The sequence below is a fragment of the Amphibalanus amphitrite genome, unplaced genomic scaffold, assembly GCF_019059575.1.
Source record: "Amphibalanus amphitrite isolate SeventyFive unplaced genomic scaffold, NRLGWU_Aamphi_draft 001721F_arrow, whole genome shotgun sequence".
Taxonomy (NCBI): domain Eukaryota; kingdom Metazoa; phylum Arthropoda; class Thecostraca; order Balanomorpha; family Balanidae; genus Amphibalanus; species Amphibalanus amphitrite.
The window spans coordinates 1-119529 of record NW_024883214.1 but is presented as its reverse complement, the minus strand read 5'-3'; the positions used below and the strand labels follow the sequence as shown (position 1 = coordinate 119529).

At 50.1% G+C, this 119529-nt stretch overlaps 7 protein-coding genes and 2 long non-coding RNA genes across 26 annotated transcripts; 5 read left to right on the top strand and 4 right to left on the bottom strand.

Annotated features, from left to right (window-relative positions):
* Positions 1–8008: 8008 nt before the first annotated feature.
* LOC122374829 lies at positions 8009–12385 on the top strand. The gene is made up of 6 exons (XM_043353826.1): positions 8009–8113; positions 8427–8559; positions 9065–9182; positions 10965–11113; positions 11342–11462; positions 11701–12385. The coding sequence occupies exons 2-6, from the start codon at positions 8442–8444 to the stop codon at positions 11981–11983; spliced, it is 789 nt and encodes a 262-aa protein (XP_043209761.1). The 5' UTR covers positions 8009–8113; positions 8427–8441; the 3' UTR covers positions 11984–12385.
* On the bottom strand, positions 12374–44202 carry LOC122374828 (39S ribosomal protein L2, mitochondrial-like). Of its 7 annotated transcripts, none has more exons than XM_043353819.1 (7): positions 22585–22667; positions 22013–22222; positions 14739–14965; positions 14013–14206; positions 13571–13719; positions 13194–13312; positions 12374–12922 (listed from the first exon to the last, which is right to left on the bottom strand). In XM_043353819.1, exons 3-7 carry the CDS (start codon positions 14950–14952, stop codon positions 12654–12656), a joined length of 945 nt encoding a protein of 314 aa, XP_043209754.1. In that variant the 5' UTR covers positions 14953–14965; positions 22013–22222; positions 22585–22667; the 3' UTR covers positions 12374–12653. The 7 variants fall into 7 exon arrangements, with proteins under 7 accessions (XP_043209754.1, XP_043209757.1, XP_043209759.1 ...); XM_043353822.1 differs by having other exon boundaries at positions 22013–22197; positions 22629–22651; XM_043353824.1 differs by having other exon boundaries at positions 13571–13710; positions 22013–22197; positions 22629–22646.
* Positions 16194–17416, bottom strand: LOC122374832 (S-formylglutathione hydrolase-like). The gene has a single exon (XM_043353841.1). It carries the CDS (start codon positions 17262–17264, stop codon positions 16422–16424), a length of 843 nt encoding a protein of 280 aa, XP_043209776.1. The 5' UTR covers positions 17265–17416; the 3' UTR covers positions 16194–16421.
* On the top strand, positions 23331–24553 carry LOC122374833. The gene is made up of 2 exons (XR_006255293.1): positions 23331–23968; positions 24304–24553. It is a non-coding gene; the product is annotated as an uncharacterized LOC122374833 (long non-coding RNA).
* A 12818-nt stretch (positions 44203–57020) lies between the features above and the next one.
* LOC122374834 lies at positions 57021–57853 on the top strand. Its single transcript, XR_006255294.1, has 2 exons — positions 57021–57501; positions 57670–57853. It is a non-coding gene; the product is annotated as an uncharacterized LOC122374834 (long non-coding RNA).
* Positions 57854–60158: 2305 nt separating this feature from the next.
* LOC122374830 (methyl-accepting chemotaxis protein CtpL-like) lies at positions 60159–64317 on the bottom strand. Of its 2 annotated transcripts, none has more exons than XM_043353828.1 (4): positions 64020–64317; positions 63246–63379; positions 62477–62758; positions 60159–61252 (listed from the first exon to the last, which is right to left on the bottom strand). In XM_043353828.1, exon 4 carries the CDS (start codon positions 61206–61208, stop codon positions 60426–60428), a length of 783 nt encoding a protein of 260 aa, XP_043209763.1. In that variant the 5' UTR covers positions 61209–61252; positions 62477–62758; positions 63246–63379; positions 64020–64317; the 3' UTR covers positions 60159–60425. The 2 variants fall into 2 exon arrangements, with proteins under 2 accessions (XP_043209763.1, XP_043209762.1); XM_043353827.1 differs by having other exon boundaries at positions 64007–64298.
* On the top strand, positions 63364–67554 carry LOC122374831 (frataxin, mitochondrial-like). 11 transcript variants are annotated; one of them, XM_043353834.1, is made up of 5 exons: positions 63364–63386; positions 65563–65705; positions 66024–66183; positions 66540–66646; positions 66939–67554. In XM_043353834.1, exons 2-5 carry the CDS (start codon positions 65566–65568, stop codon positions 67069–67071), a joined length of 540 nt encoding a protein of 179 aa, XP_043209769.1. In that variant the 5' UTR covers positions 63364–63386; positions 65563–65565; the 3' UTR covers positions 67072–67554. The 11 variants fall into 11 exon arrangements, with proteins under 11 accessions (XP_043209769.1, XP_043209764.1, XP_043209772.1 ...); XM_043353829.1 differs by lacking the exon at positions 63364–63386 and adding an exon at positions 64525–64543; XM_043353837.1 differs by lacking the exon at positions 63364–63386 and adding an exon at positions 64528–64550.
* A 15761-nt stretch (positions 67555–83315) lies between these two features.
* Positions 83316–98691, top strand: LOC122374826. Its single transcript, XM_043353815.1, has 5 exons — positions 83316–83397; positions 91761–91947; positions 95069–95657; positions 96707–96831; positions 97797–98691. The coding sequence occupies exons 2-5, from the start codon at positions 91814–91816 to the stop codon at positions 97972–97974; spliced, it is 1026 nt and encodes a 341-aa protein (XP_043209750.1). The 5' UTR covers positions 83316–83397; positions 91761–91813; the 3' UTR covers positions 97975–98691.
* A 4146-nt stretch (positions 98692–102837) lies between these two features.
* LOC122374827 (polycystic kidney disease protein 1-like 2) lies at positions 102838–117934 on the bottom strand. Its single transcript, XM_043353817.1, is given in 21 exon segments — positions 102838–104072; positions 104316–104650; positions 104889–105091; positions 105414–105485; positions 106831–107055; positions 107448–107586; positions 107761–107860; positions 108034–108298; positions 109148–109330; positions 109575–109749; positions 109985–110211; positions 110432–110655; positions 110923–111173; positions 111353–111376; positions 111379–111529; positions 112003–112155; positions 113446–113606; positions 113885–114052; positions 115891–116124; positions 117490–117668; positions 117910–117934. Coding segments are annotated over 20 exon segments (3777 nt in total). The 5' UTR covers positions 117556–117668; positions 117910–117934; the 3' UTR covers positions 102838–103651.
* Positions 117935–119529: the final 1595 nt, after the last annotated feature.

Genomic DNA, 119529 nt, shown 5'->3' with positions numbered 1-119529 from the left:
TCTCTCTCTCTCTCTCTCTCTCTCTCTCTCTCTCTCTCTCTCTCTCTCTCTCTCTCTCTCTCTCTCTCTCTCTCCTCTCTCTCTCTCTCTCTCTCTCTCTCCTCTCTCTCTCTCTCTCTCTCTCTCTCTCTCTCTCTCTCTCTCTCTCTCTCTCTCTCTCTCTCTCTCTCTCTCTCTCTCTCTCTCTCTCTCTCTCTCTCTCTCTCTCTCTCTCTCTCTCTCTCTCTCTCTCTCTCTCTCTCTCTCTCTCTCTCTCTCTCTCTCTCCCAGGGCGTATTTTAAGGGATTTTCACTGGGTCGGCAATCACAATTAGGGGCGGCATTTTGCACTCATAGGGGCGGCACTTGGCATCTGAGGGGGCGGCATACCTACTGATATTTAATGACCAAAAAAGACACGTTCGACGGTTCTTTTATAACTCTTCCTAAGTAATGATTTCAGATTCAACCTAAGCTCAGCGGTATTACGTTTATTTTTCCGGGATATAGTATTTCTCTCATCATAATGCGATAAATGAACTATAATTTGACCTAACAAAAAATAATTTTAAAATTTTACCTGAGGTAAACATGTTACATACCAGTCGATTCGTATCGTCAAGCTTAAAATATTCACGGCGTTTTATGGCTCTATCTAGAACAGTGGTCGGCAGGTCGCACGAGTGTGCCCACTTTATGGGCGCTGGACGGGGCCATTACCCCCACTTGTCATACCCCATTGCTTACACAGCAAGGGTCGCCGATATTCGGCCATATCCTTTGACGCCTCTATTTTTCTGCATAGGTATAAATAAAATGCAACACACTTAACTCTCTTTTTTATGGAGAGGGAGAGCGGGTGGAGTAAGGATTAACTCATACATTTTTTACTTATTAGTTACTCGCGTAATGAACAGCGTATTGCAACGATACGTTCATCCCTCCCCCTCCCAGGTTAATGAATGTTATACCTACCTACTCAAACATTTTCGTGACCCCAGTCCCCAGTGACATTGTCATTGAGTTTTTGAAATTTGAATGACCTTCACTCGGTAACTTTCTCTCCGGCTCGGCCGGCGGACCAAAACGCAAGCGAAGACAATACGGGGAGTCCGGTGCTCTACCAACTGAGCCACGGAACAGGCAAATGCTCACCATAGATATACCGACTGAACGATCCCTTTATAACTTCAGCGATTGATAAGACAAACAGTGTGTAACTGTATATATAACCCTCGCCGGCACAGGCCATTTTGAGTCCTTCGACGGCACAAGGGTTGGTTGGTACACTCGGGGGCAGATTGATGTTCCACAACTCTTTATCCACCGGGTTCCTATGGCTCAGCATTGGCAGCAGCCGCCTGGTACCGGTAGACTGTGCCGCTTCACTTACTTGTCAAGCGGCACAGCCTACCCACCTGTATGACACCGGTCTGGGTCGGTGGCTGGAAGGCGATGTGGGCCGCCTGTGACGTCAGCGCAGCGGTGAGGGCCGAGCCCGGAGGCATGGCTCGGGTCGGCGCGGCGCGGCGGCTGGCGAGGACTGGGGAGTGAGGTGGGGTGGGAGCACGGACATCGCGTGGCTGGGCGAGTGTAGTTAACTTTCGCATCTCAAGGCGCCAATTATTCTACCTAACAATTGTGCTAAAGCAGTTGTTAAATGTCCTATCCCCAAGACAGCGCCTATCATCATACTTGCCATGCACATTACGACACACTTAAGCGTGGCAATGGGACAGCCGATAGAACTTATGTCACTCGTGCATCGAGGTGCGGAGCTATATTTTGTATAACATATTAGTATTAAGGCTTTGATTGAGCAGATTGGTGTCTATTGCTTCGCACGGCAATCGTCCAGAGACGTGGGAACTGGGGGTTATGAGTAGTGCCGCAGCCAACGCTCCAATTTAAAGCGATTATTACTGTTGCTCTAATATGTGGTCGCAGCCTCCAATAGCAAACCGTTCCAACTAGGAGCCAAAAAGTCGGCCACTCAGGGGGGTTCGAGCCGGCCTTCTCCCACCGGCCAATTCACGACACGAGCGTTCATCCACTGAGCTACCGAGAATGGTCCTCGTCTGCACAAAACAAAATGACATTCACCCGCTGACCGCCAATGACAGTATTGTGACATTTGATCGCGTTTGACCGCGGCGGGTGGTCGCTGGTTTCGGCAGCTCAGTGGATACAGGCTAGCGTCGTGGGGTGACCGGTTGGAGAAACCCGGTTCGAACCGTCCCAGGTGCGCGACTTATTTGTTCCTAGATGGAACGGTTTGCTATTGGTGGCTGCGACCACACATAAGAGGAACATAAGAGTTGGGACGCCGCGCTATCCAAAAACCCCAGTTCCCACGTCTCTGGACGATTGCTGTGCGAAATAATAAACACCAATGAGCTCAATCAAGGCCTTAATACATATCTGTTAAAAACAATGTAGCTCCGCAACTCGATGCACGTGTGATATAAATTCTATCGGCTGTCCCAATGTCACGTTTAAGTGTGTCGTAATGTGCATGGCAAGTATGATGATAGGCGCTGTCTTGGGGATAGGACATTTTAACAACTGCTTTAGCACAATTGTTAGGTAGAATAATTGGCGCCTTGAGACGCGAAAGTTAACTACACTCGCTCAGCCGCGCGATGGTCCGTGCTCCAACCCCACCTCACTCCCCAGTCCTCGCCAGCCGCCGCGCCGCGCCGACCCGAGCCATGCCTCCGGGCTCGGCCCTCACCGCTGCGCTGACGTCACAGGCGGCCCACATCGCCTTCCAGCCACCGACCCAGACCGGTGGCATACGGTGTGGGTAGGCTGTGCCGCTTGACAAGTAAGTGAAGCGGCACAGTCTACCGGTACCAGGCGGCTGCTGCCAATGCTGAGCCATAGGAACCCGGTGGATAAAGAGTTGTGGAACATCAATCTGCCCCCGAGTGTACGACCCCCCCCCCCCCCCTCGCGTTTGGACCCTGATGGAGCTAGAGCTTCGCAGAAAAAAACGAGCGTGTTGCCCGTCACGAGAGGAAGTCAATGATACCCAATTTCAAGGTCTTAGGTCATCGGTTGACCTTCCAGGTCAGGTCAATGACCCAAAAATCGGGAATATCGGGACCTGTTTGAACGTCGTAAATTGTGGCTGCTAAGGGGTTTTCCGGGGTGCTGATCACAAATATCGTGTTAGTTTTGATCACAGATGATGTCGTTAAGCGTTTAGACCAGGTCGGGTCAGGTCAGGTCAGGTCAGGTCAGGTCAGGTCAGGTCAACCGGTAGGGGTCGTACCGGGTATTCGTAGTACCTGTCATCCGCCTCTGACAGCTTCGTAACATGTTACGAAGGCACCAAAACTACTTCGTAAATGTTAAATGGTGGCTAAATTCGAATTCAGCTCCAAGAACTAGCCTAGAAACATGTAAAACTCGAAAAAGTGAACCGAGGTCACCAAAGGTCAATGACCTGACCTGACCTTCAGGTGACCTTGACACCCACCCTAATGCATGGGAGCAACATCAAATCACATGTTTGAACGTTTGAAACCACGAAAAGCTTGCAAACGCGCGGTTAATGCGAGCCGACATACGCCGGTCGCCGAATCTTGATTTCGGCCAAACATGGTCACGGAAAAGAGGTCACAGGTCAAAGGTCATTGAAGTCAGGGTCATAAAATTTGCAGGGTAGGTGTAAAATTGATCAATTCGAGGGTACTGAAAGTTTCGTTGCGATCGGCCGCTTTTTACGCGAGTTATTCGCGAAAAACCTTAGGGGGGTTGCATCAACCCCCCCTGTGCCGGCGAGGGTTAAAATGTAAGTCTCGAAATTGCGATGTCTCTGACTAAAGGTAAGGACAATTTTGCGACCCTTCCATTAGGTATAAGGAAATGGGAGAAAATCAGGGCATGTGCCTCTTTTTATAGGTAGACAAATGTCAAAGTTAACGAATTTAAACATCAGAAAACAATTAAAAATGACACACTTAATCGGAAAACTGCCACCCACGACCCCTCGTTATGTCCTTGAGGTCATGTCACGTCATGGTAGGCCTCCAGCAGTTTTTTCCAATAACTTCTGATAGAGACATGCGACATGCCTGAGCGATGAAAACACCTTACATAGATGATTTCAGTTTGACGATACAAATCGACTGATATGCAACATGACCTTTACCAGCCAGGTCATGACCTGGACCTGAGCTCAAATTTCCCAAATGACGTTTGAATGTCAAATTATAGTTCATTCGACGCATCTCGACGAGAGGAGCACAGTACTGAAAAAAACAATGTCATAACTTTCGAGAGTCAATAATTATTACAGTAAAAAGGTTCTTCATTAAAACAGCTCAGTAGAGGGGCGGAGGGGGTCCACTGTCCCCTCCAACCCTCCCCGGCCCGGCACGGGTTAAACAAGTTGTGCTCTGGAGGTTAAGCCGTTGATGTTAGGTCAAGTCTGAAGACTTCATAGGAACGTTGAAGAGCTATCGAATACGCTTTTTCGCGGTGCTGTAGTTCTATTCTTCCCCGAGTTATGCGCCAGTTTGTCAATAAATGTTGAAACAGACAACATTTCACCCACATTTCACCTTTGATGACCTCCGGTCACCTGATATTTGACATTTGACTTGACCTAACCAAAGCACGGTTAACCAACTAACCCAAGTAGTTTTTGACACTCTTTCGAATACCGCTTACTGCGTGTCGCTACGTGGCCTAAGTAGTCAAGTTATAGGGGTCGGGAGGGGGGTTTAAACAAACTCAGCCCGGCGCCGGTTAAGGGAAGGCACTATCATTTTGGGGGCGCTGCAGATATGCTAAGGGACGACAGCATCATTTTGATATTTGATGCGCGCCACCAATTTTTTTTTAGGGCACTTAAACCACTTTGAGGGGCACCACCGACACTGTGAGGAGCGCAATTATGTCTTTGAGCGTCGAGGGGTGGCACCATTACATTGAAGGGCGCCATGTGAGCAGTGATGTGGGGCAAAATGACAATGAGGAGCGCCTCCGATACTTAAAGAAGAGACGCCAACATTACTCGGGGGGGGGGGGGGCAACATCACTTTTATTTTGAGGACGCCACCCACATTGTAAGGAGCGGCACTGTAACTTTAAGGACCGCCACGGATACTTTAAGGGGCGGTTCCATCATATGGAGGGGCGCTACAGATCGTTAATGGGCGGCAATAGGTATGATATTTAGGGACTCCGATACTTCGAAGGGCGCCACCATTTGTTTGAGGGTGACATCATCACTTTGAGGGCCACCACCGATACTGTTCGGGGCGCCACCGACACTATAAGGGGCGCCACCGACACTATAAGGGGCGCCACCGACACTGCCAGGAGCACTTTGACCGGCGTTACTATCACATATGGGCGCCATGAGCACATTGGGGGGCGGCACCATGACGTGGAGGGGCGTTACGGAAGGTTTGAGGGGCGGCAACATGACATTGAGGAGCGCCTCCGACACTTCGAGGGACGCCAGCATTTCTTTGAGAGGCGGCACCTTGACTTTTGAGGAGACACCAACGACACTGTAAGGGGCGGCACCATCACTTTGAGGGGCGCCACGGATGGTTTGAGAAGCGGCACCATTATGTATATGGAGGGGCGCTACAGAAAGTTAGAGGGCGGCAACATTGTATTGATGAGTTCCTCCAAAACTTTGAAGGGCGCCAGTGACACTGTAAGGGGCGGCACCAGCACTTTTAGGGGCGGCAGCATCATTTTGAGGGGTGCCACCGACTCGTTGACAGGAGACACCATCACATTTAGGGGCGCCACTGGCACTTTGAGGGAGGCACCATCACATTGAGGGGCGCCACCGATACTGAAAGGGGCGGCATCATCTTCTTGAGGGGCGGCATTATCTGCTTGAGGGGCAGCTCCATCACAATGAGGGGCTATGTGGATACCTAGAGGGGCGGCACCATTATATTGGTGGGTTCCTCTGACACTTCGAAGAGCGTCACTGACACTATAAGGGGCGGCACTAACACTTTAAGGGGCGGCAGCATCATTTTGAGGGGCGCCATCGACTCGTTGGCGGGCAGCACCATCACATTCAGGGGCGGCATCATCTGCTTGAGGGGCGGCTCCATCACAATGAGGGGCTATGTGGATATCTAGAGGGGCGGCACCATTATATTGGTGGGTTCCTCCGACACTTCGAAGGGCGTCACTGACACTATAAGGGGCGGCGCCAACACTTTAAGGGGCGGCAGCATCATTTTGAGGGGCGCCATCGACTCGTTGGCGGGCAGCACCATCACATTCAGGGGCGCCACCGGCACTTTGAGGGCGGCACCATCACATTGAGGGGCGCCACCGATACTGAAAGGGGCGGCATCATCTTCTTGAGGGGCGGTATCATCACATTGAGGGGCTCCACAGATGCTTAGAAGGGCGGCACCATTACATTGAGTGGGACTACTAACAGATTTAGGGGCGGCACTGTCACATTGAGTTGTGGGATCATCACTTTCTATAGACGGCTGCTTCACTTTAAGAGGCGGCATTATCATTTCGGAGGGCAGCAGCCTCAATATGAATGACGGCACCTAGCCTGCATGTGCGTGCTGCATCCTAGAGGGGGCGGCAACTGGGTCGGCAAACGGCTGTCACTGGGTCGGCATTCTCCGTGACTGGGTCGGCAATTGCCGACCCAGTTAACATGTTAACCCGCGCCCCGTAGGGGGGGGGGGCCGAAACGGCCCCCCTCTGTCCTTTTCGGTCGATATCTCCTAAACGGCTGGAGATATCGCCACCAAACTTTCAGGACCCCTCCGGGCATCAATTTTACACATTGTGACCAAAAATTTTTCCAGAGGCTATGATAGGTTGGCCACAAATGACGTCAGAGTGACGTCATGTTCTGTCATTTTCGACCGAAAAAAGACCTTCGCGAGAAGACCTGTCAGGACTACAGCTTTGAAGATACAGAAAAATGATGAAGACATAAAAGGTGTAGAATTGACAGGGCTACAAAACTGCTATCTCGAATTTTTGAAATTTTTGAGTTTAGACCCCCAAAAATCAAAAAAGCATTTTTTTGAATATATTCGCCAAAAAATCCAAAAAGTTTTTTGAGTTTCGAAAAAACCGGAATATATGTGATAGTGCCTACCGTCTTCTATCTACATACCAAATTTCAGATCGATACCTCGTTTTTTGGCCAAGTTATAGCGAAAAAACTGTTCAAAAATGATGACGTCAAATTTTCAAACTCAATTTTTGGCAATTCTAGAACTCGTAGAGCAAAACGAAGACCACCATTAGACTCCCCGTGACGAGCTGCATCGAATCGATACCCATTTTATGCAAAAATATCAACTTTGAAATTTGACCTAATTTGACCTGACCTTGACCTGACCTTCACCAAAACGTGACCTAGGCTGGCCCCAAAGGCTGCCTAACCCACATAATCGCATTTGTCATGTAAAATGGACCATAAAACATGTATCACACGACACATTTATATTGTGACCCCCGGTGACCTGACCTCGCTGTGACCTGACCTGGTATCAGTGACCTCAGATAGCAAATTATGTGTTTGACGAACAATGTACCATCGATGGTTTTCAATAAATTACCAATTTACTCGCTTTCACAGCACATTTCTTGAATTGCCTGTGAACGGTGAAAATCTGACCTTTGACCTGACCTGTGATGTCATCGGTTTGACCTAGGTCAATGAAATTTGGTCACAATGTAGTTCCCGGGTGGGGCTATCGAACGCCGTTTGAATTTTGAAAATCGGCCGGTAACTTTCCGAGATCTTAGGGGGGGGCCGAAACGGCCCCTCCCCTACGGGTGGTAGGGTCCGCCGATAGCCCTACGGGGCGCGGGTTAAAATACGCCCTGCTCTCTCCGCACCATTCAGCTGACAGGTTCGTCTCGCGTTTCCTGAGGAAGCGGTAGCGGCCTTTCCCGGTACGGTGCCCGCCACATCCCGGCACTATCTGCCCCTGTCTCCCTCCAGCCCCCCCCCCCCCCCCGCCCGCTGCTATCTCTGCGACTGCTTCCGGTCACAGGAGCAGTGCCGAAATGCGCGCCGGAACAGCGCCCGACCAGCAGTCGTCTTCTGGCCCCGCTCTCCGAGGCTCTGCTCTCTCGGTCACTGCCGGAGCGGACACTTCAGGTCTGTAGGCTCACCCCATCTTGCGTGTTCAGTATTTTCTCTTTGTTAGCCTGTGTCAATGGTGCCTCCGTTGGTCTGTATTCGATCGCAGTTTTCCCTTTTTTACTTGAACCGCCTTATTCGCGATGTTTCGGACCAAGCATGACGAACCATTATATTGCGAGACGATGCCTGGCCTAGCCGTTAGGCATCCAAGGGAGTTTCCTCAGATTATTACGGTCTGTAGCAGACCGCAGTATGAATACGCCCAGATCCGTCCTGCTGCCGCTGCTCCGGACAGCTGTTACGCTCAGTGCTGACCTGTTCCCCTCAGACCCCGCCCGGCACCATGTCGTCGTCTGAGGCACGGAGCGGACGACCGCTACTCCTGGCCGTCCTGGCCGTGACGCTGCTGCAGCCGAGGGCGACGGCGTCGGCTCTCACCACGCCCAGCTCACCGACTCCAGGTGAGAACAGACTCTCTGGTCCAGCTGAGCTCACCGACTCTAGGTCAGACTCTCTCACCACGCCCAGCTCATCGACTCCAGGTGAGAACAGACACTCTGACCCAACTGAGCTCACCGACTCCAGGTCAGGCTCTCTCACCACGCCAGGTGAGAACAGACACTCTGGCCCAACTGAGCTCACCGACTCCAGGTGAGAACAGCTGCTTCTCTCACCAGACACGCGTCAGGATCAAGGGAAGACGGCAATTTGAACATTGGGAAAAGACGGTTTGGGTTATGACTGGGAAGTGTCCGGGAGATCCAGCGCCTCTTCAGTCAGCAGCGTCCACTCTGTTCTGTTAACCTAATAAAGAGCAAGTTGCCAATTACGCCCGGTCTTATTCGCCTCTAACCGATGGAGAAGTCCGCATTCCACAGGAGTAGAAAAAAACAGTGTGACCCGCACCAGCCCCTCTGTCTCTCTCGTGCCCCCTCAGTGACCGGGCCCGTCCTGCTCGCCCTACAGACGGCGGCGACTGTATGCCCGCGATCGCGGCCAAGTGTTTCAACGAGGTGGCCAGGGACCTGGCCTGCCAGCGGGGCGGCGTGAACTGCGCCGGCAGGGACGCCGTCGACATGTGCTAGTAAGTGGGCGGGACAGCGGTCGGGGGTCGTCTGTAAACGACCTGGAACCGGGCATTGACCGTTTCTAAATGGACTACTTAGGCCATTTGCAATCGGACTAGGCCGCTTGAAAACGGGAATATCTTTGGATGTCTTTAGAGCTGAAATGCAGAGAGCTAAAAAAGGTGAGCGCAGCCTGGCTTAAAAATAATGGGCCGACGGACTCACCTGACGGCGCGCCGGGGAGTCCCCTCCCGATCGCAGTTGTGCTCAAGTTCGCCGTGTAGTTGGCAATGGTACCGATCCGCAGACTGACGGCTTGCTCAGCGCCGACACACACTCCAAGCCCAGTGGTGTGTCACGGGCTAAACACTCCTCACAAATCACACGAAGTCACGATTCACAAGACGACTGAGCTCTCACAGAAAGCATATCACAATCTCACCCAGAACGGAGCCTGCGGTGCGAGTCGCAGATCGATTCCTCCTTTGTGCAGATCGTTGCTGGAGAACTCAGTCCCAATACCCACAACTAATCAACACTTCCTGAGTCTCTCGCACGCAGCCGCCCAGTCGCTAGATCCCGAAGCCAGTGCTGTAACGTTAGTGACCCGCGTTCCGACTTCCTCGGCGTTTCTCGGCGGATCGGCTGCCAGTCCAGCTGACACAGTGAGCGATCAGCAGACGCAAATTGCGCTGTTTGTTCTGCACACGACTGACATGTGACCGGCCACTCGGCCCTCTCCGTCAGCCGGTCGTCATGGCAACAGTGCCGTAAACTTGACAGGTGACTGGGATGATTGGCCGAAACCGGGCCAAAAGGTGACACGAGAGACGTGTAGACGCCCGTAGTTACTCGTAGGCTGCGCCGGAAAGTGGCAGTTTGAAAATCGTGAACGCAATTCGACAACTTGAAGTGGTAAACGCTCATCAATATGAACAACTGTTGTTGCCCCAGATGTTTTGTAACGATTTGATGGGGCAGATAAATACGAGTACATACAGCACGACGCACTAAAGCAAATAGTCTATCAGCTTGCACTCAAAAAAGGACCCTAGCTAGGACAATTAGCTGGATCCGAAGAGGAAACATTTGCAACATGGTCTTAATAGCTATGAAAATGTATCAGACCCGGCTAACACTGCACAGTGCACATAAATGCTCAATCGTTAAAATTACTCTTATTAAAAGTCTATCAGCTTGCACTCAAAAAAGGAACCTAGCTAGGACAATTAGCTGGATCCGAAGAGGAAACATTTGCAACATGGTCTTAATAGCTATGAAAATGTATCAGGCCCGGCTAACACTGCACAGTGCACATAAATGCTCAATCGTTAAAATTACTCTTATTAAAAGTCTATCAGCTTGCACTCAAAAAAGGAACCTAGCTAGGACAATTAGCTGGATCCGAAGAGGAAACATTTGCAACATGGTCTTAATAGCTATGAAAATGTATCAGGCCCGGCTAACACTGCACAGTGCACATAAATGCTCAATCGTTAAAATTACTCAGCTTGCAAGCTGACCATCTTGTGCCAATAAATACTACCTACGTCCTACGTGCCATTGTGTGTTTGACCCTTTGTATGTTGCATTTGGAGCTTTAAATTTGAAATATAAATAAGAATCAAAATTAAACGAAGTGAAAATGATTTAATTTGATGAACCGTCGGCATTGGAGTGGGCCGCCTCCCAGCAGCATCCACGACCCCCGTCCTGCATTGCCCGGTAAACGGATGTGCACCTTCCCGCGCCTATCGGCAGAGTGGCAGAGCTGATTACCCTGCTCCGGGCGCCCCCAGCACCCTGGACGATGCGCTCAACTGTACTTCAGACATCATAGACGGCGACTGCCGCGCCCCGGACGGCCGGCTCACGTACGACGCCTGGCTGCGTGGCCTGCGCAGCGTGCAGAGCCATCTGTGCGCCAACGACGCAACTAACATGCAAGGTAAGCGGCGCTGGTGGGCAGACTACGACCGGATCGGGGGCGTGTTGGGCGTAGTCATGGGCACGTGAAATCTCTAGATTGTTTTGCTCGTGAGGGAAGCAGAGCAAACAGGGAGCAGGTACAAAGAAAACACATTAACGACAAGCGATTAATGAAAATATACCCAGGAAATCCCAGTCTACCGTTATAGTCTATAGACTGATGAAGCCTGTGCGCTGATCGTTTCAGCGCTGATCCGACCGACGCCGTGCTGGGAGCCGGCTCAGTTTCTGCGCTGCCTGGAGAGCTCGGCGACCGTCCACCATCCGGCCGACCTGCTGCGAGTGCAACTGGACGCCGACGAGTGCCGGTGAGCCGATACTCGGGGCTTGAATGGCTTAGGGACAGTACAGGAAACGCTACCTTGTAGGAAAAGATAACAAGTAGGAGGCGTTAGCTTCCGTATGATGATTAAATGCTTAATTAATCGTGGATGCACCCTTCCCAATGCTGTTGACGTTTGATGATATTATGCTAATTCTCGATTCGCATACACTGCGTGCCGCTGTTTTCGCTTCAGCCGTTGTCCTGTGGCCCCGTTCCGACAGCGCGATCCGCGACTCGAGCTGGCAGTGTGTGTCGCGCGCGGCTACCGCCGGCTGCGGGCCCGACCCGGCGCCCTCTGCCGCCCTGCAGACGGCGCTCAGCGCCTTCCTGCTGGAGACGCCGTGCCGGGCCTCCTGCTGGGAGCAGCCGCGGCCGGCGGGCGCCAGCGGCGGCGGGGTGGCCGCCATAGCACTGCTGGCCGTCCTGGCAGCGGCGCTGGCGGCCGCGCTGGCAGTCGTCACCTACAGAACCTCCTGCTTCCGGATACCCATCGCCCGGGGCTAGTACCCGATACCCTGGGGCGGGGGTGGTTGATGGAATGGCGATGTCAGGGGATCTAGAGTCCTTGGCCAGCCAAAGAAAAGACAATCCCTTTCAGAAAACACTATCATGAAAGGGTTTGGGAAAGTAGATGACGAACGGCGCAGCGGAACGTGCCCGTGTACCGGTATATGCAAGATGCTAATGTTCAATCCAGAGCAGCGGCAGATGTCTGAGAAAACGTGCACTCTGAGCTGCCACTGTGAGTATTTTCACCATACTGGACGGTATCCGTATGGTCAAGCAGGTGCCCGTTCGAGAGGGCTCCAAGTGAGGTAACTGGGGCTTAGAACAAGATTAAACCGACCCTTTACTGATAAAAAAATCCATCAACTGAATAATAAACAAGAATAATAATTTTGAGCATGTGTTGTTTGTATTTCACTGCTGCAGCGAATACCATAGTTCATACAAGTTACAGCTACTCGGTGCAGCCTCTACTGCATCGATCGGACTCGCAAAACACTTCTCTCGTGTTTCGCTCCTCTCTCAAGCCCAAGTACACCCCGGTACCAGTTCATTGATCACTCACGCACTATTTCACTTTCATTTACTCGTTTCCCCTCTCAGCACCAGCGTCCGTTCAGGCCACCCCCGTCCGTACCTCCTGTCAGGCCGAGGTCCACCGACCGCGCTAGTTGCTCCTGCCGCGGAACGTTTTCACCAGCTGGCTCTGGCTGCTCGGGTTGTGCACGTGCACGTCGTGCAGACTGAGTGTCATCACCTCGGGCGGCGGCGCCGGCGGCACGCTAAACTCGCGCACCGGCGGCGGCCGGCGCAGCTTGCGGCCGAACCGGCCCGTCTTGCGCTGCCAGAGTCCGGAGCGGGGCCGGTAGCCGAGCCAGCGGAGTCGCTGCGCCGAGCCGATCGGTCGGATACTGGGGAAGCGCATGCTAACCCGGCCTGGGGAGGGGGGGGGGGCGGGGTCAGCACAGTGACGGCAGTGGGTGGTGTTAAACAGAGCAGCGATTGTACGTGCGCGGGGAGCTCATGGCCAGAGCTCATGAGCATTGGCAAGTGAAACTGCTGGCATTTTTACGCGAGAGGCCAATCAACAGATTCCCGTAAGTCGCTCATGTAGCGGGGCATCTACTGTTTAAGACAACAACTCCGTGGCGCCCCCACCCCCAGCGCGGGCGCCGGCGGCGGACCAGGACCGCGGCCATCCACTCACCTACGACACAGGTGCACTCCTGGCGCAGCGAGAACTGCCGCTTGGATGGCGAGATGACGATGACCCGGTCCCCGACCCTCCTCAGCACGGTGCAGTAGGTGCCGCCGTTTATACAGATCCTGGCCACACAGCACGGCACGGGTTAGATACTTACAGCAGAGACTCATAAGTTTTTTTTTTTTTCTTCAAAAAAAACTTATGAGAAAAAAAACTTATGAGAAAACAGCCAGAACCAGATTAAAAAAGAAGAAAAAAAAATTACAGCAAAACCAATCGTTGTTCAAAATCAACACAACTACATAGTCCACGTCGCTGAATCTCCCCTTAGAATGAGTGATCAGCCCGCTATCCGATATTCCCGTGCGGCCGCCACCGACCTGTCCTTTTCTCCGAGGTACTTTTGGATGTTGAAGACCTCTGTGCCGGCGGGCAGGGCGCCCAGCGGGTGGGCGTCGCCGACTGCCGGCCGCACGGGGATGCGCGGGATGTCGCCGTAGGTGGTGATGATGTCCCCCACCTTCATACCCTGTCGGGCGGGTGAGCCAGCACGGCGGTTAAAGACGGACAGTGGCCGCTCGGGGAAATGTAGGGTGCGATAGAAATAATTAAACCCTTGATACATATCGAAATACAAATGAAGAAAGTCAGCAAGAGGATCACACTGACACCAATTATGAGCCAAACATCACAAAGCACAACATGATTGGCAGACTACCAACCCCACGGTATCCTACCAATCATTCTGCAGGCCTGATCAGCCCGTTTCTCCCGCGGAACACCTGACAAGTGACAACCGCGTCCTCCGACCTCCCGCCTCACCTCGTGGGCTATCACGTAGCGCACGTGCTCGCCGTGCGCCACGAGCGCCACGGTGCACGTGCGCAGCGCGTCGTACACCAGCTGGAGGACGCGCTCGCGGCGCGGCGAGCCGTCGCTGAGCGGCGGCCGCTCCGGGTCCACCCAGCGGTACTTCTGCTTACTGCCGCCGCCCAGCGTGCCGACCACCACCCGGCCTGGGGGCGAGGGGAGCGGTCACGGGGGAGGTGCCGACCACCACCCGGCCTGGGGGCGAGGGGAGCGGTCACGGGGGAGGTGCCGACCACCCGGCCTGGGGCGAGGGGAGCGGTCACGGGGAGCGGGGAGGACGACCCAGCAGCGGTGGCGGGGGTACACAGACTCATAGATGGCGCCACCGGTGGTCAGGAGTCGCCGGGGAGGGGAGCCGACGGTGTAGATAGAGCCTTACACTGAGAGACTGGGGGTTGGGCAGACAACGACACAGACATCCGACGGTGGTTATATCGCAGGCGAGGGATGCTCACACATAAGGTGCACTCTAAATCGAAAAGTTCGTCAGGTGAGTGCAGCCGATTATAGATATTATCTTTTTGACTGGAATGACATGTGCCGATGCAAGCTCATCAGTATACATATTTAGCGTGAAGGAGGAACACTCAGTCCGTGAGTACCGATATAGGACGTATCCCCCCCCCCCCCCAGCGGCCCGCACACCGTGCCGTCCGCTCCCGCCGCCCCGGTGCCTACCTGTCTCGGGGTCCCGGCCAGCCAGTTTCTGGATGGGCAGCCGTTTGATGGTGTATTTCTCGGGCAGCTGTACCCGGTACCGGTACTGTACACCCACGCCCGGATCCGGCACGCGGATGTCCTTGCTGATGTGTCGGAGGGGCTGCGCGGCGCCGGGCAGCGCCCTCTGGCCCAGCCTCACCAGCTGCAGAGAGCGGGTCACAGAGGCCAGCATGGCCGCCACTCGGCTGAAATCGGGCGGCGTACGTGAGGACACGGGCACACTGGGCGGGGACACGGGAACACTGGGCGGGGAGACGAAAACACTGGGCGGGGAGACGGGAACACTGGGCGGGGAGACGGGAACACTGGGCGAGGACACGGGAACACTGGGCGGGGAGACGGGAACACTGGGCGGGGAGACGGGAACACTGGGCGGGGAGGCGGGTACACTGGGCGGGGAGACGGGAACACTGCGCGAGGAAACGGGAACACTGGGCGATGTACGGTGAGAAGGGAGCACCGACTAACAAGTACGTTATACGTCCGTCCAGGGCTGTTGACACGACAAAAGTCTGAATTCGGACGAAAGACACTCTAAGCAATTCCTCTCAAGCATCGTTATCTAGTTTTCCAATGGATAAGAAATATTAAATTTCTCTTAAGAAAAAGTGAGGGCTTAGGTCTGCCTTCGTCATATACCTAATGCAAGTAGTTGTCGACAATGAATTTGCAAAAAAAAAAAAAAAGCACGCAAGACCAATGGAAAAGTTTGGATGCGTTCCATTCCGACAAAACGGATAGGCCAATACACCATAAGATCTTTTCTTATCAAGTCAATGCTTTGAAGGTCAGCCTCGTTCATTTCGCATACAACGAAGAAAAGGACCAAGGAGCTAATTAATTTGAGGAAGGCGTAGAATAAGCTTTGTCAGACGTCAATGTTGAAACCGTCCTTCACAGCACTATCGATTCAAACGGAAGATGTTTGCCCTAATGGAAGCAGGCCACTGACCTCAGGCCCATTATGCGAAAACATTACCGAAACACTTCACATGAGCTACCTATTTTTGTCTAAAAACTTCTACAACGTAAAGATTTGCCTCGTGTGATCTCGGGTGACCTCTTCTTAGATGACCTGAGCCCAAGCCCAAAACACTTCTGCATGGTTATAATTACTTTACGACTGCTGCTATCGCTCCATGGCCCAGGAGCCCGGTAGAGGGCGCTCCTCCACCCTACCCTTCGATGTGCCACGACGGAAGTGTGTACAGATGGGTTAATGTATATTTTTCAGTGATAAGCACATAAGGAAAACAAACTATCCACCCATGTTGTGGATCATGAAAGAACTTACTTTTGAAGTGAACATAGATGCATCATTCATATACCATTCATACCATAAATGATTCATAAACCATTCCAATTTCCAACTACCACCAGCACCCAACTTCCATCCCATACAAAAACAGCAAACAATTGCTTTGATGTATTAGCCCACATGTTTAACATGTATATCAAGCACTAGCCCTGACTGTGCTTGTCCTTACTGTTAGTCCTACAGTTAGCCCTTAATGCAACTGCTGACAACCTTAGACAGCAATCCATCTGAATGAATACAGGTATCCCCAAATAAAGAAAATAGTAATGCAGTTGCTCATCACAGCAATCCTGGATTCATGTTGCAGCCCCAGTGAGCCATGTTCACTTCAGAGCCTCAGCATGTTTGGCAATGTGATCACCCACAAAGGTGGCAATGAAGTAGTAGCTGTGGTCATAGCCTGGCTGCAGCCGGTAGTCGACAGCCATGCTGGCCTTGGCACAGGCAGCCACCAGGTTGTCAGGAAGGAGCTGGCCATCCTTCAGGAATCCGTCCTCAGATCCCTGGTCAATCAGAATGTCCAGGGCAGGGCCGCTGTAGCTCTTCACCAGCTCAGTGGCATCATAGCCCTGCCACGTCGCTCTGTCAGAGCCCAGGTACCCAGTGAAGGCCTTCTGTCCCCACGGGCACTGGGTTGGGTTACATATCGGTGAGAAGGCAGACACAGATGTGTACATGCCTGGGTTCTTGAGGGCACAAATCAAAGCCCCATGGCCACCCATGCTATGTCCCATGATGCTCTGTTTTCCATTGGCAGGGAAATTCTCACTGATGAGCTGGGGTAGTTCCTTGGTCACATAGGAGTACATGCGGTAGTTCTCCTTCCACTTCTCCTCAGTGGCATCAACATAAAATCCAGCACCTGTTCCGAAGTCCCACGACTCATCTTCCCCTTCAATGTTGCATTCCCTTGGACTCGTATCAGGAGCAACAAGAATGACACCCTTTTCGGCAGCATATCTTTGAGCACCAGCCTTTGTCACAAAGTTTTGCTCAGTGCAGGTCAAGCCTGACAGCCAATAGATCACAGGACACTTTTCAGTCTCACTTTGAGCCGGCAAAAAGACTCCGAAGTTCATAGCGCATTTCAGTTCAGCGCTCTTGTGTGAAAACACCTTTTGCCATCCACCAAAGATCTTGTTGGCACTTTTTTGTGTGAGCGCCATCTTCTTAATTATCCAATGACCGAAAATTAAAAATAAAAATCAAACAAGGCAGCGACCGCAGCGACTCAGTGATCCGCCCACCGATTCCTTTGTAAAGTTCGCAAAAGACGCCGAATACGCCGCAGCCAGCCGGCCGCAGCAATGACAAGCGACAAATAATCAAAAGCGCCTACACCGCCATACGAAACTTATTACGTCACGGGTACTGACCAGTGACCAATAAGCCGCAGAATCTAAAAGTGGAAACTACGCAGCGAATCATAGGAGCGAATGCATTTACTCCGCCAGACTTTTCTCAGCATTTGCTATGTGCATCCCTGATGTGTATGTTATTTTTTATTGTTCGATTCGACCGACGAGCGACAGAATCATTTAGTGAGACTTCGAACTTAGGACCTCTAGTTTGCTGAACTTACAAAGAACTTTAAAGTTCACTTAAACCGGCTGGCCCTGGGGGTAACGCCAACCACCACAGCCCGAGGGACAATATATACCCATCCCTCCCCCTCCCCCCCGTCTAGCTCCGTCTCCGAGCTACGGAAACAAAAACTTAACCAAACGAAAGGCCACTGCGAGACAATTCTAAGGGAATCTATACTTTTTGACCTCAGGTCAATTTTCAAGATCAGAGGTAAAGGTCAAAGGCAAAAAACAGCATATGTGTAGTCAGTGGCGGATCCAGGGGAGGACAAATAGGGCATTTGCCCCTCCCAAACAGCAAAATTTTATCATTACGCCAATAGACAGCGCATCCCAACACTCTGAGCTGGATCCGCAAGTGTGTGTAGTGATCTCAAACTAGACGTTCCAGAGAACGGCAGGATGCATGAAACGGGCTCCGCTAAAGCGGATGGGAAACGACAGAAGAGAATCTGACGAATCCGATGATGTGCTTAAACTTTGAATATATCCCGCGCGGGGCTGGGGGGGTAAATTTTACCCCCCCCCCCTCGCGAATTTTTGCAATATCTCAAAACGGTGGCGCGCAGCGCCGCCAAACTTTCAGTACCTTTTCGTACATCAATTTGACACGTTCCCTGAAAATTTGAGCGAAATCCGTCGGAAATTTTTTGAGAAATTGACGTTTTAGTGACGTCATGTTCGCTATTTTCGCCTAAAAAACGGCAAAAGTTCAAACGCCGCTAACATCTTCATTTTTAAAGGAATCAAGACGTAACAAAAAAGGATATACGTAATTCTACTTTGTCTATCAAATGTCTATCTCGTTTTTTGAAAATTTTGGATTTTGGCCCAATTTTTTTTTTCTCAAAAAACTGACTTTTGGGAAAATAGCTATAAAATCCAAAATTTTGAGTGTATCGAAAAAACCGGAATATATGTCAGAGAAGTGGTCTATGTGCACCTACATACCAAGTTTTAGAAGAATCGGTTCAAAAATGTGGGAGTTATTCAAAATTGTATGACGTCACGACACACACAAAAATTGAAAAAATGACTTTTTTGGAAGTTCTAGACCTCGTACGGAAACAAAAATAGCACCATTCGAATCGCCGTGAAAAACTGCATCAGATAGACACCTTTTTAGGCCTTAACAACCAACTTCAAAATTTGACCTCACTTGACCTGACCTTGACCTGACCTCGACCTGAAATTTATCCAGAGGTGGTCCATATCACTTATTGAGTGTGCCTATTGAATTCTATGAGTAAAATGACCCATAAAACATGTGTCGCACATGCCCTTTTCTATATTTTGTTTTTGGTGACCTGACCTGACCTGACCTGACCTTGACCTTGACCTCTGAATGATATTGTATACAACGAATATTGCCCTGGTAGCGTAAGAACACGTTTTGGGCGATCAGTCTCAGTCCATGACTCCATTCTTCGGCAACTACGGTGCAAGGCCGATACTGTAGGAACTTGCAATTTGTACCCTTGACCTGACCTTGACCTTGACCTCAAACTTAAATTTAAGTACATGTTTTTAGTTGTTCGTGATGAGATCTTTCGATTGGCGTTTGAATTTTCCAAATCGGACCATTAGTTCGGGAGATAACAGGGGGGTAAAATCTACCCCCCCCAGCCCCGCGCGGGTTAAGGTCAAGGTCATGCTCAAAATTGACCTCAAGCTGTGCACTTTTTCGTATATCTTATACGCTTATTTTCAAAATGTTCTGAGATATTAACCCTCGCCCATGTAGGGGGGGGGTGGTGGTGCACCCCCCCCCCCCCCGAGGTTTTTCTTAGCTACACGCCGAACCGTTTCAGATAGCCTGCTCAAATTTTCAGTGCCCTCTGGGGCATCCTTTGCGCAACTTTTGGTATTTTTTGTCAAGGTCATGTCAGGTCACGGAGTTATGACGTCATAAAAGGAACAACCTCCGGCCAGATTTACGCTAAATTGGAGATTGCTTCACATTGGTATAAATGCCGACTGACCTGACACACTGATGGATTGTTTTAGAATCACAACTGGCTGATTTGACATTGGCACAATGTCCGTTGACATTTTAAAGGTTACTAAAGGTCAAGGTAAGGTCAGTGACCTCGGTTGACCTGTAATGACTTCTTGCACTTGTATGCCTTTTCGGGGTATTTTGATGCCCTGAATTCGAATTTGCTATCCATTTCAGGCATCGTCGGTTGTTTCTTGTAGTTCATTTTGGGTCAGGGTCAGGTCAGTGACGTCACACGCCTGACGTCACGTGACCCAATGCACAAATGACCTTGCAAGACTTCCGATGCTCCCAACGCATCATTTTTAGAGTTATGACATCGAAATACACACCAAACGATAGAGAATTGATCAAGAATCACGATAGTGATTAGTGAAGGTTTCAAGTCGATATCTCTTACCGTTTTGCCGCAATCGGCGCGGAAATCTGAAAAGTTAGATTTTTCGAAAATTTGACCTTTGACCGGTCATAAGTAGGTCAAATGTTGACCTAGGACCAAAAAATATACCACCAATCGCGAGATCTCGTTGAGAGCAATCCGTTGGTCTTTTCCGCTAAGCTCTACGACGCTCCGTTTTCAAACGCCGGGGGGGTCGCACCCCCCCTGCATGGGCGAAGGTGGCAAAACACCGTTTACGGGCGAGGGTTAAGGTCGTCAGGCACCTTTATGTGGTTCATGTTAAGAGGCAAGGCTACCCAAGGGTAGGTTCGGGCAAAAGAAGGTACCTATCCTTGCTAGAGGCTATTTCACTGAAGTCAGTCATAATAATTCAATTTATGCTATCCTGGCGCACTAAATGGATGCTTAGCGCAAAATGAATGCCAGATTCGTCATCAGCGGCTACGAATTCATCATAAAGCACCTTTAATGTGTCAAGGTCAACCAAAGGGCATTCAAGGTCACAAGAGGTCAACAAAAAACTTGACCTTTTCTTAACAATATAGGTAGGGAAGAATGGGGTAAGACGCTGTGCCACTGTTGTGTGATGTGTGTGCGACTGCCCCGCGCAGGGGCGTTCACGGGTACCGCAAAGTGCAAACTGCTGAGTGCGGTGTGTGCAGCAGGCGTGTGTGTGTGGGGGGGGGGTAGGGGATGGGTAGGTGGTTCTGACGTCACGGCTGCGTGCCGTGGACAGTCCCCTGTGGCCGGTCCCGACCGACCACTAGCGGTCGCTGTGTGCGGTGACGGAAGGCTGACGTAGCGCTGTTTTGGCCCTAGGGCCATTTTTGCTGAAGTTATTTGGGAAACAAAAACAAAAACTGAATTTCCAGGTCGGAGTCGTTGACCGGAGGCCAGTTTTAACAACAGAAAAATAGCCGTCTGGCGTCTGCCGGAATTTTTGCCTAAAGACCGCTTCACACATAGAGCATAAATGGTAAAACCTTATCCGCTTACATGCTCATCACGTTTACGCTCCGTATGTGAAGCGGTCTTTAGGAAAAAAAATCCGGCTGGCAGCTATTTTAAGTAGGTAAAACTGGCCTCTGATGTCTGAACTCAAGTCACCAAACATTTTTTCACATTTTTACCTAAGTCATAGCTTCACAACTGTGATCAATAATTCGTTTTTGTCCCTAAAACTTTATTTTTTACAGATATTTAAATATCACGTCTGTGACGTGGAAATTTACCATGCAAGTGTCTAGTATTATTGACCTTGTGACGTCATCGATGGGGCCGGGTTCATTTTTCTCTGGGAGATGTTATCTTTATGGGCCAGCCGGGGAAAAAGGCCCTTAAAGTTTAGCACTTCTATCCATAAGCGCTCAGATTGAGATTTTTTACTGTCATATTATATTATCAAGGATCAACAAATAACTAAATGCACGGTATATGTCAAGTTTAGGTCCTAACTACAATTGTGGCACTTTTGCCTGCACGGTATATGTCAAGTTTAGGTCCTAACTACAATTGTGGCACTTTTGATACAAATATGAAACAGCAAAAATTTTAGGTTTTAGGTTAGGTTAGGTTGTAGGTTTGTAGGTTTTAGGTTGTAGGTAGGTAGGTTTGTAGGTTAGGTTAGGTTAGGGTAGGTTTGTAGGTTGTAGGTTGGTAGGTTATTAGGTAAGTAGGTAAGGTTAGGTCAGGTTTGATTATGTTTTTTTCTTTTATTTGCGAGGCATATGAGTATCATTTTTGGATTCAGGATGTCAAATAATGTAAAAATATGAAAAATTTATCAATGAAATCTTCTTAGGACTTAAACTTGACATTTACCAAATGCAAATGCACTTACTTGCACTTGCACTTATTTGTTGGCTCCACCGATAACCTCATAACACAAATATGTCCTCCCTAAATAATCAGCAGCATGCTAAGTCTCACCTTAATCTCCTTTAAGCTGGAAACCTAAAAATAAAAATAAAGATCTCAACATTCAGAGATTTTAAATCTTTGACTTGCTCCACTGTCACTCGAACTAAGCTGTAAGCTCGAATACAATTATCAAACAGCGGTTATCAGCGCTTTGAGTATTTGAAGGATCCAGCAGATGAAATGTCTCAATATTGCTTAAAATTACATATCAGCATTCAGTTTTATTCACGATCGATGGCAACACAAGTCAAATTCCTAAAACCAGACGTTTCGGCCACAGGGTGCCTTCGTCAGTGGACACTAGTGATTAAATTAAAAACACATAGTATCAAAAACAATCGGTATAAATCGTTCGAAGTCGACACATCGGGCACAGGTTTCGAAAATGTGCCCGATGTGTCGACTTCGAACGATTTATACCGATTGTTTTTGATACTATGTGTTTTTAATTTAATCACTAGTGTCCACTGACGAAGGCACCCTGTGGCCGAAACGTCTGGTTTTAGGAATTTGACTTGTGTTGCCATCGATCGTGAATAAAACTGAATCATGTCTGATTATTTACAAATATCAGCATTCAGCAGGGCCTTGATCTGAGTAACTAGAAACACCAAAACACCCATACAGCCACATACAGCGCTACAGCCAGCTACAGCGCACGAATTTTATATATGAATCATCTGCGCCAGTTACGCTAGTTATAATTGCTGCCATTTCTGCTTCCAAATATGGGTTATTTTTCCCCCGCCCTTTATGACAAACACACGAACATAATCCTTTTCAAGTGAAAGAATCAAGAATGGCTTATATGGCCTTGGAATGGCTTGATTCAAGTGAGTCTGCGGACGTTTGTAAGTTACGAATCCGCACGATACGAAACTAACCAGACGCTGGCAAATCCTAAGGGGCAGTTGAAACACTTTAGTGGTGAGGAAAGAATTTTAGAAAGAATCTTTGCCAACCAGTGAAGCAGTGAAACCTCAAACCATACCATCGCAAACCAAGACTACCTATTTTACTTTGACTTTAGTCTTTAGGGTGGTATAACCATACCATGGGTGAGGTGAAGTGTATAACTCCGTAAATATGGCAAAAAAGGCTATCCCAGGTGAAAAAATCTTACAAGATCTTACAAGAATCTTCTCGATCTTGCAAGATCTTATATGATTCTGAGGACAGTCTTGCAAGGCCTAGGGAATCTTGTACAAGACTGTCCCAATCTTGCAAGTCTTGTAAGAATGCGGTGGTTTCCTTGCAAGAATCTTTCTTGCAAGATTCTGGCAAGTCTGTTGGTTACTTGTAAGATTTTTTTTAACAGCTCGCTGATCGGTCATGACCATTGATAAGCCTCATACTAAAGTATGAGGAGTACCTTGGGAGAAATGCCTCGCCCCGGTGCGTTGATAAGTTGGACTGGACATTTCTTCTCAATCTGCAACCTACCGGGATTTATTCACCTAGTCCTCAGGACGTCACATCTCATGATTAGAACTGGCGGGACATCAACATTCGAATGTTGTTGTCAACATTGTCCCGATATATAGGGAATTACGAATTGTGAATTGATCCCTATAAAAGAATCGATTCACTTCATAACTCCCAAATCCCTTCATAACATTCTCAGCTTAATTTAACGCATTACTGTACTGTATTATTCGGGGACTTGAGCGTGCATTTGTGCGCAGTGGTGATCTTTTAGAGACTGTATCGACTGGAATTTAGCGACCACTGACCGTTTTAGAGACCGTACGGTCGGCGGCGGGCGTCCCCTCCCAGTCCCGATCCTCGCCTGGGGCGAAGGCCGGAGACGCCGGAGAGGGGAGCGCGCGTCGCGAGCGCCCCCCTCCGCCGCATTCCATCCGTCCCATTCACTGCCCGCTCGCGATGTGCGGACGGCTGACGGGGGTGTCGAGTGTGTGCAGTGCGGTGTTGGTCTCGTCTGCCGTCTCCTCTTCCGACCTGAAGGTAAGGTTCTGCCATGCTGTATTGCTGTGTAACAATACCTATTCTCAATGTTTGCAACATCACAGAAAAAAAGCCCCGAAACGTTCACTCAAAAATAGCTGATCGCCTGTCATTCTTTTGCATGCCACAAAGGGAATAGTGCTGACGGTAACGTCATACGGTGAAACTGGGCCCAGGGATGGTAGATACGTGAGGATGATAGCTATGATATGCTGAATTATCTTTAATCGAAAATGAGCCCCATCAATTCTAGTTTTTGACTGATAGGTACTGGCTCACCTTTTCACATCTGGCTTTGGATATTACCTGATTATATAAATGACATTTCATTTCAGCATTCGAGAATCTCGGCTCACCAATAATATGCGATGCAAGGCTCGACGGGCGACATCCTCGCTCAAGATGTGTACGAGTATAGCTGGATGCAGACGGAACGGCGGCCTCGACAATGGTGACATGACGTGACGTCAACGGTGTGATGGTGTGATGTGACTGTGACGTGTGGATGACTCGAAAAGTAAAGGGCTGTTGATATGTGTTCTCAGCTATACATTTTTTATGAATACATATTGATTTTGACGTTTACACTGGCATATTATCCATTTCACTTTGCAGATTTCGTACACATGGGTCTCGACATGAATACAATCGAAACAATATCTTAGGGCAACGATGTGTCTGGAAGTCTTGCACAAGGCTTGCAAGTCTTCGATAAGACTTCCAAGTTCCAAGTCTTGCTGAAGATTTGTCAGAGTCTTAGCAAGCCTTGTAGAAGGTTTGCCAGAGTCTGGTACAAAACTTGTTGAAGTCTTGTGTAGCGGGGCAAGATATTATTATTTGTTTGATTTGCGAGGCTGGTCAGTCACTGGGGCATATAGGCTGCTACACTGTACGGTGATGGGTCATTGGGTTATGGGCATTCAAAGAGGATAAGTTAATCAGGTGGCTGCCCGAGGCTCTCTCTCAACCCGGTTGGGACCCCCCTTTAAATACGTTTACTTGAAACAGAAGAAACGACACTTCACATCACAGTCACATCCTGGCCACTGCACGGAGGGGTACCTCCCACTGGATATACCACATTCACACTTCAACTCACTCTAACCTAGCCTAACCTAACCTACCTAACCTAAAAACATAACCTAACGTAGCATAATCATGCACTCAAACACACATCTCACACACAAGAAAAACGCCAGACTATTAGTCCGCTCCCTCCCTCTTTACCTAACTCTCCCCCAGTGGTGCACAGTGACAAGTTAATGCAAGCTTGTTAGATGTCATTTCCCTGCCCATGTAAAACGTAGCTGGTGTATTAGGCTGCGGATCACCCTGCCGCCAAGATAGAACACATGAGTAGCCTGCTCCCAAAAAAAAAAAAAAAAATGGTCATAACCTCCCCTTCCCAAATAATTCCTAAGTACCAGCACTGATCCTAATCTATCCTTACAATTTCAACAACGTCTCGTTCAGTGGCGACATAAGTTTGACGATCGCAGGCATGATCTGACTTGTCTAATCTACCCCGTCTCCGACTCAAGCTAGTAAAAACGACAGCGGAGGCCTAAAACCTAACATCAAGGGAGAATCTAATGCCAGGCCGGATTTTCCCTGCTTTATAGAGTCCAACTCTCTTCCCCTCTCCCTTGAGCAGGGGCGGATCCAGGAAAACTCCAAGGGGAGGGTCATGAATCGAAGTGGTGCCCCTACCTATACCCAAAATTAAAAACTCAACGGATTTCGTCCACTTCATTTTGGTGGTGCCCCCATTTTCAGTTTTTTTTTATTTTTATTTTTTATTTTTAGTCAGTGTAGCGGGGTTTCGCGGCGTTGCGGGGCTAACCAGGCAGTGTCTTTCGATAGTGATGGAGAGCAAGCTAACCCGGACAGTGTTTTTCGTTATTGAGAGCTCCGTCGGCGCGCTCCTAGAAGCCCTTCTCTGTATCCTGCCCCTCGCGAACCCGTTCCGACTCAGACTCTATCTTTCCGGGGCGATCAATCATCGGAAACACATAGGCCAGGGTTAGGGAATGGGATGATAATAAATGATAACATAATAACCTTGATCACAATGAAATAAGAACTCAACTCTACATAACCCAAGGTCCCACTCTCAAACAACAGCGCCCTTCCTAGCTTGAGGGTCATCTCCCACCAGATATATGTATCAATCATTCGTCCATTTATCCATCCCCTTATAACCCTGCCATTCGTCCACTTATACCTCGTAATTTACCAGAGCTGACCATCTCCGGTCCCTCCCCTTTTTCCTAACTTCCCCCGGTGGTGCTAGGGCGCGCGCAAAGTCGTTATCGAGTCATTGGCCTTCAATTTCATTTAACCATTATCCCTTCATAACCACAATGTTCCGTACATCAGACAAACGCTTCATAATGCTCACGCTACACAATTAGAGATACGACCCACCACAGATTTCGGCACTCGACCCTCGCCTTACGTGACTTATTGCGGTCCATCCCATCGCCATGTCGAACTACCTACACAAAAACATAAATGTCCTTCGGCCAGCGGTTCCGAGACTACGGCTCGCAGGACACTGTGTAGTCCGGTTTCCGTGGGGGACTTATTTGAAATTTGAGACCGGGGCTGGGTAACTAAGGTCCGTCCGGGCTGCCTGCGTCGTCTCCGTATAGCCGCGGTTTTCGGGCCAGCCCCCGGCGACCGAAAGGGATTAGTCGTTCGTCGGCTTTACACGAATCCATGACTACCAGTTATGCCAAATTGCCTATAAAAAAAAAACGAAAACTAAGCGTACCACGGCCCGCGGTGGGCTTATCTAAACTTTGAAACCGGGCTGGGTAACTAGGTCCGTCCGGGCTGCCTGCATCGTCTCCGTATAGCCACGGCTTTTGAAACAGCACCGGCGACCGAACGGGTTAGCCTCCGTTGGCTTCACACAATCCACGACTACCAGCGTTATAGGTGCCCGAAGCCCTATCTATCCGTTGCTGGTAGTTAAGCTGTCGTCACAGACCTATCCGAAATGACCGCTGCACGGCCGGAGTAAATCGACTAACAGCGGGGTGGCCAGCACCGACTTACCGCGATCACCCGACTCGCATGCTTTGGTATTTAATGTTCACCCCCGTCCTGCAGCATCACACGTTTCTTCGCGGGACATTACTTAACCGGCGGCATACGTCTCCTCGCTGGGACGCCTGGGGTCCTAACCATCTCCGAAACTACCTACGTCGCTTATCGAATGTCATCCTGCGCTGATCACTCAATGGACCGATAGCGGACCTAACCTATCTTTTAAAACCGGGCGGGGTCACTAGGTCCCTCCGGGCTGCCTGCATCGTCTCCGTATAGCCACGGCTTTATGGGGCCCGCGCCGGCAACCGAACGGATTAGCCTTCGTCGGCTATGCACTCATCCTCAATAATCGATCCTCAACTCGCTCTCATCCTTTCCCTTCACTTCGCGACTTATTGCACGTATCCAGGGCTTACCCAAGCGAGGCCTACTATTTAAGTGGGGTCTATCCGAGCTGAGCTTCATTCAGGAAATCCGATTCCTCTACGTGTACAGTCTTCTTCCATTTCACTCGCTTCTCATCTCCCTCCTAACCCGTAGCCGCGTCGGTGGACTTTCCACGCACAGGGGCGTGACGTGCATCATCTATCTCCCCGGTTCCGCAATCCCTATTCATCAGATGATTATGCAATTGGACAGGTGCGACTTTGTATATGCGTGGTGCTTGTGTGCGGGACATTGGTGAATTGCTTAGGAGGTAGTACCAGGAATCCACTGGCACGGGCTATGTCAAGGACACTTGGGATATGGTAAGGTAGGAAATGGGTTAGCCGCCTCAGCAGCACATGGAATTCAACCAGTGGAACCCACCAGTGTACAATGCGTTCGGTTAGGTCCAATGTGCGTGCACAGTCCTTGTATTCGAACCGTTGGATAATTTGACGAGGAAATAGTACCAGGAATCCACTGGCACGGGCTATGTCATGGAGCTTTGGAATATGGTGACGTAGGAAATAGGTTCGCCACCTCAGCAGCACTTGGAAATCAACCAGTGGAACCCACCAGTATAAAACGAATTCGGTTAGGTCCAGTATGCTTGCAGAATCTTTGTATTCGAACTGTTGAATGATTTGATGAGGAATTAGTACCAGGAATCCACTGGTACGGGCTATGTCAAGGAATTTTGGAATATGGTGACGTAGGGAATAGGTTAGCCGCCTCAGCAGCACTTGGAAGCAACCAGTGGAACCCACCAGTGTGAAATGCGTTCGGTTAGGTCCAGTATGCTTGCAGAATCTTTGTATTCGAACTGTTGAATGATTTGATAAGGAATTAGTACCAGGAATCCACTGGTACGGGCTATGTCAAGGAATTTCGGAATATGGTGACGTGGGAAATAGGTTAGCCGCCTCAGCAGCACTTGGAAGCAACCAGTGGAACCCACCAGTGTGAAATGCGTTCGGTTAGGTCCAGTGTGCGTGTAGAATCCTTGTAATTAGCCGTTTGATAATTTGATAAGGAAAGAGTACCAGGAATCCACTGGTACGAGCCATGTCAAGGAACTTGGAATGTGGTATAGCAGGAAATAGGTCAGCCGCCTTAGCAGCCCTCGGAAATCAACCAGTGGAACCCACCAGTATGAGACAAGTTGGGTTAGGTCCAGTGTGCGTGTAGAATCCTGGTAATTGTGTACTGTGTAAAATAAGCAGATAAAGAAAACTGATCGTTGTAAATTACTGTGACGAGCCAGACACCTTGAAAACGACCGCTTTCCCGACTGTGTGGCTGGCATATGGCCTGTTATGTTCTATCCTCCGGTCCCTGCCCTTCATCACTTGTCACACTCGTATTACGATATTTACAAGTCCCATTTATTTACATTCTCCCTGACACAACGCTTTTCATTCCTTTACATGCTAAATTTTACGAAGCGTTCTGGGACCAGGCCGTCCAGCAATTGGAACTCACACGCCGCGCGGTGCGGTACAAAGTCGCGTCGGCTGCCCGTCCCTTTCCCGACTCCCCACGGTGCATAATCCCCTCCGTCCGCCTTAATCACCACGGGCGCCGGACGAGGGTCCACTCCACGTCGGCACGCGTCCCGCACCACGCCCATAGTTAAATAATTGACCGAAATCGGACCGTTAATTTAAGCTACCTAGACTGAATGTCCCCAAAATAAAATGAACTACCTAAACTGAATGGCCTAAAATATTGCGGACGACACCAAAAAGGGAATATAATGTGGCTCACATAGCAGTAACGAGGGGGGGGGGGGGGGTTACTCGAAGGATTTAGGGACTAGGTGCGCACCCGTGTTCACCGCGTGACCTTACTTGAGATGGAGTCGCTGACGTGATGGTCGTGTCCGTCCATGGCGCCCGGCCCGGCGGCCAGAGCCGCCGCCGCGCCGGCGCCGTGATGCCAGCCGCTGGTGTCTCGTGGGCTGTCCGCGATGTCAGACGAGAGACGTGGGCCGAGAGAGTGCCACCGGCGCGCGATGCGTCGTCCGAGAGAGCTTTTCAGTTCCGTTTCATCAACTTATACTTCTGATGACGTCATACTTCAGAGGGCCGGGCAGCATCACCTTGTCCAATCTCCGTCCTCCATTCTCAGAAGCTGCACTCGGCTCCGCCCTCGAAAGTTCGTGATTTGCTGACAAAGTTCGGTTCCCCTCCGGCCATGGCAGTCGCACCCTTTCACGCAGCGACCGGGTGGAATTCGCCGCCGGCGCTCACGGCGCCTGAGGCGCCAGGTGGCGGGCCTGGCCCTCTGCTCCCCTTGTTTTGAAGTCAGGTCCGGCCAGATGTCCTATATTTTGTCGTTGGCGACCGAGTTCCATTTCATCCTGTTTTCGTACAACCCGGGTCGGTATCCGCTCCCCTTTCTTGTTTTGGTTCAAATCAGGGCCGGTCTGCACTCCCCTCTCCTTGTTCTCTGGCGGGGTGCCGAGCGTGGGACAGAGTCTTGTTTTCCAAAGGCTAAACTGATTAATGGCTCGAGGCTGGCAGAATGGCGCGTTTCGGTATGCTATTTGTTGGCTTCAGATCCGGGTTCTCATGAAGTGGGGTGGTCATCTATAGAGGACCCCTGTTTGTCAGAGCCTACTGCGCCGTCTGTGTGGACGCCAGCTGGGACGGAGAGAGGGTATCACAGCCGATTTAGCCGGCTGACCGTGTCTGTGCGGCGCTCGCAGATGGCCGTGTTTCAGCTTGTGGCACAGCTTGCAGTTCAGCATGAAAGATGAAAAAAAATGTAACGCATCTGCGTTACATTTTCAGACCTCTTTTTATAGTCGCGCCCCGCGACTAAACGTTTGAGAGCCCGCTTCTGCCGTGCTATTTGGTGCCGTTTCGTCGTGTTTCTTGGTGACTTCTGTGATGAGAGCGGGTGGCCGTCTTCTAAAGGATTGGTAGCTATTTCAACAGGAGTGTTCGGTTGGGGAGGATGGCATAATACGAGCTTGGATGATTGGGACATAAGGAGTGCGGGTTTTTGTGTCATTGCACAGTATTTCAGGCCATCCTTACATTTCCAGAATTAAAAACATTCACGTACTATCCCGTAATACACCACCAACTACACATCAAATTATTTGCGCGCAAAACAATGGAAATTGAATGAAACCATTGAAATAATTAACACATGACAATACAAAAAAATAACATTGGTACATTTGGTCACTATAATTCAGATCAAATTAGCGATAACATACCGGTGCAGATTGTGGTATGCCAAAGAAGTGAGCACGGCACCTGATGGTGGCTCCATGAGCCACGACAGCTCCGGTCCGGGATGGCCGCGATGACGGACTGGCGGTCGTCCGCGATTTGGTCTCGAACCGGCCGGCTGCTGCTGTAGTCGTGTCCCAGTTCCGGATTTCCCCAGTCTCGTAGTTGTAGTCGTAGTCCTCGCCGACCATCGATGTCGTACGCAGCTGCCCTGGTGAGCTGCCAGGGCTGGCTATGATCGGCCCAGAACTCGTCGTCTGTGGCTGGGCCTGGTTGAACGTGGCTTCCAAGCTGTTTCTGCTGGTCTGGTGGCCGCAGAGGCTGCGCTCTGGTGTAGACTGCCGATGATGGTTTGGCTGTCACATCTGGCGGCAGGTGTGGTTCCACTGCAGCCTGCTCCATGATTACTTGGCTGTGACGTTGAGAACATCGCTCCGGCCTGCTGCAGATCACATGATCGGTCTCGAAGTTTGGGAAATGGGAGCCACCTGCAATTGATGAACGGCGGATCACCGCCTGCCAGTGCGGCGGGCGGTCCAGAAATCGGCCCGCAGACTGGCCCGGTCCATTACAGCTGTCCATTTTGGTTGAAACAGGCAGCATTGAGGTGTCCCTGAATGGTCGTGTCTAATGATGCTTCATGGTTGTAGTTGTCGTCACCATTACTCCGGTTGCCGTCTGATTTTGTCGTCACAGACGTGCGATGTAACTGCTAACAACATTGTAGTTTTGGTTCTATTCGTGTCTCCTTCTCCTTCTTCCGGTCTTCTGTTGTTATTTATTTCCGGCGTTGCCTTCATTTTGAGTTCCATTGGGCACTGGCTGTCAGGCAGTCGCTGTTGATGACTACCTTTTTTCTGTTCTTCTGTCGGCGTCTCTTCTTCTCTGTGCTGCACGTTTGCTCTTCCAAATGGCTTCGTGATGTTACAGTTCTTCAATCATTTGCATTTTACTCTTCTCAGCTGTCGTTTCCTTTCTGTGATTGCATGTATCCATTGCCATTTAGTATCAACGTCGTTTCCATCGGTATACTACTTCAATGTCTTCTTTCTCGCCGTCACTCGGCTGTGTGTTGTCCTTCTTGTTCTTATCGCAATTCAGCTTTCCATACAGTTTGGCTTCTAAAACGTGCCTCAATCATTTACAATCTGCGCTGTCACCTTCATTTCAGTATGCTGCGTCCTATTGGTGACTTTTGCCTTCTTCAATCCTGATTTTCATTTCAGCACATTCAATTTCTTCATAGCGTCGTGCTCAGTCGTATTTTTAGTACGTTCATTGGGTTCGGCAACATACATGACTGCCTGTTCTGTAACGGGGGTTTCCGTCACGGAGAACGGCTCGTGGACGGTTGCCGGTCTCCTGTCAGTTCTCTCCAGAGGCGGGTAAGTCCACGGGTCACACATAGGTCACTGCACCTTTTTGGTATAGGATGGGTACAATCTCTTAAAAATTGGGTTAAAATGGCATCCTCGGTGTGATTACTCTAACTTTGGATCACGGGATTTCACTCAAGGTTAGGGTTCGCTAGATGTGAGCCACATAATTTTAGTTAGCGATACCTGTAGCCGAAAAAAAATATACCAAGCCCGCTCGCCCGTCACTTAAAATTGATCCTCGATTTACCCTTATCGCTTCATGATATATACACCCTCCAGCAATCCACGCTTTCTGATTTCAATCAAATCAATTTAACCCGAGTAACGCTGCACTGAGTGACCAGCTCCCACTGCATCTAGCTCAGACATAATATGTTTTCTCACTCACGCTCGCATTTCCTCTGAAATTTTAGCTTTGGGTTCGGCAATGCACGTCGGTCCACCGACTTCATGTTTCCTTTGATTGATCCTACCCCACGTTGGGTGCGCCAAATCTGTAGCGGGGTTTCGCGGCGTTGCGGGGCTAACCAGGCAGTGTCTTTCGATAGTGATGGAGAGCAAGCTAACCCGGACAGTGTTTTTCGTTATTGAGAGCTCCGTCGGCGCGCTCCTAGAAGCCCTTCTCTGTATCCTGCCCCTCGCGAACCCGTTCCGACTCAGACTCTATCTTTCCGGGGCGATCAATCATCGGAAACACATAGGCCAGGGTTAGGGAATGGGATGATAATAAATGATAACATAATAACCTTGATCACAATGAAATAAGAACTCAACTCTACATAACCCAAGGTCCCACTCTCAAACAACAGCGCCCTTCCTAGCTTGAGGGTCATCTCCCACCAGATATATGTATCAATCATTCGTCCATTTATCCATCCCCTTATAACCCTGCCATTCGTCCACTTATACCTCGTAATTTACCAGAGCTGACCATCTCCGGTCCCTCCCCTTTTTCCTAACTTCCCCCGGTGGTGCTAGGGCGCGCGCAAAGTCGTTATCGAGTCATTGGCCTTCAATTTCATTTAACCATTATCCCTTCATAACCACAATGTTCCGTACATCAGACAAACGCTTCATAATGCTCACGCTACACAATTAGAGATACGACCCACCACAGATTTCGGCACTCGACCCTCGCCTTACGTGACTTATTGCGGTCCATCCCATCGCCATGTCGAACTACCTACACAAAAACATAAATGTCCTTCGGCCAGCGGTTCCGAGACTACGGCTCGCAGGACACTGTGTAGTCCGGTTTCCGTGGGGGACTTATTTGAAATTTGAGACCGGGGCTGGGTAACTAAGGTCCGTCCGGGCTGCCTGCGTCGTCTCCGTATAGCCGCGGTTTTCGGGCCAGCCCCCGGCGACCGAAAGGGATTAGTCGTTCGTCGGCTTTACACGAATCCATGACTACCAGTTATGCCAAATTGCCTATAAAAAAAAAACGAAAACTAAGCGTACCACGGCCCGCGGTGGGCTTATCTAAACTTTGAAACCGGGCTGGGTAACTAGGTCCGTCCGGGCTGCCTGCATCGTCTCCGTATAGCCACGGCTTTTGAAACAGCACCGGCGACCGAACGGGTTAGCCTCCGTTGGCTTCACACAATCCACGACTACCAGCGTTATAGGTGCCCGAAGCCCTATCTATCCGTTGCTGGTAGTTAAGCTGTCGTCACAGACCTATCCGAAATGACCGCTGCACGGCCGGAGTAAATCGACTAACAGCGGGGTGGCCAGCACCGACTTACCGCGATCACCCGACTCGCATGCTTTGGTATTTAATGTTCACCCCCGTCCTGCAGCATCACACGTTTCTTCGCGGGACATTACTTAACCGGCGGCATACGTCTCCTCGCTGGGACGCCTGGGGTCCTAACCATCTCCGAAACTACCTACGTCGCTTATCGAATGTCATCCTGCGCTGATCACTCAATGGACCGATAGCGGACCTAACCTATCTTTTAAAACCGGGCGGGGTCACTAGGTCCCTCCGGGCTGCCTGCATCGTCTCCGTATAGCCACGGCTTTATGGGGCCCGCGCCGGCAACCGAACGGATTAGCCTTCGTCGGCTATGCACTCATCCTCAATAATCGATCCTCAACTCGCTCTCATCCTTTCCCTTCACTTCGCGACTTATTGCACGTATCCAGGGCTTACCCAAGCGAGGCCTACTATTTAAGTGGGGTCTATCCGAGCTGAGCTTCATTCAGGAAATCCGATTCCTCTACGTGTACAGTCTTCTTCCATTTCACTCGCTTCTCATCTCCCTCCTAACCCGTAGCCGCGTCGGTGGACTTTCCACGCACAGGGGCGTGACGTGCATCATCTATCTCCCCGGTTCCGCAATCCCTATTCATCAGATGATTATGCAATTGGACAGGTGCGACTTTGTATATGCGTGGTGCTTGTGTGCGGGACATTGGTGAATTGCTTAGGAGGTAGTACCAGGAATCCACTGGCACGGGCTATGTCAAGGACACTTGGGATATGGTAAGGTAGGAAATGGGTTAGCCGCCTCAGCAGCACATGGAATTCAACCAGTGGAACCCACCAGTGTACAATGCGTTCGGTTAGGTCCAATGTGCGTGCACAGTCCTTGTATTCGAACCGTTGGATAATTTGACGAGGAAATAGTACCAGGAATCCACTGGCACGGGCTATGTCATGGAGCTTTGGAATATGGTGACGTAGGAAATAGGTTCGCCACCTCAGCAGCACTTGGAAATCAACCAGTGGAACCCACCAGTATAAAACGAATTCGGTTAGGTCCAGTATGCTTGCAGAATCTTTGTATTCGAACTGTTGAATGATTTGATGAGGAATTAGTACCAGGAATCCACTGGTACGGGCTATGTCAAGGAATTTTGGAATATGGTGACGTAGGGAATAGGTTAGCCGCCTCAGCAGCACTTGGAAGCAACCAGTGGAACCCACCAGTGTGAAATGCGTTCGGTTAGGTCCAGTATGCTTGCAGAATCTTTGTATTCGAACTGTTGAATGATTTGATAAGGAATTAGTACCAGGAATCCACTGGTACGGGCTATGTCAAGGAATTTCGGAATATGGTGACGTGGGAAATAGGTTAGCCGCCTCAGCAGCACTTGGAAGCAACCAGTGGAACCCACCAGTGTGAAATGCGTTCGGTTAGGTCCAGTGTGCGTGTAGAATCCTTGTAATTAGCCGTTTGATAATTTGATAAGGAAAGAGTACCAGGAATCCACTGGTACGAGCCATGTCAAGGAACTTGGAATGTGGTATAGCAGGAAATAGGTCAGCCGCCTTAGCAGCCCTCGGAAATCAACCAGTGGAACCCACCAGTATGAGACAAGTTGGGTTAGGTCCAGTGTGCGTGTAGAATCCTGGTAATTGTGTACTGTGTAAAATAAGCAGATAAAGAAAACTGATCGTTGTAAATTACTGTGACGAGCCAGACACCTTGAAAACGACCGCTTTCCCGACTGTGTGGCTGGCATATGGCCTGTTATGTTCTATCCTCCGGTCCCTGCCCTTCATCACTTGTCACACTCGTATTACGATATTTACAAGTCCCATTTATTTACATTCTCCCTGACACAACGCTTTTCATTCCTTTACATGCTAAATTTTACGAAGCGTTCTGGGACCAGGCCGTCCAGCAATTGGAACTCACACGCCGCGCGGTGCGGTACAAAGTCGCGTCGGCTGCCCGTCCCTTTCCCGACTCCCCACGGTGCATAATCCCCTCCGTCCGCCTTAATCACCACGGGCGCCGGACGAGGGTCCACTCCACGTCGGCACGCGTCCCGCACCACGCCCATAGTTAAATAATTGACCGAAATCGGACCGTTAATTTAAGCTACCTAGACTGAATGTCCCCAAAATAAAATGAACTACCTAAACTGAATGGCCTAAAATATTGCGGACGACACCAAAAAGGGAATATAATGTGGCTCACATAGCAGTAACGAGGGGGGGGGGGTTACTCGAAGGATTTAGGGACTAGGTGCGCACCCGTGTTCACCGCGTGACCTTACTTGAGATGGAGTCGCTGACGTGATGGTCGTGTCCGTCCATGGCGCCCGGCCCGGCGGCCAGAGCCGCCGCCGCGCCGGCGCCGTGATGCCAGCCGCTGGTGTCTCGTGGGCTGTCCGCGATGTCAGACGAGAGACGTGGGCCGAGAGAGTGCCACCGGCGCGCGATGCGTCGTCCGAGAGAGCTTTTCAGTTCCGTTTCATCAACTTATACTTCTGATGACGTCATACTTCAGAGGGCCGGGCAGCATCACCTTGTCCAATCTCCGTCCTCCATTCTCAGAAGCTGCACTCGGCTCCGCCCTCGAAAGTTCGTGATTTGCTGACAAAGTTCGGTTCCCCTCCGGCCATGGCAGTCGCACCCTTTCACGCAGCGACCGGGTGGAATTCGCCGCCGGCGCTCACGGCGCCTGAGGCGCCAGGTGGCGGGCCTGGCCCTCTGCTCCCCTTGTTTTGAAGTCAGGTCCGGCCAGATGTCCTATATTTTGTCGTTGGCGACCGAGTTCCATTTCATCCTGTTTTCGTACAACCCGGGTCGGTATCCGCTCCCCTTTCTTGTTTTGGTTCAAATCAGGGCCGGTCTGCACTCCCCTCTCCTTGTTCTCTGGCGGGGTGCCGAGCGTGGGACAGAGTCTTGTTTTCCAAAGGCTAAACTGATTAATGGCTCGAGGCTGGCAGAATGGCGCGTTTCGGTATGCTATTTGTTGGCTTCAGATCCGGGTTCTCATGAAGTGGGGTGGTCATCTATAGAGGACCCCTGTTTGTCAGAGCCTACTGCGCCGTCTGTGTGGACGCCAGCTGGGACGGAGAGAGGGTATCACAGCCGATTTAGCCGGCTGACCGTGTCTGTGCGGCGCTCGCAGATGGCCGTGTTTCAGCTTGTGGCACAGCTTGCAGTTCAGCATGAAAGATGAAAAAAATGTAACGCATCTGCGTTACATCAGTATCTTACCTATTAGTCACAACCACATTTACCAATTGTAAGCAAGTATATATGAATGTGCTATGTGTATATATGTTGTGGACGCTGAGTAATGAGTACTTACCAGGAACGTTATCAGGTAAGCAAATCGTTGTCAGTCCGACGAACTTGACCCTGGCGTCTAAAGGGTCTGTCCTTGACACTTCAGGCTTGTCAGGGGCACCAAAGTCCTTCCAGGGACACCACAAACCTGTCAGGGGCACCTACGGCCTTGTAGGGGCGCCACAGGCCCGCCAGGGGCACCACAGGCCTGCCAGGAAGCAGGGGCACCACAGGTCTAGCAAGTATACACGACAGGCCTGTCAGGGGCACAACGGGCCTGTTGGGCCCATGAGCACCCCTAGGGGCAGGGGCACCACAGTCCTTCCAGGGGCACCGCAGGCCTGTGAGGGGCACCAGCGGCCTAGCAGGGGCACCAGTCAACACAGGCCTGCCAGGGGCACCACAGACCTGCCAGGGGCACCAGAGGCCTGCCAGGAGCACCACCGACCTCGCAGGGGTAACTTGGGCCTGTCAGGGCCCAGGGGCACCACGGGCCTGTCGAGAGGCACTTCAGGCTTTTCAGGGGCACCATAGTCCTCTCAGGGCGCAGGGGTAGCAGGGGCACCAGAGGCCTGCCAGGGGCACTACAGGCCTAGCAAGGGCACCACTGGTCTATCAGGGGCACCACGAGCCTGTCATAGCCAGACATCTCAGGCTTGTCAAGGCCCAGGGGCACCACAGGTCTGTGAGGGGCACCAGCGACCTAGCAGGGGCACCAGTCAACACAGGTCTGCCAGGGGCGCCACAGACCTGCCAGGGGCACCACAGACCTGCCAGGGGCACCAGAGGCCTGCCAGGGGCACCACCGGCCTCGCAGGGGCACCTTGGGCCTGTCAGGGGCACGACGGGCCTGCCGAGGGCCACTTCAGACTTTTCAGGGGCACCAGTCCTCTCCGGGCGCAGGGCCACCAGAGGCCTGCCAGGGGCACCACAGGCCTAACAAGGGCACCACGGGCCTGTCAGGGGCACCTCAGGCTTGTCAGGGCCCAGGGACACCACAGTCCTTCCAAGGGCACCGCAAGCCTGTCAGGGGCACCAGAGGCCTGTCAGGGGCACCACAGGCCTAGCAAGGGCACCTCTGGCCTGTCAGGGGCACCTCAGGCTTGTCAGGGCCCAGGGGCACCACAGTCCTTCCAGGGGCATTACAAGCCTGTCAGGGGCACCAGAGGCCTAGCAAGGGCACCACAGGCCTGCCATGGACACCACAGGCCTGCCAGGGGCACCACCGGCCTTGCAGGGGCGCCTCAGGCCTGTCAGGGGCACCACGTGCCTGCCGGGGACACTTCAGGCTTGTCAGGGGCGTTACAGTCCTGTCAGGGCCCAGGGGCACCAGGCCCGTGGTGTCCCTGCTAGGCCTGTGGTGCCCCTGGCGGTCCTGTGGTGCCCCTGTCAGGACTGTGATACCCCTGATAGGCCGGTGGTGCCCCTGGAAGGTCTTTGGGCCCCCGGGCCTCAAGGGGGGGGCCATGACCCATGTGACCCCCCCTTGGATCCGCCCCTGCCCTTGAGCCTTAGCCGTGACCGCGACACGGCTATTTATTTTGCCCGTCTTACGCCGTAGAAACCGCCCGAGACATCGAACGAGAACGACCATGCAAGAGCAAAACATGCTGCGCGCGTCGCCCGCGATCACCATTGTTGAGCCGTCGATTTGTCAATTTTTATAGAGAACCTAAAGCAAAACCTATCCAATCCCGAATTTCGTAGCATCTTCATCGCCTAACGATCCTTTGAGCTACAAACCACCTATCAACATAGCCCTAGCGCCTACTTCAACTGGAGCCCGCTCCCAGTAACCCTACAATGACCTGGTTCCCCTGAACCGACCTCCATACATACTTATTTCCCTTGCACCTTATTTACCGCATCAGGCCAGTTTCCAGATCACCAGATCCAATACCAGATCCTTCTCCGACCAAACCTATTCAGAAAGCAGTATTCCCCCTGTAACCCAGCCGTTTTAACCTACCGTTCCGGAACAAACCAATCGCTAAAATTAAGCACCTCTAAATCACCAACGTTAAACCCCCTGCCACTGATGCTTTTAACCATTAATCCTACTCGCACGTTTAAAGTGAGCTTAGGCCCGAATGCCATCCGATCAATCATAATTGCATATTCAATCGTTCAACCCAGACAATAACCCGTCCCCGTTCCCCATCACCCGTAAGTGTAGACAACCGTGTCGGTGAACACAACGTACACGGGGGTACGACACGCATAGACTGGCCTCGCAGCCCCGAAATATTTCCTAATATAGTACCTCTTTTCGATACGACTAATTTCGACAAACCATGTAACTCTGACAAGCATTAACTCAACCCATTGTAAAAAAAAAACATTGTCCTACTTAAACAATTGGAAGTTGTAAGCGATGCCTGACCCTATTTCAACCATCCGTAATGTTTATGTCAATCCGGGTATAATTGTTAATGACTCGACGGTCCGGGTAATGATAGCCGCTCTCAGTGGACCACAGGTCACCTCTGACTGGGGGTTCGGCCCAGCCATTGTCATCCCGCACCCCGGCGCGGTGCGAGCAGCGAGGGTCACCCGCCGATCCCCTGATCATTAGCGCGGCCGAGCCCGTCCGGCCCGGGCGTCGCCGCGCCCGCGGGTTGGGGGCCCGTCCTCCCCACGCGTCCCGAGAGAGCACCTCCTCCGTGACGTCATATACGCAGCAGACCCAACGACACAATCTCGGATTACCAACTGACGACATGAAATGCGTGTTGGGGGCCATGAATGGGAGAGAGAGCGAGAGAGAGAGAGAGAGAGGGAGAGAGAGAGAGAGAGAGAGAGAGAGAGAGAGAGAGAGAGAGAGAGAGAGAGAGAAAGAGAGAGAGAAAGAGAGAGAGAGAGAGAAAGAGAGAGAGAGGGAGAAAGTGAGAGAGAGAGAGAGAGAGAGAGAGAGAGAGAGAGAGAGAGAGAGAGAGAGAGAGAGAGAGAGAGAGAGAGAGAGAGAGAGAGAGAGAGAGAGAAAGAAAGTGAGAGGGAGAGAGGGAGAAGGGAGAGAGAGAGGAGAGAGACATACAGACAGACAGACAGACAGACCGACAGACAGACAGACCGCCCTACTGACAGACCGACGTACCATCAAACCAACAGACCATCAGACCGTGAACGGCAAACTGACGGACTGACAGGCCGACAAGCCGACAGAGCGACTGGCCGACACTCAGAGACTGCATTAACGATCACTTGGAGAAGACTGATAGGAAAGGTGGAATGTCGATAGACCACATTCTTACACGCGTCGCATCCATGCTCCGTCTTCAGTCGGTGCTCTACCACCGCGTCGAGTGATTGTGTGCCGTCGTCGGACCTAGCGCCCATCCCAGTTTCCCTGTGAACCCGCGCTGGACGGCCAGTGGCACGCGTTAATTGCTCTAGCCGCCGCAGGACCGGCGGCCGGGACCGACCGGGTGCCCAAAGATGGCCGCTTCTCTCGACCGGCGCCGGCCCCCCACAGCGGGACGCCCCATCCTTCCACGCACATTCCCAGGGGATTAGCCGGGTCGGTCCGAGCCGGCGACAGGCAGTCGGCTGAAGGGCCCGGGCCGCACGCGGGCAGGATCATTCAAATCATTCATAAACGGTATTGATATCGTCGTTAATTGTCGGAGATAATGAGCGGCGTTCGTGCAAATTTAAAATTAAGCTTAGCAAAATCGTTCTGGCCACACTCGATCAGAATCGTGAAATCAAATGATGATTATGGGGTATATTGCCGGAAATACAAACCAGGTAACGTTAACTGCTAGGTAGAGCATGTTAATTTCACATGTAGGTCACATTTCGATTAAATGAAAGTGGAGCGGAAAAATGCCGGCCACTAAAGTATAATTCAAATCACAACTGATTCGTCAAGTTACTAAGCTCATCTCGGGCTTACATTAATTTACATCAAATTTGACTGGCTTTTGCTCGAGCTCGGGCACTCAACCCGCCGGAAATGACAATTTCGGAAATGGAAATTTGTTGGTCGTTAATGACTTATGGGTTTTGTTTCGCATATTTACCAACCCTGAAACCTAGAAGACACTCGTCGTTCAGCACTGAGTTACGCTACATACTGAATGAAGTTACGCATGGGTTTCTGGGGCTAAAACGCTCAAAACTTATCGTTACGCTAATTCGCAGATAGTGAGAAATAGACAATGTTTACCGGACATTGAATCGATCGAGTATATACTGCAACGTACGTCGATTTGCACTGCATCAAAATTAATTGAATCCGATCGTGCTAAATAATAAAATATCGTGATAAATACTAAATCGTGCTGAATAATTAAATAATAAATCCGGCCACATAATTACGAAAAAACCTGACAGTACCTACTACTGACGTAAATGCCTGTTAACTTTGACGGTCTCGAATCAGAGCTCTATCAAACAACAACCACGAGGACAACAACAACAACCCAGTATGATGTAGTGTGACCTCCCACCGGTGCCTGTGTTCCGAAAAAAAACATGCCGACGTGTGAACGGTGTCAGAAACGGTGTTCTGCTCGGCCCTCCCATTCTCTCCGAAGTCCGAATTCTCTCATTCTCTCCTCCAGCACTTCCATCTCGTCAAGTTAATCCATTCATGTTTCCCTCCCAAATAGCCCCAACAGATGTGAGTACTTTTCCAAGATATATTCAGCCAAAACGAGGGAAGAGAAGCTAGCAGTGAAACGACCGAGTTTTCAAAGATAAGCAAAACTAGACTTAAACTAGCCATAAACCATAGTGAACTGAGCCGATCCCCAAAACAGAGTGCCAGATTACCTATGTCAACTTTAAACTAAATAGCTACTACATAAAGTGCCGTCCTTTGAGCCTGCAACTGAATATTAGACAACCGGCTGGAGTAACCGAGACGAACGTAGCTGAGCATCACAAGCATTTTGAAAAAAGTTCTACCGCCTTTCGCGTAATGAAGGTCAAAATTCGTCCCAATGGTCCATCACTCTGGTGCGCCCGGGCGCTCACACGCACGCACACATTCAAGACCAGTCCTACCTCGCTTTAGACAAGATTGCAGATTTAAGTCTGTTAAGTGACAAAATGATACATATCCCAACCACCCCCTTTTGATACCCTACAGCAAGGAGCAATGCCGTTAACTCATTCAACAATTACACGCTCACGCATACGTACATAACATGTCCCAGCCACTCCCATTTTTGATCTCCAGATCAAGGCCCAAGGCCGCTCAATCATACAAGTTCACACGCTCACGCATACGTACAAACACCCCCCCCCCAAACGGGCCTACATAAAATTACATCCCCGAGGCGAGAGAAAAGCCGGGGCAGCAGGCGGGGCACATTGGGGAAGGATTTAGATAGGAAAGCAGCTCTTTCACCTCCAGTGCTGACCTTACTTGTTTACTGGCAACGGCGATATGCGGGCGGCGGTAGGCGGCGGGCGGGCGGCAGAGCGGCGAAGGGACGGCGAGCGGGCGGCAGAGCGGCGCAGGGTCCTCCAGCGTAGTCCTCCCATCTCCTCCGGGACTGCAGCCGCCACCTCCTCCTCCCGAGCTCTCCTCTCCACTCCAGCTCAATGTCCTCGAACTATCTCCTCCATCCTGTCTGCTCCGACCGCGTCCACCTGTCTCCACTCCAACCGAGCTGAACTGCCCCCAGAACCGAACTCCACTGCTGCCCAGCGTCCTCCTTCCAGAACTGAACTCCCCGTCCTCCAAAATCCTAAAAGTTTTGCTGGAGCTCCATCTGCCTCGGGCTGTCTCTGGATTTGCCGTCTTCGCTCCGCCTGTTTCTTCCTAGTTCTGCTGCTCTCTGAATTTCCAGTAAGGGCCAATTTTCCATGTCTTCTCTCTGCCTAACCAGTCTTCTGTATTTTCTGCTGAGTCTGGTTGCCGAAAGGGTGAGATTTCTATTAAATTTAACGTTAATGTTGGGCCGAAACGTATGCGTTTTTCCGCTGTGCAGCCTCCGGCGTGCCGTTTCCATGGTGACTGCTATCCTCTCTGGGTGCTCCTCCTCCGTTCAAATATTCTGGCGCCGATAGGTGAATTTGAATCTTCTGCCCCTGGCGATGCCGGCAGATTTGCCACGCCGGCCAGGTTTGCCAGCGTGGGAAGATGGGCCCGGGAATGCGGATGTGCCGTGCCATGCTGGAATTTGGATATTGTTACTCCGTCGGCTGTCCCAGTTTCACGATGCTGATTGTCGGCGCCAGTCTCGGCACATCCTGGAAATGTGCTATTTCGAGCCGTGTTTTGAAGAAATTGCCTTTGAAGTGTGATACCGGTGGTCAATTTGGTCCCGGGCGCCCCGGCCTCCCGCTGCCGCAGCGGCGCTGTCGTGTCCTGTTTCCCAGGCTGACGGTGTCCGTTCGCCGCGCGTAGGAGGCTGCGTGCCTTTGTCCATCCGTCCCCCCGGCCCCCCTTGACCGGGGTTGGGACCCATTGCTGGACCCTTCCCACGGTCGGCGGCGGTGAGACGGCTCTGTAAGGGCCGCCGGATAATAGCATTTGGCGGCGCGGTCTCGGATCCGTGTTTGTCCTGCCGTCCGGTGTCGGCCAGATGGTCGGCGGGTCAGCGGTTTCTGGTCGCCGGCGCGCTGCTGTTATGATGGATGAATTTGGGAACGGGTTGGTTTGGGGAGGGAAAATGAAACGCGCCAGCGTTACATTTTCATAACCATCTTCTTTGAGTCGCGCCCCCGCGACTCGGGGTTGGAGCCGGCTGCAAAGACCTTGGGGGAGATGATGAAACCTGAGAGACGTATGGTTAGATGAGGTGGGTGGTGAATTAGCGTCAACAGAAGGATGTGGCAGGATGAGGACTTACCCCTGCCCGCTGGTCTCCTCACTCACCTCGGGGTGCACTGCGCCAGTTCGATCATTCCCTAGCATACACACAGTACATACACAGCAAGCAGACAAGACACGCATTTCCACAACATTCATCGAGGTCCATAGCGCTATCGTCGCCCCTCCACTCGCTCAAAATTGACCCGGAATCCGCGCATCCGATGTTTCGCTTGCATGGATAGGAGAACGAATCACAAGTACCTATTCCTAATAATTTGTTGTGTTTGTGCAAATACTGCAACACTGCCTACACATCACTTGATGTCTGTGTGTCCCTTCCAGTCCTTAGGGGGACAGGCCTGGGTAGTACACCCGCGGTGACCACGTAGACACTGCTGAGTCAGGTATCGTAATTGAGTTCGGCAGCTGCCCCAGCTCCCGCTCCGTCTGGTGGGCAGCCGCTGCCCACTGTAGCCAGGAGAACCGGCTGCGAAGCGGACCCTGGGGCAGGCGAGACTAGCCCCTGGAACCGTCCTCGCCAGCTCCGCCTTCCTCCGTCCGCCTACTGTAGTCGGATGACAAGGCGCGGCACCGCCCAAGCGGTGGGCGGCGCACCCCGGCTGTCACCTTCGCCAGCTCCGCCCTGGTGGTATATCCCCAGACCTGCAATGAAATAAACGGGGAGGGCGGCGCCGGAGAGAAGTCCGGTGATGATGGTGTAGCCGGTGGATGTTGTACCACGGCGCCACCCGCTCCGTGCTGGCCTGGCCTCCGCCCGGGCTGGAACCGGCTGACAAACCACCTTCTCCGTCTTCCTATCAGCATTGGCTCCCGCCAGTCCGCTCCAGTTGTCTCAGTTCCTCACACTCCCTCTCCGTCAGGTCCGGTTTCGTGTCTTCTCCTTTCTCCTTCCTCTCGATAGCTGCTGCGGGATGACGTCAGCCCGACGGACCCCTGCTGACAGAGCCGGAACATTTTAGCTTCGACTCCGTGGCCAACGTTTACGGGCCACTGAATAGACCAGCCACCCGTGTTCGAAAGCCAGAGGTTTTCCGCTGTCTCCCGTCCATCTCCGCCGCCCTGCTTCTGTTGCCGCCGTTGCCTCCGGTGATTAAGTTCTGCCTTTCAACATCTTCCTCGATGTAATACTTAATCCTACAACATCTTCATATCTCCTCAGCCAGATAGTTTTTCAATACTAATATTACCAAACATAAAACCGCCCATCTTTACGATACAGCTGCTAAACGCCTCCTTTGGTGATACAGTTCAGCTTTCCACCTCCTCCTGGGTTAAACGTTCAGACCTACAACATCTTCCAAGGTATATCTGCTCAATAGTACGACATGTTCATATCATCAGTCGCCCTTAGGCAGCCAATGATACTATTAAACGTGTGCCCCGACAACATAAAAATCTATCTTCCTTTATAATTTTACCGCAAAACACCCGCCTTTGAGATTGAGGTCCACTTTCAACATCTTCGAGATAACCATGCTCATTCCTTCAACATCTTCATCCGCCGTTCAAACTGTCACTCATGGTTCCCGTTGCAGCCCCAAATTGCAGAAGATTGTGTTACTTATAAAAATTACCTTTTACGGTCAATCCAGTCGAACTTTTGACCTGCAACTTTTTCGGTTCGGCTATGCGTGTCAGCCCACCGACTTCGTGCCTCCAGGACATGGCCATACCCCCACGTTGGGCGCCACATTTCTTGTAGCGGGGCTCAGCTGCAAGATAATTATTTGTTTATTTGATTTGCGCGGCTGGTCAGTCACTGGGGCATATAGGCTGCTACACTGTACGGTGATGGGTCATTGGGTTATGGGCATTCAAAGAGGATAAGTTAATCAGGTGGCTGCCCGAGGCTCTCTCTCAACCCGGTTGGGACCCCCCTTTAAATACGTTTACTTGAAACAGAAGAAACGACACTTCACATCACAGTCACATCCTGGCCACTGCACGGAGGGGTACCTCCCACTGGATATACCACATTCACACTTCAACTCACTCTAACCTAGCCTAACCTAACCTACCTAACCTAAAAACATAACCTAACGTAGCATAATCATGCACTCAAACACACATCTCACACACAAGAAAAACGCCAGACTATTAGTCCGCTCCCTCCCTCTTTACCTAACTCTCCCCCAGTGGTGCACAGTGACAAGTTAATGCAAGCTTGTTAGATGTCATTTCCCTGCCCATGTAAAACGTAGCTGGTGTATTAGGCTGCGGATCACCCTGCCGCCAAGATAGAACACATGAGTAGCCTGCTCCCCAAAAAAAAAAATGGTCATAACCTCCCCTTCCCAAATAATTCCTAAGTACCAGCACTGATCCTAATCTATCCTTACAATTTCAACAACGTCTCGTTCAGTGGCGACATAAGTTTGACGATCGCAGGCATGATCTGACTTGTCTAATCTACCCCGTCTCCGACTCAAGCTAGTAAAAACGACAGCGGAGGCCTAAAACCTAACATCAAGGGAGAATCTAATGCCAGGCCGGATTTTCCCTGCTTTATAGAGTCCAACTCTCTTCCCCTCTCCCTTGAGCCTTAGCCGTGACCGCGACACGGCTATTTATTTTGCCCGTCTTACGCCGTAGAAACCGCCCGAGACATCGAACGAGAACGACCATGCAAGAGCAAAACATGCTGCGCGCGTCGCCCGCGATCACCATTGTTGAGCCGTCGATTTGTCAATTTTTATAGAGAACCTAAAGCAAAACCTATCCAATCCCGAATTTCGTAGCATCTTCATCGCCTAACGATCCTTTGAGCTACAAACCACCTATCAACATAGCCCTAGCGCCTACTTCAACTGGAGCCCGCTCCCAGTAACCCTACAATGACCTGGTTCCCCTGAACCGACCTCCATACATACTTATTTCCCTTGCACCTTATTTACCGCATCAGGCCAGTTTCCAGATCACCAGATCCAATACCAGATCCTTCTCCGACCAAACCTATTCAGAAAGCAGTATTCCCCCTGTAACCCAGCCGTTTTAACCTACCGTTCCGGAACAAACCAATCGCTAAAATTAAGCACCTCTAAATCACCAACGTTAAACCCCCTGCCACTGATGCTTTTAACCATTAATCCTACTCGCACGTTTAAAGTGAGCTTAGGCCCGAATGCCATCCGATCAATCATAATTGCATATTCAATCGTTCAACCCAGACAATAACCCGTCCCCGTTCCCCATCACCCGTAAGTGTAGACAACCGTGTCGGTGAACACAACGTACACGGGGGTACGACACGCATAGACTGGCCTCGCAGCCCCGAAATATTTCCTAATATAGTACCTCTTTTCGATACGACTAATTTCGACAAACCATGTAACTCTGACAAAGCATTAACTCAACCCATTGTAAAAAAACATTGTCCTACTTAAACAATTGGAAGTTGTAAGCGATGCCTGACCCTATTTCAACCATCCGTAATGTTTATGTCAATCCGGGTATAATTGTTAATGACTCGACGGTCCGGGTAATGATAGCCGCTCTCAGTGGACCACAGGTCACCTCTGACTGGGGGTTCGGCCCAGCCATTGTCATCCCGCACCCCGGCGCGGTGCGAGCAGCGAGGGTCACCCGCCGATCCCCTGATCATTAGCGCGGCCGAGCCCGTCCGGCCCGGGCGTCGCCGCGCCCGCGGGTTGGGGGCCCGTCCTCCCCACGCGTCCCGAGAGAGCACCTCCTCCGTGACGTCATATACGCAGCAGACCCAACGACACAATCTCGGATTACCAACTGACGACATGAAATGCGTGTTGGGGGCCATGAATGGGAGAGAGAGCGAGAGAGAGAGAGAGAGAGGGAGAGAGAGAGAGAGAGAGAGAGAGAGAGAGAGAGAGAGAGAGAGAGAGAGAGAGAGAAAGAGAGAGAGAGAGAAAGAGAGAGAGAGGGAGAAAGTGAGAGAGAGAGAGAGAGAGAGAGAGAGAGAGAGAGAAAGAAAGTGAGAGGGAGAGAGGGAGAAGGGAGAGAGAGAGGAGAGAGACATACAGACAGACAGACAGACAGACCGACAGACAGACAGACCGCCCTACTGACAGACCGACGTACCATCAAACCAACAGACCATCAGACCGTGAACGGCAAACTGACGGACTGACAGGCCGACAAGCCGACAGAGCGACTGGCCGACACTCAGAGACTGCATTAACGATCACTTGGAGAAGACTGATAGGAAAGGTGGAATGTCGATAGACCACATTCTTACACGCGTCGCATCCATGCTCCGTCTTCAGTCGGTGCTCTACCACCGCGTCGAGTGATTGTGTGCCGTCGTCGGACCTAGCGCCCATCCCAGTTTCCCTGTGAACCCGCGCTGGACGGCCAGTGGCACGCGTTAATTGCTCTAGCCGCCGCAGGACCGGCGGCCGGGACCGACCGGGTGCCCAAAGATGGCCGCTTCTCTCGACCGGCGCCGGCCCCCCACAGCGGGACGCCCCATCCTTCCACGCACATTCCCAGGGGATTAGCCGGGTCGGTCCGAGCCGGCGACAGGCAGTCGGCTGAAGGGCCCGGGCCGCACGCGGGCAGGATCATTCAAATCATTCATAAACGGTATTGATATCGTCGTTAATTGTCGGAGATAATGAGCGGCGTTCGTGCAAATTTAAAATTAAGCTTAGCAAAATCGTTCTGGCCACACTCGATCAGAATCGTGAAATCAAATGATGATTATGGGGTATATTGCCGGAAATACAAACCAGGTAACGTTAACTGCTAGGTAGAGCATGTTAATTTCACATGTAGGTCACATTTCGATTAAATGAAAGTGGAGCGGAAAAATGCCGGCCACTAAAGTATAATTCAAATCACAACTGATTCGTCAAGTTACTAAGCTCATCTCGGGCTTACATTAATTTACATCAAATTTGACTGGCTTTTGCTCGAGCTCGGGCACTCAACCCGCCGGAAATGACAATTTCGGAAATGGAAATTTGTTGGTCGTTAATGACTTATGGGTTTTGTTTCGCATATTTACCAACCCTGAAACCTAGAAGACACTCGTCGTTCAGCACTGAGTTACGCTACATACTGAATGAAGTTACGCATGGGTTTCTGGGGCTAAAACGCTCAAAACTTATCGTTACGCTAATTCGCAGATAGTGAGAAATAGACAATGTTTACCGGACATTGAATCGATCGAGTATATACTGCAACGTACGTCGATTTGCACTGCATCAAAATTAATTGAATCCGATCGTGCTAAATAATAAAATATCGTGATAAATACTAAATCGTGCTGAATAATTAAATAATAAATCCGGCCACATAATTACGAAAAAACCTGACAGTACCTACTACTGACGTAAATGCCTGTTAACTTTGACGGTCTCGAATCAGAGCTCTATCAAACAACAACCACGAGGACAACAACAACAACCCAGTATGATGTAGTGTGACCTCCCACCGGTGCCTGTGTTCCGAAAAAAAACATGCCGACGTGTGAACGGTGTCAGAAACGGTGTTCTGCTCGGCCCTCCCATTCTCTCCGAAGTCCGAATTCTCTCATTCTCTCCTCCAGCACTTCCATCTCGTCAAGTTAATCCATTCATGTTTCCCTCCCAAATAGCCCCAACAGATGTGAGTACTTTTCCAAGATATATTCAGCCAAAACGAGGGAAGAGAAGCTAGCAGTGAAACGACCGAGTTTTCAAAGATAAGCAAAACTAGACTTAAACTAGCCATAAACCATAGTGAACTGAGCCGATCCCCAAAACAGAGTGCCAGATTACCTATGTCAACTTTAAACTAAATAGCTACTACATAAAGTGCCGTCCTTTGAGCCTGCAACTGAATATTAGACAACCGGCTGGAGTAACCGAGACGAACGTAGCTGAGCATCACAAGCATTTTGAAAAAAGTTCTACCGCCTTTCGCGTAATGAAGGTCAAAATTCGTCCCAATGGTCCGTCACTCTGGTGCGCCCGGGCGCTCACACGCACGCACACATTCAAGACCAGTCCTACCTCGCTTTAGACAAGATTGCAGATTTAAGTCTGTTAAGTGACAAAATGATACATATCCCAACCACCCCCTTTTGATACCCTACAGCAAGGAGCAATGCCGTTAACTCATTCAACAATTACACGCTCACGCATACGTACATAACATGTCCCAGCCACTCCCATTTTTGATCTCCAGATCAAGGCCCAAGGCCGCTCAATCATACAAGTTCACACGCTCACGCATACGTACAAACACCCCCCCCCCCCCCCCAAACGGGCCTACATAAAATTACATCCCCGAGGCGAGAGAAAAGCCGGGGCAGCAGGCGGGGCACATTGGGGAAGGATTTAGATAGGAAAGCAGCTCTTTCACCTCCAGTGCTGACCTTACTTGTTTACTGGCAACGGCGATATGCGGGCGGCGGTAGGCGGCGGGCGGGCGGCAGAGCGGCGAAGGGACGGCGAGCGGGCGGCAGAGCGGCGCAGGGTCCTCCAGCGTAGTCCTCCCATCTCCTCCGGGACTGCAGCCGCCACCTCCTCCTCCCGAGCTCTCCTCTCCACTCCAGCTCAATGTCCTCGAACTATCTCCTCCATCCTGTCTGCTCCGACCGCGTCCACCTGTCTCCACTCCAACCGAGCTGAACTGCCCCCAGAACCGAACTCCACTGCTGCCCAGCGTCCTCCTTCCAGAACTGAACTCCCCGTCCTCCAAAATCCTAAAAGTTTTGCTGGAGCTCCATCTGCCTCGGGCTGTCTCTGGATTTGCCGTCTTCGCTCCGCCTGTTTCTTCCTAGTTCTGCTGCTCTCTGAATTTCCAGTAAGGGCCAATTTTCCATGTCTTCTCTCTGCCTAACCAGTCTTCTGTATTTTCTGCTGAGTCTGGTTGCCGAAAGGGTGAGATTTCTATTAAATTTAACGTTAATGTTGGGCCGAAACGTATGCGTTTTTCCGCTGTGCAGCCTCCGGCGTGCCGTTTCCATGGTGACTGCTATCCTCTCTGGGTGCTCCTCCTCCGTTCAAATATTCTGGCGCCGATAGGTGAATTTGAATCTTCTGCCCCTGGCGATGCCGGCAGATTTGCCACGCCGGCCAGGTTTGCCAGCGTGGGAAGATGGGCCCGGGAATGCGGATGTGCCGTGCCATGCTGGAATTTGGATATTGTTACTCCGTCGGCTGTCCCAGTTTCACGATGCTGATTGTCGGCGCCAGTCTCGGCACATCCTGGAAATGTGCTATTTCGAGCCGTGTTTTGAAGAAATTGCCTTTGAAGTGTGATACCGGTGGTCAATTTGGTCCCGGGCGCCCCGGCCTCCCGCTGCCGCAGCGGCGCTGTCGTGTCCTGTTTCCCAGGCTGACGGTGTCCGTTCGCCGCGCGTAGGAGGCTGCGTGCCTTTGTCCATCCGTCCCCCCGGCCCCCCTTGACCGGGGTTGGGACCCATTGCTGGACCCTTCCCACGGTCGGCGGCGGTGAGACGGCTCTGAAGGGCCGCCGGATAATAGCATTTGGCGGCGCGGTCTCGGATCCGTGTTTGTCCTGCCGTCCGGTGTCGGCCAGATGGTCGGCGGGTCAGCGGTTTCTGGTCGCCGGCGCGCTGCTGTTATGATGGATGAATTTGGGAACGGGTTGGTTTGGGGAGGGAAAATGAAACGCGCCAGCGTTACACTTGTACAATACTCTTGCAACAGTCTGGTAAGACTCTAGCAAAAGCTTTGTACAAGACATGCAAGAGTTTTGTACAAGACTCCTGCAAGATTCTTATACAGTACACGTAAGAGTCTTACAAGACTCTTGCAAGAGCCTTGTGCAAGACATGCAAGAATCTTGTACCAGACCAGCAAGATTCTTTATAAGAATCTTGTATAAGATGTGCAAGATTCTTGTAAAAGATTTGCAAGAATCTTGCACCAGACTTGCAAGATTCTTGCACAAGATTTATAAGAATCTTGTATAAGATGTGCAAGATTCTTGTAAAAGATTTGCAAGAATCTTGCACCTGACTTCCAAGATTCTTGCACAAGATTTATAAGAATCTTGTATAAGATGTGCAAGATTCTTGTAAAAGATTTACAAGAATCTTGTACCAGACTTGCAAGATTCTTGCACAAGATTTATAAGAATCTTGTATAAGATGTGCAAGATTCTTGTAAAAGATTTACAAGAATCTTGTACAAGACATGCAAGATTCATGCACAATATCTTACAAGAAAGTGGGCTAATTTCTTGCAAGATTGTCTTGCATAATAATGCCTGACAATCTTGTAAGATTTTTTCACCTGGGATAGCCTGCAAACTTAACCCTCGCCCGTAAACGGCGATCTGCCACCTTCGCCCATGCAGGGGGGGGGGTTGGTGCGACCCCCCCCTTGGCGTTTGAAAACGGAGCGTCGTAGAGCTTAGCGGAAAAGACCAACGGATTGCTCTCGCCGAGATCTCGCGATTGGTGGTATATTTTTTGGTCCTAGGTCAACATTTGACCTACTTTTGACCGGTCAAAGGTCAAATTTTCGGAAAAATAGACTTTTTCAACTTTCCGCGGCGATTGCGGCAAAACGGTGGGAGATATCGACTTGAAACCTTCACTATCGTGTTCCTTGCTTAATTCTCTATCGTTTGGTATGTATTTCGTTTCCCTAGCTCTAAAAATGGCGCGTTGGAAGCGCCGGAAGTCGGCAAGGTCACAGTCGGCGGCAGAAATGCGAAAAATCAAAATTTAAATTTTTGAAATCTGATTGTATTTTTGGATTCGGGAGGTCCATTTGCTCCCTATAGAAGCTAATATTGCTGCATATTCCCATTGAGGTGACAAGAATTAGCAAAATAGTGGTTCCGGGGATGTTGATCAAGACAGCCCATATTCAGCCCAGATTCAGCCCGGATTCAGCCCAGATTCGGGACACCTCCGATCAAGCTGAAACTCGCACACAATGTAGGCCATGACATGCCCAATCCACAGTCCAAGTCATTCGGTGGCACTCCCAGCCGTTTGACCTACAGAGGTCAGCAAAGGTCACGTGGCCCAAATTTGCACAGCAGATTGTGACCCACCCAGTAGAGCTAGAGCGCTAAAAATGGCACCAATCGACTTGCCAGCATCTAATCTTACTTTCCCAACACTCATTTGACCTCTCAAGGTCATGCGATAACCTAAGGTCATTTGTGGGCTATGTCGAAAATACACTTGCACAGCAGTTTTCGAGTAGATGGATTGACCGAATTCCAAATCAAAGCACATCATCGGGTAGCCCATAGGCCGTAGTAACTTTCCTTGAAAACCGCTTTTCGATATGTGACCCCGTTTGACCTCGGCAGGTCAAAATGTGCAAATAAACGACACTCAATACGTCGCAGCCCGGATTCAGCCCAGATTCGGGACACCTCCGATCAAGCTAAAACTCGCACACAATGTAGGCCATGACATCCCCAATCCACAGTCCAAGTCATTCGGTGGCACTCCCAGCCGTTTGACCTACAGAGGTCAGCAAAGGTCACGTGGCCCAAATTTGCACAGCAGATTGTGGCCCACCCAGTAGAGCTAGAGCGCTAAAAATGGCACCAATCGACTCGCCAGCATCTAATCTTACTTACCCAACACTCATTTGACCTTTCAAGGTCATGCGATGACCTAAGGTCATTTGTGGGCTATGTCGAAAATACACTTGCACAGCAGTTTTCGAGTAGATGGATTGACCGAATTCCAAATCAGAGCACATCATCGGGTAGCCCATAGGCCGTAGTAACTTTCCTTAAAAACCGCTTTTCGATATGTGACCCCGTTTGACCTCGGCAGGTCAAAATGTGCAAATAATCGACACTCAATACGTCGCAGCCCGGATTCAGCCCAGATTCGGGACACCTCCGATCAAGCTGAAACTCGCACACAATGTAGGCCATGACATGCCCAATCCACAGTCCAAGTCATTCGGTGACACTCCCAGCCGTTTGACCTACAGAGGTCAGCAAAGGTCACGTGGCCCAAATTTGCACAGCAGATTGTGGCCCACCCAGTAGAGCTAGAGCGCTAAAAATGGCACCAATCGACTCGCCAGCATCTAATCTTACTTTCCCAACACTCATTTGACCTCTCAAGGTCATGCGATGACCTAAGGTCATTTGTGGGCTATGTCGAAAATACACTTGCACAGCAGTTTTCGAGTAGATGGATTGACCGAATTCCAAATCAAAGCACATCATCGGGTAGCCCATAGGCCGTAGTAACTTTCCTTAAAAACCGCTTTTCGATATGTGACCCCGTTTGACCTCGGCAGGTCAAAATGTGCAAATAATCGACACTCAATACGTCGCAGCCCGGATTCAGCCCAGATTCGGGACACCTCCGATCCAGCTGAAACTCGCACACAATGTAGGCCATGACATGCCCAATCCACAGTCCAAGTCATTCGGTGGCACTCCCAGCCGTTTGACCTACAGAGGTCAGCAAAGGTCACGTGGCCCAAATTTGCACAGCAGATTGTGGCCCACCCAGTAGAGCTAGAGCGCTAAAAATGGCACCAATCGACTCGCCAGCATCTAATCTTACTTTCCCATCACTCATTTGACCTCTCAAGGTCATGCGATGACCTAAGGTCATTTGTGGGCTATGTCGAAAATACACTTGCACAGCAGTTTTCGAGTAGATGGATTGACCGAATTCCAAATCAAAGCACATCATCGGGTAGCCCATAGGCCGTAGTAACTTTCCTTGAAAACCGCTTTTCGATATGTGACCCCGTTTGACCTCGGCAGGTCAAAATGTGCAAATAAACGACACTCAATACGTCGCAGCCCGGATTCAGCCCAGAATCGGGACACCTCCGATCAAACTGAAACTCGCACACAATGTAGGCCATGACATCCCCAATCCACAGTCCAAGTCATTCGGTGGCACTCCCAGCCGTTTGACCTACAGAGGTCAGCAAAGGTCACGTGGCCCAAATTTGCACAGCAGATTGTGGCCCACCCAGTAGAGCTAGAGCGCTAAAAATGGCACCAATCGACTCGCCAGCATCTAATCTTACTTTCCCAACACTCATTTGACCTCTCAAGGTCATGCGATGACCTAAGGTCATTTGTGGGCTATGTCGAAAATACACTTGCACAGCAGTTTTCGAGTAGATGGATTGACCGAATTCCAAATCAAAGCACATCATCGGGTAGCCCATAGGCCGTAGTAACTTTCCTTCAAAACCGCTTTTCGATATGTGACCCCGTTTGACCTCGGCAGGTCAAAATGTGCAAATAAACGACACTCAATACGTCGCAGCCCGGATTCAGCCCAGATTCGGGACACCTCCGATCAAGCTGAAACTCGCACACAATGTAGGCCATGACATGCCCAATCCACAGTCCAAGTCATTCGGTGGCACTCCCAGCCGTTTGACCTACAGAGGTCAGCAAAGGTCACGTGGCCCAAATTTGCACAGCAGATTGTGGCCCACCCAGTAGAGCTAGAGCGCTAAAAATGGCACCAATCGACTCGCCAGCATCTAATCTTACTTTCCCAACACTCATTTGACCTCTCAAGGTCATGCGATGACCTAAGGTCATTTGTGGGCTATGTCGAAAATACACTTGCACAGCAGTTTTCGAGTAGATGGATTGACCGAATTCCAAATCAAAGCACATCATCGGGTAGCCCATAGGCCGTAGTAACTTTCCTTCAAAACCGCTTTTCGATATGTGACCCCGTTTGACCTCGGCAGGTAGAAATGTGCAAATAATCGACACTCAATACGTCGCAGCCCGGATTCAGCCCAGATTCGGGACACCTCCGATCAAGTTGAAACTCGCACACAATGTAGGCCATGACATCCCCAATCCACAGTCCAAGTCATTCGGTTGCACTCCCAGCCGTTTGACCTACAGAGGTCAGCAAAGGTCACGTGGCCCAAATTTGCACAGCAGATTGTGGCCCACCCAGTAGAGCTAGAGCGCTAAAAATGGCACCAATCGACTCGCCAGCATCTAATTTTACTTTCCCAACACTCATTTGACCTCTCAAGGTCATGCGATGACCTAAGGTCATTTGTGGGCTATGTCGAAAATACACTTGCACAGCAGTTTTCGAGTAGATGGATTGACCGAATTCCAAATCAGAGCACATCATCGGGTAGCCCATAGGCCGTAGTAACTTTCTTTGAAAACCGCTTTTCGATATGTGACCCCGTTTGACCTCGGCAGGTCAAAATGTGCAAATAATCGACACTCAATACGTCGCAGCCCGGATTCAGCCCAGATTCGGGACACCTCCGATCAAGCTGAAACTCGCACACAATGTAGGCCATGACATGCCCAATCCACAGTCTAAGTCATTCGGTGGCACTCCCAGCCGTTTGACCTACAGAGGTCAGCAAAGGTCACGTGGCCCAAATTTGCACAGCAGATTGTGGCCCACCCAGTAGAGCTAGAGCGCTAAAAATGGCACCAATCGACTCGCCAGCATCTAATCTTACTTTCCCAACACTCATTTGCCCTCTCAAGGTCATGCGATGACCTAAGGTCATTTGTGGGCCATGTCGAAAATACACTTGCACAGCAGTTTTCGAGTAGATGGATTGACCGAATTCCAAATCAAAGCACATCATCGGGTAGCCCATAGCCCGTAGTAACTTAAAACGTTTATTTGCACATTTTGACCTGCCGAGGTCAAACGGGGTCACATATCGAAAAGCGGTTTTCAAGGAAAGTTACTAGTAGCACACAACATTGATACAACATCGAGATATGTTGAAATCAGGTTGATTGTCAATATTGGTGCTTCAACACGAATTCAACATTGATTCAACGTTGATATCACGTTGATATTAGGTTGTGCTTTGTCGAATCTTAGTTGAAGTTCAACATTGTAGTTCAACATCGATACAACATTGTCCCAATGTTGAGATCACAATATCGACAGAGGTAGAATTTCAACATTGTGTTTCAACATTGATACAATATTGTCACGATGTTGATTTCACAATATTGATAAAAGTAGAGTTCCAACATTGTGATTTAATTACTTTATTGCCCCGCAGTTGTGTTGACAATTGACAGCGTTAAAGGGGGCAAATGCCCCCTCGGGTGTAAGGATGGGCTCGACAGGTTCAGGTCCTATAAGGCGTCAATCAGACCAAATCAGACTTTAAGCATTATTGTATAGGTAGGCATTATTTTACTCGGGTGCCACCGGTGCCATTCAAGTATCACGGTATTTAGTGCCTTGGTCCCACCAGTCGTGCGCTGTGCTCTTTCAGAGACCGTACCGAGTGGAATTTAGCGACCGCTGACCGTTTTGAAGACTGTACGCGGCCGGCAGCGGGCGGTCCCATCCTCGCCTCCGGCTAGAGAGGGGGAGACCGCGACAGGGGACCGCGCGTCCCCGTCCCGTTGTGCCGGCTCGCAGAGTGCGAACGGGTGTGTTGAGTGCGTTGTGTCCAGTGTCGTCTGGCGTCTCCTCTTCCGACCATGTAGGACGTAGGTTTCCGCTAGTTTCTGCTGTGTGACAATCAGTGCATTTATCCTAGTTGTTGCAGTGCTAAGTTTAAAAAAAAAAACTGGCGTTGAAACGTTGTCTTCAAAATGGTGGCGATCACCGCCGTCGCTCACTTGCCTGCGGCAAAGGGAAAAGTGCTGTCGGTGGCGTTATGTAGTGTCATGCCTTGAAACAGGGCCCGGTAAGCATAAAAGAATGGATGCAGGGTCGTAGGATGTATAGATACCTACATGCGTGATGTTAAATGCACTTACGTAAGTATCTAGTAGTAGTATGACTGCACTGAATTTTCTCAAAGGCCCAATGTATTACATACCGCTGTTACATAGGAATCTCCGCTGTGTTACAGGAGTGCGAGGCTCGACGGGTGACTCAACAGTCAAGGCCCCCACGGCCCTGACTCAACCGCTCAAGATGTGAAGATGGCGGAGACTGAGCGGCGACCGAGGTTGTGTGACGTGATGTGTGAAGTGTAGCTGACTCGAAAAAAGTGAAGAGCTGTGCATATATCATAGAAATACATTTTCCCCCAATATTGACTGTGACGGTGACGCTGGAATATTTTAGGTAATTACGGGATAAAAGATTTCGTACACGTATAGGTCTATCGACAACAACATCGAGACAACGTTGTATCAACATCTAGACAATGTTGAATCAACATCGAGATTATTCGAGACAATGCTGAATCAACCAAGGATCAACATCGAGACAATGTTGAATCAACCAAAAATCAACATCGAGACAATGTTGTATCAACGTCGTAACAATGTTGTGCAATGTTGTGCTGTCAATATTGATACGATGTCGAAGATCAACATCGTATCAATGTCGAAAGTGGCTAACAGAATTACATCGATACAACATTGTTGTCAATATTGATACAACATCGACACAATGTTGATGTGCTAGTGTGCTACTAGGGTGACCTGACCGTGACCTGAGGTCAACACCTAAAGTTGACCTCACCAAAACAAAAAGTATATCATTCGACGCGCCTGAGCGAGGCGAACACGATACTGCCAAAATCGCGGCTCTGTGACCGTTTTTTGCGAAGTTATTCACCAAAAACCGAACCGTACCTTGGGGCACTTGACCTGACCTCAGAGGTAACCGGTTGACCTAGGAACTTAAAATCGGGTATCAATCTCTGCGTCTCGTAACGGCGCACACGCTCGTTTTTTTTCGACACGCGCTAGCTCCACCAGGGGCGAAACGGCGAGGGGGGTCGTCGTACCCGTCCCCCCCCCCCGCCGGAGCGTATGTAGAAAACCAATAGGGCCGGCGAGGGTTAACACACACGCCACGGGAACTCAATTCCGCCGGAGTCTGGCCGCAGGCAGTGTTTATGTCCTGCGAAGGGATGCTGTTTACGTTGGAGCCGGTGCCTGGAGCGGCAGACTCGCCGACCGCGGCTTCGACACACGGCAGGTCGCATCTCGCCTCAACCCGTGTCGCAGCTGCTTGTCTTGTGCCCGACGATTACCGACCACCCCTGGCGGTCGGTGGCCTTAACCCGCGCCCTGCTGGGGGGGGGGGTGTTTGAACACCCCCCCCTTGTGGTTTTTCGCGAATATCTCAAAAACGGCGGCGCGGAGCGCCGCCGTTTTTGGTACACCTTATCATACATCAATTCTACACATGTTGTGAAAATTTTAGACCAAGGTCATTCAAGGTCAGGTCACCAGGTCACTTGAAGTGACCTCACCTCATACAAAGTTCCAATGTCTGTCATAGCTACACCGAGTGACCGATCGCTTTGAAACGTTCAGCGATTGCTAAGAGCAATAACATGTACAAAATGTATATCTCAGAATTTGGATGTCGATGACCTAAGGTCAGGTCAATTTTGCGACCTCCCCATTATAAGTCAATGGGAGAAAATTGAAATGCGCCTGTTTTGGACGAAAGACATTATAAACACTCCCAAACACCGAATTACAGGTGGTTTAGACACACTGAACATGAAAATGGTGTCCGTGACCCTTGTTTATGCCCTGAGGTCATCTTAGGTCACGAATGGTATCTAACAGTTTTTCGCAAATAACTTTTGATAGAGGCATGCTAGAGCGATGAAAACGCCTTAGATGTGTTCAGCTCGACGATACGGATCGACTGATATGCAACATGGCCCTTTCCGGTCAGGTCATGACCTTGACCTGAGGTCAAATTTTCAAGTTGACCTTTCAAGGTCAAGTTATAGTTCATTCGATGCGTCTTGACGAGAGGAACACGATGCCGGTAAAAGTAAGCTCGTACAAGGCTTGGGTCAAAAGTTATTGCAGAAAAACTGTCCGAAAAAATCGGCTATTTTTGCAGTTTTTGCCCCCTGCAGGCAAAACCGTTGACGCTAGGTCAAATCTGAGAGAATTACTCAGAAAGGGCGTTAATAGGGCTATCGAATGCGCTTTTCCGCGGCGCTGTAGCTCTATTGGTTCCCGAGTTATGCGTTGGCTTCTTGGAAATTTTCGACATTCGACCTGGAAATCGGCGAAATTTGGCCTTCAATGACCTCTGGTGACCTGACCTTTGACCTGACCAAAAAATTGACCGAAGTGATATCGTCATTATTTTTGACGCTCTTTCGAACGCCGCCTTCCGCGTATCGCTACGTGGCCCAGGAGCCGAGTTACAAGGGGGGGTGTAACACCCCCCCCCCCCCCAGCAGGGCGTGGAAATCCAGGACCCCCAGCAGGGCGCGGGTTAATCGGTTTGACGGCCTAATGAAGCGAAACGAAATGAAACCGAGGTGTTCAACTATCCCTCTCAAGTCCTGTCGTTGATTGTTGAAGCTAGTTTTCGTCAACGTCTCAAGTAACTTTATTGTAACAAACGGTGTCGCAAAGACAAAGCGTTTATTGTCAAAGAAAATATAGGTGAGCCATTTCCACATGTCTCGTATGCATGGAGCACATTAAACGCCTTTAATGATAACGGCATTATTCTATCACCAGTAGCTATGATGACCCGCCAAAATAGCGCCTTTATATAAACTCAGGATCCAGCATCCGATGGCTTCTAGTGTCCATCACTGCGCGCGTTACTGTGACAGGTAATTGCGCAGTGCCGTACCGTCACCGGACCCTGCCGCCCGCGCCGACCCTCTCATGGGGACGGCGTCGGCGCAGGGTACCGGTCGGCTTTGGTCCGTTTGCTGAGACTGCGGTAGAGGCTATTGAGGAAGGCCTGGTGCGGGTCGACGGTGGGCCGCGGGGTGGTGACGCTCAGCCGCGCCTGGCGCTCCTCGCGCAGCTGGCCGCCCAGCTGGGCCAGCTGCTCGCCGGTCTCCGCCAGCCGGCCGTCCACGCGCTGCAGACCGTCGGCCAGCGCCGCCTCCGTGCGCTGCGCCAGCTCGGTGACCCGTCCGACGGCGGTGCGCAGCTCGGCCAGCGGCGCCGTCAGCGCCGCGCCGCCGGCCGCGCTGCAGGCGCCGCGCGTCTGGTTGTGCTCGGCCGCCTGGGAGGTCGCCAGTCCGGACACGGACTCGGACACGGCGGCCACACTCTGCGCCAGGCCGTCTCGCAGCGCGGCCAGCGCGCCGGCCGTGCCCTCCTGGGCGGCCGCCAGGCCGGCCAGCTCGGAGCGCGCTGCGGCGGCGCTGTCCGAGAGCGTCTCGAGCCGCTGCAGGGCGTCTGCCAGCTGACCGGCGGCGCGCTGCTGACCGGCCTCGAGCGCCGCCAGCCGCGACTGGAGGCCGCCCACGGTGCCGTCCCACTCGTCCAGGCGGCTGACGTGGCTCTCGATGGAGGTCAGCAGCCGCGAGACGGCGAACAGCTTCTCGGTCAGCACGTCGTTCACCTGCTGGGACGTCTGGCGGCTGACGAAGGCGGCCGCCGGGCCGCACGCGGCGCCGACCGCCAGCAGCAGCAGCACGGGACCGGGAGACATTGCGACGGACGGCGGCGCGTGTCCTCTCTCGGCGGACGTCCTCACTGCAATGCGCAGCGGCCGGCGCCGGCGCAGCCGCTCGGTTTGTTTATGACCGGACTGGGATCGCCGCCACAGGAATGTCCCACCACTGGCCAGACGGCACTGGACGCTTATACAATGGGAATCCCCGCGTTTACGTCTCCGTCGCCTCGTATCCGGAAATTTGGGCGACGTACAGCACAGCCGTCAGTCCGGATGGGGGGCGGGTACTTACAATGCGTCAATACACAATAGTCCGAGCCGGGTTTTCCAGGTCAACGCAGTTGCGACCGGATACCCCGCCATCGTTGGACGAAGAATACCAACCCTGTCCACCCACCGAGGCGAGCCAGTCGGCACGTAGCCAGGATTTCGCTCAGGGAGGGGCCACAGGTCGCGGCCTAGCGTCGTACCCCTTCCAAAAATGGAAAACGCCTCCGATATGGTCCACATTTTTGTGGGTGTGCAGCTGTTTTTATTTATTTTTATTTATTTATTTTTATTTTTTTTCGCCTTCAGGGGGGCATGGCCCCCGTGCCCCCCCCCCCCCTGGCTACGTCTCTAGGGAAGTAGCTAGGGGGGAGCACGGGGCCAGCTGACTGGCCCCAGCTGGGGCCAGTCACGTAAACCAAGCATGTTGTTAGGATGATTGCCGGTGATATGACGGTTACGTCTTGGTCCTGCGGTTCCGAAGTCCAAACGACAGAGCTACGAGCCGTATGTAGAGCCGCCTTTATTTTGCTGGTAAAAATATTCGTGTTGCCCGAAAAAAAAGTCTGACTGGTTAACGGATCAACTTAGAAGGGTCACTTTTGAAGGATTAGGCACTTTGTGATGAACGCCTTTGGATTGGGGCCTCAGCTACCTTGTCTACACGGTATACTGTATAACTCTATGCTCCGAAAGTTTCCAAACATTAGAATAAAAAATAAACGGTACCTGATGCAGACCTACAGCAATATCGATAGCAGCGCAGAGTATTATTTCATTTTGGGAAGACACCAAAAACGGTATCTTCTTTAGGTCCCAATTATTTTCAATGGCCGATCAATATCAGTACAACTCCTCACCACCCACTCACACTTCACAGGCAGCCAAGAAAGCATTGCACAAGTAAAATACAATATACGTTAAAACACCCCATACGATATGATCTAATAATACCCCTGATGCGAGTTACCGTAATATTGTCGCCTATGTCGCGTATTCTCTGAGCGTGTCACCTGAACTTATAGCAGCACTCCCACCTGTCCGCCCCTGCCGATCACCGCTGGGCGAGGTCGAGCGCCACCTCGACCTGGCCGCGGTAGCCGTTGTCCTCGATGGCGGCCAGCCGGGCGCGGTACTCGGCCGGCAGCTGGTTCTCGGCGGCGCCCCGCTCGATGACGTCCTTGTAGACGGCCGACGGGCGCCGGTCGCGCTCCGGCGGCGTCACCAGCTGGTAGCTGCGGCAGCGCAGCCGCTCGCCGGCCGGCGTCTCGGCCGTCACCGTCACCGGCCGGTAGATGCCCTGCTGGACGCCCTCCTGTCTGCGGCCCCCGGCGGTCACTCAGAGCGGAGCACCGCACAACATACCTACTGATAGTGAACGGGCCGGCCGTGGTACCTATCAAGCTAGTGAAATATATGTGACATTTTCAGCATGATCGTATAGCTAGCATTAGATCGGAGCCTCATTCAACATTGTTATCTTTGACTCATTGTTAGGGTTTTCCTAAAGCAGTGAAGCATTTGTGGACACCAGCAAGTAGTAAAAGCAGGGATCAAATATTGATCGGCTTGTAACAACTCATGCCACACAAAGCACTACCATTGACACATATAAACAAATTCTTATGGAATAAATGACTTCATGCAAAGGTTCTACACATATTGATCCACATGACCCAGCTAAATATAGCATGTGTACTGTGTAGTGGGTACTCCATGCAATTGTCAGGATGTCATTGTGAAGGCCTCAGCATATTGATGATCAGCTTTACCCTCCAGCCAAGAGCATCAATTGTTCTTACTTACTCATCAAGCGTCTTCAGGTGTTCCTCATCAAGTTCCCAAATGACTCCCCAAACATGCTTATCAGAATCTTCTTCAATTGTAGCTGCTGCTCCTTTCCAGCGCTTGCTGTAATAGTTGAAGTCAAGACGATAGCCCTGAAAAGTTAGTAAATGTTTAATTACATCACATATTCACCTAAGTATATCACACTGCAAAGCCTAGTGGGAGAGACTCTGGGCCCTGCATCCAAACTAAGCAGCAGTAACAAGACACAACAACACTGCAGAGTCAACCTGAACTCAAGTCATGAATATTTTGAAGTCTACTGCAAAGCAAATCATGTTTACCCACTTGCCAGTTGAAAACAGCACATGCAATGCCCCCATTAATCACCCAGTTAGGTACGTGGTATGAAGGCCTGAAATCATAAGGTAGTGCTATGTTCCCAACTTCCCAGCCAGTCAGAGCCAGAGGAAACCAATCAAGAATATCACTCAGGTAATTCAACTGACTGCACAAGTGTCTTCCAAATGTACCTAAACCATCCTTTCAGGAACCTCCTTATTACACTAAGTGTTTTTTTTTCTTTTTAACATGATACATGCAATTTTTACATTATCTCACGAACATACGCATACCAATGCACCCATACTACACACGGAGGCCACCAGGGGGAGGGTCATTCTACCACCAGTGCCGCTAAGTGGCTTGGCTTCAAGGCAAATATTTATCACCAACAAACTACAAAGGGTAGGTAGTTTCCTGAAGCCTTCCGTACCTACCTAATGTACTTACATCCACCTTTCCAATGGCAACTTTCTTAGCTGATGGATTGTTTATGTGAATCCTCTCCTTCAGAAGATTACTTCCATAAGCAAAATACATGAATGTGTTGTTTTTACTCATGATTTATTGAGATATTCTTCTTGTAATGACTGCAATACTCAGAGCCAAAGTTTCTTGGGCAAGCAGATTTGGCTGCAGGCAAGGTGGGCGAGAAAATCAATGAGAATACAAATTACAAAGCCTGCATGGCGCCGTGAATTCTTGCAAACGCAAGAATTCACGGCGCCAATCAATAGTCTCAAAAATAAAAACACAGCGGGCGCATCGGAAGACTTGTTCGATAGCATCACAAGCAAGAGCGGTTCGCTTTCAAATGGCGAATGACGTGAAAATGCTTCTTTGAATGACGTCAGAAAGAGACAACCTTAGGGTTTGATTGGACGTAAATCAGCCGTTTAGAGGTTGCTATGGAAACAAGAATGAGGCTTCTTTCACAACGGCCACGATCAAACAGGATGTTTGTCTGTTTTGTAGTAATTCGTAAAAAAGTGGTTTCTGTACCAACTCTGTTTTAATTTAATTATTTCTAAAAGAGAATTGGCCTCAGTAATGAAAAGAAACATTTAAAAGTAATGTTCAGGGCATGGCTGGCACTGGCACTATTTACGGAATACCATGGTGCTGCACTTGTTACCTACGTTTTATGGGGATAACTGGGGTGTGTTTTGGGTAATGTGCTGACTTGTCGAGCTAGAAGAGGGCTGCAGTCATTAGTGACATTTTTCAGAGTCAAAACACTGAAAAATCCAGCCCAAGGTATATAAAAACACTATCCAGCCGTTTTCAAAGGGAGGGGCCAAAGCTGGCCAAAAGGTCAGGTCTCTGATGGTTGTCAATGACAAAATTTACAGCTTTTGATTTACTTGGACTAAATGGTATTGAAAATGAGGATTTATGGACTTATCTTGCATGCATGTCATCATTTTTGTGAATTGCATTCCAGAAGAGATTTTACAGGGGTGAATTTGGTTTGGAAAGGGGGGACAATTAATTATGTTTTGGCCGCCCCTAGGCCCTAGCCCTAACCTTTGCCCAGTTCAAGTTGGCCCCTTTGCATCTGCCAGTGAGTCAAGAGGGATACCTAAGGGGGAGTTTAGGGGGTATGAAAAGATGACTTCTGTAGTAGGTCAAGTATCCCTATATGGCCAATTCCTGAAATATGGCAGGCTGATTGGCTGTATAGTCTTGCCTTGCTTTTTTTCTCTTCCATGGATTTGAACCTTACCTTGAGCATTGCCTAGGCATTGCTTAAGGTACTTACAAGCTACAAAGCAATCCTGCTTGCGCACTAACATAAAAACTAAACATTCGTTTTTATGTTTATTATGCTGCCACTTGGTGATACCTGTTGTACAGCATTTACCTATATTTCAGTGCTTCTAGCCTCATTAAAATGTGTTGAGCTGACTATTCACTAAAACAATATTCCTTAAATTGCCATAACTTTTCTAGTTATTTTTATCTGATCTCCAGAAATTTTCCTTTCATACAGGTCATGCTAAGACGTGCCTTTCTTCAAGCATGGAGAATCAGAAGGCAAGGCCCAGGTGTAAATCTATTGAGGAAAAGTCAAGCTTCAGTTACGTCAATGAAAAATGTGAGAACTATGTCATCAAATTGGAACCATGAAAACAGGTAGGTGCCTACTTATCTTGATATGTCTTAATACATTGGGTATTCAGAACCTGTTATATTACAGATATGGTGCTCTTTGTTGGTTTGTTACATATATCCATAAATGAAGACATTTGACAATATGAATGATCAACCTGTGCACAATATCATATAGGTAGGTACCTACATCAGTATCATGGATAAGTTATGCATCTATACCTCTCTACAGATTGCTGTCCTTACCTAGCCTGGGCTCCTCCCCATCTACTCAGTAGGTACCTCGGTGGTGCCTTGTCGTCCCCCTCGGCCGCTGTGTGACGGCGCCGGCTGCGTCGGCAGGTACCACGACCCGGTGGTGGTGGACGTCACGCCGCGTGAGCCGCTCTCGCCGGCCACCTACGAGGCCGTCTGCGAGGAGACCCTGGAGAGCCTCTGCTCGGCGCTCGAGGAGCTGCTCGAGACGGCCGCCAGCCAGCCCGGAGTCGACGTCGAACTCAGCGTAAGACCTCGCGCCGGCAGGCGGTCGGAATAGACTGGTCAGAGACCGTGTGAACGGTGCTTGTTACGGAAGCCGTAACTTTCAGCCGTCCTATAGGAAAATCCCGGGCTGTCAGAAGCCACCAGATAGTAACTGGAAGTCGAAGTTGAGAGTTCCCACGTGGGCACGGTCCGTCCCGCTGACTTCTTTCAAATAGCCGCGTCTGTCACCACTCACCACCAACCGCAGACCATCCTCGTTAGTGTCTCACATGCCTTTCGAGCGCCGGAACTTGTTCACCAACACACTAAGTCAGTTAGCACGCAGTAGCGGGCTGATTCCGGGCTGACGTCTGACTCCTGTTGGCCGTGCTCTAGAACGGCGTGCTGACGGTGAAACTGGGCGAGGCGGGCACCTACGTCATCAACAAGCAGTCGCCCAATCAGCAGATCTGGCTCTCGTCCCCCGTCAGCGGGCCCAAGAGGTAAACCACCCACTCCAAACGAATCGTCCACATGGGCCATTTGCCCTTTTTAGCGAAACGGCACATGTACTTCGTGGATAGCCTTGAGGTGAATATTACTGAAAAACGCTTGAACACACATGCTAGTTATGTGTCCACTCCACGTCTTATTCAGTTTCCAAGAATGTCTTGAATAAGCCGATAGATGCGGCCCAATATGCGTTAATTCTGGCTCGCCCCCAGCGGCCGACCCGCAGTCCGGTCGGCCCGCCCCCGGCCGCACGTCCTGACTGCCGACCTGCCGCCCCGGCAGGTACGATTTCGTAGACGACGGCTGGGTGTACCGGCGCGACGGGCTGCAGCTGCACGAGCTGCTCTCCCGCGAGCTCAGCCAGCTGCTGGGCACCTCGGTCGACCTGAGCTTGTGCTCACACACCGGCAGCTAGCGCCATCTCTTGTGGAGGTTGGTAACTGCAGGCTGTCACTGCGGCCGTCAGGCGGCGGTAGCGGCCGCGGAGAATGCTAGGACGGACGAAGGAGGCTGTGGTAAACCCGTAACTGGACTCGGGAGAGGGGTGGCTGATGTGGTACGATTGCTGTTGGTTGTAAAACGAGGTTCGCTGGTGGTATTGTATGCCGTGTATGTCAGTCGCCGTTTGTCCCCAACTAATCGTCATAAAAGATTCAGTCCTGGGCGAATCTCTGATCACCGTCAGAGAAAAGACAGACCTTCATGTTACACCTGACGGACAACGATTATTTCGTTTTGTGTGCCATTTGATGGGTAAATGTAAAGGGTGTGGACTATGGATGCTGTATGATAAAGATGTTTTGATAGTTTTGTTGCTGACGGAAAGATATATAGGCGTATGTTGAATTATGCCTTCAAGTGGCCTGTGAGAAAATAAATAGCTAGCGAAGTAGTGCAACTTGTGTGTATACGTTTTACCCTGCGCTTCCCACCAAATCCTCGAAAGGCGAATTTTAGGGGACAGTTGCAAACCTTACGTCGCAAGGTTGCGTCGTAATTATATCACATCATTTTCTTCTATTCCAGGGGCTCCGCCACAGGGGGGGTCGCGGGGGTCCGGACCCCCTCAATAATTTTCCTGGGGGGTACAGTACCCCCCAATATTCCAGATACATATAAGCTGGTTTTCGCGTAGAAATGACCATATCATTCACAATATGCATTTTGAATGTGTTGACAGTCGTATAGCTAAGGAACTGAAGATCTAGAAATGTAGGGAACCCTTATAATGTCGTAGCAGACGAAGTGCTCGACAGACCCTCGACCGACTCGACAGTGGCACTCACCGGTCATGGGATTACACCATCATTCCACCATTTTCGTTATTACTATGAATGCGCTTAAGATGGCTAGGATTAGCTAGGTATACTAGAATTTGGCTACGATTTTGCGAGGGGGGAGCATCCAGCTTGTAGGACACCTCCTATAGACACAACACCTGCCCTAAGAGAGCTTCAAATCGATCTGAGAATCCTCTTTCAATGGAAGATCCTATATATAGGATCTTCACTATACTATAGTGTCACTATGGTGTTGTGTATAGTGTATAGTGTTGTTGACACTATAGTGTCAGGGGGGGGGTCCATGTCGGTCTTTCAGAGCACCATTCTAGTCTAAGCATCCTCACACCGTTCTGAGGTAATCTGCAATAATCTGCACAGGGCTCTGAATGCAGGTTCGTAGAGGTAAGACATTCACAAGTCACAATCCCAACAGGATCCCCATTGCCTGACTATTGATTCATCATTCAAGTGGTGCATTTTGATATCCATTTTCAAGTCAGGATAGGTCACACTCATCACAGAGACTGAATGTCAGTTGTCAGTCTCTAAGGACCCCATGCTGCCATATGAGGGCAGGGCTTTCAAATCCCTACAATAACTGCTAAAGCCCTGAGCTTTCCTTTAAGTACGGCCTAGGAGGACTCTACACTGGCTTTAGAGCCTACGTAGATATCTGAGGGCCTATGTACAGGGTGGGGCAGCATAATCGGGAATGCTTTTTGGGCTCTAATCATGAGTAGGCATGACATTATTTTGATAAATTATAGCATGGCAATGAAACGCCCAAAAGTTGTGCATCATCTTACATGACTACATCCATGAGCATGCAACCTCCTGGAAAAGAGCAGCAAAATAGTTCGACGGTGCTCCAAGTGCTTTGCGCGCGCCCATAGACACTAATGTTAAACGAGTAAAACAAGAACATTTTGTTGAAACCCCTGCAATTCCACGTAAAGGTTGCTGGACAGGTCAACGTGTTATCACGGACAATAAGGATTGTGTGGGAATACTTAGGACAAAAGGTTAACGTAATCGTCGTAAAATAACTCTTAGCAGAGGACATACAGATGACTCACTTGAATATAAGGAAGACGCTCTTGAGCATATTAAAAAGAAACAATGCTCAAAACTTCAGCGACCAAAAATCTCACCACCGACTGGAATACGACAAAAAAGAATGGCAAGCCATATAGGGGATTGTATCGAGAATATTCCAGCGGTCATGCAAAGTAAACATCCTGTTGGGGTGATGGACCTATGTATGGGTGGTCTTCAAGGGAGGTGCACGTGGTGCACCCTACTTCATCGAGCCCAGATAAAATGAGCACCTCTGGTAAATACATCCGCACTGTGGCAGACTCATGTGGAGCCGTCGGAACAGAGGATCACTGACGGTCCAGATCACGTCTTACGAGGACTCTGTCTGTGCTGGTACTGCAGTGAGGACGACATGTTATTGTGTAGGGCACCTCCACCTGAGATGAACCAAAAACTTCTGGTCCTTCAACTCCGCCGATTTAAATCCGACCAAATTCTTTACATGGAGCGTTTTTTGGTAGAAGGTTAATGAACAACTTATCATCAGTAAAGACGGTCTTCAGTGCAAGGTACGATGCTGATGGGCGATCATGGACAAGCAGGAGGTTGCACGTGCATGCGCGTGCTTTTGGACCCGCCTTGAGAAGGTCATCGACGCCGAGGGCGGTCACATAGGATGAGAGATAGGTAAAAGGTGACCAATTGATGGGATGTTGCTAAAATAGTGCTTGGAGCTGTATTTTTAAATTCATGACCAAATAATCCCGTTTGATATTTATTCCCGATTATGCTGCCCCACCCTGTAGGTCCCTGAATTCCCAAGCCCATGCCAGTCACTGAGAGCCCAATGCGTTCTCTGATGGCCAATGCCGCCTTCATGGAGATTGGAGCGCGCAACACTGGCCTCCATTCCTCAAGAACGTCGATTTGAGAGGCCGCCATGTCGGTGTCAATAGGGCTCTGCTCCTCGGTTTTCGATTGGGGCATTCCACGTCAAATCAAACACCGAAATCCGTCATCCCCTTCGATTTTTCTGAAAATTTGTAGACAGACTGGGCATGGTTCAAAACTGAGTTACGTATAATATTTTCGAAATTTGATAACGTATCGCCGAGATATAGGTCATCGAATATAGCCAAAAATGCCAGATATCATTTTTTTAAATGCTTATAACTCTGGTTCCTTTTCAGGTATCAAAATGATATTAACAGGGTCTTGTAGGCAATTGATAAGGCTTTGATTTTTAATTATAAAATTAAATTGAAGTGACCTTGAAATGCATTTGACCTTGAATTAAAACAGAAAAATTAAAATAGCAAAAAACACGCCACCTTCGATTTGAGTAATTTTTACATATTATGTCCGGCACAATGTTCCTAACCATCTGTGAAAAAATTGGAGTGGGCCATTCATAACTTTCGCGGCAAACGCCGTTTTCATGCATCAACATCACGCAACCACGCGTGACCTTGAAAGACAGAGTCAAGACATGCTTGCTTGTGTACACTTTCTGAAATGAATGATTGCTGATTAGTGATATCCCAAACTCTGCGAGAATGGAAATGCATAGTCATCGTAGTCAAGCATTCACGTTCCATTGTAAAAGTGTCTCAGGCAAACGGTATTTTGCGGTGAATTTTGAGCCGTGTGGAAATGCATCATGACATAAATTCAACGAAAACATTATCACGCAACGATATCTTCCATGGGTGTAACTTTGTATACTTTCGAGGTCCCATGTGGGACCCCAATGCGAACATTTGGGACCCCAATTGTCATTTTGGGACCCCAATAGTGGAGGCCCCCGAGACGCATCAGCTACTTTGCAAACGGAGGTCCGATATTCATATAAAAGGTTCTCTGTTTAAATAGGAGGCCCCTTGGACAAATCGGAGGCCCTGTTGGACAAATAGGAGGCCCCCTGAACAAGTAAGAGGCCCCCTGAACAAGTAGGAGGCCCCCTGAACAAGTAGGAGGCCCCCTGAACAAGTAGGAGGCCCCCGGAAAACAGGAAGTCCCCTGGAGAAATAGGAGGCTCTCTGGACAAGTAGGAGGCCTCCTGGACAAATAGGAGGCCCTAGACAAATAAGAGGCCCCTAGACAAATAGTAAGCCCCATGGACAAGTAGGAGGCCCTCTGTACAAATAGGAGGCCCCCCTGCAAAAATAGGAGGCCCCCTGGACAAATAGGAGGTCCTAGACCTAGACAAACAGGAGGCCCCTTTCACAAAAGGAGGCCCCTGGACAAATAGGAGGCCCCATGGACAAGTAGGAGGCCCTCTGTACAAATAGGAGGCCCCTGCAAAAATAGGAGGCCCCCTGGACAAATAGAAGGTCCTAGACCTAGACAAAAAGGAGGCCCCTTTCACAAAAGGAGGCCCCCTGGACAAATAGGAGGCCCCTTTCACAAAAGGAGGCCCCTGGACAATTAAGAGGCCCCCTGAACAAGGAGGCCCCCTGGATAAAGAGGAGGCCCCCTAAAAATAGGAGCCCTCTGGATAAATAGGAGGCCGCTTGGAAAATAAGAGGCTACTTTAACCAATAGGAGGCCCCTTGGACAAATAGGAGGCCCCCTGAACATGTAGGAGGCACGCTGGACAAATAGGAGGCCTCTTGGGCAAAGAGGCCCCCTAGAAAAATAACAGGTCCCTTGGACAAATAACAGGTCCCTTGGACAAATAGGAGGCCCCCTGGACAAATAGGGGACCTCTTGAACAAATAGGAGGCTCCATGGACAAGTAGGAGCTAGAGGCTCTCGAATAGGAGGCCCCCTGGACAAATAGAAGGCTCCTTAACAAAAAGGAGTCCCTTCAAAAAAAGGAGGCCCCGGGACAAGTAGGAGACCCTTGGACAAATAGGAGGCCCCTGCACAAATATGAGACTCCTAGTCGAATAAAAGACCCCTGGATAAATAGGAGGCCCCTGGACAAATAGGAGGCCCCTGAACACGTAGGAGGCCCCCTAGATAAAGAGGAGGCCCCCTGGAAAATAGAAGCCCCCTGGATAAATAGGGGACCTTCTGGAGAAACAGGAGGCCTCCTGGACAAATAGGAGGTCCCATAGACGAATAGGAGGCCGCTTGGACAAATAGGAGGCGCCGTTAACCAATAGGAGGCCCCTAGACAAACAGGAGGCCCTCTGTAACAGTAGGAGGCTCTCTGTACGTACAAGAGACCGGCGCTCGACCTGTAGAAGCTTAGCTGTATGTACGCTAGGAGGCTCTCTGTGCAAGTAGTCGAAGTAGGAGGCTCTCTGTACTGTACCTACAATTACAAATAAGAGGCCCCCTGGGTAACTTAGATGCAACACAAATCGGAGGTCACCTATAAAAAAGCGGGACTCTGTTGGAATACCTGATTTAATAAATTATTTTCCTGATATTCAAATTACTTAGGTAATCCTCGTCCGCACATGGGGGGGGGGGGGCAGTGGTTGCCACACCCCCCACCCCGACCTAGGTAGTTTTTTCTGCTCTGCACTAAACATTTTGATTGCTAGAAGTCGGATATTTCGTATAGCTGCTGCTCTATCCTTTTTTAGCGTCCACTGAAAATTTCAAGTTTCTGTGGTTTTTGGTTTCGGAGATATGACCTTATTCTTCCGGTAATGTCATAACCCAAATGACAAATACCCAATATCTTGCGTTGGCGTTGGGTCTTGTGAGCTTTTGACACCTTGATTTCGGCCTTTTTTGTCAGTCTTACCTCCCACCTATCATGGAACATGTTGTTCAATGATGTAGAGATGCCAGGGTCAGGGTCAAGGTCAACCTAGGTCGTCTAAAAATATTGCGTTTTAGGCAAGCTGAATTTACTTTCGTGAAGTTTCTTTGACTGTATTTTTGGCAAAAGCTTCTCAGTTCATGATCTCATGTAATATGGACACATTCACAGTCGGTGCACACATCAGTATACTCGTACACACAGACACACACAGACATACAAACACATGTCATTGACCTTGAGCTAACTTGACCTGAAATGACCACAGCCAGCAAAAACCTAGTCGGATAGTGTGACAAAGAGGTTCTAGCTGGCTTGGCACCACAATACGGCAGCGTCATCGGTACATGATGAGCAGCGCACGTGATATTCCAACGGGCAACGGTGACCCCAAACAGCAACATTCTTTAGTTTGACCTGACCTGGAAGGTCAATGACTGACCTGATGAGGTAAAATTGGTATCATTGGATTCGTCACTTCCCAAAGAATCTGTTGCTCTTGACCGCAAGGCTTAAAATCTTGTAAGAAAAAATTGTGGTGATGTCGAATAAGATACCTAGGTACACAAGCAGCGGGCCAACCCATCATATACCGATGACGCTGCCGTATTAGTGCCAAGCGAGCTAGAACAGCTCTTTGTCACACTATCCGACTAATTTGCTGGCTGTGGTCATTTCACGTCAAGTTAGGTCAAGGTCAATGATATGTGTTTGTATGTCTGTGTGTGTGTATGTCTGTGTATGTACTGATGTGTGCACAGATCGGTTTGTGTGTCCCTATTACACTTGATCATGAACTGAGAAGCTTTTACTAAACATACAGTCAAAGAAACTTCACGAAAAGTAAATTCAGCTTGCCTAAAGCGCAATAATTTTAGATGACCTAGGTTGACCTTGACCCTGACTCTGACATCTGTACATCGCAGAACAACATGTTCAATGATAGGTGGGAGGTAAGACTGGCAAAAAAAAGCCGAAATCAGCGTGTCAAAAGCTCACAAGGCCCATAGCCATCGCAAGATATTGGGTATTCGTCATTTAGGACATGACATGACCTGAAGAACAAGGTCATATCTCCAAACCCAAATGCCGCAGAAGCTTGAAATTTTCAATGGACGCTGAGAAAAGATAGAAAAGCAGCTATACAAAGAAAATCAGGTTTCTAGCTTTAAAAATGTTAAGTGTAGAGCAGAAAAACTAACTTGGGGGTGGCGACCCTCCCCCCAGGTGCCGGCGAAGGTTAACCCTCACACTTTCTGGGGTCGGCTTACGGCTAGATTCCTTGCGCAATGCTGTGCCGTTAATTTTTTTCTATTATAAAGGCATTGTGTTTTATTGTCAAAAGTGAAAAAGCCAGAAATTTTCGTCGATTTCGGATGCCGCGGGGGATATTTACATACAATGTCACCCTGCTGGCCTGGATCCACCAGTAGGGTCAGGTGACCTACCATTTCTTTATCGATATTAAAAAAAAAATCATGGCATCAGAGCTGTGACGAAAAATAAGTGGCCTAAATCCGATGAGAAAACTGGATTTGGGGGTACCCCATGTTTGGCTTCTGAGCCTCTGGTCCCCCAATGAAAATTTCTTAGAGGAGGCCCTGGCGTGGCTCGTAAATTACCGCTTCCGCAATTGGAGGCCCCTAATTGCTTGGAGGCCCCCACTAAATGGAGGCCCCCTTGGACGTTTGGGACCCCAATGGTGATGTCAAAGTTTCACCCATGATATCTTCACGTCTTTTGATCTTCACTATACGAAAGAACATACATTTTGAGTATGTATGGGGGATTTCTAGTTAATCCGATAATAAATATGGCAGTTAGAGTCCTGCTAAGAGTAACATGTCGCCGGCTGAGGCGGGATCGGCCGACGCGGGAAACGCAGCAGTCACAATTTTGTGTTTACACGTTCATATTTCAATTGTTTACCAACCTATTTTCAGAATTTTTTCACCATAAGATTGCCTGTACATTTCTTAGTCTTCTCACAAAATTTGACGCGAATCGAACGTAATCAGCGGTAAGGAGCGCGATGTAAAGACGGAACCGTTCCGTTCCGTCCCGGCACAGTCTACAATTCAGGCGGCGCGTAGCGGTCGGCGCCGGCTGCCGAGTCGCCGCGTCGCCGCGGCGACAGGATGTTCACTTTACACCGCTATTACTAGAACAGTTGTGAACCGATTTTCTTATTGCTTGCACGATGAGATGTGCAATTCAATTCTGGACAGGTAGCCATAAGTAATTTCGCATCAATATTATGAGATATTGGCGAAAAACAGGAGGGGTGGGGCGAAATTCACTCTTCCCCCTCCACTGCGCGTGCTAACATACGTTTGCATATGTGCCATTTTCTTCAAAACTTATGAATGGCCCACTCTAATTTTTTCACAGGTTGTTAAGAATATGGTAGGCAATAAAATATATGAAAATGAGCCAAATCGAAGGTGGCGTGTTTTTTGCTATTTCAATTTTTGTTCTTAAGAACAGAGTTAAGCAAATTTCAAGGTCATATATTTAAGTCGATGCAATTCTAAACAAATGCTTAAGAAATTACCTAAACAGTAAGGTTTATTTCATTCAAATCAAACAAGTACAACCAAAGTTATGGTCGTTCAAAAATATAAAGATGCAACATTTTGTAAAAATTTGATGCCCTATATTTAGAAGACCTGTGGTCACAATGTGCAAAAAACATCAATGTAATGTCCGGGGCGACACAGGAACTCGCTCACAAATTTATAATGAAATCGCTGATGGTAAGGTGCAAAACAGCCGATTTTTGTTCGATTTGACGTGGAATGCCCCGATTCCTTATGCAATCTGAACATTGGTTTTGCAGTTTAAAGCAAGCTTCTTCCAATAAAATTGTTAAGTTTCTTTGTAGGAACTATAAAAAAGCAATTTTTCATCGATTTCGGGCGCTGCGGTGGGGGGGGAGAGGAATCCCCTTGAATGCCACCTTGGATCCGCCAGTGAGGTTTTGTGTTTTGGGTCGGACCCCCCCAATCCCAAAACCGTGGCGGAGCCCCTGTTCTATTCATTATCGAGGCTCTTACTCTAAAAAGGTCATGTATATGTCATCAATAGACGTTTGGATGTGAATGCTAAAAATTACCGTGTGTAGTCAAAATATGTCATATATTCCAGAGATATTTCGGGCTGCTGCTGGTTTACAATGTATTGAAATCGCAGGTGGGTGGTAAGGGATTGGCTGTCCGAAATAGTACTTTTTGCTGGCCGTTCGGGGTCACCCTGAACTGCTTTGGGCTCGGTGCGCCGCTCTCTCACAAACATGTTACCGGGCCCAGCTGACGGGGAGGGGTAGCGGCATGCCCCGGCCATTCGCCCATCCGTCTGCCGCCACTCGGATTAAGATCGATAGATTAGTTTGATGCAGAGAAGCATACGTCACCCGCCGGACGCCGACAAAGATTTCTGATAAGTCCTTGTTTGTGCCGAATGCACTTCTTGCGCAAGGTTTCCTAAAATACGCGTTGCGCGTCCCTGCACATATCAGTGCCAACTCTAGAGTGCGTCTTACCCTTTGACGCTGCGGATTTCAGCAGTGTCGACTCTCGCGACAAGCGGACTTTCTTCCACGGTAAAACCCCGTCTCCCTCTCCGGGCTCTTGCCGTTTGTCCAGGGCTTAGGTTTGTTGTCGCAAGATTATTCACTCACAACCATTCTATACACTTCAAACATCGTATGCTATAATCTATTGATGTGTGAAAGAAACACATTGTACTGAAAGGAGTACAAAGTGTTTTAACCCTCGCCCGCACATGCCATTTTCCCATCCTAGAACGCACATGGGGGGGGGGTTGCCACCCCCCCCCCGCGCCATTTCGTTCCTGTTGGAGATAGAGCTTAGCGGTAAAGACCAAAAAGATTCTTTGGGAAGAGACGAATCCAATGATACCCAGTTTTACCTTCTCAGGTCAGTCATTGACCTTCCAGGTCAGGTCAAACTAAAAAATGTTGCTGTTTTAGGTCACCGTTGGATATCAAGCGCGCTGCTTGTCATATACCGATGACGATGCCGTTTTCTGGTGCCAAGCCAGCTAGAACCTCTTTGTCACACTACCCGACCAGGTTTTTGCTGCTGAGGTCATCTCAGGTCAAGTTAGGTCAAGGTCAATAACATGTGTTTGTATGTCTGTGTGTGTCTGTGTGTATACTGATGTGTGCACCGATTGTTTATGTGTCCATATTACATGAAATCATGATCTGAGAAGCTTTTACCAAAAATGTAGTAAAAAAATTTCAAAAAAAAGTGAATTCAGCTTGCCTAAAACGCAATGATCTTAGATGACCTAGGTTGACCTTGACCCTGACCTTGACCTCTGTACATCGTCGAACAACATGTTTCATGATAGGTGGGAGGTAGGATTGGTATAAAAGGCCGAAATCAAGGTGTTAAAAACTCACAAGGCCCATAGCCAACGCAAGATGTTGAGAATTGGCCATTTGGGTCATGACATGACCTGAAAAACAAGGTCATATCTCCGAAACCAAAAACCACAGAAACTTGAAATTTTCAGTGGACATCAAGAAAGGATAGAGGAGCAGCTATACGAAAAATCTGCCTTCTAGCTCTAAAAATGTTGAGTGCAGAGCAGAAAGATTACCTGGGGGGGGGGGTGGCAACCACCCCTCCCCCCATGTGCGGGCGAGGGTTAAACATTCAGTTATGAAAGAAAATATCGAAAAGTGTTCGCATGTTTTAATGGTGTGTGTCCTCTGGTAGTCAAACCATTGATGTACAGTCAGTCTTGAAAGGGCCGTGCATCGGTGCGGTGGATCCGTGAAGCCCGACCGTTGAAGGGTTGCTAAATCTGAGACTCACCGAACCAATTGACCGGGGAGATGAATGAGGTCAGTTGGTTCGGTGACTCAAATTTAACTGCCCTTCCCCGGTCGGATTTGTTGGATCCACCGCAGCGAAATCATAGGAAAAGACCTAGATGCACCTTGACCTATGATGTATTTTCTCGCTACGCTGTGACGCTTTCGCTATTTCACAAGTTTTTTATTTGAAAATGCCGTAGCGAAAACGATTCTATGTTCAATTAACTTTGGTGACCTGAAAGTCAGTTTCAGTTCAGTGTTTTTCATATTAGCGGCTATTTTTTGTTTTGCGGGTGAAACTTTCCATCTCACTGACACTTTCATCTGAAAATAACAGCAGTTGGCGACTTTCTTGTAGCAAAAATGGGTCCTAATCTAAAATGGCGCGATAAGTATTTACTCGGTAGTTTTTGACGAAGTTAGGAACGACACCAACCGCTGTAGCCAGGCGACCGAAATGCGTCTATGGTTGAAAGTGGCGTCTGGCTGCCTCACCCAAGTGGGGATTTTTCCGACCTAGCACGTATTTATTCGTAGAGGGCAAGCCATAGGTAGAATTGTAGCCAGATTGTGCACAGATGTTGGCTGGTGTGTCCTGGTGAGAATTTTACCTGTAAATGTGCATAATCAACATAGTATATGGGGATCAATTGGACCCCCCGCTCAGCCGTTTGGCCCCTGATCAAGCTAGAGCTTCGCGGAAAAGTCAAGCGCGCTGCCTATGACTAAATGAGGCCAAATATATCCAATTTCAAAGTCCAAGGTCATAAGCTGACTTTCCAAGTCAGTTTAATGACCCAACTAAAGCTGGGAAATCGAGACCTCTTGAAACTTCGCAAAGTTAGGGTGTTACGGGGTATTTTGGGGTGCTGATCACGAATTTCATGTTAGTTTTGATCACAGACGATGTCTTTATGCATTTAGGCCAGGTCGGGTCAGGTCAGGTTAGATCAACTAGTAGGCGTCCTGCCCGCCATCCATAGAAGTGTCACCTACTACTGATGGCTTCGTAACATGGAACGAAGGCACCAGAACTACTTCGTAAATATTCAAATGGCTGCTAAAATCGAAATCAGCACCAAAAACTACCCTATAAACAAGTAAAACTCGAAAAAGTGAACCAAGGTCATCAAAAGGTCAATGACCTTGACTTGACCTTCACGTGACCTTGACACCCACCATTATGCATGGCACCAACATCATTTCACATATTTGAACGTTTAAAACCACAAATAGACTGGAAACCGCGGATAATGTGAGCTGGCATACGCCGAATCGCGATTCCGGCCAAACATGGTCTCGAGAAACATGCCACAGGTCAAAGGTCAGTTGGGTCAGAGTCATGAAGTTTTTAGGTTAGATGTAAAATTGATGATCTCGAGGGCACCGAAAGTTTCGGCGCGATCGGCCGCTTTTTGCGCGAGTAATTTGCGGAAAACCATGGGGTTTTATCCGACCCCTTCCCTCTCCCCCTCCCCACAAGTGCGATGGTTAATAAGGTTACGGTATGTATAATTTACGCTTGTCATCCTATTCCTAATGAATGTGTCTCAGAAAATATGCATCATATAAATCACGAAGTAAAATTATTCGCCTATTTCCGGAACATACCTATATCGTGCTGTTTGCCCTAGCGCTCCTCGAGTGGGGTGTTAAGATACTCTAATGTGAATATTCCGTGTTCAGGCAAGTTTCGGCAGCCAAACTAGGCGTTGCCTTGTGCAGGAGAAAGTGGCGAATTCGATAGGATATATTTCGGAGTGGAAAAGTGTGGAGAACATTGTTGATTTCCTACATTTATTTAGAATACCATTCCTTCAATATGGTGTCTGTAAGGGTTTTTGTAAAGGGCATTTTTGTGACCTTAGTAAGGTTGTGGCATACTTTCTGTTTGCCATTCCATTCCTAATAAAGGTGCCTTTCAGACGATATGCAACTTTAAGACCTCGCAAGATTAAAACCAACAGGACAGGACAATGAAATTGAGCTATACTTTCGGGCCTTGCTGAGCCCATTGAGTAATCACGCATGAGTGTGAACTTTGGGCGCATTTTTCCTAGTTTTGCTGTGGACATACAGATAAAACAATGCCATATATGAAAAATTCAGACATTTCTTAGCCCCACTGACACAAAAAATAAACAAAAATCCAAAAAAAGATTTTTTAAATTAAGAGGCGCTAGATCGGAAAAATCCCCACTGTGCAATAGGGGGGGGGCGAAAACCCATGGAGCCTCTGCGGAACGCTCCCCTCGGTAAACTCCGAGTGCTCTTTCCAGTCCGGGGACAGGTGGAAAACTCGTGTTCAGCTAAACTATTTACTTTATAAGCTCTTTATAGCTTGGGCGCAATACGCATCAGGTAGCGATGTTGATAGTACTTTTCTAGCAGCTACAGTACTAAAATGTGTTTGTGTGGTGCCCTCTTATTGCGCAACATATGATCCTCGCTTTACCGTCTTTATGCTCTTATGCAAATATTAATCCCATCTTTGCATAATGTGCGTTTTCTTATATGGCCATTCTTTGCATATAGCAAGTTTGTTTCGTCAATCCTACCTCATACCTGCTTTTCACGTTTTTTCTTGTTTGTATTGCAACATCTTACCTTGCATCCCAGGAGCTGGACATTTATAGCCCTGCGTAGTATCATTTGACCTCGCCCACGTCGAAATCGCGGCGGCTGTCAGTTGTATGTCCTTGCATTGCTTAGTGTCCATTGAACTCAAAGCATCAGGGCTAGTAGCGATAGCCTCTTCCAGGGCTCAGGAAGGACATAGTCGGTTTTGCACATACTTTTCCATGCTCTTTCGTGTGTGGGGTCACGGATGAACGTTTCAGTTGAAAATTTAATGGTCTCCTAATGCACGATATTGGAGTGAGTGAAGACTCTTTGATCCGTAAGGGGCATCCTTTCATTTCCTCCCATTGAATCGTATTGTAAATTGTGGAAGTCTCAAGGTTGACCACCCAACACTGGGTTTCCAAAATAAAAAAGGTTAGGTAACCGTTTCATATTTTTCGTTATCAATGGTTGAAAGTTTCACCACCATGGTGTCGGCTGTGTAGCAAGAACGAGCATTTTCTTTTCTCTTGAGGTGATAGGTCAGGTAACTGCGTAGCGCTGTTGATTTCAGAGTTATTTTAGAAAAACCTTATGGGAATAGTTGGAACGCCTCCCCAGCAAAGTGCGGAGTTTGCAATCGAATTTGTGCACAAAGCACCCGCACACGTGCTGAACAGCATCAGCATTCAAAATGAGATGATTGCGTTGAAATGCGATTTGTCTGAAACTGAAAGTGGCCGGGCCGAGGCGGAGGTGGCCGCCGGCGCCGGGCCGCGCCCCGGTCGGTAAAACTTGACCTGCCTGGTGTTGACGCGAGAACAAGACGGAATCGGGGCTCAGCCGCCGGGTCCGCCGTCCTAGGAACTATAAGCCGCTCTGCCTCGGCCAGTGACTATGCACGGAGGTCTGGGCCGGACTGTCGAGCCGACGGAGAGGGAAATTTGATCCGCCCCGCCGGACCGGCCAGCTCGAATTTCTCCAGTCAAACTTGGGCGAAAAGTCCGCCGTTGCCAAACATCACCCGTAATGTCTGGTTGTGAATAACTTGCACTTTCTGTTCTTGCCTCGATTTAATTTGTTCTTCATCCAAAGGACATTTTCAAGACACTCGCTCTAATAACTGTCCTCAGGACGAGGGGCTTGGTGCCACTCTTGCCTTTTTCGCCAAACTTTAGAATTTGTATAACTGCTGCGTTATAAAGTTTTCCAAATAGGATGCTGCCTCTCCTTTTTTTGCCATCTATGAATTTCTTATTCCCTTGCCTCTAAGTTGTTCCAATTTTACACTATGTATCCGTTTTTTTTTTGTTTTTTTTTTTTGTTTGACGTGGTGAACTGACCTGAAATGGCCTGGACTTCGTTTTTTTTAGGAAATGTGCCAAATGAAAACCGTATATTCCTAACTTGGCTGCGCCTCACCGCCGTTTTTACGCTATTTCCAAGAAGTCTGGGTAGATGGGCGGGTAGCGCCACCCTAGAGATGTCAATCGGATACCAACTTTTTCGTATACCGGTACCAAACCGATACCAACTTGGTATTTGGTATTTCAATCGTAATGGGTTTGGTATTTTGTTGGTATCATGAACCCTCACTTATGTATAAGAGGCTAAGAAATCGGTAAAAAGTTGGTATTTTCCTCATTTTCCCAAGTTGGTTTGGTTTCGGTATTTCTCCATGGCTTTGGTTGGTATTTGGTTTGGTATCGGTATTCCGATTTTCCGTAATTGACACCACTACGCCACCCCCTTCCCCGGCCGGACGAGAGTTAAACTTCTGACATATTTGAGATAATCAGCTTTTTCCCCTTTAAAACACAGACAAATGCCTTTGATAACTTGGATCGTTAATCGAACTCGTGTTGCAAACGATAAGATCCCTGCCACGAGTGTGACGGAGACATGTCACCGACGTAACGGGATTACCCTGGCTGGCTCGAGGCGCTGCTTAAACGGTGAAATCGTTGCATAATCTAACCTATATAACTATCTACCAACGCATCATTAACGTAAACATGACACATTAAGGGTTGCGAAACGCCAGCCGTGTTCTTCAAATTAACGCCAACTTAAACCACTCTTTGATACATGGAATATCCGCATGGTACGGATGATTTCGAAAGAGGTCAATGCCAGCAAATGAGTCCTACACGAGAGTGATAACGAAATTTGCTCGAGTTTTCTGCATATATGATGCATGTTCATCTCAGTTCGTTATCCAAGTTTTGCCATGGAATTTTAGGACAGTGTAAGTGATAAAATCTTGGGTATTCCACATCACGAAAACGCAAAAGCCTTTTTACCTCCCATTTCGTTGTCAACTAAACCTATAAAGATAATCATAATTCTTCCCTTGGCAGCGAACGAGTAGGTATACATTAAGCTACAGCGGGGAAGTGTACAGAGACTCGGCAATGATAGCATGTACTCGGGGGGGGGGGGAGATGGATCACTAAAGGCTGTACTCGTATGTTTGGATGCAGGCTAAACTAAAGGCAGAACAACTCGAAACATGATTGAGCGTAATAAAGTGATGCTCTTTGACACACATGCAAGCTCCACAATGCTCCCACGACAGTTATATTTGTATAGTTTTGAATCTCCCGTCTACGATCCATTCAGTAGATGCCAACACGTCTAGCGGTAGTGCCGTAAAACCCTAATGTGGCCTGCTAGTGGAGAAGTTGCTTTACTTGGACACAGCGTTTCGAGTAAAGCTAGCCCTGGTGCTACTGTTTCAACGCGTTTGTGGTCCGTGGCGTTCTTCGCCATTCCTGCTATTCCGTTATGCATGCAAATGCATTGAGGACGGAGGGCGCTTGGTGAATTTTAAAACACCCGTGATATGCGCTGACGGAATTGATATTGATAGGCCAATGGAAGGAGGAACTACCTCATTTTATGGAACAGTGAGGCACAACTTGTTATACATTTTTCATTGGACTAAAACGTTTTACACCGTCCCACTTGATCCCTATTCTGACACTTTGTAAGCTCACCGTCGCTCGTTGCCCACTAGCTCACCCCTTTGGTAATGCTGGGGAAGCGCATCAGTACATGTTATTGTCAGTATCCCCCCCCCTCCCCCCGTCAGCCCCTGCCGGCGGCGCCGCCTCCGACGGCGTGTGTGCAGTCCCCCCCCCCCCCCCCGGTCGGGTCGGTCGGGTCCGACGAGCCGGCGCGGGCCACACTCGGTCGCCAGTATCACGCGGAACGTGCTACGAACCGGTGTGTCTGCCAGTCGTCCCAGAGAGAGAGAGAGCGGTCCTCCACGCCGACCCGCATACGGTGAGCCGCCGCCGCACAAAGGCGGTACCTGGGAGCGGCCCGCATACGGTGAGCCGCCGCCGCACAAAGGCGGTACCCGGGAACGGCCCCGGTTACTTAGTTTGTTGACGAACTGCTCGTTTGGGATGAACGAGTGTTCTGTATAAAAATGACAATAACTGCAGTAGTACGGCCCTCCAGCAAAACAGTGGTTGGTTAGCCTATGTGATTTTGGTGTAATGACTTTAAATGACGGAGACTCATGTAAAATGACTCAATACAAATGAGAAGAGGGCTCGTGCACACATTTCATCAGTGCAGATCGATTATTGTGATGTTGGCAACCAACCACTTAACCCTCGCCCCGTTGGGGGGGCATTTTGGCCCCCCCTGTGGTTTTTCCTGAATAGCAAGAAAACGGCGGCGCGCAGCGCCGCCAAATTTTCAGTACCTTCCCGGGCATCAATTTGACACCTTCACACCAAATTTCAAGTCTTAGGTCACCTTAGGTCAGGAGTTATTGAGGTCAAACTGAGGTCATGTTCGAGCAAAAATGAGCAAAAAACATGCAATCTTGAAACGCTCACCAAATCTACAGTTATCAAGCAATTTCAAAGTTCTTTATATGGTCTAGTAGACAAAACGCGGCGCTACAAAACTGCTATCTCGGATTTTCAAAATTGTGGGTTTTTGACCCAAAATTTTTCAAAAAATTGATTTTTTTAGAAACACTAAAAAAACAATTTTTTCCGAACTTCGAAAAAACGGAATATGTGTGATAGTCCCTGCGCTCTTCTATATACATACAAAATTTCAGATCGATATCTCGTTTTTGGCCAAGTTATAGCAAAAAAAAAAAAAACTGTTCAAAAATGATGAAATAAAATTTTTGAACTCAATTTTTAGCGATTCTAGACCTTGTACGGCAAAACAAAGACCACCATTGAACTCCCCGTGACGAGCTGCATCGATTCGATGCCCATTTTATGCAAAATATCAACTTTGAAATTTGGCCTAATTTGACCTGACCTTGACCTGACCTTGACCTGACCTTGACCTGACCTCGACCAAAACGTGACCTAAGCTGGCCCCAAAGGCTGCCTGACCCACATAATCGCATTTGTCATGTAAAATGGACCATAAAACATGTATCACACGACACTTTCATATTGTGACCCCCCAGTGACCTGACCTCTGTGACCTGACCTGGTATCAGTGACCTCAAGTAGCAAAGTATGTGTTTGAAGAACATTTCCTCATCGATGATTTTCAATGAAATGCATTTTACTCGATTTTACAACGCATTTCTTGAAATGCCTGTAAACGGTGAAAATTGGACCTTTGACCTGACCTGTGACGTCATCGGTTTGACCTAGGTCAATAAAATTGGGTCACAAGGTAGTTCCCTGATAGGGCTATCCAACACCGCTTGCCGCTTGTCGCTAGGTTGCGTGGTTCTCGAGATCTTAGGGGGGCCAAAATGCCCCCCCCCCAAAGGGGCGCGTTGCTCGGCAGAGCCCAACGGGGCGCGGGTTAATAGCTGAAGGGCCGTACATAGCACAGTAACACCAACAACTGGGAGACTGCAACGCAGAACATTGTGGTAACACCAGGGACCGGAGACTGCAGTAGCATATAGCACAGTAACACCAACAACTGGGAGACTGCAACGGAGAGCATTCACCAGGGACCGGAGACTGCATTAGCACACAGCACAGTAACACCAACAACTGGGAGACTGCAACGGAGAGCATTGTGGTAACACCAGGGACCGGAGACTGCAGTAGCATATAGCACAGTAACACCAACAACTTTGAGACTGCAACGGAGAGCATTGTGGTAACACCAGGGACCGGAGACTGCAGTAGCATATAGCACAGTAACACCAACAACTGGGAGACTGCAACGGAGAGCATTGTGGTAACACCAGGGACCGGAGACTGCAGTAGCATATAGCACAGTAACACCAACAACTGGGAGACTGCAACGGAGAGCATTGTGGTAACACCAGGGACCGGAGACTGCAGTAGCATATAGCACAGTAACACCAACAACTGGGAGACTGCAGCGGAGAGCATTGTGGTAACACCAGGGACCGGAGACTGCAGAAGCATATAGCACAGTAACAACAACAACTGGGAGACTGCAACGGAGAACACTGTGGTAACACCAGGGACCCGAGACGGCAGTAGCATATAGCACAGTGACACCAACAACTGGGAGACTGCAACAGAGAGTATTGTGGTAACACCGGGGACCGGAGACTGCTGTAGCACATAGCACAGTAACACCAACAACTGGGAGACTGCAACGGAGAGCATTGTGGTAACACCAGGGACCGGAGACTGCAGTAGCATATAGCACAGTAACACCAACAACTTTGAGACTGCAACGGAGAACATTGTGGTAACACCAGGGACCGGAGACTGCAGTAGCATATAGCACAGTAACACCAACAACTGGGAGACTGCAACGGAGAACATTGTGGTAACACCAGGGACCGGAGACTGCAGTAGCACACAGCACAATAACACCAGTAAAACGCCTTTTGGGCGAAGAACGAGCGAGCGAGAGAGCCCTGCACGTGCGGAAAGGCGAGAGGGTACCTCCAACGGGGCTTGTGCAAAGCACCCTTTTAACCGGTCGCTAGCGGTTTGCTAAATTTGAGCGCAATCGGCCCAGCTGTTCCTGAGAGCTGGAAGCAGCATTCTGCACGTGCGCACATACAAACGGGGTCCAAACTGACTTTTGCACGGCATCTTACTAACCGGTCCCCAACCGTGTACCAAGTTTGAGCGCAATCGGCCCAGCAGTTCTCGAGATCTGGAAGCGCCCCCTGCACGTGCGCACGTGCAGTAGCACCCTAACTGCAACACATGGGAATGCATGATTGCCTGGTGGGTGCCTACCTGTATGCCAAGTTTCAGCGAAATCGCCCGAGTAATTACCGAGTTATTTAAATGGGAACAAATTTGACACCTCTTCTTTTTGCATTTTGCACGTGCAGTGGGGGTCACTCACATAGATCAAGAGTATCCGACCTTTGGTAGAAGGGATGCCGGATGCAGCTACCCTACAAAAATTACCGCAAGACAATCGCCCGCAAGCGGCTGCTGAGATATGAGCGTTTCAAAATCACTACTTTTGCAAAACAGCTTGGACATTGGACAATGGACACCCTTGACTTTTCACGTGGCACGTGCTACGACGGTCACTGAGATGTATCAAAAGTAGTCAATTACGGGATAGAAGGCATAGGGCTGCCCAGCAAAAAAGACCGCAGGCCAGTCGGTCCAGTGGTTGCTGAGATATAAGCCTCTCAAAAGCGTTACAGGCCGGACCGGGCCGGGCCGCTCATACTGAGATTTTTCCGAGTTATATTGAAAAGACCTTGCTTCGCTCGCTGCGCTCGCTCGCTCGTAACCAGTAACTGGGAGACTGCAACAGAGAACACTGTGGTAACACCAGGGACCGGAGACTGCAGTAGCATATAGCACAGTAACACCAACAACTGGGAGACTGCAACGGAGAGCAGGGCTGCGGAGTCGATGGATTTTCGGCGACTCCGACTCCGACTCCGACTCCGGCTTTCAAAAACCAGCTCCGACTCCGACTCCGGGCAGAATTGTCGACTCCGACCGACTCCAACTCCCGACTCCGACTCCGCAGACCTAGCAGGGCTGCGGAGTCGACAGATTTTCGGTGACTCCGACTCCGACTCCGGCCCGGGTTTCTAAAATCGACTCCGACTCCGACTCCGACTCCGGTCACAACTGTCGACTCCAACCGACTCCGACTCCGACTCCGCAGCCCTGACGGAGAGTATTGTGGTAACAACGGGGACCGGAGACTGCTGTAGCATATAGCACAGTAACACCAACAGCTGGGAGACTGCAACAGAGAGTATTGTGGTAACACCAGGGACCGGAGACTGCAGTAGCATATAGCACAGTAACACCAACAACTGGGAGACTGCAACGGAGAACATTGTGGTAACACCAGGGACCGGAGACTGCAGTAGCATATAGCACAGTAACACCAACAGCTGGGAGACTGCAACAGAGAGTATTGTGGTAACACCAGGGACCGGAGACTGCAGTAGCACATAGCACAGTAACACCAACAACTGGGAGACTGCAACGCAGAACATTGTGGTAACACCAGGGACCGGAGACTGCAGTAGCACACAGCACAATAACACCAACAACTGGGAAACTGCAATGGCACACATTGTAACAGCTCCAACAGGTCAAGTTTGATCTGAAAGTGTTACAGATTACAGTGTCAACGCCCGAGAGACTAAGTGAGGCATCACACAATAAGTTAATTAAAAAAAGCTGCGAGTGATTGTAATCTGTATTGATACTAACGGTGAACGACGCGACGGACGATACTGAGGCCGTCCTCTTCGCTGATCCTCTCAGTGACGTCACTGGTAACCGAGCCGCTGATGGCAGGAAAGTGCAGCCGATTTGCGCCCTATTAGCTGTAGTAAGTTTCTGTGGTAACCCAGTAAGCAGTTTATTACTTCACAGAGCTGTCTTCTTTTGTAGCGAGCAGAGGTCTCGAGAGCGCAAGAGGCATTAAAGCCGTGTCGTATAGAAAGTGGTCACGCATGTATTTCTTGCTAGTGTCTAACCGTTGACCTGCTTCCTATTATCTAACTGCATGTGTGATGCCATTCCGATGACGCTTCCGGCTTGTGGTCCAGTTGCTCATTTAAGTAAAAACTAAAAATATTTGACATCAGATAGGTAATCATTCATGCTTCCTGTCAGTACTGATTAGGTACATTCCTATTTGCAAGATTTGAGCGCGTAAGTACTAAAATCTAACCAATTACGCTTCATGAAGAAAAGTTACCTTTTATCGAAGTATTTTCTAAAGAAGTTGTGCATGTGTTTGTTTTCGGAGCATACCTATCGTCGCTGATCATTTTATATACTCACTGTTGGCTCCAGGTGAATGAGGGGGACTATCACCGAAAGGAGATGACGGGAGGGAACACATATTATCTAGAAGTACGCGCAGAGCTTTGCGACTCTCATACCGAGTCATTTTATCTGATAGCAAGACGTAAAGGTGTAGTGTTCAAGAGTACCTACTGTGCTTTGTGTTTAGCTTTGAATACTAGTTTCCCGGGATAGCACTGACTTTTCATCAGTCAATTTATTCTCATTTTCGCCAACACTTATTGAATTGAGCGAGAATATATTAAAACGCGATTCTTGTGACCATGCCATTCGTTCTTTAGCAATTTAGACCATCGGCATAAAAAAGCGCATATTGTTCATGTCTTCCCATATTGTACATGTTTAGGCTCCTGGACCAAGAGTAGGTAAAATGAATAACAGACACGTGATATTGACGTAACCGTTCACTTATCTGACCTTCATTTCACCTCTGTTTTCCGGAATTTCCTGTTCGTTGCGCGGCTCCTCCCTGAGGTGCAGTGTGCGTGCAGGGCCAGCTGCAGCCTCCATCCGCCGCTGTTTGGGGCCATTGTCCCGCGCCTGCTGCCATCACCGGTCGGCCTGCCTGGACCGCGCGCCGGTCCGGGCTGCAGCGGGCCCTGTAGACACGCGGGCCTCGCGCCCTGTCATGTCTCTCAGCCTTTATTTTCCTTCGTCAGCGTTCCCACATACTCTGTTCCCCATTTCCTTCTCTAGGTTTCCCGCTATACATACGAGTATCAGATACTAACTACATCCCGTACATGTATTTTCCTATTTTCGGTCTCCCACATTTCTTCTTCCACTCCGTATCTTGCGTATTCCGTCCCATCTACTATCTTTTGCCCTTTCTCTCCTATCCTACATCCTCATTCCCGCTGCTTCTGGAGCCGATCTTAATCCTCTTCCAGCCCTTTCACTCACACATACCACTGAGTGCGCGCTCAGTCAACTTCGGTACCGATAGAGCTCGACACGAATCGGAGCAGCGCCGCGCTGTTACCGATAACGCCGAGCCAAACATACGGCGCCAGCGGAGAGCCGATAACAAACGGCATCTCAGTAAACACCCGGACGTCCCGGCGGTGACACATGTGTCGGCGCCCCCCCCCCCCCCCCTGCAGCTGGACTGACCGCTGAGTGTGCCGCGGACCGGCCGCCGCCAAAGTGGGTCGCCGCCGGCGGCGTCCCAGTCCCCGCACCTCCGCCGTCCGCCGTCCGTCACTCGGTCAGCGGCGGTCAGCCAGTTTCACTCACGGTGGTAACCTGTTTGTGCCGGCTCCTCGCTGATCCGCCGACCCGACCCGACCCGACCCGATCCACCGGTGGCCACTCATCCGCGCCCGACACTGGCGCCCCGGAAATGGACGGGTTTGAGGATTCCAGCTACCGAGTGCGTGGCCGGAGACCAGGAGCTGTAAATTTCATCACACTCACGGTAGCAGCGCTGCAGTTCTGGTCCTCTAGAACGTTTGGAGTTCCGGAGCCGTGTCTTACCATTTGCGGACACTAATGCCTGGTTTGATACAGCGCCTATAGCTAAGACAGCATCGGCAACTGAATATTGCACTATCATCTCAGATAGTGCTTCATCACAATGAAAATCACACGAGTGGTAATAATGCAAAACATTGTAGGTACATTCATTGCAACGTAAGAGCAGCTGGACTATAGTAGTTACTGCGGGAGTCTGTGCGCGCCGCTGGTGAGACAGTTCAGGTGTGTGTGGCGTCGTGCCGGCTGCTCCCACACTGACCCGGTGACGGGTCCCCGGCCGCGATCAGTATACGCTGCCGGACCGGTCGGCCGGCGGCCCCTCTGACCGGTGACCGCCGCGTTCCGGTGTCGCAGCTCAGAGAACTGCACGCTCCGCTGGTCGCGACGCGCCGGATTCAACAAACCTGGACGACTTCATCTGACCCTCCGTCCCGTCGTAAGAACGGCGGATTTTATCAATAGCTCAGAATAATGACTATAATAGTGGGGTAAAATATGTCTTACACCTTTCTCGTTCGTTACCCTATAAGGTCCTATGACTGAGTAGTGTGTTGTGACAGCAAATCTCACCGCTTATGTGTCATGGCGATTGTGAGCATAAGTCTCGGGGAAAGTCATGTCGAAGGAAACGGAATGACAATTATGTAGGCATGTTGCGTGATCTGCTAGTTGCTATAGGTCAAAACATAATGAACTGGAACTTGCAGCCGCTCTTTTGCTTTCACGGTGACATTGACATCACCTCTGCAGTGTGTTTAAGTGTGACACTGACGATTATGGAACAATGGATGGCCATGACTTTATCGAATAGGCTGGCATTTTCGTGTGAACACCTTGGCCATTTGGACATTGAAAGCTCTTTGGAAGCCAGATCAGTGATTTGAGATGCAATATGAAATCTTACTTCTGAACCATACATGAGCAATTGTTAAGCTCCATCAGTGTTTCTTGACCTATGTTAGTCTTAGCTGTCTTACCAAATCAAGAAAATGAAGATTCGGCAGTTGGAAGGGACAACGTTTTTGGTATTATATTTGAAATATGAATATTGTCTTGATCATTGAAGAATGGTGCTCGGAAGGAAGGGAAGAACGGTATTATATAATGACTGACACGGTGCTAATGTTTTTGCGACATCGTCCATTTGTAGTTGCCCTTCTGTTGGCGTCAACGTGTGCAGAATGACACTCTCTACAGCCAACCTCAGTCTACTCGTATTTTTCGTACTGTTACATCCGTAATGCCAACCCCGATTCCAGGAGACCCTTCTATCTAAGACAAGTTCTAGGCTATTCGGCTTATGTCTTTGTTTTTGGTCGCGTTGTTTGTGTTATGCGGTGGGAAAATCAAGGCCAAATCATGTCAACTATTTTCTTTCAATGTCAGTAGCAAACAGATTATCAGAGCTAAATGGCTGGAGTGTCCCATCGTCCGCCAATTTTCCAAGGACAGATGCTCTCACTTCCTATTTTTATCACTTAAATTTTTTTGTGTTACACGCTCGAAAACACCTGCATATGTGGTACAGGTAGATGTTTCTTTGCGACTATAATAATCAAGTTAAATGGTAGCACACGGAACACCTCGGTCAGTTGGAGAGAACCACCGCGAAAGTTACATGATAAAGCCGTCCATTACATAACCACACTACCAAACAGTCAGGGCCGGTGAAAACAGCGCAATGTGGTGCGAAAACCTGATCGGAAACAACAGCTATTTACTGATTTGACACGGCTTGGAAAGAAATCGACTAATAGACTTTTTTCACTCGTCAGTCAGAAGGCTGAGCCGTTCTTGATGTTAGGTTTTATTACTAACCCATTTAAATAGAGATCTGTGAAATAGCTCTCCCAAAAAAATCACATCAGGCTGCAGCATAGATGTCTTATCGACGTCTGTATTTGCATAATAACAAATTATTTCATTTCATTCCAGATTCAAGCTTCAAGGATCCCCGTGACAGAACAGCGACAAAACTTCCGACGGCCATGCAGTGGACGTCACTCCTAGTGATGACGGCGTTCCTGGCGCCGGCGTCCGACGGCTTCTTCTTCGGATCGGCGCCCTCCCGGCGCCGCGACCGGCCACCAATTGGGAGACGGAGAGCCACCTGGCAGCCCAGGTCAGTGGGAGGGGGGCGACCTGGCAACCCAGGTCAGTGGGGGGCGACCTGGCAGCCCAGGTCAGTGGGAGGGGACGGCCTGGCAACCCAGGTCAGTGGGAGGTCACCACCCGGCAGCCCAGGTCAGTGGGAGGGGACGACCCGGCAGCCGAGGTCAGTGGGAGGGGACGACCCGGCAGCCGAGGTCAGTGGGAGGGGACGGCCTGGCAGCCCAGGTCAGTGGGAGGGGACGGCCTGGCGGTCCAGGTTAGTGGGAGAGGGGGACTCGCCGCTCAGGACAAGACATCTACTACGTTTAGTCAATCAAACCAGTCACAAATATTTCCTCATAGATAAGCACACCTACGTACGCCGCACACAATATCAACTGGCGGTCAGGGAACACTTGACTGGCGTATATTCACACAGCTAACTGAGTTCAAAGATGTGAAATTTCAGATTATCTGTGAGAATGGCTCATTTATTGTAGCTTTTCCAAGCTGTAAGTCTGTGTGGCGGTCGCAGGAACCGTGCCTCTGCATCGCCGCTGCCTTTAACCCTATTAGTGGCAGGCTCCTGGCTACCCCATATTAGTGGCAGGGGGGGGCTGTTTACGACCCCCCCTTGATATCTCGAGATCTAACCGGCCGATTTTCAAAATTCAAACGGCATTCGATTTGGCTCAACGAGATCTACATTTCTAAAAAAAAAAAATTAAAAATGTCAATAGGGGGGTAGAGGGGGGTAAAAACGGGCAAATTGCAGATATATTTTAGACTGTTTATCACGGCCAGGTTTCTGAACCAATCTTAACGCAACTTTTGCCGATCGATAGAGAATGAACCAGGAATTCACATGGATCCTAAAAATATGCATTTTCAAAAATCATAGGCGGATACAGATCATTGAGATTGGGGGTACACAAAAAGTATAGTAAATAAGGTTTTTGTTGGTACTGTTTCTAAAAAGGGTGGCAATGGTCTTGTTATGTTACAATTTTCTTATGAGAGAACGACTAAAATTGCATTGGTCATGCATAGGCGGTGTCAGGGCACCTATGTTGGGAGGTAAAAAATAACCCCCCTTTTTGGACGCCTGGATCCGCCTATTATAGCAAAAACGTGTCAAAAGAGGATGCACAATAACTTTGTATATGTTATCACATGATACCTTTCATTCACTGTTCGTAAAACTGGTGCAGCATCGTGATCTTCGCCCAAATGACTCGCTTCACGAATAGGACCCCCCAATTCCCAGTGCTCTGGAGCCGCCCCTGGTAAAGTTATGAACTTGAAATTTTCAGGGAATGTGCCCAATTTAGTTTTAGGAAAAGTCAGAAAATTTCAGCATCGTAGCTTCAGCGGTTTCGGAGATATTCCCGAAAAACCTGAGGGGTGGATAAAAACAACCCCCCCCCCCCCCCTGCCACTAATAGGGTTAATGTGACCGTTGACCTTAGGTTTGCAATGTGCGCTCCACTAGACTGCCTATTAGTTTTTACTGCTGCTGCTGCTGCTGCCCTAGGTACGCACCAATTTATTTCCGGCGACTGAGTAATGAATGTTTGTGTTGCGCTGCATTATTCAAAGTCTTAGAGAGTCCTGAGGGGGATGTGCGCCACACACGAGCCTCGCACATTCGGCTGTTCTCCCTTTGTCATTATTGGCCGCGCACTCGGCTTCGAGGGCCGATTTGAGACATTGCTGTCCTAGAGCGGCACAACTGATATGTGACCGAGTCACCCACCCGCTCTGCAGATACTGCGCTGCTTCTGTAACGAAGCGTCACATTCGTCACAAACACCTCACAATGTGACTTTTGCACGCACTGCTAGAGGATGACTGTGTCAGCGATATGACGCCTATCTGCCGCCCTGTCTGTGTTTCATATCTGTGATATGACGACTATCTCTCGCTCTGACTGTGTGTTATGTCTGTAACCCTCCTCCCCCCATCCCGCTCTGTCCCTGTGTTATACTATCTGCGATATAACGACTATCTCCCGCGGCCTGTCCGTGTGTTATGTCTGTGTCCCTCCTCCCCCCCCCCTACCCCACTCTGTTCCTGTGTTGTATATAGGGGAAGTTGGGGGAACGCCGAAGACTTTTTTTCTGACGCCCGTAGCACGCAAGGTAGACAACATAAGCTATTCTTGTTGGCGTCATTCGAGAGGCCAGTCTTTTGCCTTTCAAACATACCAGGCGCATTTGATGAATTCGCATACCGTTAAGCGCACAAACTAAAAATATCAAAGAAGTGACTTTTTCGGCGTTGCCCCGGACTGCGGGGAAAGCCGAAAATGGGAGAAATGATCTACGGGGAATGCCGACATTGATGTTTTGCCATTTTATCTCAAACTTTATCCAGAATTGATCAAAGCTGACACGCGTTTTAAGAGCTTGAGGACGTGGTGCACACTGGAAGTTATAATTGTGTGATATAATAAGAACATGCCTGGTAAATCATTCCTTTTAGGTAACAGGCCGTTGTGTCGGTTGAAAAGTGTAATTTGTGTGACTAAAAATACGCGTTGCTATTCTACAGCAGTAAAGTCCACGTAGCGTGCTTTTAACACGTGCGTAATCGCACGTTTTCGGCATTACCCCAGCCTGCCATACTTTCATTTGCAGGCCCATAACTTTTCAACGTGCTGTATAAATTTCAAATAGGCAGCACACTTATGCAAAGACATGCTAAAGATTACTTGACCGAATTGGCCAGACAAACGGTAGCATAATGAGTAAGAAATGCAGCTTCAAAGGCGCATGTAGTACAAGGGAAACGTACCTTGAAAACGCTCTTGGCGCCCTCACAGTCGAAGTATTCCGAATGACGACTCGTAACAAACATGCGATAATTGTAGTCACTTAAGCTTCAGAGCATCACTGACAGGTGGCATCCATGTCTTACGGTTTTCGAAATATCTCGAATTTCGGCTTTGCCCCAACTCCGGCATTGCCCCAACTTCCCCTACTATCTGCGATATGACGCCTATCTCCCGCGGCCTGTCCGTGTGTTATGTCTGTGATATGACCACTATCTCTCGCTCTGTCCCTGTGCTATGTTTGTGACGCCACCCCTCCCCCCCGCTCTGTCCGTGTGGTGTGACGACTCTCACGGTAGGTATATCGGTGTGTCGGCAGGCCGTACTACTGGGACTGGACGTGGAACCGGCCCTACTCCGAACCTTCCTCCGACCTGCGGCGCTTCCACCACAGCCGGCTGGACCAGTACCACACCCGCCAGAGGAGCGACACGTACCAGTACCACACCCGCCAGAGGAGCGACACGTACCGCCAGAGGAGCGACACGTACCGCGGAGGTAGCTCCTTCCGCCCCGCCCCCGCCTATCCGCCCTACCCCGCTGGCGGCCCCCGCCGCGGCGGCAGCTCCTACTACGGAAACCCCCACGGACCGCCGAGTCCCTACCGCAGAAACCCCCACGGCCCGCCGAGTTCCTACTACGCGCCGAGCTCCTACTACCGCGGCCGGCCCGGCGCCGGGCCGTACCGCGGCCAGCCGGCGGGCCGGCGTACCGACCCGAGCCCGGCGCTCAGCCCGCCGGAGCCGGCCGACGCGGTCTCTGCCGAGGGCAGTAGCCCGCTCCCGGAACGGGTGGCCCCGCCGCCGGCGCTGGTCAACGCCACCGCCCAGCAGATCGACGTCGACGAAAACATCACCGAGGAAGAGAAGGCGCACAACTACATGAAAAACACCGAGCTGCTCGTCAAGGTAAGTCACTTATGTGTGACTGCATGGGCGTATACTGTCATGGGAAGAGTAAATGAGTGGAATCACGGCTTTATAATCTATTCATCTGCACCTGAGATCAACGGAAGCGATCGACAGAGATTTAGATAAGGGCAAGACGGCAAAAAAATATATGAACATTTTGAACATAGTTAACGAGTGTTTTAAACATAAGTGGTTGAAGAAGTATTTTTCTCGATTCTGAATCGCAGAGAATAGATCACGCATCGCTTTTCAAAATGGTCATTTGAGTCGCCTTTTACTTCGTTCATTCCTTTAGCCGTGAGGGCGATATAACGCACGGAGCTGATATATCTTATGCTGGAACGATCCGCTAGCGATTTCATTGGTAGCACGACTACATGCAGCATGCCATGCTTACCGATAGGCATGTCCTGCATATGAAAAAAATGATAACAATTTAGCTAAAACAGGTAATGATGAACGATAGATAATAAGGCCTTACATGTCTCCTGAATTAAAGGACAGTCTTTGCGTGATTTCATACGGACCACGGATGTTCCAAGCGTCGAACGTTTTTGAATATCTTGTATGTAAGTGCCGTTATTTCAGGAAGGCTGCTCGTCTAAGTGCGTGACTTATCATCAAACGTGCGCATGATTCCGCGCATACAATGGGAAATTGAATGTTGTATGACGTCACAAACTGGTCAGCTCAGCAAACCAGAAGGCCCGTAGCTTCCGCATGCTATTAAGTTGCATGCATGTAAGCTGTAGCATAACTGTTCGCCGCTTAACAGCCTCGTTTCCAGGAAATGTGCACCGTTTAGAATGTAAAACCTCACACAATAGTAGTGTTATTGAATGTAAAGGAGCGATTTGAAGACATATTGTCCGAATGACCATTGACCAGTGCAGTAATGCGTGCCTGTCGCTGGTCTATCCCTTCTCCCTGACCTATCTCTCATAAAGCTAACGCTGAGCGGCGCCGCCCCCAACAATCCCCGCTGGGTGTCCGCTGGACCGTCACTGCGCGCCCCGTCTGACCCCGCCCCCGCCGTGCGTCCCCAGATAGCCACTCATTTCGACACGTACGGCTGCTTCCGGCGACTGGTGTGCGAGTGCGAGTACTACAGCAGCCGGCTCAGTCCCGAGGAGCGCACCCTGGAGGAGAAACTCATCCTGCACGTCTTCGGGTGAGTTCCGACCGCCGCGCCGCGCCGGGGAGTCCGTCCGCCGGGACCGCGCCCCCACTACTGCCGACCGACCGGGCCGGGTCTGGGTGGTGCGGCCCCCGCCTAGTACCGGTACCAGACGGTCCCCCGGGCCGGGAGGTGCTTCCCCCCCCCCCCCAGTACCGGTACCAGACGGTCCCCCGGGCCGGGGCTGGGTGGCCAGAGTACAGCCCCGCCCAGTACCGGTACCAGGTCTGACCGTGCCCTCTGCAGGCCACTGCTCAACTATGCAGGCGCCCGCAGACCAGACAGGCATGCAGATCGCGCTGCGTCGGCCGCAGATCCACTTTCTCCCCAGTGCTGATCGTCAAGCCTCTTAGCGAAATCCCCAGCCGGAAACATAGCAACAGTCGTCTGGCTCGTCGGAATTTCATGGAGTTTCGGCCTCACTTTCACCTGATTCGTGCCACCATTTGTCTGTTGTCCTGCAGTCAGTGACTGCGCTGACCTATCGACGAATACTGAACAGTGTCCTCCGAACAGGATCGCTTTGATTGCCTATATGATATCCCATTTCATTTCTAAATATCGCATGAATGAGGGTTCCCGCCAACGGAAAAGCGTCGCTCAAAAGCACTGCTCTTATGATATGCGAATCGCCAATGCTGGCAATGCTGAATGCCGTTCAGTGGCTGTTATGCACATGGCTCAAGTATCAGCAGCTATGCATGTTGAATGTTTTGAACATGTGAACGCTTGCTCCAGTCGGGTAGCGTCTTCCCTTCATCAATACCGGATCACAGTCCTGATGGAGTGTATCAGTAAGTCACCACCAGTGCCGCCGCCCCCTCCAGCTGACCCTGGGTCCACTGACACCCCCCCCCCCTCTGTCCACACAGGATGGCCGCTCCAGCTGACCCTCCAGCTGACCCTGGGTCCACTGACACCCCACCCACCCCCCACCCCCCCCCCCTCTGTCCACACAGGATGGAGCGGCGCCGCCGAGAAGGCGACATGGACCGAGCGCGCTTCTACGAGGCGGCCGCCGTGGGCGAGGCGGCCCGCACACAGGGCCTGCCCGACCCCTGCTCCCAGATGGCGCCCAAGTGTCAGCAGAACATGGTGAAGAAACTGTGGACCCGGCACACGCACGGCTCCAGATGAGGAGGTGTCCACGGACTGGGGCTGGTAACAGGGGAAGGTGTCTGGTGTGCCGGTCGATGCGGTATATTCGAGTGGGTCTGGCTGATTGTGATGCTAACACACGTACACGACGAGCTGGGATAGAAGGAGATGTCGACACTAACTACGACAGGTGAAGATAAGTTGTGGGTGATTGGCTTATTATTGTGCATAGGAAGCTCCTGCACATAGGTAATGCCGGAGGTTTGTGGATCTAAGTGTGCGCTTAGAGTAGAGTGATCATCCTGATTTGTACCTGCAGCTAATCCATTATCAACTAGCTGTTAATAATAATCAAAGTCGTCTAATCAGTGGCCAAATAATTTGCCCTATATTTATTCGCTTGACATCCTTGTGATGAGTTTAGTGTCGGTGGTTGATTTAGGTTATCACACTTATTTTGTACATATCTGTGATGATCTCTCGCACATCGTGTATCAACTATAGACATGATTGTCATGACCATGGCTAGTTCGTCACAGCTTTTTCTCGAGGAGACGAGGGCATGCCATTCGGCGCATATAACTACGTTAGATTGGTTGTTACGAGTGCGGGGCTGAACCGTGCCCCATATGTGTGTATATGTATATTTATATTCTCCTGCTTCGTCTGTCGCCTCTCGTCGTCAGACATGTGGTGGTGTCTGAAGTGATCCGACATGACCAAACCCGACTGTGAAATATATATCAGTCGATATAAGCCCTTGTTTCGCATCTGAGAGTTCCTAAACCACTGTGCTTACACCTGGGTTACAATGTTTGAATTGACGAGGCAGTCATCAGGACAAGGTACCAAATAATAGTGCTGTTTTTGTCGCGTTATTGACGCATCAGTCATCACTTTGTCAAAGGAAACGTCAGGGGAAGCAGGAAACGTTCACTTAGTGTAATAAAGTAATAAGTGTAACTACAAGCATGAAACATCCTTTGTGATAGGGATTATCGCTCTCCAAAACGTGTGAAATGATAAACAATAACTATTTGTGCGAATTCATGTTCCTTGTTCGAGAACAAATGTGCTTCGAATTCGCATCACGCCCCTATGTATAGGTAAGTGCTTTTGCGCCACTATTACGTGATTCTAGATAGCACACTTTGGTTGTCGAAACCATGCTTTTAGGAGATCAGGTTAAGCGCGCTGAACATGAATTACCACGAAAATCAAAGGGACTTTTGCTTTGGGCAGAATGGTCTAATACTGTCAAAGCGTTGCCCTAAGTCTAATTATGATGTCATTCACATTGCATAACATACCTTTTCTTTTGGCGCCATTTTTTGTTTAATATTGAAACTCGATTCGTGTAACTACGAATCCAAAGCAGCCCGAACCAGGGTGTGGAGCGCTATAACAGTTCTATCGGGCCGCGTATGATTTACCGAAATTCCTACGTCCGCCAAGTGCGTACGACGCATGGGCCTTGGGGAGTTCACCAACCGACGCCGTTTCCAAACTGACAAACGCTTTCGCTTCTCAGAATTGTAGGTATGTTATATAATGGGCTACGAAATAACTGGCTACGCCTACCACACGTTTCCGGTTATCCTGGCGCAGTTATTATATGGCGTTCTCGGCGGTTGGCGACCCGCCGTCATCCGTTCGCAGATGATAGCACAATGCATACCTCAGCGAACCAGGCATCCGGCAACACCCACGGCCTCGGAGCCGATCAACCGCAGATGACCAGCCACTCGGAGGGGAGGGATGGGTGGGGTGGGGTCACAGACCCCCCTCGAAATGTCAGATCCCCCAGAAATGTCAGATGGGAGCAGAGACAACTGTCAGAAAGATGTTCGTACTAAAGTTCCTCGGCTTCTGCGGTACAATTCTGCAGCAGCAAGCCCTGACATTCCTTCGAATGTGGAATCTCAGTGATCAAAATACCGATACGAATCTTTGAGGTAGACTGGCACAGCAAAGAACCTGTGGAGGCAATACGATAACGGATAAGCTGAGTTTGTGGCTTTGGAGCCGGGAGCTGCCGCTGAGTTATACCTGTATGACGGAAAGTGAGGGCATTTAATTGTTTTGTACCTACACCGTGTAAGCTATGTAGCACTGTCCACATTTACTATGTACACGCAGTCGCTTCATTGCAAGCATTACCAGTTGCACATTTATCCCGCGCGCAGACGGGGAGGGGCGGTTATCCGGCCCTTCCTGGGGTTTATCGTGAATATCGGAAATCTAGCGGACGTTTAGGAAGAAGCAGAAATTTGTCATAAATATTTCCACATCAGTTTCACAAGGTTTGCAGCTTTGAACCTCCTAACTTTCAAGTTCAGGTCACCAGGTCACTTTGAATCACCCGGCCTCAAATCACTTTTTTGCGCAACTTTGTCACTGCGTCAGACGTCAGAACTTCAGTAGATGACTGACTCCTTTGAAAGTCACAAAATGTAATATGGTCACTATTATAATAGCTACAATTTGTAGGTACATCTTCGAATCTTGATACCTATTGATGACGTTAGGTGAGGTCAATTTCTTGACCTCCCCCTTATAGAGTCAAAGATGAAAAATAGATTGCCCCATTTTTCACTAAAATGCATCGTGATGGCCAATTATAGGTACCACAAATGACATCATTGATGACCCACCTTGACAACCTTGATGTCTTATTTGCTATTGGACAAGTGTAAGGTCACATGTGACGTCATCAAAGGTCACCAAACGTTTTTTTTTTGCTAATAACTCTTTACAAAAACGAGATACCTACCTGACCTGACCTGACCTGAGGTCAACCTTGACCTTGACCTTTTGAGGTCAAAACATATCTGCTGCGATGCAGATTGACGAGAGGATTACGATCGTACTTTTACTTTTTTATTTTTGTCTTAGCTTGGTTTACGTCAAAAGTTAAGCGCGAAAAAACTCGCTTGACCTCTGGCACCGCTATGTTGACTATTTTGACACAGTGACGTCATTTTACCTGACCTGAAAATTAGCTCACTAAAAGGTAAAAATTGTAGACCTTGCCGCCAGTATCCCAGGCCCTTTACCATTTGTCGATAGGTGTTATCACAAGTGTATTCGCGGCCATTGGGGCGACGTAAGAAAAGAAGAAAACAACTGGCCCCAAGAACTTTACATTACCAGTTAGCATGCACCTTTTCCTTGATGTGTAGAGAATTTACCATTAATTGTTAGAGAAAATTGCGTTTAAATCTTCCATTTATGCTTTTATCATCGTTTGCACAATATGTTCTTTTACTAAGCTAGAAACACTAATTAGAAATAGTTCCTGCATCATCAAGAACAATAGGGAAGGCTTGAAGTTAATACAATAATCTAAACGGTTTTGTAATCAATGTGAAGACACTTCTAAAATTGCCTGTAGAAATATTGAAGGCAAAAGTTCAACTTTTTCACAAGACTGATGTCTATAAACCTATTCAACGTGTGACAACTCAGCCGGTATTTCGTCGCCTACAGCCCAGCTTTCCCTAGTGACCGATAGAGGCGCTGCTATCGATGTCCGCCCGTGCCGCCTAACGTCGTCTGCTTGCTTCGTTCTCGAGATATCACAGGGGGATGCAGGTATCCGCTTCCCCCCCCCCCCCCGTCGGTGTGAAGTTGGCGTGGACCCCCGTCGGTGCGTGGGTTATCCTTCGCCCCAGTGGGGGGGGGGGGGTATATGTTACCACCCTGTCGCGTTTTTCGCGTGTGAATAAAAAACCGCGGCGCGTAGCGCCGCGCCACTAGGGGTAGCTTTTGGTACATCAATTTTGGACAATGTGTGAAATTTTTGACCCCAGGTCATGTCAGGTCAGGTCACCAGGTCAAGTTAACTGACCAAGCCTTAAAAAAGTTTGCAATCATGTCCAGCCTGCAGTGTTTGTCAGAAAGGTTTTAAACTTGGTGGATTGCATGCTGTTATAGGAGCCTACAATTTGTATATCTCGGATTTTTTTATATCCGTGACCTAAGGTCAGGTCAGTGGCATGACCTTTCCATTACAAGTCAATGGAGAAAAATGAAAATGCCTCTAGATCCGTGTGAACGCATAGGAACAGTCCAAATATTTCAGAATCACAATGATTTAGTCCACTCGTGATGACCAAGGTGTCATTTTTGCTGATAGCCTCTAGAAAGGTCATCCGAGGTCATTTGAGGCTACAAACAGTTTTTTGCCAATAACTCGCGATTGGAAAGAGATAGAACGCTGGGGATGGTCTCATTGTGTTTGTCTTGTTGAGACGCATCGACTGATATGCAACATAACCTTTTCCGGTCAGGTCATGACCTTGACCTGAGGTCAAATTTTTAAGTTGACCTTTCAAGGTCAAATTATAGTTCATTCGACGCGTCTCGGTGAGGGGAACACGATTCTGGCAAAAGAAATTTCGTGGTTTTTTGTAGTCGAAAGTTATTGTCGAAAAACACTTTTCGTAAAAATAGCTATTTTTGGAGTTTTTGCCCTCTGGAGGCTAAACCGTTGACCTGAGGACAATATTGATAATGACCTTTTCAAAAGAAGAGTTCAAAAGCTATCGATTGCTATTCCATGCGTTTTTCTAGCTACCATACTTCCTGAGATAGCGGCATGTTTTCTGAAAAATATAATGACAATTTGCAAATTTTGACATTTGATGACCTCTGGTGACCCCAATATTGCTCTAAGGTGAAAAATGACCGAAATACTTTCAAACGTACGTATTAAGAGCTATCGACTGCTTTTTACTGCGTCTTTCTAGCCCTCTTAGTTTTTGAGTTAGAGGTGGGTGCAGGGTGGTAACATATGCCCCCCCTCACTAGGGCGAAGTTGGCCGAGACCGCCACTGGGGCGCGGGTTATCTCACTTTTTTAAGCACATTATCTCGCTGTCAACACATAACACGACCCATATCAATGCGTTTCACTCGTGTATTGCTCACAATGGTCATAGGTTATAACAATCCGATGTAAGTACATGGTTTCGGCCGAGGTTTGTGTGATAATTGACTAGTAAGGCACTTGTAATGTGACAGAAAACAAAACAACTACAACAATGAGTTCGGCGCTAACATAGTCCAGTTCCCAGCACTCAATATATATCTGCAATATACATATATCCCTCTCGGGGTTTCTGAGGAACAATACTCGTTTTGTTATCACAATGCTCTCCAGCTGGAGCCTGTTTTGTAGATTTTTATTGTCTTTTTACCTACCCACTAAAGCATCAACTCTGCACGCGTGTCGCGCCGCTGCTGCTACTGACATGTCACGGGTCACTGTGCCGGTAATTAGGTCACTGTGACCCGGTCAATAGCAGCCAGCGGCGCAACTTGTCCCGTCAAAACCGGCGCAGCACCACGGGTCGGTATGGATGGACAGTCACCAACGTGCGTCCAGCGTTCGTTCGAACAGGTTTGCACAGTCGCCCACGCAGCGGCGAACTCAGTGTGAGCGGATCATCACTGTCAGCCTGGAATCTGTGTGTCGGTGAGCTAACAGATGACATCTCTCACAATCCGGTCTCTGACGGGACAATCAGGAGGCAGGGCCAAGTCCGGCCAGGTCATCAGGGATCGGGGTGCTTCAGGCCGTCCGTCGGGGCGGGTCGGTGACCAGTTTCGGCTGGGTCATCAGGAAGGGGCAGCTCAGAGGGCGGGGAGGGGCCCCGGCCGGCGCCACCGCCACAGCGAGGGGGCAGGACGGCGGCGGCACGGGCGGCTCGGTCCTACTCGGACTGAGCTGTGGGTGTGGGTATGTGCCAGATCTGGCGGAGCAGCTGCTGGGAGCGCGCACTGAGACGACCCAGCCTCGCGTGGCCGTCCTCGGCGTCTGCGGCGGCAGTGGCAGCCTCAGCAGAACCGTCTGTGGTACCGTCCACCGCCGCCTCTGTGTCCACGTCTTCTGCACCTTCTGCGACAACTGCTGTGGCTGCGCCTCCCTCGGCGCCTCCTGCGGTATCGGGCCGGGTCTCTGCGCCAGCAGCGGCCTCCGGCGGGGCCTCCTCGCCCTCCGGAGCGTCAGCGGGGTGCTCCGGAGGCGGCGAGTGCACCCGCACCTCGACCGGAGCCCGGACTGCCGGCCCGTCCCGGTCCTCCGCCGGCGCCGGGGACCCGCGGACAGTCGCCGACACCTCTCTGGCTGGGACACTGCGTGGTGGGGAGATGGGAGGTCGAATGGTGATCAACATACAGTGTGCATGTGTCCGTGATGTTAGTCACTGAAAATGACTTAGCTGAAATAAACAACTGCGAGGTATCGTTATCGAGACCACATGTTTTAACAAAAAAAAAAATGTCAAATAATTACGAGTAAAACTATTTAGCATTTACAGCATGTTTCTGATGTACCTGTTTCACATGAGGGTGGATTAAAACATAGGTATAACTCACTGATCTGCTGGCTGGCTGTCATCCGGCGCCCCGCCGAGCCGGTGGACCGGAGTGAGGTCCGCAGCGCCCGGCGGACGGGCCTCTGCGCCGCCAGCGGCGCCCTCTGGGAGGTAGGCGGCCGCCGCCGGCACGCCCAGGGCGAGGAACGAGGGCGCTGTGCTCGGCACGTATGCCTCGCCGGTGACCGGGGAGGGCGCCACCTTGGCGCTCCTGGCCTCCCGGGGTGCGGCGGGCCGCTCCTCCCGCGGTCCATCGGCCCCGGCATCGTCCTCCGGGACGGCGGGGAGCGTGGGGTCGAGACCCGCAGCCGGCTTACGGCGCATCCCCAGCATATCCTGCCGAACGCGGTATACGGTCAGATACTTTGACTGAACAGACACGGACCACAGCGATCTCCAGTGGGCGCTGTCCGGCAGTTCTGTCTCCCAGTGAACATCACTGAAACATCCACTCAAAACAATGGCAGGCACATAGAGGAAGCGGTTTAGACGAGCCTCGTCCACACAAGGGAGGCTCCCCTGCCCGTGCCCCTCCCCTGCCCGCTCCCGGGCAGTCCTCCCACTTGCCGCTCACCATGACGATGCCCTTGCAGAAGTCGAGCAGCTCGTACTGGTTCCGGGCCTCCTTGAGCTCCTGTTTGACGTCGGTGAAGGAGTCGCCCAGGATGGCCAGGAACATATTCAGCACGATGAACGTCATGATGAGCACAAAGGCCAGGTAGAAGCAGACGCCGAGGCCGCCGTGCGTCTCGTACATCGTCTCAAAGTCAATGTCGCCTGCCAAAATCAGCAGACACCGGTAATATGTACACAGAACGGCGAACGCCTATCATAGATTTCAACACTGCCTCTCAGTCGTGATCTTGCATGATAGAGGGTGGTTCTCGTACATAAATCCTCGTACCTTGCAAAATAGGGCGTGCAATGAGTAAAAAGTACGTGTTAATAAGTAGCAATACGTTACAACCATGCATGCTAATTACATCAAATGCATCACTTGTGCATAAGCACAGCAATATTACAAGTGCGCTGAATTTTTTAACATTTCTTTTTCAATCAATTCCTGATAGACATTAGACTGCAACGTAACAAAACTTACCGAGCAGATGGGTGCAGAGATTTTCCACCGTAAACATGAAGTTGTTGTACAAATTCATGCTGGTGCCAAATGCTGGAAACAGAAAACCCAGATTTATAGGTAAGACATAGACAAAGCAATCAATGCATCAACATTTGGGACATTACACCTCAAATAATTCCAAAGTTCGTCCCAATGCTGACCGCTCATAGAGGTTTTATGCCTGCCTAGGTGCGTCACTTAGGCATGATGACGGTGTTTTTGTCCGTTTTATATTAGTGATAAAACTACTTGTTTGGTGATTGTGGGATTGTGGGATGTGTATGCATTGTCGTATGTCGAAACTGCTGGTTGCGTGTCACGTCACATAACAGAATGAAATATAATGCCGCTTATATTTCTGGTTGAATGAGCGTCATTTTGATGTAATAATTGGTTGCGGAGGTATCGCAAGCCTGAAGCCCACGAGCTCAGCGGGAGAACTGCTATTTCAGCGCTATTTCGCATTGGGAACAAGCCGTTGGTAGCAGAGACAATGGAGACAATAACGAAGAGGGCCTAGACAACGAATTCAATATTAGAGTTCATAGACTTCAAACCTGTTTTTTTTTTTCGGAAAACAGATTACTTTGTGCGGCATAAGGGAAATGCTTTTGCAGCAGGCACAGGAAGTTGTTAAAGACGAATGGGACTAGGAGCCGTACTTCAAGCTGGTTACTTTCTCGTGACAACCATTCTAGCTATTGTCTGTGTTCTGTACATTATTCTCATATACAGAACGTACAACAGAAAGGAAGTCAAGAGAATACTACGCGAGGATGAATTCTGCTCGAAGAAAAGACGTAGAAGCGGGCCCGTTCATAACAAAAACAGTTGAACCACGCCAATATCTTACAGTTGGAATCATAGTGTTCTCAATTCTTTTCACGCTGTCTCTTTGCATGATAATGATAGTCTATCTTCCTCCAAAGCGCGAGGCCAGGGGAGGATTACAGCACGACAGCATCGGCTGTGCCGAAGGGCCATCGGGCCCTCTCTCCAGTCACCAGGTCAGAGACATGAGGAACTTTGTGCGCTACCAGTTCCCATCCAACTACCGCGTGGAATATCGCTGCCGCTGGCTGGTCAAGGAGACCAGAGATAGCGCTGACCGACGCAAGAAGAGGACTCTGGAAGAGTCGTGATCAACCGTGTCTTTGATTACACATGTGGTGTGACTTGTGTTCGTGTGTCCATACGTTCTAGTTGACGTTGTCCCTGTGTGTGCGTGATTGGCATTAGACAGTTGGCAAAGCTGCCGCAATGAGCGAGTATTTGGCGTTCTCCATCTTTCGCCCCGCCCTGCTTCACCGCCTGAGCATCATCGCCACCGTCGCCTTCACCGTCTACACCATCGTCTACACTGTCCCTCCGGCCGCGTCTGCCTCCGCGCTCTTACCAAGGAAGGCGAACTGGGCGAACGCCAGGAACGTGATGCAGAAGGTGACGGAGAAGTAGACGAGCTCCTTGGTGGAGCGCTTCAGCGTCAGCGCCAGCATGGACATGTTGGCGTTGAAGCGGAGCAGGTGCATCACCTCCAGGATGGAGACGAAGCAGACGAAGGCGATGAGGAACACGAACGTCTCGTTCCAGGCAGCCATCCGCTGCATGTTGATGAACTCGCCTGTCGGGTGAGGTGGGCAGGAGGGGCTACTGACAGCCGGTCTTTGTGAGGAGACTTGGTGGTGCTGGGCGATGTTATAGAAAGAGAACTTCTACACTTGTGCCGCAATGTTCACATTTGTATTCTAGAATGTAAATACAAATACTGTACGCTCTTTTACTTTTGTATGGCAATGACAAACCAACCGAATAGGGGCAGAGCAGTTCAATTAGATTCTAAAATTGGTAGCCATGCATTTGTTTACTCAAGTGCTCAGCTTTCTTTGTCATAAAATCCATCTCCAATGGTACAGTATCCGAAGCAGTTACACATCTTAGGTTGAGTCGATTCTCTAATTATCCTACATAGTGCCTCGTCCATTTTACTTTTATTAAAACGCGCTGTATACCTACCTTGCTTTTCGAAAAGATTTCCTAGGGCGACGTGAACATATATATTTTTCATCGCATACATGGCAATGCTTGTTATTGCCAGTATGAGCTTGATGAATTCTAAGGTGTTCCAGAACTCCGAGAAATACGCCATCTTTTGCTGAAACGGTCGGGACAGGAATGTGTCATAAACGTTCATGGATAGATCGAGAAACAGCAAAGACAGGCATGCTCCGGGAGCATCCTCAGATTCTCTCTAGAACACACGCAGGTTCCTAGAAAAACATCAGAGGACAGAATCGGCATGTATCATCAAATAATCCCGCAGACTGACCTTTTGGAGTTTCTTGATCTCGGTGACGAGAAAATACAGGACAAATAGGACGACGATGGCTTCACATACCATGATCCAAATGGCGTCTGGACCGACGTAGCTGCGGACACGAAAAGCCGGTTTAGCTTATGTAAGTCACATCAAACCTGATGATGACATCTTTATCGCAATGATGCAAGCCTGTCGCTGAAACAGAATCTCGCATTCGGTAAAACCGCCCCAAACGATCACCTATAACACCCGAGCGTGATGTCTGACGCCGTCGGCACTCACTTGAACAGCTGGAAGGTGGTGATGGTGTACGAGTTGAACGTGTTGCCCGAGTTGCTGAACTCGACCACCAGCGAGACGCGGCTGAACAGGTTCACGTACGTGTTCACCACGGTGAACTCGATGAACACGGCCCGGGTGAACTTGTCGATCCAGCCGTGCCGCTCGAGCTCGGCGAACAGCCGCTCGGTCTGCGCGCCGGAGCCGAGCAGATCGGCGTGGTAGCCGCCGCCGTTGTACGTGTTCAGCAGACCCCAGTGTGGCGCCCCTGGAGTGGGGGGAGAGGGAGGGGTGTTCAGCAGACCCCAGTGTGGCGCCCCTGGAGTGGCAGGAAAGGGAGGGGTGCTCAGCAGACCCCAGTGTGGCGCCCCTGGAGTGGGGGAGAGGGAGGGGTGTTCAGCAGACCCCAGTGTGGCGCCCCTGGAGTGGGGGAGAGGGAGGGGTGTTCAGCAGACCCCAGTGTGGCGCCCCTGGAGTGGGGGAGAGGGAGGGGTGTTCAGCAGACCCCAGTGTGGCGCCCCTGGAGTGGGGGAGAGGGAGGGGTGTTCAGCAGACCCCAGTGTGGCGCCCCTGGAGTGGCAGGAAAGGGAGGGGTGTTCAGCAGACCCCAGTGTGGCGCCCCTGGAGTGGCAGGAAAGGGAGGGGTGTTCAGCAGACCCCAGTGTGGCGCCCCTGGAGTGGCAGGAAAGGGAGGGGTGTTCAGCAGACCCCAGTGTGGCGCCCCTGGAGTGGCAGGAAAGGGAGGGGTGTTCAGCAGACCCCAGTGTGGCGCCCCTGGAGTGGGGGAGAAGGAGGGGTGTTCAGCAGACCCCAGTGTGGCGCCCCTAGAGCGGGGGAGAGGGAGGGGTGTTCAGCAGACCCCAGTGTGGCGCCCCTGGAGTGGCAGGAAAGGGAGGGGTGTTCAGCAGACCCCAGTGTGGCGCCCCTGGAGTGGGAGGAGAGTGAGGCGTCAGGGCGGGTAGCAGACCCAGGATAGCGCCCCTGGAGTAGGAGGGAGAAGTCGGGCGAAGTGCCAGACTCTGTACCCAGCGAAGCGACGGTATGCGAGCGTGGAACATTCAACCTCGACCAAGCGATCATCTCCGTCATGTCATCTTTCGCTGCGACCGTTGCTCACCGTCTAGATCCATCATCGACTTGTAGACCCAGGGAGACTGCATCTTGTCCAGCTGCTCCTTGGAGGTGACGTTGACGGGCACCCAGGACACGTTGTACGGCTGTTTGTCCTCCTTCGTCCACGAGTACTCCACGTTACACTCGTCGTGGAGGCTCCTCATGATGCCTGGGACGCTACACTGGTCTGAAACGGAGACCGAGACATGTTACCGCACTTGGAAACAGGAGCCACCATTCACATTTCACTCACTTCGGTACACGAGCAATGGCCGGCGAATAATATTTGCGTCATATCATTTCCTAGGTAAAGACTTTGAACAAACCATAGCCCACCTACAGCATCGCCAGCGGACAGATCAGCAGCAGTTTTATCTTTAGTTCAAAACATAAACACACCCGCCTCAGCTGAGAGCGCCGTCGGCACTGACCGGGTTGGATGCGGACCTGGCGGATTCTGGCCGGCCCCAGGCGCAGTGTCACCATGTCGGCCATGAAGGGCCGGTCGGCCGGTGCCAGACGATCGCCGTTGTAGTGCTCCTCCCAGAACACGGAGCTCACGTAGGTGCTCCTCAGCCAGGCGTAAAAGTGCCGCGGCAGCGAGATCTGCGCCGGACGGGGACCGTGAGGGGCTCAGGGGCTCGGCAGGGGACCACAGCGGGCGTTTGTAAGGTCCCAAAATAAAAACACTCGTGGGTTTATAAAGTACCTATAAATTAAAAGGGTTCGATGAAGCACTGGTTTATCGTAAAAACAATGTTTAATTAAATGAAATAAATGTTATATAACGTATGTTAAAATAGCAATAGAAAAAATCACAACATTTATTGAAACTACTCACCGACGTAAATCGTGAATCCACAAGCATATTCTTCAAGTTGTTATTGATAAGAAATGCATTTGGATTTCGATTTTGCTGCGCTAGAAAAAGAAGAAACAACAAAAACAGAATGTAAGTACACATCTGTTTCATGAGGAGAAGCATCTCCTTTTCTTCCAAGCGTTTTTGGCGAGCTCGTGCCAAAGCTTCGTGATCGATGGGGATAGCCGCCACCTTCTTTCGTCTCCCTGAAAAAAGATGCGCCAGGCTAGACATTATTTTGTCTAACTCAGTTCGAATGTGTGTGTGAGAAAGTTGTATCACTTCACAAAGTTCTAGTGAAGCTCTAAGCAGTGGCCAAATTACCCATCGCAGCGTCCCTTTAGCCGTTCCATCCCCCCTGCACCGCTCACAGCGCCCCTTAGCCGTTCTGCCCCCCCCCCCCTGCAGCGCTCGTGCAGCACGCACCTGACCGCGGCCGGCCGCCAACCAACTGCTCGTCGTCGGCCGGCAGCGCCTTCTCCAGGGCGGTCTCGTCGTCCACGGCCTCCGTGTCGGGCTTCTTGCAGAGGATGCTGAACACGAGCGCCACGCAGAACACCTTGGCCGGCTGGATGAAGCAGACGTTCTGCACCACGGAGAGCAGCATCGCCTTCAGCCAGCTGAGCGACTTGTCCCGGCCCCACTGCAGACTGCCGACACGGGGTAAGGGGGCAGGGAGAGCGGATGGTCAGAGATGTATAAGTACGCATTAAAAAAAGCATGACTGCCGTTGTGGTCCAAACCGATGATTGAGCTTGGGTTAGCCGTATACGAGAAAATCGAGACAAAAAAGAATTAAAATAGCAGTCCGGTGTCTACTATCTATCAACATTAGCTGATCGTCTTCCAACGGAGGGACATGTCGAGCCATCATGTCAGCTCAGTATGACAGCCACACCCCCTCCAGCGCCACTCACCTGTACGAGAACACCATGAAGGCGGACGTGCCGGCGGCGCCGAGCACCAGCAGCCAGCCCACGTAGACGCACCAGTGCGGCAGCGAGCGCTTCTTCTTGGCCTTCCTGGCGCCGCCGAACGTCTGCCGCACGCGCTCCAGCTGCTGCTCGGCACGGCGCTCGGCGGCGCTGCGGCGAGGACGCGACATCCGGAATATTTTGTCGATCAGCAGTGACGGCGGCAGCACGATCACCGAGCCGATCAGCGACACCTGAGACAGGGAGATGCCCCGACATTAATTTAAAAAAAAAATTATTGGTGAAAATTTAATGATAAGTGATATGAGCATCAAGCACCTAACGCAATATGTGAATAGCAAACGTATGACCCCAATAAAAGCGTTGATAGTTTGATAGACGTAACCTCCCAAATGAGTTATAATAGCCTCACCCAGATCTGGAAGGTGGTGATTGGAAGAAGCCGAGGTTGAGCGTCTTGGATGTGGCCGGCTCGGTCTTGTAGAACATGGCGTTGACGCACATGGTGAGGAACATGAGCGCCATCACGACCGAGAGCCGCTGCACGCGCGTGTAGTTGGACCGCTGCGGCCGCACGAAGATGGAGACCCTGCGACACGCGCGGCGCCGTCGGCGGACAGGTGACGGGATCGAACGACCATCGAAATTTAGGCTCGCCTGCTACCTTGTCGCTAGCCAGGGTCTATTTCTGATTCAGTAGTAGGTTTTGCACGCAAAAAAAGGCATTTAAAACGTTGTAACAGAGGAGGATTTGCCATGTCTTTACACCACTGAGGTAGGTAGACTGTGCCGCAATGCGTCCGTGCGATGCGGCACAGAGGGTAAGACAGTAAGGCGATCTTCTTATCGCCCCTTTTCTCAGGAGTCATGCATCTATCGTGGCAAGGAATCTGCAATGTGGATCACCGAAATAAAAACTAATATATGTCCAGTGCGACCTAAGGAAAAACATCGTGGCAAGAGATAATAAACGCTGTAGACAAACTAAAAATACAAACCAACTTTCAGCATACATCCCCAGACTGTGATAGCCGCGCCACAGTGCGGGGGTCCGGCGCTCACCACAGGTGTCCGTCGGTGAGGTTTTTCTTGGTGGTGCTGGAGAAAAGCTGAGAGAAGGAGGTGATCTCCTCGCGGCCCGAGCGCGGCACCATCCGCTCGATCATCCCGTCGTCCTCATCCACCGCCAGCCAGCGCTCACAGACGAAAAACGAACTGCAACGGGCCAGTTCAGGTCAGGTCACACCGCATAATGCCTAACGTTGATCCAGGATACTCGATAGCCGATGTCTAATGTAGGTATAAGAGACCATATATGTATAAGAGACCATATAATGTACCAGTAAAACGCCTTTTGGGCGAAGAACGAGCGAGCGAGATAGTGAGCCCTGCACGTGCAGAATGGCGAGAGGGTGCTTCCAACGGGCTTGTGCAAAGCACCCTTCTAACCGGTCGCTAGCGGTGTACCAAATTTGAACGCAATCGGCCCAGCCGTTCCTGAGATCTGGAAGCGGCATTCTGCACGTGCGCACGTGCAAACGGGGTCCAAAGTGACTTTTGCACGGCACCCTACTAACCGGTCCCCAACCGTGTACCAAATTTGAGCGCAATCGGCCCAGCCGTTCTCGAGATCTGGAAACGCCCCCTGCACGTGCGCACGTGCAGTAGCACCCTAACCGCAACACATGGGAATGCATTGCCTGGTGGGTGCCTACCTGTATGCCAAGTTTCAGTGAAATCGCCCCAGTAATTACCGAGTTACTGAAATGGGAACAAATTTGACCCCTCTTATTGTTGTATTTTGCACGTGCAGTGGGGGTCACTCACATAGATGAAGAGTATCCGACCTTTGGTAGAAGGGATGCAGCTACCCTATAAAAATGACCGCAAGACAATCGCTCAAGCCGCTGCTGAGATATGGGCCTCTCAAAATCACTACTTTTGCAAAACTGCTTGAACACCCTTGACTTTTCACGTGGCACGTGCCACGACGGTCACTGAAATGCATCAAAAGTAGTCAAATACGGGGTAGAAGGGATGGGGCTACCCAGCAAAAAGACCGCAGGCCAATCGGTCCAGCGGTTGCTGAGATATAAGCCTCTCAAAAGCGTTACAGGCCGGGCCGGGCCGGGCCGGGGCGGGCCGGGCCGCTCATACTGAGATTTTTCCGTATATTGAAAAGACTTCGCTTCGCTCGCTGCGCTCGCTCGCTCGTAATGAGACCATATATGTCACTTTTATCAATCGTATGATCAAAACCTCCCAGTCAAGCAAAAATTGCCCATTGTTCAACTGCGGTAGTTTTCGCGACCCCACAAAAAGCGTCCTTTATTTTTTAATTCAAAATGTTTGAACAGCGGCTAACCCCGTCCACGGGTCTCTCCTTTTCCAGTGTTACCCCCTGCCGCTGTGGTTGCCGCAGTTACCCCTGTCGCTGTTACCCCCCGCTGCGACTGTCGCAGTTACCCCCGCCGCCCGGCAGCCCCAGTCGGCCGGCCCACTCACACGGCGTCCGTCTGCAGGTCCTTGATGACCACCTTGTCCAGGTACCAGCCGGCGTGGCGGCCCGGACCCGAGTTGTCGTGCCACACGCGGATGTAGTCTAGGTGACCCAGCGGGCCGGACGTGCTCATCAGGAAGTGCACCACCGAGCCGCGGCTCAGCTCCTGGCGAACGGCCAGGAAGACGCGGTTCAGGTGGGTGGCGAGGGGCGGATAGGTTAGGTCGGAGTTCACAGGGCACGCCTAAAATGCATGAGGCTGATGGACAAGTCAGTGCGGAAAAATAGAATGAGTTGTCTAACCAAAACAGCTGATGGGACACTTATTCGTATCTAGCGACAAAGCACAGCATATCACAGCAACGGTAATTGAAAGTCCGACAATTTGGCCATTTACAGTTTGATACAGGCACTGTTGCAGCCCGGCCGGCGGCGGCCGCTCACCCGGGAGGTTCCGTCGGTGAGCCGGCGGACGCCGGTGTCGTCCCTGTCTCCGCTGACCACCAGACTGACCCGCGACCGGGTGCCGGCTGAGCCGCGCATCCCCGTGAACACCGTCTGGTACAGGTAGCGCTCGTCGGCGGCGTTATCGCTCAGCGGCGTCACTCCCCACTGGAACAGACAGGGCCATCATTCCCCCCACTGCACAGTGGGGATTTTTCCGATCTAGCGATTATTAATTCAAATTTTTTTTTTTGATTTTTGTTTATTTTTTGTGTCAGTAGGGCTAAGAAATGTCTGAATTTTCATATATGGCATTGTTTATCTGTATGTCCACAGCAAAACTAGGAAAAATGCGCCCAAAGTTCACACTCATGTGATTACTCAATGGGCTCAGCAAGGCCCGAAAGTATAGCTCAATTTCATTGTCCTGTCCTGTTGGTTTTAATCTTGCGAGGTCTCAAAGTTGCATATCGTCTGAAAGGCACCTTTATTAGGAATGGAATGGCAAACAGAAAGTATGCCACAACCTTACTAAGGTCACAAAAATGCCCTTTACAAAAAAACCTTACAGACACCATATTGAAGGAATGGTGTTCTAAATAAATGTAGGAAATCAACAATGTTCTCCACACTTTTCCACTCCGAAATATATCCTATCGAATTCGCCACTTTCTTGCACAAGACAACGCCTAGTTTGGCTGCCGAAACTTGCCTGAACACGGAATATTCACATTAGAGTATCTTAACACCCCACTCGAGGGCAAACAACACGATATAGGTATGTTCCGGACATAGGCGAATAATTTTACATCGTGATTTATATGATGCATATTTTCTGAGACACATTCATTAGGAATAGGATGACAAGCGTAAATTATACATACCGTAACCTTATTAACCATCGCACTTGTGGGGAGGGGAGGGGGAAGGGGTCGGATAAAACCCCTTGGTTTTCCGCAAATTACTCGCGCCAAAAGCGGCCGATCGCGCCGAAACTTTCGGTACCCTCGAGATCATCAATTTTACATCTAACCTAAAAATTTCATGACTCTGACCCAACTGACCTTTGACCTGTGGCATATTTCTCGAGACCATGTTTGGCCGGAATCGCGATTCGGCGTATGCCAGCTCATATTATCCGCGGTTTCCAGTCTTTTTGTGGTTTTAAACGTTCAAATATGTGAAATGATGTTGGTGCCATGCATAATGGTGGGTGTCAAGGTCACGTGAAGGTCAAGTCAAGGTCATTGACCTTTTGATGACCTTGGTTCACTTTTTCGAGTTTTACTTGTTCTAGGGTAGTTTTTGGTGCTGATTTCGATTTTAGCAGCCATTTGAATATTTACGAAGTAGTTCTAGTGCCTTCGTTCCATGTTACGAAGCTATCAGTAGTAGGTGACACTTCTATGGATGGCCGGCAGGACGCCTACTAATTGATCTAACCTGACCTGACCCGACCTGGCCTAAATGCATAAAGACATCGTCTGTGATCAAAACTAACATGAAATTCGTGATCAGCACCCCAAAATACCCCGTAACACCCTAACTTTGCGAAGTTTCAAGAGGTCTCGATTTCCCAACTTTAGTTGGGTACTGACTTGGAAAGGCAGCTTATGACCTTGGACTTTGAAATTAGATATATTCAGCCTAATTTCGTCATAGGAGGCACGCTTGACTTTTCCGCGAAGCTCTAGCTTGATCAGGGGCCAAACGGCTGAGCGGGGGTCCAATTGAACCCCTATACTATGTTGATTATGCACATTTACAGGTAAAATTCTCATTTTGGTAAAATTCTCACCAGGACACACCAGCCAACATCTGTGCACAATCTGGCTACAATTCTACCTATGGTTTGCCCTCTACGAATAAATACGTGCTAGATCGGAAAATCCCCACTGTGCACTGCAACAAACAGGCCAGTCTGTCTGCCTACTGGACGTAGCCACGGTCCATGCGCCGCGCCGGCTAATGCTGTCCCCCACTGACCCCTGGTACCCCTCCCTGACCTTCTGGACGTCGCGCCGGTCCATGCGTCTCGCCCAGACGACCAGCACCAGGTAGATGGCCACGCAGCAGCACACGAACACCAGCACGGCGAAGTTGTCGCGCAGCTTGGCGCCCAGGTTCGAGTAGGCCGCCGCGAAGTCGATGGTGTTGGGCGGCACGGCGAAGTCGCTGCCGAACGCCGTCAGATGGTTGCAGAGGCAGTGCGCGAAGTGGGTGTTGGTGAGCGGGCTCACCTGAGAAATGCCAGGGAGAGGGAGGCAGCGCAGAGTGTCAGCGAGTTTCTGCACCGAGTGTTGCTGACTGGCGACCGGTAATTTCGCTGCAATGCTCGTCTTGATTCTCACCGTAAATTATGGTTCCATTTTTGCAAGGCTTGCTCAAGTTATGCCATTCAAATAGAACATTTTTTCCAATAAGTTTCGATCAGGAACAAAATTAAGAGGTCAGTCAATGTGCGGAGAACGTCAACGACATAGGTCATAGATGCATAAGTGACCTCCTACTAAGAGTCAACTAGCATCTCCAGTACGACTATAATTTACATTTTAACCCTATTCCTGGCGGGCTCCGCCGGGACAAGAAACTGGCGGGGGGGGGCCGATTCGGCCCCCCCCTGAGATCTCGAGAACGAATCAAGATAGCGACAAGCGGTAAACGGCATCGGATACGCACGGCCAAGATCTACAATTTTTACTAAGGTCATTTTCAGGTCAGGTCAAAGATGACGTCACAGGGGTCGAAAAAGTCAAAATGGCGGCGCTAGATATGGAGAGAGTTTTTCTCGAATAACTTTCGAATTAGTCAAGATAGGAACAAACTAAGGGCATCATCGTGATCCTCTCGTCAATCCGCATCGAATAATATATGTTGACCTCGAAAGGTCAAGGTCAAAGGTTGACCTCAGGTCACGTGACCTCGAGGTCATCATGTATATCATTCCATGCGTCTTGACGAGCTGAACACAATGAGACCATCCACGCGTCTGTATCTTGTTCCTGTACGAGTTATTGGCCAAAAACCTTTGGTGACCTTTGATGACGTCACATGACCTCACAGCTGCCCAACAGCAAAACAGACCTCAAGGTAGTGAAGGTTGATCGTATATGAAGTCATGTATGGTATATGGGGCCATTCCGACCCGTTTTAGTGGTAAAACAGGGAGTTGATTTTCCCCCATTGACTTATAATGGGGAGGTCGCGAAATTGACCTGACCTTAGGTCACCGATATCAAATTCCGAGATATACAAATTGCACATACTGGTACCCTAACTAAACCCTGAAGAGAAGAAATTGATCGGTCAAAAACTCTAGCTCTGGCGTGATTGCAAACTTTTCTGAGGTAGGGTCACCAAACCGCCTCTGGTGACCTGACCTGAGGTCAGATCAACTCAAAATTTTCAGACATGTTGCGTAGAAGCCTTTTAGGAAAAGTCAGAAAATTTGAGCTTCCTAGCTCAACGCGTTTGGGAGAAATAACCAAAAAACCTCAGGGGGGGCTCCTGAGGCCCCCCCCCCCCGCCAGGATAGGGTTAATGCTATTATACCCAGAATTGGAATGCAATGGCACACAATGTCTCGCTGAGCTTGTCCTGCCGACCTTGCAGCCGTTGGTGGCCCACTGCTGGGTGGTGTCGTTCCAGAACTTGCAGGCCGGCGTCGCCATGCGCACCGAGTAGCTGCTCAGGTTGGCGAACTGCCACGGGCTGGGCGTCGAGTGCTTGCGGTAGTCGTACGCCTTGGTGGTCTGCTCGGGAACGTCTATCTCGGACTCGTTCACTGCCGGGAGCGGTTAGGAGAGATGAGCTCACCATAAATATATCGTCACAACCCAATTGTAAGGCTATATATTCTAAAATGAGGACGAAGTTAAAATGAAAATGCGCTTCTCGGACTAACAATTTCGTCCATAAGATATGTCACAGATCAGCGTTAAGTCATCTGAAAGTAGCCTTAGGTGACTTGTGCAGAGGCTCTGTGACTGGCAGAGGTCCGTAGCTCCGCGGCTCGCGCGCGTCACCTTGCTGTTTGACGACGATGCTCCACTGTCGGTACCGCCCAGCACGCGCACCGCCTCGTTGTTGATGAACACGGTGTGCCGCAGCTCGTCCGTGAGCTGCTCACTCATCTTCAGCCGCTCCGTGGCCACTTTCTGAACATCCCGCACCCGGCAGTCAGCCGCCCGTGCTGCTCGGAACACGACCTCTGTCATACTGGCTCTATCGTCCAAGCGATTATTATACTACATACTTGTATCACATGTATGCATGATGCAAAAAAAAAAACTGGCTGATGAACTGAGCAGCTCTCTACTGTCGTCACAGTGAGCGCCCCGGGTGTGCGCGGGCCGTAGCTCACCCTCTGCTCTGCCTGGCTGAAGTATGTACCAGTGGTGGCTCACCCTCTGCTCTGCCTGGCTGAAGTATGTACCAGTGGTGGCTCACCCTCTGCTCTGCCTGGCTGAGGTACCAGTGGTTCTCGTCCAGCTCGTGGGGGATCACGAACGCGTCATCGTAGTCGTCGGCGGCCGCCCGCCGACCTCGCGCCACCCAGACATGAACGTGGCCTCCGCGTCCGAGGCACTGTGGAAGTGCACGGGGTATCAGATGACGATCTCACAGCATAGTTCACTCCGAGCACATCACTTCATGCAAAGCGGAGTCTATCGCAAATCGCTCTAACACTAAATAGAAATAGTCGAACGATCGACTCATCAAATGACTTATTGCTGTGCCACTGAAGGTGTGTCATCTCACTTGAGGTGGAAAGGATGCTGCTGTCGTTGCTGCGTATGTCGATGAAGTGGACGGTCTCGTAGTTGCTGTCGCCGTTGGTGTACGGCTGAACGCGGGTGAGCCGAGGCCGGTTCGACTCGTCCATTATCATCCGAATGGCATCGGGTCGCTGAGGCCCGAGACCTGAACAAAGGCCCAACTCATTAGACATCGTACCGTCACGTATGTAGATGTACCAGATCAGTCCATCACACATGTCAAGGTATTCGGCGAGAACAGCTTCTTCACAGAGCAGGTGTGGTCACTACGATAGCATAAAATGCGTGTTCTGGATACTTTGTCTATCACCTCTCTCACAGTCTACAGTCTATAGTATGAATGCGTAGACCTAGAGACGCAAGTGGGGCGAGAAGATAGGCTATCTCCTCGCCCCATTCGCGTCCATCTCTCCTCCCCTCTCCCGTCAATCCCTCTCACCTCCCCGCCGTCTATTCTCCCTCCCACTCCCGTCTATCTCCATCACTCTCACGTCTACACCTTCTCCCCTCCCGACTCACGTCAATCTCCATCAGTCTCACGTCTACACCTTCTCCCTCCCAACTCACGTCAATCTCCATCAGTCTCACGTCTATGCACCTTCTCCCCTCCCGATCACGTCGATCTCCATCAGTCTCAACGTCTATACCTTCTCCCCTCCCCACTCACGTCGATCTCCATCAGTCTCACGTCTACAACCTTCTCCCCTCCCACCACGTCAATCTCCATCATCTCACGTCTATGCACCTTCTCCCCTCCCGACTCACGTCGATCTCCATCAGTCTCACTCTATACCTTCTCCCCTCCCCCACTCACGTCAATCTATCCCATCTCACACGTCTATCCTCTCCCCTCCCGACTCACGTCAA

Excerpts from the sequence above, each read along its gene's own strand:
- LOC122374829 (XM_043353826.1), top strand. The coding sequence starts at position 8,442 with ATGTCGTCGTCTGAGGCACGGAGCGGACGACCGCTACTCCTGGCCGTC. Across the intron at positions 8,560-9,064 it reads GCCCAGCTCACCGACTCCAG|ACGGCGGCGACTGTATGCCC; the intron begins GTGAGAACAGAC and ends CTCGCCCTACAG. Across the intron at positions 9,183-10,964 it reads GACGCCGTCGACATGTGCTA|CACCCTGGACGATGCGCTCA; the intron begins GTAAGTGGGCGG and ends GGGCGCCCCCAG.
- LOC122374828 (XM_043353818.1), bottom strand. The coding sequence starts at position 14,952 with ATGCTGGCCTCTGTGACCCGCTCTCTGCAGCTGGTGAGGCTGGGCCAG. Across the intron at positions 14,207-14,738 it reads TGGCCGGGACCCCGAGACAG|GCCGGGTGGTGGTCGGCACG; the intron begins GTAGGCACCGGG and ends CCTCGCCCCCAG. Across the intron at positions 13,313-13,570 it reads TACCTCGGAGAAAAGGACAG|GATCTGTATAAACGGCGGCA; the intron begins GTCGGTGGCGGC and ends CTGTGTGGCCAG.
- LOC122374832 (XM_043353841.1), bottom strand. The coding sequence starts at position 17,264 with ATGGCGCTCACACAAAAAAGTGCCAACAAGATCTTTGGTGGATGGCAA.
- LOC122374830 (XM_043353828.1), bottom strand. The coding sequence starts at position 61,208 with ATGTCTCCCGGTCCCGTGCTGCTGCTGCTGGCGGTCGGCGCCGCGTGC.
- LOC122374831 (XM_043353840.1), top strand. The coding sequence starts at position 64,654 with ATGGCTGGCACTGGCACTATTTACGGAATACCATGGTGCTGCACTTGT. Across the intron at positions 64,729-65,562 it reads GTTTTATGGGGATAACTGGG|GTCATGCTAAGACGTGCCTT; the intron begins GTGTGTTTTGGG and ends CCTTTCATACAG. Across the intron at positions 66,647-66,938 it reads CCCGTCAGCGGGCCCAAGAG|GTACGATTTCGTAGACGACG; the intron begins GTAAACCACCCA and ends CCGCCCCGGCAG.
- LOC122374826 (XM_043353815.1), top strand. The coding sequence starts at position 91,814 with ATGCAGTGGACGTCACTCCTAGTGATGACGGCGTTCCTGGCGCCGGCG. Across the intron at positions 95,658-96,706 it reads ACACCGAGCTGCTCGTCAAG|ATAGCCACTCATTTCGACAC; the intron begins GTAAGTCACTTA and ends GTGCGTCCCCAG. Across the intron at positions 96,832-97,796 it reads CTCATCCTGCACGTCTTCGG|GATGGAGCGGCGCCGCCGAG; the intron begins GTGAGTTCCGAC and ends CTGTCCACACAG.